The sequence below is a fragment of the Lygodium microphyllum genome, chromosome 12, assembly GCF_053477565.2.
Source record: "Lygodium microphyllum isolate KBCC chromosome 12, Lygodium_microphyllum_v1.1.10, whole genome shotgun sequence".
In the NCBI taxonomy this organism is placed as follows: domain Eukaryota; kingdom Viridiplantae; phylum Streptophyta; class Polypodiopsida; order Schizaeales; family Lygodiaceae; genus Lygodium; species Lygodium microphyllum.
Window position 1 is genome coordinate 7,300,512 of NC_141146.1, and position 144,179 is coordinate 7,444,690.

Sequence of the window (144,179 nt, forward strand, 5' to 3'; positions counted from 1 at the left end):
TTGGACATACAGGTAGATGCTCCAGTGAAGTTACTATATGATAATTTGAGTAGTGTACTCCTGGCTATGAATCCAGTCTATCATGCCAGGACGAAAGACATAGAGGTACACTACCATTTCATCAGAGAGATGGTTCTTGCAGGAGGAGTGGATCTTATGCATGTAAAGACAGATGAACATGTTGCAGATATCTTTACCAAGTCTTTGGGTAAAGATAAGTTCTGTGGTTTTAGACAGCTGCTTGGAGTACAAATGCTGTCTTGAGCTTGAGGGGGAGTGTTAGAATATCAAGCTCTTTCATATGTGTTTGACCCCGACATGAGCTGGACACAGCTAGTCTAGCTATATTAGTCATGTATATTAAATAAGTTGGTACTCTAGTCTTTATGGTTGGTGTGAATGGTCCTTCTGGACTTGTAAATACTTGACTTATGTTCTTTCAGTAAATGAGGAGAATTAGAGAGGAAGCATGTTGCTTCACTCTGTGTGTTGCTCTCTATCTGCATCCATGAAAGCTAACAAGATACTCAATAATCCCATGGAGCTCAAGTCTTTTAGATGGTATATGGAAAGGGGTGGGTATTTGTTATCTACTAGGATTTTTGGTCATCATACAGAGTGCCACTAATAGTAGGGCCTTACCCCTTGGAATCTAAGGTGTGGTGGGTTTATGGGATTCATTGACTGTTCTTGCAGGTTGCTTATAATTTTCTTCCTCATCTAAAAATGGCAGGTCAGTGGTGGCTAACACATGCATCCAATTCCGCTCATCTTTGGGGCACGGAATGTACTTCATCAATCGTCCACACAAATTCCTGGCTTGGGTGTCTCCTTTCAAGATAGAGGAGATGGTATCTAAGTCGACTGGTGTGGTCGTCCATGTATCCATCTCAACTCTTACTGCCTTTGATCTGTTACCTAGGAATATAAGGCCGTTACCCTAGTCTTCAATTACTCGTGCGTTCCTCATCCATGGTCAGCCTAGCAAGATATCGTAGTTTACTCTCTTCATAAAAGGATGAAGTTCACTGAGAACCGGACGCCTGCTATCTTCAAAGACCAGTCCTTCAACACTTCGAATGGCTTAACTTTCATGCCATTAGCCAACACGACGTTAAACCTTGCAGTCTCCACTACTAGCGGGTTATGCCAAGCGCTTGTAGAATTGCATGGCTAACCATACTAGCTCCTACTCTTGTGTCTACAATCCCCTTTCTCATGACATCTCCTAGTGCTACCACTGGTAGGATGGCATGCATCTCTATGCCTTCCCAAAAAGCATTCACATGTAAGGACTTAGGCACTAAGTTGAATATGAGGCTTTTGCGTGGCTGCATCATGGTCATACAAGTCAGCTACTCGTGTCTCAACAGATCCCTCTATACCGATTGCTTCAATTCTCACCATAATGAAGGGCTTTGCCTAAGAAGATCCCCCATCGGCAATGTTATAGGGGGGCTGATAACAATGTCATAAGCAGGCCACTAGCCACTTGCTTTTTGTCTTGCCCTACATTCTTTTGTCACTGGTCATGGTGGACAGCTTGCCTATCGATGGCATCTAAGCCTTGTCTTCGTGGTTCTGCATGAGGTGCGGATGCATCTCTTAAGTTTATGCATGTTGGTCAGACATGCATGCTTATACTGGAGAACTCGTTGATCTTGTCTTCTAAGATGGGCTCGGCATCCTTTAGATACTCTTGGGCTTCTCTCACCCACTCCTTAACCTTGTAAACTATTTCCAATTGGCACTTTGGATCAAGATCTTCCCCAACCTTGTCACTCCCCTTCTCTATTGTTTTGGGTACTGAAGTCTTAGCCTCTACATCTACCACTTGCTCCCCTCTCGTTAGTGTCGTTGCACTATCCATTTTTAGTGTCACTTTGGTGAGAGCGGAATTTTGGTGCCGAGAAGTGCTTAAAAATAGCTAAAAATTACGAATATCAAGGGAAAAATATTCAACGTTGAAGGCGGCGGCTCGATCTAGGACGATTTTAAGCGGCAAAGTGCTTTAAAGGCGCCCGAGCGACACTTGTTGATTTTTCATAATTTTTTAGACTGTCGTACGGGTTGACAAGAGTTCCCGGCCAATGCGGGATGCCGAGCCGGACGCCCAAGATTTTTTAGAGCTCAATTCGGAGTCCGGACGGGGAAATGGCTACAAAGTGGGCAAGATTTGAAAAGGTGGACATGAGTTGGGCCAAATGGTAAGTGACCTTTGGGGGGAAGTTGGGCATTTTATGCAACATGAAACTTAGCAACAAATCATGGCATCTTGGAGAAGAAGAAAACGACGCCAGGGAGCGCCCGAAATTTGTGCTTCATGGGATGGAGAGGGTGATGGCTGGCTGTGAATAAACCTCCCAATCGATTATGGGGCTTGAATCCTCTCTCTCTGCTGGTCTTATCGCCGGTCTTCGCTCCTCCAATGGCAGTCTGTATGAAGAATTCAGGTTTGAGTCTTTCTCTCTTCTCCCTCTCTCTCCTCTAAAGGCAGATTCATGTGGTGAAGAAGAAGAAGAAGAATGGATGATGGATGCTTGTCCACTGAAGACCGGATTGCTCCGTGGTTTAAGAGGAAGGAAGATTGCTAATTGTGGACTGTCATGAGCATTAATGGTGGCTAGAAATCAGTCCCGAGATATGGCAAATAAAAACCCGCAACCCGCAAAGAACGGTAATCTCATTTTTACAAAGGAAATTGATGTTTTATGCAATTTGCTTCATGAATATTTGTTCCCATGGGATGATTATATATTACAATATTGTTTGCTATGAGTTTGATCAGTTTACGCTCAGAAAATCAGAAAATCATAAGTGTTGTGATTGAAATTAATAGGGTAAAACCCGTAAAACACGCGAAATATGAAAAAATTGGGTATTTTTGATATATCAATGGAAATTATAATAAGACACACCAACTAAATTTGTGTTTTTGCTGCAAATGAACCTAAGGGCCGTAACCCACAACTCATTTTGTATTTTCAGTTATTTAATATTGCAAAAAATACAAGAAAAATAGGGAAAATAAAAAAAAATAAGGAAAAAATAGATTTTGAGTATCGAAAATTAAGGAAAAATAAGAACCATGTTTGTGGATGTATGGGGGGTCTAAAGTATGAGGTTTAGCCTTAGTTCAGGCCTACCTTTATGTTTTAGTGAGTTTTTATTGCTTTTCATACAATAAAAATATGAAAATGAACCCTAAACCTATGCACCATGCACAACCTAAACGGGTGAGGGGGTAGAGTGTGTAAAAGGTGTTTAAATGCTGAATGAAATGATGAAAAGCTTGTTGGTTTCTATGCATACCATTTAGGTTGGTCGATAATTAAAGATTAAGAACCTAGTAGCACGAGTTCTTCTCGGTGCTAGGTTTATGCAACGCCGCATACGAGCAATAGTCAAATTCATTGAAAGAATGCTTTTGCACTAAATACAAATGCTGATTTTTAATTGTTTGAGCACATGGATATTCACAATTTGCATGAAGCATAAAATGATAAAAGGTATCAGACAATACCTCCTGGATGCATGGCAATTGCTTTCTAGAGACATGACCAACGTTGAGTGAGTAAGGTTGTCCAAGCTGTAGGCTAGGAGTTGGGTCTAAGGGAAAGAAAGTGAGGAAAATGGTACATTCCTAGATACGATCAATTGGTACCTTGAGTGGAAATATGTGCGAAATGTTATATATATTTAGCGACGCATCGAGGGGCCAATCCCCAAGATGTAGGAGAGTCGCAGTGAGGTAGCGGCAGTTAGCCGTGGGAGGACCTCCTATGTTTGTACTCCGTGCTATTTGGCAATGTGTTGGGACTCCCTCTGATGAGTGTTAATTGGGTTAGAGTTGGACTACAAGACGTGATACAAACGCAAGATGTTTAGGAAGATGATGTATGTGTCATTCACGCTCCTGGCCGCGAGGCCGTGGGGTTGTTGAGCTCATGATAGATGTCCGACTAGTGCATGAGCCAGTGCCGGCCCGCTTTAGGTCCCATCAGTGGTGCATCTGCTGGGAGCCGTCTATAAGTGGCGGTTTTCGAATCTAGGGTTTCAAGGGACCCTAAATTATCCATAAAGTGGGGTTTGTTCAAGGATGGAAAAACTTGGCTTTTCCCATACAAAACTTACTAATGGACTTAGTTAGTTATGTAGAGCATGAGTTCTCTACAGAAGATAATTTATGTGATGAAAAGAGTAGGCCATTAGTGGTTTACCCATCCTCTAATACGATGGCATGGGCCAAGGTTCGCCTTGGTGTGGTCTCTACCTAAGAGAAATCATGTTTAACCATCCATCAACCTAGAGGGCATGAAACAAGCATGTTGGAAACTAGGGCAGTTATGGCATCAACAGATCATCATGCTAAAGTCATGATGCCATGGGAAAGTGCTGATATTTGATGGAATATGCTTGTGGTTAAGACATCCTGTGTAATGGGCCACCATGACGACATAGTAGGCATCACAAGGATGTTAGAAGCCCTAGCTGTCAAGAGAAAACCGTTGCTTAAAAGGCACAGCTTCCAAGTTTTAAGAAGTGGTAATGATAAATCAGCTGTAGATAAGGACCAAAAGCTCTTATATAAACCCGTTATGGACTTTCCTTTTAAAGGGAAAGGTATGGAAGACCCTCTAAGAGGGAATCAAAAGGACATGTTGAAATTTATAGGACTCCCTAGACCACTTAGTGAGTTGGCAGAAAGGGATGTCAATGAGGTTATTAACCCCCCTACACCGAAAAGGGTGGGGATGGAAGAGGTTAAAGATCCTAAGAGGTTGGACCCAGATCATGATGAATATGAAGATTTTAATGACCCGGTGTTGATCCCAAAAGGGAGGACTAAATGTCCTCCTCTTTATAGGGATCTCCCAGTGTTTTATGGATTGCCAGATGAGGATCCGATGATTCATTTAAGAGAATATGACCTAACTTGCATTGCAAGTGGTTTCGACGATATACATCGGATGCTTGTATTCCCAAGTACCCTAAAGGGAGAGACAAGGAAATGGTACTGGAGCCTCCCAAGAGGGTTGATCAAATCATTTGAGGAGTCGTGATAGATTTCTAGATGAGTATGAAAAGCAGCTCCCTATGATTCAGGTCTTAGGGCACCTTATGCAGTTTAGACAGGAGTCTTATCTTTCTGTTAAAGAGTATACTAGAGCCTTTGATAGTACTCTTAGGCTTTGGCCAAGAAGAGCCATTGCATTAGCAGATGGTGTGCTATGTGAGCTCTTTCTGAATGGCTTAGAGATTAATACGTAAATCCAAGTGGGACTGCGGAATCCTAAGTTGTTAAGGGAAGAAAAAATGCATGCCATCGATTATGAGGGTCATATTCAGAAATGTTGGGAAAAATTTTGGAGTTTTTTCCGCTCAGTACAGGTGCATCCCAGCTTCCAATCATTTCTACACAAGGAGACAGCTCACTTGTTGATACCAAGGCAGCCTATGAGGGGAACCTTGGTAGCCAAAATCTCAAAGCAGAAAATGGCCATCCTATGAGTAGTAATGACATGCCTCTTAGTGAACAGGTGCCAAGCCATGTAAGTTCCATTAGGGCTTGCAACACTTCCACGAGAAGTGGTTGTGATGGCAACATGGATAGAACCAATGGGCCTGTGAGTGTTGATAAGCATTCTGTGTGTGGTTCTAATTTTGTTGCTAGTAAGGCTCTTGAGAGACCTTTGGTATTGGAATCATGCTTCCGGGTGGATGTTGTTCCCTTCAGTGAAAGCATGGTTCTTATGGGGAAAAATTTGCAGTATGGACGTAAACAAGTAAAAACATCTTTTGTAAAGAGGATGAAAAATGCGAAAAGTCCACCTGTGCTTCACAAAGGTCATAAGCATGTGAGGCCATTTGGCCATAGGGATAAGTTTGCATTGAGTTCGTTAGACCAGTGCAGCAAATTGAGGGAATGCAAGAATATTAAGGGAAATGTGAGATGGGTTTGGAGACCCAAAATCTTCAAAAGTGTGGCAGGAGTGTCGGATGCAAGGCCAAGGATTCCATCTGGATATATTCTGTTGAACCCCCAAGAGGATAAGACTGGATATACATCTGACAATATACACTGCCTTGGGATACGCCTAGGCTTGAAGCTCTACCTAGTTTGGGTCGCAACACTGATTTATGTGAAAACCCAAATAGGGGCGGTTCGAATGAGTATAAAGCTATGATTATTTCTGCCAAAGGGGCCACTCAACTGCTTGAAGGACCAGTTTATTTGGATTACAATACATGTAGGACATGCGAGCCCACTGAGGCCGTTCATTTAGCTCATAGTGCCCAAGAAGGGATCGGCCTTATTGATGAGTTATTTGTGGAAAGGCTTGGACTTGTAGCTCTATAGGAAGAAAACCCTAAGATAAAAAAAATAAAAAAAATACAAGATCAAGCTTTTAGCTAACTTGCATGAGTAGCATGGGGTTAGTCAACCTATGATATACTATCCTTGGCACCCTGGGTAGTCTAATAGGGTGTGATGTATATGCTAAGGACATCAGTATTACGTGGACTAAAATGGCCTATCTAGTTTTAAGCTAGGAAGGCTAGCTGCTTTGGAGATTACGTCCAGATCTCGTTAGGCCAAGAGGTCCCATTGTCTGTTTAGTGCAGGTGCGGTTAATGGTTTCTTGTTTGAGCACTGTGCTAAACAGATTTGAAGAAGAGCTTGGAAGGAGCCTTTTGTTGCGCGAAAGCTTCTCGTGGCCCTATCCAGGTGATATCTTTCCTTTAAAGTACTGTGGCTTTTATCCTATATGTGTATGTGTGCTTGTAAGGGGTTTTCGTTGCTTGTTGGGGACTGGCGTCCAACGCATGAAGTCCCAGGTTTAGGTTCAGTGTGTCTGAGGGAGGTCTGAGTAGTCGTTGCCTCCTGTAACAACATTGTCAAGCCTTGAAAGACCTATTTTAGACGGAAGTCCTAGTGACCCTGTTTTGCTAGCCTGCTAGGCAGCCGTTCTAGGAGTTCTTTTTAGTTGTGAGGCCGTTAGAGAAGCCTGCAGAAGAAAAATGATAATGATAAGAAAAAGGAAAACCCTGAATATCCCAAAAGACAACAAATATATATACAGAGGTGTGTAAAAAGGGGTTCTAGAAAGAAAAATTTATAAGCAGTTGATCATCGCCTTGCGAAGGCCTGGTAGGTTCCTGGGGACGAGTTAGACCCGGGGCCGATGCCTTGTCTTCCTAGGGGTGGCTTCTTGCTAGAAAAGAAGAAAGTAAGGAAGGTTGGAGCGAAAATAAAAGTGAGCGTCAGAAAAGGATTAAGTGTCGCCTTGCGAGGGCTTGGTAGGTTCTTGGGTACCAAGACAAGTCCTGAGGTCGATGCCCTGTTCTCCTTGGGTCACTACGCTTAGCTCCCTCCTTTTTACATGCCCAAGTATATTAATAAACTAAAAGCCCTAAGAGCAGAAATGTGTTAAAAGCCAATACTTCTTGATCAGGCTATAGGAGTCCTCGCCTAATAGGAGCTCCTAGTTGTGTTGCCCTTAGTTAGGTAGGTAGTTCAGACCACCACTTAGGGCAACCTCTTTGATAGTTCTTTTCAGTTTGGCCATGTTGGAGCAGTTGGTTAATGACTAGCTTCGAACCTTCTATCAGATTATGCTAGGCCTACTCCTTGTGGCTGTCATGCCTTGGTTCTGTCAGGGGGTAGGGTGAGCATTGTGCTGCGTTTAGTATATATCTACTTTGTATTAGCTTGATGCTTCCTTTGGTTGTTTTGTGCAGATCTGATGTGGGATTCGACGGGCTGAGTCGCCCTATCCCGTGGTCGCCAATGAGAGCGGAATTTTGGTGCCGAGAAGTGCTTAAAAATAGCTAAAAATTACGAATATCAAGGACAAAATATTCAATATCGAAGGCGGCGGCTCGATCTAGGATGATTTTAAGCGGCAAAGTGCTTTAAAGGCGCCCGAGCGACACTTGTTGATTTTTCATAATTTTTCAGACTGTCGTATGGGTTGACAAGAGTTCCCAGCTAATGCGGGATGCCGAGCCGGACGCCCAGGATTTTTCAGAGCTCAATTCGGAGTCCGGACAGGGAAATGGCCACAAAGTGGGCAAGATTTGAAAAGGTGGACATGAGTGGCCACAAAGTGGGCAAGATTTGAAAAGGTGGGCTAAATGGTAAGTGACCTTTGGGGGGAAGTTGGGCACTTTATGCAACATGAAACTTAGCAACAAATCGTGGCATCTTGGAGAAGAAGAAAACGACGTCAGGGAGCGTCTGAAATTTGCGCTTCATGGGATGAAGAGGGTGATGGTGGGTTGACTGTGAATCAACCCCCCAATTGATTATGGGGCTTGAATCCTCTTTCTTTGCTGGTCTTATCGTTGCTGGTCTTCGCTCCTCCAATGGCAGTCTCTATGAAGAATTCTGATTTCAGTCTTTCTCTCTCCTCCCTCTCTCTTCTCTAAAGGCAGATTCATGTGGTGAAGAAGAAGAAGAAGAATGAATGACGGATGCTTGTCCAATGAAGACCGGATTGCTCCGTGGTTCAAGAGGAAGGAAGATTGCTGATTGTGGACTGTCATGAGCATTAATGGTGGCTGGAAATTAGTCCCGAGATATGGCAAATAAAAACCCACAACCTGCAAAGAACGGTAATCTCATTTTTACAAAGGAAATTGATGTTTTATGCAATTTGCTTCATGAATATTTGTTCCCATGGAATGATTATGTATTATGATGTTGTTTGCTATGAGTTTGATCAATATACGCTCAGAAAATCAGAAAATCATAAGTGTTGTGATTGAAATTAATAGGGTAAAATCCGTAAAACACGCGAAATATGGGAAAATTGGATATTTTTTATATATCAATGGAAATTATAATAAGACATACCAACTAAATTTGTGTTTTTGCTGCAAATGAACCTAAGGGCCACATCCCACAACTCATTTTGTATTTTCAGTTATTTAATATTATAAAAAATACAAGAAAAATAGAAAAAATAGAAAAAATAAGAGAAAAATAGATTTTGAGTACTGAAAATTAAGAAAAAATAAGAACCATATTTGTGGATGTATGGGGGGATCTAAAGTATGAGGTTTAGCCTCATTTCAGCCCTACCTTTATGTTTTAGTGAGTTTTTATTGCTTTTCATACAATAAAAACATGAAAATGAACCCTAAACCTATGCACCATGCACAACCTAAACGGGTGAGGGGGTAGAGTGTGTAAAAGGTGTTTACATGCTGAATGAAATGATGAAAAGCTTACTGGTTTCTATGCATACCATTTAGATTGGTCGATAATTAAAGATTAAGAATCTAGTAGCACGAGGTCTTCTCGGTGCTAGGTTTATGCAACGCCGCATACGAGCAATAGTCAAATTCATTGAAAGAATGCTTTTGCACTAAATACAAATGCTGATTTTTAATTGTTTGAGCACATGGACATTCACAATTTGCATGAAGCATAAAATGATAAAATGTATTAGACAATACCTCCTAGATGCATGGCAATTGCTTTCTAGAGACATGACCAACGTTGAGTGAGTAAGGTTGTCCAAGCTGTAGGCTAGGCGTTGAGTCTAAGGGAAAGAAAGTGAGGAAAATGGTACATTCCTAGATATGATCAATTGGTACCTTGAGTGGAAATATGTGCAAAATGTTATATATATTTAGCGACGCATCGAGGGGCTAATCCCCAAGATGTAGGAGAGTCGCAGTGAGGTAGCGGCAGTCAGCCGTGGGAGTACCTCCTATGTTTGTACTCCGTGCTATTTGGCAATGTGCTGGGACTCCCTCTGAGGAGTGTTAATTGGGTTAGAGTTGGACTACAAGACGTGATACAAACGCAAGATGTTTAGGAAGATGATGTATGTGTCATCCACGCTCTTGGCCGCGAGGCCATGGGGTTGTTGAGCGCATGATAGAGGTCCGGCTAGTGCATGAGCCAGTGCCGGCCCATTTTAGGTCCCATCATTTGGTGTCAACACTCTTTTTCTTCCTTTGGCAAGTCTTCTTTCATATTGAGGCTACATCTAGATTGCTAAGTCCATGAAATGAAATATCGGCTTGCTTCATTTGTGCTCTAGTCATGACATTTAATGAGATGGGAGTGGCCTCATCATCAAGTGTTTCAATTGCAAACAACCCCAAAGGTACAAAAGATACGACGGATGAGCTAGTAGATGGTTTTTTCTTGGGACATTTGGCATATAAGTGAGTGATTCCACACTCGGAGCATCTCAAGTCAACCTTTTCTTGGTTAGCTTGTTCTCATTTGGGGCAACGAGATATGATATGCCCTAAAGGAGGTTGTTGTAGCATGAGATTGGGTCTTGGCTTTGCCCTCCTAGGCCTCTACCCATTCCCTAACCTAACATCATCATTGATACCATTAAGATGGGATTTTCCTCATTGACATATGATATGTAAGGGTTTACGTATGTCTCGTCCTCATTGGGCTCCTCTACATAATGTATTAGAGCATCACTTGGTGGATGGGTCACAAAGGGTCCATGTTGTCTAGGTATGCATGTGGAATTGATGTCCATTCTGGAGACAATTGTCTTGGCATCATTAGGCACTAGGAGAGCTAATGGAGCTCCCCTTTTGAATTGTGGCAGTCTATTCCCCAAGTAGTATGGCTGGTTGTAAAGCTACTACAATTGGCGCAAGGTCTAGATCCAAGATCTGTGTACTAGGCCGGGAGGTGGTTTCCTCCACAATGGATATATTGCATGTGAGGTTGTATGAGTATTCTTATCATTTCCTAGAGCTTGGCCATGCTAATTCTTGGCTCTTAGGGCAACACTCTTTCCTTTCTCTTTGGTTACTCTGACTAGGTCTCTCGTTAGCAATGGCAACTCTCTCTAAGGCTTTAAAGGCTATACCATCTTGGTTTGTGGCTCTCAAGCTTCTCTACTTGAGCAGGTCATCTACACATATGGATTTTTCAAAGACCCTAGCTAGCATGTCCCTTTGTTGGTTTGATTGCCTACTAAAGCCTTGTAGAGCTCTTCACTCCTAATTTCGCTTATGAATACGGTGGAGACTGCTCTCTCACTAGGTCACTCTCTGTGAGACTAGGATTCTCTTAAAGAGACTCCACACAGGTGACATAATCTCTAATTTCCTCTTTGTCCTTTAGAATGACATTCATCGAACAATAAGGTTATTAGAGTACTCCGCCTCAGAGAATCTCTTGATGAAGAAACTCTTGAGAGTATTGAAGTTGTTACATTCGGCGTTATCTAGATTGGTGTACCACATCTGTTCTTTATCTTTGAGACAAACACCAAAAGCTTGCGCATGTTAAGCAAGGTCTATTAGGTTGTTCACCTTGCACACCTGTTAACTGCTCTACAAAACTATATGGGTCGTTTTTGGGTTGGTAATTTTCAGGTTGCTTGGCAACTATGGGTATCTTTGTTTGGCTCTTCAAATTTGGAGTGATTCCTAGTCCCGCTAGTAATGAAGTTGCAAGGGATGCTCCACTCTACTCTACAGCCGTGTTGTATGAGTCACTTTGTGAGAAGCTCACTCAATGTGAGATTAGCTTTTAGTTCTCTTTCCCTCTCCGCATTGGGTCTTGTCCCATTTTTATTAGCAAGTGCTAAAACTCAATGGACCTCTCTCATTTCTATTTCTTACCTCAGCCTTTGAGCTCATTGTTCCTACTTGTAAGCAACTTTTCCCTACAGCGCCTTATTGGCCAATCTTTGCTCTTCCTCAAGGTTTTTTATGTCAAGATTGTGGGAGAGAAGGAAGGAGTCTCGCTTGAAGCTTTCTTGCTTGCACAATGGGGGAAGACACACAAGGGTGGAGGCTGAAAACAGTTTTTCTCTTCTTAGTTGTGTAAGCCAAAAAGAACTCAAGTACAAAGAAATAGAAGAACCCTATATATGGGTCTCAAACCAAACTCAACTAACTAAGGTGGCATACTAACTGAGCCACGAACTAGAGTAGATAAGGATAGCTATCATGTAGCTATTATTCATGGGCGGTGTACCAACCGCGTCTGCAACTGACAAGTCGGTGACATAAATACATAACGGTCACCCTGGCGTATCACGAGTGGAGCTCGATATCTCAACACTCCCCCTCGAGCTCAATCCCAATTCTTGCACACCAAGCAGGTCTCTGAACTTGCGCAGCTTCTCTGCGCCCAATGCCTTCGTGAATATGTCAGCTACCTGATCCTCTGTGCTGACATAAACTAGATCAATAAGACCTAGTAAAACCCTCTCTCGCACATAGTGATAATGCACCTCAATGTGCTTTGTTCTAGCATGATAGACTGGGTTATTTGCCAAGTGTATACTACTCATGTTGTCACAATAAATGACAACTAGTCCATCTGTAGACTGATGCATATCATAAAGTAGCTTATGCAACCAAGCTACCTCACATGCAGCCATTGCTGCACCCCTGTACTCAGCCTCTGTGCTCGACAAGGCAACTGTAGGCTGTTTCTTGCTGCTCCAAGTGACTGCAGCACTCCCAAAAGAGAACACATATCCACTGGTAGATCGTCTATCAGAAATACTACCAGCCCAATCAGCATCAGTGTATCCATGCAACTGTATCTGAACCCCAGTCTCATAAAATAGTCCATACTGCAATGTGGACTTCACATACCTGAGTATGCGTCTAGCCGCATCCAAATGTGGTTTCCTTGGAGCCTGCATAAACTGACTTACCAATCCAACAGCATAGCTCAAATCTGGGATGGTAAAAGTCATATAAATCAAACTTCCTACTATGCGTCTATACATAGTAGGGTCTTCTAGAAGCCCACCTGCATCTGTGCTCAGCTTCACATTCTGCTCCAAAGGAACTGAAATAGGCTTACAGCCTGTCATCCCATATTTGGACAGCATGTCCAATCCATACTGCCTCTGCAAGAGTTGTATCCCACTTGGTGATCTAATCACCTCAATGCCCAAGAAATAACGCAGCTCTCCCAAATCCTTCATCTCAAACTTCTGCTTCAATAGCATTTTCACATGAAGGATATATTCATCACTGTCACCTGTCATAATCAAATCATCAACATAAATGACAAGTAGCATAATACCTTTCTCTATTTTTCTCACTTAAAGTGAGAAATCTGCCTTGGAAATTTGAAAGCCAATAGTGACAAGATACTGTCCTATCTTGTCAGACCATGCTCTAGGTGCTTACTTCAAGCCATACAAGGCTTTCTTCAACCTGCAAACAAACTCAGGATGAACAGCATGCACATAACCTGGTGGCTGCTCCATATAGACCTCTTCTTGCAAATCACCATGCAAGAAGGCATTCTTTACATCCATCTGATATAAAGACCATCCCTTTGATGCAGCCAAAGCAATGACTGCTCTTACGGTTGCCATCCTTGCAACCAGACTGAATGTTTCTTCATAGTCAATGCCATATGTTTGTGCATACCCCTTGACTACTAATCTTGCCTTGTATCTATTCACAGAACTATCTGCATTGTGCTTCACCTTATAAACCCACTTACAGCCAATTGCATTTTTACCTTTAGGCAAAGGTACCAATTTCCATGTAGCATTTGCTTCCAAGGCATCCATTTCTTTATCCATGGCTTTCTCCCATTTTTCTTTTCCCATGGCTTCCTCAAAAGAAGTGGGTTCTGGTTCCTGTATCACTTTAACCATATATGCATAGTGAATGGCTGTAAATCCATCATATTTCAGCCTATCCACAGGATACCTAGCTCTCGTAGACCTGCGCAAAGTAGGTTCACTACCAGGTGCTCTCAAAACATCCCTGGTATTCCTTACTCCAGGTGTAACAATAGAAGGAATACCCAACTCATCATCAATGCTCTGTTCTGAGCCACTGGATTCACCATCCACATAAGGGTGACCTGCATTCACATCAAACATGGGCTGATCAACCTTCTCTTTTCCTTTTTGTGATACCTGCATACCACTATCTGCATTACTTTGGGAAGATTCTCCTGATCTCAATCTGCCTGTCCATAGCGAAGAATGTAAACCACTACTAGAGGACGCTCCAGGTCCACTAATATTTTGTGACTGCTGCTATGAATTTTGTGCAGCATTACCATTTTGTGCATCTACATCATCAATCACATTTACTGGTTTATACCAGCTACTCATCTTATCAAAAACAACATCTCTGCTCACTGTAAACTTACGAGTAGAAGGGTTATAGCATCTATACCCTTTTTGCTGCAGAGAGTAACCAATAAAGATGCACTTCTCAGCTTTTGGATCCAACTTGGATCTCAACTCATCTGGCACATGTACATATGCAATGCAACCAAAAATTTTCAAATGAGAAATATCTGGTTTTCTACCAGTATACCTCTCCTCTGGAGTCATTCCATGTATTGCTGCAGTGGGAGTCCTGTTCATTATGTAGACTGCTGTAGCAACTGCTTCAGCCCAATAAAAATCTGGCAAGTCTTTTTCATTGAGCATGGCACGAGATACCTCTCCAATATGCCTGTTTTTCCTTTCTGCAATTCCATTTTGTTGTGGGGTATGACTGCATGAATATTGCTGCTTTATGCCATGCTCCTGCAGGAACCTTGCAAACTCATTTGAGAGGTATTCTCCCCCTCCATCTGACCTTAGGCATTTTATCTGCAGGCCTGTTTCTTTTTCAACCATTGCTTTAAGAGTTTTGAAATGCCCAAAAACTTCACTTTTCTTTTTCATAAAATACACCCAAACTTTTCTGCTATAGTCATCAATAAAACTGACAAAATAATGACAGCCTCCAAGAGATGCAGCTTTAGTTGTCCACACATCAGAGTGGATTAATTCCAATGGCTTCTTACTCTCTTGAACATGTCTAGGAAATGGTTTCCTTGCCTGTTTTCCAAACTGACAGGCTTCACATACCTTATGCATTTCTGCAACCTTGAATTTCGGCAAACCTGCAACAATATTTTGGGCCTGCATTGATTTAAGTCGCTGTACATTAACATGACCAATACGTTTATGCCAGATATCAATATCTGCAACTACACCGGTCCCATGTGCAAACATTGCTGCACTCAATTCAGACATGTCTGCATCCAATGTAAACATTCTGCCCTTCTTCTTTCCTTTTGCTATCAAGCGACCTTTATTTTTCATATCCTCAACAAAGCATCCATGAGGATTAAATCTGACCTGCAAGCCCTGTTCAACCATTTGACCAATAGAAACCAGATTCTTGGTGATATTCGGGACATGAAATACATCGGACATGTATTTCTTTTTCCCATCCTGCATAGACAAGGGAATTTTTCCAATCTGCACAATAGGATGTGCAGTATCATCACCAGTCTCCACAAATCCTGGTTTTTCCATTTTCCTTGCATCCTCCATCCATTCTGCATGACCTGTCATGTGGTTTGATGCACCTGAGTCAACATACCATACATCATTGCTTTCTTCTACATTTGTCACAGAGTTGTTCATGTGCTGCACCATAAACAGATGCTCATTTCTGTCATCACCATGTCTACTAGAGGATGCATAATTTCCTTGTTGCAGTTTTCCATTCATGATGTCATTCTGCTTTTTATAGCAGTCTTTAGCCATATGACCCATTTTACCACAATAGTAGCATTCAACATTACTGTTTGCATTTTGGCCTCTTTGCCATCCACCACGACCTCTTTGGCTCCCCCTGCCTCTAGAGTTACCACGTCCTCCTCCATAGGACTGATTTTCTTAAGTTTGCTGCATATTCTGATTTCTACCACGGCCTCCATATCGGCCTCCTCTACCTCTGCCTCTACCTCTTCTAGCATTTGAGTAGAAGACAGCTTCTTTTGAAGTTCCTCCTGAAGAAGATGCACCACCATTTCTTTGCTCCTCAGAAATTAGAAGAGCAATCAGCTCCTCAAAATCAGAAAATCTTTCACGAACTGAAATGGATGTCCGAAACTGTGCATAATCCTTTCCTAGACCATTCAAGGTCACAGAAACTAAATCATCATCTTCCACTGGTGACCCAATGGAAGCCAGTGCATCTGCAATCTTCTTCACCTTCATGTGGTAGTCGTTGATGCTCATATTTTCTCTTTGCACATTGTGCAACTCTTGCTTGAGCTGCATTTTCTTGGCTTGCGTATTTGTGCTATACATTTTTGACAAAGTATCCCATGCCTCCTTTGGCGTACTTGCATCCTGAATATGCACAATCATAGAGTCTGAAATGCTGATAGACAGCCAATACATAACTTTCCTGGCTCTCTCATGCCATGCTTTAAATGCCTGCATTTGCTGTTGATTGGGAACATAAGGAAGAACTGGTTCTTCTTCATTTCCTGCAACAAATTCCCAATATCCTTTTCCCATAAGGAAATTCGTCATTCTAAACTTCCATGCTTGGAAGTTGTTCTTGTCAAGCTTTTCAGTGACAATCTGTGAAAGAGAATCAGATGCCATTACAGAAGACTGCAAAAAATTCTGTCACTGCAAAAACCACAGCTTCACCCTCACAAGGGAAAATCTGCAAAACTGGCGAAAGTGGTATTTGACCACACAGTCACTTCCTAGTGACGATTTTGCATCAACAGGCAACATGGATGATTCTGTAACTCCCAATGTCTCTGCGCACAAGCATACAATGCAATTTTTACAGTAACTATTCACCGACCTGTAGAACAGTGGCTGCACAACATAAAATTGAGCCTTTTTCTGAGTGCGTGCAGAAAACTTCCGCCTCCAAAACAGGCCCCGAAATGGCCTCAAATAAAAAAAACAAGGTCGCCAAGGGCTGAAGCCCTGTCCCGCAGCATATACTACCCTCTTGCTTCACCGCGAAGGGCGTCTCAACCTGAGACAATGCACTCCTGCACTTTCCGGCTGTGCTACCTGCAGAGATCTGCTCCCAAAACAAAAGATGAAAGCAACACTGCTCCTCTTACTAGAACACCGCGAGCTTGGCTTGCTTTCTTGAGCTCCTTACCACGAACAAGGCTCTGATACCATGTCAAGATTGTGGGAGAGAAGGAAGGAGTCTCGCTTGAAGCTTTCTTGCTTGCACAATGGGGGAAGACACACAAGGGTGGAGGCTGAAAAAAGTTTTTCTCTTCTTAGTTGTGTAAGCCAAAAAGAACTCAAGTACAAAGAAATAGAAGAACCCTATATATGGGTCTCAAAACAAACTCAACTAACTAAGGTGGCATACTAACTGAGCCACGAACTAGAGTAGATAAGGATAGCTATCATGTAGCTATTATTCATGGGCGGTGTACCAACCGCGTCTGCAACTGACAAGTCGGTGACATAAATACATAACGGTCACCCTGGCGTATCACGAGTGGAGCTCGATATCTCAACATTTTATGATATATTTAGGTGGCCTACCATGATGCACCATCTTGGTTTGTCAATTGTATCTATTGATCATCTACTAGATATCAATTGGAAAATCTCCCAAGTTGAGCGGGTCATTTTTACGATTAGAGCTTGGTCCCGACATCTTGTCGGCCTCTTGGTCTACTAGGTTGTTGATCAAACTTATCAACTCTATAAAGGTTGAGTCTCTTATTGTGTCGATATTCTAGCTCTCCAAGAGGCTTGCTTTTGATACTTGGTATCCTTAGCCACATGTTTGAAATTCAAGTCACTTATCTTGCATGCAAGTTCCTTGTTAGTTCAGTTAGTCCTCAAATTTAAGTGTGCTCAAGTGCTCGTGGGGTGCTTTGTTTCGTGTGTAGTAGTGCAAAATTAGGCTTTATGCTTTCTCAGTGCACATCAAGTGATTATTTATGTAGTGTGTGACTATGATGATGAAGACAATGTGATGCAACACACTTTCCTAGTCCACTCCCTCAAGTGGTGGTTACTTTAATAGGTTCATTTGGGTCTTTTGAGACGTTTTGAATGGGTGGTCTAAGAGGCTTTGTTCTAGGTCACTTCCTAGGCGACTGAGTTGTGATCTTTGAAGTCTCGAGGCTCTATGAGCTATCCGATGTGTTTGGATTTTTTTTTTTTTGTAAATAAAATGTGGGTGATTATATTACTCAAAGAAGTTGATTACAATAGAGTGCTCATGCTCAACAGACTAGCTGGAGCTGATGCAAAAACACAAATACATAATGTATAAAAGCCCCCTCAAGGAGGTCTGGGGGGATGGGGGCAAGAAGCCATGGAGGGGGGGTGTATCACCATCTGGGGCTACCTACATGCATCATGAAAAATAGGTCCTGGCCGCCCTAGGTATGCATGAAATGACCACGGAGCTCCTAATGAGCGTTGGACTCGCATTGCACCTAATCCCAACGACTGAAGAGGGAGTGGATGATGGAGGTCTAGATCTCAGCTAGGGTCACTTGTGCTGAAAGTTTCCCTCTGTCAAAAGTCTCCTGACATCGTGCCTTTCAGATATGCCATTGAGTAAGACTCCCTATGATCTCCCATATCTCAGAGCGGTTTGCTGTGGGCTCCAATACCTAGCGGATGGGTAGAGCCTCCAAATCGACCACTGCACAGGACCATGCCTCAATGATGAATATCGTGTCTTGCATCCTGGCCTCATACAGAAGGTGACGGCCCTGGCTGACTGCTTGCTAGTAGAAAGCTCCCCATGAGATACATCCAAGGTTGGGTGCTGTACGGCGAAGGATACAACATGCTCCTCTTCACACAAGCTGCGCCTCCTCACATGACCAAAGGCAGTGCTTTGGGGTTTCTAGAGGTTGCTGTGTGCAATGCTAATAACCTTCCTCCTTCTGCATCTAGGCAAGCCATCTTCCCACCGCCAAGCCTCCATGTGCCACCAGCCATAATAAATATGATACCCTCCTTGGCCTCTAGCTATCCCCCATAGGTGACACTAGAAGGTCCGTTGAAACGGCTCTGTGATGATGTGCTTCGCCAAGTGCCTGCTACGTGATGGCGCCCAATCCATATCCTCCTGCATTAGTACCTGTTTGCCAATCCTAGCAATGTACTCCAGGAACCTCGGTGGCTTCATGGTGACTACAATGGTTGGCCATAGCCACTCTCCTGGATCCCACTCCAGCTCATCAAGTGGTTTGCCCTCTCAGATCCAAAGGCGCCACTCCCTGAGTTCCTTCCAGAAAACATAGGGGTCCAATCGCCATGTCTTTCCTTGAAGGCCCACCACCCGATCCTCCTCCACGAAAGGGCAGCTATCCCCTCATCTTGTTGCCCTCTGTTAAGGGCTAGATATCCCCCCTCCTGAATGGTGAAGAAAGTCCCTTGCAGGGCGCCACCCACTTGTTAACCCCAAGTCGAGATGGTAGAAAAATGGAGGAAAAAGCAAAAGGAAGATGGAAAAAGAGCAAAGACACACATGCGGCCTCTAAAGATGAACCGGGGAAAAAAGTGCAACCTTAAATGAAAAGGCGCCTCAAAAAACTCAGAAAACTCTTATAAAAGAGCTCCAGGCTCCCTCTTGTGCCAATTGTTTAATATTAGATGGGTGTAGGCTAGAGGCACAAGGCTAGAAGAGGGAAATAGAAAAAGGACCTTGCCACAATGGCCGGTCATGTAAAAAAGGGATGGGTGCTATGGAGGATGGAGCTTGGAGGTGGAGGAGGCTTGAGGATGCTTGAGCTAGCATCTAGGATCGTGGAACTACCAGTGTGTATGAGAGAGGAGGAAACTGATATTGGCACTAAGGTAAGCTCACTACACTTGTAGGATTGACGGTGCGTTGGCTAGGTGAGAGATAGCCATTAGAGCTTGCTTGAAACGCTTGAAACAATAAGCGGTCCGTGGGTCTTGGCGATTGAGAAAAAGCTCCCACATTTTGGTTCCGTTGTCGGGACCAACGGATTCAAGCTTGAGCACTTGCGTGCCTCATATCGAGCATCAAAGTAAGGGATTCATCCCTGAAACGGAGCTTGAGATAGGTAGGAAGTTTGGATGTTTTTGATATTCAAAACAAGTAAGTATTTTGGATTATTTTGTTTGTTTGATGATTAGGAAATATGGAGAAATCATTTCAGTGTTTTGCTTTTGATTCTTGTTGCATTTAGAGTAGGATAGGATTAGGAAATCGCACCGGAGAAGGGTAGGGTTTATTGTTGCAAAACAAGGCAAAACATGGCAAAAAAATCGTGCAAAGATGACAAAAAGCTCGCTCTTGATGCCTAAGATCGGCAAGTGAGTGATTGGGGGCATCAACACCATACCTGGGAAGGGGTATAAGAGCCAAGAGGCCAAGGGAGGACTCATTTGCAACCATTTTAGTGAGAGAGAGAGAGAGAGAGAGAGAGAGAGAGAGAGAGAGAGAGAGAGAGAGAGAGAGAGAGAGAGAGAGAGAGAGAGAGAGAGAGAGAGAGCACCCGATTCGATTCGATTGCACCAACGACGAGCCCACCACTCTATCCAGGTATATGAATCCCTTCTCTTGTCCCCTTAGGTAGGATCTGGAGGTTTGTGCCTGGTATAATTGAGTGAATCATAAGAAACGATCGAAATCAAACTCGCGTTGTTTACATGCGCCGCGCTCGGCCCGTCCGAATGGTCATTTCTAGGCCGAGTTCCAGAATCGGTCCTCGGCCCCTTACCATTCGGCCCATCTGGCCAAAACCCTAATCAGCCCACTCGGCCCAAACCTACTCGGCCCATCCGAGTCTACCATTCGGACCGTGGACAAATTCGGCCCACTGCCACATATCAAACTCGACCCTCGGCCCACTTGCCTCGGCCCAATTGCCTTGACCCGTCCGAGCGACTTCGTCCGAGTTCGCTCCTCAGCCTGTCTGAGTCCACTCTGTCCAAATTCCAAATTCGGCCCTCGGCCCATTCGCCTCGGCCCGTTCGAGTAACCCACTCAGACCCTGGAATTCGGACCAGTTGGGCCGAGTGTAGATTTTTACCAAATTTTCAGAAATTTGACCTGACCCGCCTAGAGCTCAGCAACGCAAACTATCGAAAGCCCTTAGGACGCTCAGAACTCGATTCTGGCACACAGAATAGGCAAAATCGTAGGGCGCTGCTACTTAGTAGCTAGAAGTGGGCAGTCACGAGACCCGGAGGCTTAGACGCAAACCGCTGAGTTGTAAAGCCTGATTGGACCAAAAACGACAAAAAACGAACGAGACAACATATTGGAGAAACCCTAAACCCTGCCAAGACGGCCAGAAAATTGACCAACAAGCCGATTCGGCCCAAAACAACGCAAGAGTGCATAAGACGTCTAAAAAGTGGTTGCTGCACTCACCCTGAATTTCCGCACTTAAAGTACACTTAAGGAAACTGAAAGCCTGATTGAGCACAAGTGCACAGGAAAAGACACATTGAGTGGCCATAAATTGAGAACTGTATTAAATAACTGAAGGAACTCACCCAGATAAACCACTCAAGGAACCCACCAGTAGGAGAGAACCCAATACATAGACAAACCATGAACGCGCAAAAGTAGGACCAAGCGAGGGACGCCGACGAAGTGGATTTGACAAGTCTACTAAACCTAATTGATAGCTTGGTGGAGCGCGATAATTCGACAATGGCAAAAGAAAGTTCAAACTGCAGATCTAACGAGGAATTCGACTTAGAAGCCTTTCCAAATGCTATTTAGCAAGCTGGTCAACAGTTATGGCGCTCATGCTCTGTATGAGCACCACGGTAGGATATCAGACACTATCATCGCAGATTTAGAAGAGGAGAGAAAGATGGCCCACAAAGCATTGCAAAGCATGGCTGAATACAATAGGGATCAGCAGGCTAGGAGCCAAAGGCAAAGCATGGAGTTGCGAGAGGTGCAGCAGGTACTGAACTTGGCTGGCAGAAATCGAATGGACCATGAGAGAGTACTAGAAGGAGACTTAACACTGAGTGAGCTTCTCATGAAGCGGCTGCTCGATAACACGGCTATGGAGCAAAGTGCCACGGCTCTAGTGACATCGTTGCTCGTAGGACTAGGAGAAAACCAGGGCTCAAAGAGCCAGTCTAAAATCCCTATTGTTGCCAAGCAACTCGATAAATACCAACCCCATGATGATCCATACAACTTTGTTGAGCAGTTCGAGCAAGTCTGCGAAGCCAATGGCCTCAACGACCTGACTCAATGCTCTCAAGTGTTCGGGCTTTGCTTAGGCGACAAGGGTAGGACGTGATATACGAGCTTAGATAACGCAGAATGAGCCAACTTTGATGGCCTCAAGGATCTCTTCATTAAGAGATTTGCCGAGCCCGGATACTCCGATAATCTACTAGTACGCTTGATGAACGTCAAGCAGAAAGAGAAGGAGGACATTCGGGATTACGTGACCCATGTGCGGAGTCTCTTTAAGAGAATCCCTACTGGAGAGCGACCGACTGAAAGAGCAGTGTCAACTGTATTCATCAGCGGGATTCAGAACGAGGAACTATACAAGGATTTGGCAGGCAACTCGAGCTTGCAGCGAGACACGCTAGCCAGGGTCTTTGAGGAAGCCATTCGAGTTGACGATCAACTGAAGGAGTGGAGTTCCAAAAGCATGAACCTAGAAGAGACCAACTCGCGAAGCTTTGAGAGAGCGTCAGCCTCGAGTGAGCGATCGGCCCCATCATCCCAGGATAAAGGGAAAACCACCGAAACGAACCACAACTTGGCTTAAGTTAAGATGGAACTAGCCAAGTTGCAAGACATGTTGAGACGACCAACCCCACCACATGTCCAATGCGTGTATTGTGGCAGAAACCACTTGCCAGCCGAATGTGAAGACCCTAGGTCAAGACCTTGCGCTAACTGCGGTAGGTTCGGTCACGACGTCGCACATTGTAGATTGCCAAGGAGACTTCCATACTCACAACCATAGGGCCAGCCTTACCTAGCGAACAGGCCGCAGCCATTTTTCGAAAGGGGAGCCCCATCGGCCCTCCCTGTGCCTAACGACATTAAGTCCGCTATTCCTAGGATGGAAATAAATCCTATAGGCATTCCTAGACTGCCTGGTCCTTACGTAACCCATCCACCGAGTGACGCTCATGTTCACTATGTGGAAGAACCAAACGAGAAAGAAGCTTACATATGCCCTTACGTCTTGCATGACGATGAGGGCAATGCTGTCCTCATGGATTTACGCCCCGTACCAGTGATGGTGTTAGGAAGAGAATGAGGTAAAGGCCTAGGAGGGCAGACACAGGATCCAATCACCTGTTGGACTTGTGGTCACCCAGGTCATGTCTCATCACACTGGGCTGAAAGGAAGCAGCAAAACAGAGACACGACTGATCAAAGGTATGCTGAGTGTGGAATCACCCATCTCTTCGTCGATTGCCCAAGGCAAAAGCCGTCGTCTAGCTCAGCCAACGAGCCATCTGTCCCATTGGGACTGTTTGGTGTCGAGAACCACGATGGGGAGGCTACGCCTATCCCATTGCGGGTCATGACCCGTGCCCAAACGAAGCAGGCTGGCATCTCTCTGCCAAGACCTAGCAATCTCGATGCAGCCTCAATATGAAAGAAGAGCTGTAGATGGAGGAGGAAGAGGTCAGAAGCTAAAATCGCACTAAAAATGGAGAGTGCTACAACTCTACCTGCTGTTGAAAAGAAGGTTTCTGACACAAAGGCAGAAACTTCAGCCCCTAAGACAGTCGAAAAGGGAAGCTCTAAGGCAGGGGAATACCCGCATCCGAAGCGACAATTAGAGGCCATAGAAAAGGTAAAGGAATGGGTGAAGGAAACCCAAGAACATCTAAAAGATGCTGAGTCCATCATAGAGGACGGGATCGATGATCTCTCCAGCATAAGTACGCCAACCTCACCTTCACAACCAAAGTTAAGAGAAGCAACTCCACCACAAGCGGTGTCGCTAAGGCCAAGCCTCGGCACTGCTACAGGGCTGCGGTTCAGTCATGGCCATTGGTCAGGACGATCCAGGTTGGGGGAGAGACGAACACCCAATGATCTCTTGACCACGTTGGTGACTACCCCTATAACACTTAGCATGGGGGATCTACTTAGGCATCACCCCACCCTATGGCAAGGTCTTAAGTAGTGGGTTGAAGGGTCACAAGTGGCAGACCTTGATGACCATGATGCAGAGACACAAATACCGAGTTTGACGGTGAACTCTATGCCTAAGTCCTTGCATGTCAATGCCTTCTGGGAAGGTTTCGGATGCATGCGGTCTTACCGGTTTTAGCCCTAGGCGATACAATGAGGAAGGGAATCATGGACACCGGGGCTGGGGTTAGTGTGCTTAGCCATGTAGTGCTTCAGACTTGGGGAAACCCACCCATTGAGACTGCTAGGTTTAATGTCACACTAGCAAACGGTATGAGAGTCAAGCCATTTGGGGTGCTTAAGAATTGGCCAGTGAAAATCGCAAGTGTCCAGTTCTCTGTTGACTTTCTAGTCATGAAGGGAGTAGACTACGATATCTTCTTGGGCCACCCCTGGATGCGCAATGCTAGAGTCATCGAAGATTGGGGTAACGGCTTGATCTTCCTTGGTAATAGGACAGACACCGTGAGAGTAGAGATGGACACCTAGAAGACCTCACCAGTCGACTTAGATGCCATCTCTGCTATGCTCAAGGGTAATGCTCAGGTCACGAAGTCCTATCGGCCCTTGACCAAGTATATCCCATGCCCAAAGGACGAGCGAGATTGGATGCATGTCCTTGCTACAATCGACCTGCGGTTCTCTGATCACGAGGCGTATGAGCAAGCCATCAAAACAATCGGCAAGACTAACGAAACACCCTCCGTACCAGTCTGCATGATGACAGGAAGCCTTCGTGGAAAATCGAAGCCCGCCAACTCTCAAGTCCCAACCAACAAAAGGGAACTCCAGGAGATACTGGAATACCTAACAGACAAGCTAGCTGGCAATCCAGCTGCAAATTTCAATCCACTCCAGGATCTCTTAGATGAATCCAAGGGGCAATGGACCAGAGTGCATGACTTAAACCTCATGTATAACTGGGCCCTAGTTCGTAACCAACGACCAGAGATATACCAAGCCCTAGGAGATGACAAGCAGTTTGATGAAGAGAATTCTAGCGATGAATACGAAGACTGCCAATCCTTCAGTGATGAAAGTGAGGGTGAGGTAGATATCGTGGAATACGACACTGAAAGACAAGAAATAGAGCAAATACGAGCAGACTCCAAGCCGCAGAAAAAGAGTATCTTGAAGATGGAGTGAGGAGTCATGCGCATGGAATGTGATCGTGCCTGGTTGGAACATGTAGGAGCCATAGACCTTGAGCAAGCATGACTCGCCCAGCCAGGAATGACATCAGTGTTTAGGACTGAATCACCATCTGAATTGCGTACACCAGGGGAGACCACCTCTTCTAGTGAAGACAGAGGGTTCGACTCTGAATCAGAGGTTAGTTCAGATAGTGATCAAGAAATCCCTAGGCCACCCACAACCAGACGCACCAAGGGGGACCTACCTGTCCACTTGAGGCATAGACGATTAAGGCATGAAAAGGCAAAACAACCCAGGGATACTCGAACGGAAGAACAACGAAAACCGCAGGACCTCCCTAAATGATTTATGAAATTCAAAAAAGGGGATAGGGTGGTAGTTCTGTTAGATGCCAAACGTCAAGCACACACAAGCGAACCAATCGAGGGACCAGCCAAGGTCAAGGAGGTGGACCTAGCCCAGGAAGGGGAAACACCCCAACCAGTCTTCATTGTCGATGACTTGACTAATGAAGAAGAAACGAGTCTTGTCGCCCTCTTACGAGAATACATAGATGTGTTCGCCTGGTCCTTAGAAGAGCTTAAGGGGGTAGATCCGAGTGTTGTGACTCACAACATACCCATGATGCCAGATGCAACGCTGGTCAAGCAGCGACCGTACCCTATGAATCCAAAACATGCTCGTGCTGTCAAGGAAGAGATTGATAAGCTGATGAGAGTAGGATTCATTTACGAAATTGAGCACACAGACTAGGTATCGCCCATAGTCATCGTGATGAAGAAGAATGGAAAAATCTGAGTGTGCGTCAATTACAAGAAGGTAAACGCTGCTACCAAGAGGGACAACTATCCGTTGCCGTACACCAAGCACATGCTTGAAAGAGTGGTAGGCAAGGAAGCCTACAGTTTTTTGGACGGCTTCTCAGGGTACAACCAGGTGCAAGTGCATCCTGTGGACAGGCATAAGACTGCCTTCGCCACCGAGTGGGGCGTCTTTGCTTACATAGTCATGCCCTTTGGGTTGACTAATGCCCTTGCCACTTTCCAATGCCTCATGTGCACCATCTTTAAGGACATGCTTCGCAAGGAGTTAGAAGTCTTTGTTGATGACCTCTGTGTCCACTCGACCCGGATCAAACACTTAGATAAACTCCGAGCAGTCTTCGAGCGGTGTCGCTTATATTGTCTCTCCTCCTTGAACCCCTTAAAGTGCCAATTTTGGGTGAAGCATGGATGCATCCTAGGGCATGTGGTGTCGAAGAACGGCATTTCCATTGACTTCTCGAAGGTTAGGGTCATTGTTGACCTTCCACCCCCAAACAACTACAAGCGAGTTCAATGCTTCTTAGGCCATACGGGATACTATTGACGGTCTGTACTCAATTATGCGTTGATTGCCACACCCTTGTACAAGCTGCTTATTGTCTTTGAATGGACTGAAGCATGCCAACGGCATACGAAGAATTGAAGAAGGCTCTAACCACATTACCTATCCTATGAGCCCCAGATTGGACCATTACCTTCCACGTGCATATCGATGCTTCTAAGTTTGTTGTGGGGGTAGTGTTGTGCCAACCTGGCGAACAAAATTTAGACTATCCAATGAGCTTTGCTAGCAAGCAACTCACTGAGACGGAAATGAATTACTCGATGACGGAAAGAGAGGGATTAGCCATGATATTCGCAGTGAAGAAATTCCAGCATTATCTTTTGGCCACGTTCTTTGCCTTCTTTATGGACCATCAAGCCTTATTCTATCTAGTAAACAAACCTTGCACTACAGGATGCATAGCTCGATGGCTCCTTTTGCTTTTAGAGTTCGACTTCTCTGTTGTGGTACGAAAGGAAAAATAGCATTACATGGCTGATCACATGTCACGCATTCCAACGGGAGAAGCCGCTGGACATGGTGTTGTTGATGAACTTCCTGACGCCCATCTATTTAACCTTTCCAGTGAGAAAGATCTATTTAAGGTTGATCTAATGCCGTATTGGGCAAATGACATAGTCCAAGTGCTTGAGCATGGACTGCCTGACTGACCGATAGAAAAAGCCCGACTTAGGCGATTAATCCTTAAGATCCAGCTCTATCAGCTGATTGCAGGCTAACTCTATAGGCTAGGACAAGATGGATTGTTGCACAGATGCGTGTGCAAATATGAGATGCACGATGTGCTCTCAGAAGCGCACGGCGGTATTGCCGGAGGGCACGTTAGCAGAGACACGACAGCACGAAAAGTGTTGCAGTCTCAATTGTAGTGGCCCATGCTTTTTTGCAACGCAGCACAATTCGTCAAGCGCTGTGACAAGTGCCAGCGGGGATGAAGGTCCCAATTTGCAAGGATCAAATGGAATTAACCCCAGTTATTGCTCGACAATCCTTCGAAAAATGAGAATTTGATTTCATTGGACCCATTAGTCCTGCGGCATGTTAAAGATACAGGATCTAGGACATGGCAATGAGTTATGGTGGATGGAAGGAGAAGTGTGGACTCATGATGGAGAAGACAAAGTCACTGTTTGTTACACAAGTGAATTAGGTTCCAAGATTGAGACTTGGACTCATAAACACAATCTTGTGTATGTGGACAATGACATTGACACTTCACTGAAAAGAAAAGAGTACTATCATTGCATTAAGAAAAGGAAGCAAGTACAATGCTTTATAGGAAAGTAGGAAACTGCAGTAGGCACCACTGTGCATATGGGATAGGTAAGCCTGCATGTCCTTGGCCCTGAAGCTCCATACAAAGAGGTTGTTTAGTGAGTCTGATTGCTGAATCTCAACACCCCTCCTCAATCACAACTAGAAAGGCACAAAGTGTGTACAGGCTGTAATGAGAACCACCTGCAAAGTGTGGGCACACCACAAACATGGTAGACACCAGAGGCTATCACAGAAAAGGCTAAGTGTGGGCACCAAAACATGATGGACATCCAGAGGCTGTAACAGGGGCCTCACAAAGTGTACAGGGACTGTAATGCCAAGTTACATGAGGAGTTTACAAAGCTTATGACAGGAACCATTACGGCAAGGAAATACAAGGCTTTTAAAATAGTCTATCAGAGTAATGAGAGTAGAAGGACTGATGAGTCTTGTCCTTCCGATCCTGGTGGTCTTCATCTTCATCTTCTTCTTCATCTTTTGGTCCATGGTCTTCTTCTTCTTTCACAGCTGCAAGATAGGCCTTTTGGGACCTCTTTCTAGCATGACAGAACTTCTTAGTACGTCCGGTCCTTTTGCAGAAGTCACAGAAGAGCAGTTCCTTTTTACCTTTGTATCTGTTGTTTACATATAACATTTGTTCATCCTTTGAAGTGCTAGGCTCTTCTTTGCTTTTAAGTTTCTTTTCTTCCTCTAGCAGAGAGGCTTTAATATCAACAAGTTGAGGATCAGGCATATTGGTTAGAGTGGTTGATACGTTATCATAGGCAGGAGGCAAACTTTTTAACAAGACACCAATACAAACATCTTCATCCATTTTTAGCTTTATCCTTGCAAGTTGAGTAGATGGGATGCCAGGGATGTATGAGGCTTTATATCAAGTCGGAAAAATTCAATTAATAGACCATACTTAGACGACTTTGACTGTGCACCAAATAGGGTATCCAATTTATTCCAAGTGTCATGAGACGTGTCACAGGCATCCACATGATGGATGTAGCAATTCCAGTTTGATGATGGCTTGTGCCTTGTCATCATTCTTCTGCCAAGTAACTGCAAGGTCCGCATCTCGAGGTTTCTTCTCTTTGCCATTTGTGATGGCCCAAAGACCCTTCTTCATCAGAATGAGCTTGATGCGGGTTTGCCAAGTGTGAAACCCGACTCCTTTGAATCGAGCATTTGGAGAGTCTTTTCCCATGTTGAGGTTGCAAGATCAGCATCAAATCAACACTAGAATTCTGAGATTTTATCAGTAGAAGAGCAGATTACAATGTGTCAAGAGACACAGGTAATGACAGTGCGAAAACACACTATGTCAGTGTTGATGTTGAGCTTGATTCTTCTTGTTCGGTCGTTCTTCAATCTTCTCAAGTCCTTCCCCTCCTTGATTTGATGCTGGATCAATGGATTAGAGTGGGCTTTAGCTTGGTTAAGTGTTAGGAGTGAGAAAAATGAGAAAAAAAGAAGCTTGAGAGATTTTGGCTATGGTGGAATTAGGAATTCTGGGACAGGGGCCTGGTTTTTTTCAAATTGCAGGACTTGTAGTTGATCATTTTCAAAAAATTTTACATGTCTAGGAAGCTTATGTCAAGGGCTATCAAAGCCCCATGGAAATCGTCCAAATCGCGGACAGCACGGCGCAACAGAGGGCTCGAACAGACACGGCGCAGATCTGGGCAGCGACGTCGAATTTTTGCAATGCCAGGGCTGTAGATTACCAATGTTGGTGTTTAAAGTGACAGGAGGCAGCGCCCTGAGCCAAGGAACATTTCTCCAGAAGAAATCGTGTTGAAATTATGCCTGTGGAAGGAGATCAAGAAGCTCCAAGTGAGCTGGGTCCTGTTGGCTATGGAGGACACCCAAAGCAGAAGCAGAGAAGATTGACAATGCTGAACTCCAAGGTGTATAATGCTTAGGTGTGTTGGGGAAGAATCCCCCAGAAGGAATCGTGAAGAGATATGGTCTCTATGAGGAGATATAAGTGTTCAAAGCAGGGTATGTGCTATGTAGCTATGGTTGCCAAGCAGGGCAGTGAGAAGAAAGAGTAGGAGATGAGGTCCTAGACTTGGGACTGAGCTCAAACTGAGCTAGATGAGAGTAAACTAGAGTTGGAGGAGTAGTGCCATGCCCGTTTGTGCTCTGATACCATGTTAAAGATATGGGATCTAGGACATGGCAGTGAGTTATGGTGGATGGAAGGAGAAGTGTGGACTCATGATGGAGAAGACAAAGACACTGTTTGTTACACAAGTGAATTAGGTTCCAAGATTGAGACTTGGACTCATAAACACAATCTTGTGTATGTGGACAATGACATTGACACTTCACTGAAAAGAAAAGAGTACTATCATTGCATTAAGAAAAGGAAGCAAGTACAATGATTTATAGGAAAGTAGGAAATTGCAGTAGACACCACTGTGCATATGGGATAGGTAAGCCTGCATGTCCTTGGCCCTGAAGCTCCATACAAAGAGGCTGTTTAGTGAGTGTGATTGCTAAATCTCAACACGGCATAGTACTCGCAGGCCAAGTACATCATTGTGGCCACGGATTACCTCACTAAATGGACAAAAGCGTGAGCAACACGAAAAAATGACGCTAGAATGACAGCTAAGTTCTTATGGGAGTATGTGATTTCACAATTCAGCTGCCCCATCGAACTGGTCAGTGACCAAGGAACGCACTTCATCAATGAAGTGATCGCACATCTCCTATCCACCTTCCTCATCATCCATCGCAAATCCTTGCCATACTACCCTCAGGCAAACGGCCAGGCCGAATCAACGAATAAGATTCTTATCAATGTCCTAACCAAGGTTGTCTCTGCTTCACGCAGCGACTGGGACAACAAGTTGATGGCAGCTCTGTAAGCTTACCAAACAACTTATAAAACGGCTGTCGGTCAAACCCCCTTTAGGCTGACATATGGAACAGAAGCGATTCTACCATTAGAATTCTTTGTTCCTAGCCTGAGAATAGTGCTTCAAGAACAATGGGAAGGGAAGGAGGCATGGGCGCAACTCCTAGTTGAGCTCGAACGCCTCTCGGAGACTCATCTTCTAGCCACCCATGCACTGATTTGTGAGAAAGCCCGACGCAAGAGTTGGTTTGACCAGCACGTCAAGTAGTGCGAGTTCGAACATGGTGACTTAGTGCTCCTCTACTTAGTTAAGGGGCATAAGCAAAAAATGAAATTTAGGGGTCTTGGACCCTTCAAAGTTCGTGCGATCAGCTAAATAGGAAATGTCGAACTTGAGACCCTAAACGGTGAAGGAATAGGCTTCTTCAATGGCAGTCGTGTCAAGAAGTACTACCCTCCTATGCATCCTTTGCATGAGCCACCGATGTTAGAACCGCTTGTCAAAATACAAGTAGCCACAATCACTGAAATTGACGACGAGGATGAGGAAGCCGTAGAACCTGCATACCTCCGTATCATGGTCATGGCAACACAAACATGTGCTTTCAATGCGTTGATCAACGAGGAAGCAGACTTCAATGTCTTAACCCACGATCATTGGACTCAACTTAGCAAACCACAGCTTCAACCCACCATTGCCAAATTAAGCCCATATGGGACCCATTCCTACGCACTACTCGGCAAGTGCAAAGCAGCCGTTTCTATCGAGTGTAAGACTATTCCAATGATTTTTTACGTGTTGCCAAATGCTAAAAATGCAGGCACAGAGTCACTGCTGGGGCGAACCTTCAAAAAGCAGACCCATTGCAATGTTGACTACGCGTTGCAGCGCATCCACCTCGCAATAGGCAACGTTTGCATTGTTACAGCTTTCAGCAACAAGGGCTGCGCAACCTCATACCGGGCTACAAAGCCATTGATAGAAACATATGTAGTCAAGTCTAAGGAGGGGGTAGTGAGCGGCTTCCACTCCCTGAGTTTCATAGACCACAACCCATAGCAGCCAATTTTAAGGCCCCAGAGCCTCGCCTTCAATTGATACCTAAACAATTGCAATAGCCGCCTAGGAGTCGACACTCCTACCCTCATAAGACTAGAAACTCTAAACCGAGGAGGCCCAAACACAGTTACAGGAATAGACATGTAATCAGTCAAAGATGGGTCCCCAAGGCTCTCTTGCATGCACAAGGCTATTATGAGGGTAATGCTTGGCTATGGATACCTAAGGCCCACATGGCTAGAGGCACCACTCATACACCAGCCTCAAGCTTGATCATCCCGAAAACCGTAGAACCTCAAAACCACAAGCTGCAGAGTTTCCCAGACCCGCAACCATCAAGTTTATCCACGCGCAGACCCAAGAGAGTCCACCAAGCCTATCGACCCAAGCGACAATCGCCGCCACAAGAGTCATCACCCGCCAAAGTCGATCCGACTTTCCAAATCCATCGTGAAAGCAGCAGGCCTTCACTCGAGGCTGCTGCTAACCCAGCCTTCGTCCCAGCGACCCAATCGCAAGCTCAAGAACACTCATCACCACAACTTTTCGTCGCTAAAGGTGCAAGTCCTACCAAACCCCAACCACCTACCACAGGCCTTAGGCCCTCATACGAGAGGAAATCCTTTCTCTCCCTAGCAGCTGATTTAGCTGAAGAAACAGGGGATGACGTGGTGGATTGCATTAAGTGACTGGATGCCACTTTTGTGTCACTCGCTCTGAGCTACGATTGCCTTGACTTAGACCTATTGGACGAATCCTTCACAATCGAATTTCAAACGATGCCTTGTTCTTGGAAAACGTTTGAATTCGCATTTGCAAAAGCCACTACCTCCGCTGCTAAATTGCTCAGCAGTGAGATTTCCAAAGAGCAAGCAATCAAACAATACCTTATCACGTCATATGATCAGTGAACCACTTCTGCCATCACTGACCAAGAAGTGGCAGAGCTATCAAGACTTGGTGAGATGAAATCCTAGTTCTTAAGGCATTGGTACGCTCTTAGGTTGCAATGGGAAGTCGAAGGATGCCGAATAATGACCAACGCTGAGCAGCGTCGCGCTATCAAAACAGCAGAGTACGACCCCACATACATCGCGCCAACCTCATATTGAGTGTTAACCACTCTGCGAGGTCGTTCTATAGAAGAACACATCAAAGGACACCCCTACCTCGACCGCTTTTACTGACAGAGAAGGAGTTACACATTGCTAGCCGAGTCAACTCGAGTGACTTCCTAACTGATGTTCTCACCTACATCACCCAAGTGGGGATTAAACCCTCTGACCTGGACCGTGAAGCCCATTTGGAATACAATCCCAATTTCTACACTTGTCTCCTTCACAAGTAACCCCTACACCTCCATGCCGAAAGCCCTTTACCTTCTAACCCTAAATCCTAGGAAGGATTCTTCTCATGCTGGAAGGGGAGGGGGTAAGGTGAATCAAATCAGAATCAGTAAATCAAATGAAAGTCAGTGAAGAACGTAGACATACATTGTGGAAAACGGATGGGGTAGGAAAAGGGCATGAAAACTTTAAAGTAAAGGGCAAAAAGTCAAAGTTTGAAAAGGGGAATTTGCATTAGATCTTAATGAATTCATTCAAAAGCATATAGTTTCTCTTTTTCAGCAAATTATTATGTTGCAAGCACTAATGAAAATTACGGTTTATGACAGGAACAAAAAATGTAGTAGCAAGACCGAGCCCACCAACTCCCATTCAGGGAAGAGGGGAGAACACGGTACAGCATCAACTTGGAGAGCCGCGCCTACAATCAATTGAAATTCCAAACTATTCACAATTTAGAAGAATTAGTGGCCAAGGAAGAGGCGGCCAGGAGAGTTGTGGAAAGCTGCAACTTCAAGAAGTACCTGGAAAGTTTCACACAAGAACTTGACCACATGAGCTGTGTGGAATTTCTGAAGTCCTATAACCCCGACAGCGAATGCGGCACTGTCACAGTGGGAAGAGGACAGAATGCTAAGCAAGTATGGGTTCATCTCACCCTGGCCTTGGTGAAGAAGGCACTGGGACTGGAACCAAAGGTGGAAAAGAAGCAGAAGAGGGATGTATACGCAATGCTGGGGATGAGAAAGGAGGATGTGCTGACAAACGATAGCATTAGTACCAGGACATCCCCAATGTAGAGACCAGGTTACAGGAAAAACTCATACATGCGCTCTTTTCCAGCCAGCGCTACAACGCGTTGATGCACCGGATCAGTGTACCGATACTGGAGAACGTGGCGGCCCATACCCTACATGAAGTCGACTGGAATGGCTACGTGTGCAAGACCATCGACTAGGCAGGTCGAGCGCTAGCCTTAGGAAGCATGCCAGCAAGAGGAGAATCCCCAGTGTCTTAGGCCACAGAAAGAAAGAGGGCCTCCTCCAAAGCCTCGTTCATCGCCTATGGGGGCATCTTAACGGTACTTATCCAGAAGGCCATGAAGGAAGCAGAAGAGGGGGAGGGGGAAACACCCGATAGATCACCTCCTCATCAACACCAGGAGAGGTCCAATGATAGGACGGAGACCAAGGAAGAAGGGGAAGAATAGAAAAGCAAAAAGCAGGTCAAGGAGACTAAGAAAAAAGCACCGCAAAAGAAAAAAAAATAGGATGAAGGCCGCAGGAAGGAGAAGGAAGACTTGGAGAAAGCGAAAAGACAATCCCTCAAGGAGGCTGAGGAGAGAGAAAGGAAGAGGAAGCAGGAAGAAGAAGAAACAACAGAGCAAGTCAGGCAGGCTAAGAAGGCGTCAAAGCAAGAGGCTAAAAGGAGAAGAAGAGAAGAGTAGGAGGAAAAAGAGAAACTAGAGGAAGAATACAAAAAGGCCGATAAGGAAAGGAAAAGAAGAGTCGCGGAGGAGGAAGAGGATCTAAGAAGAAAGGAGGAGGAGGACTTGGCCGAGGCTACATGCCGGTCCATCGAGCAACAATGTAGGGCAGACGACCCAGAAGCCTGGAACCAGCCGAGGGAAGAAGGGCCTAGCTCCAGCATGCAGGCACCAGAACCCGCGCCCCCGCAGTTCCGGAAGGAAAAGGCAATGCACCCCTCCATCCTATCCCCACCCTCATGGCACCCCCTGCTGAACCCACAACGCTCACTCCTAGCATCCCCACTAGCTTGGAAGTACCAACCTAGTTGCCTGGATGCACTACTTCATTAGTAAGGAAATGGCCCGAGAGAAGAGCACGGAAACCATGACCACGAGACCAAAAAGGCCAGCTGCAGATGCAGAATCAAGGCAGGACCAGAAGCGTCCGCATATGGAGGCCTCAACCACCCCCACCCATGCAACAATGACACCACCAGCTAGTTACGATGAATACGTCGCTGAGCTGCTCTCCCAACTGGAGAGAGTGAAGGAGGAAAAAAGAATGGCGGTGGTTGAGTTGATGACAGAGAAAGAGTCAATGGCGGCTTTCCAACTGCAGAAAACCCGCATCATCACCATGCAACAACGTCAAATATTTGAACTCAAGCAAGAATTGAAAGCAAAAGAGGACAGGGAAGAAAGCTACAGATAGTAGCCTAAGGATGAGAATCAAGAACTTGTGCAGATGCAGCGGGAGTACAAGCTTCTCCTGATGCAATCTAAGGAAGTGGAGTCAAAAACCGCCACCATTGGGCAGTTGATGGAGGAACTGAATGCCAAAGAAGAGGAGAGAAGACAAGAGAGGGAGCAACAACGAAAAGAGATCGAGTCCATGACCGATCAACTACACCTTGGGAAGAAAGAGCAAGACAATATGAGCAAAGAGCTCAGAGCCCAGGAGCAGAAGCTCGTAACCCTAGCACAAAAGCAGGGGGAGAGCATGGAAGGAACGAGCAAAAAGGGCCGAGCAATGGGCCACACAAAATGAGAAACGATTGAAAGCATTGGCGCGACGCCTTGCCTTGGTGGAGAAAGAAAAAATCTTGGTAGAAAGCAAAGTGGACGCCGCCCAGATAGCTTTCACTGCCTAGCAATAGGCCTTCCTCAACACACTACTGGACACAACCCAACCGGAGGAAAAGGAGCCGTTGGAGGTGGTGCAGATGAAGCTAAGCATTGCACGCAGAGCCCTGCATGTGGGGCTATAGATGCCACCCCAACCTGCAGAGGTTAGGCTGGGCTTAGAAGAACAGTGAAAGTACCTACTACTAGCCGATCTAACCCCCCAAGAGGCAGATGCACTTGGCTTTGAGAAAGGGGCGCAACTAGCTGGATGACAGGTCAAGGAACCCCACTCTGTGTGGCATGGAGGAAGCCAAATTTTGGCAAGGCAAAGTGTACGAAGTGCCACACACAATAAGGGGCTACGATTGCCAGCCCCTCTAGAGAATGTGAATATGAAATACTGTGGGAGCTTTCACAAAATGTGGGAGCTTTCACTCAACCGCCAAGACCCACGGACCGCTTATTGATTCAAGCGTTCCAAGCCGAGCACTAATGGCTACCTCTCACATAGCCGACGCACAATGCATACCTTACGGGTGTAGTGAGCTTACCTTGATGCCGTTCGAGTTACCTCCTCTCCCACGCACTCCGGTAGCTCCACGATCCAAGTGCAAGCTTCAAGCAAGCTCCATCCTCAAGCTCCACACTCCAAGCTCCATTGCCACGAGCAAGAGAAGAGAAGAGAAGAGAAGAGAAGAAGAGAGGAGACGATGGAGAGCTTCTCCTCCTCGGTCCCTCACCCTCACACACTCACTCCCTCACACTCTCACACTCCCTCTCTCAAGCACAAGCTCAAGCAAGCAAGAAGAAGAAGAAGAAGAAGAAGAGGAGAGCTACTTTTGGCCACACACAAGAATGAGCTTCTCATTCACTTTTCAACTTTATATACAAAACCCTAAATCCCTTTTGGGCGGTCATCCCCTTTTTTACATGGCCGGCCATAGCCTAGGCCCTTTTTCCCATTGTCATTCTATCTTCCTAGCTTCCTGTCCACCGCCCGTCTACATTTACAAATTGCACGGGTGAGAGCCCGGCACTCTTTTATAAGATTTCAGGGTGTGCTTTTTTATTTTAAAGTGTGCCTTTCCCCTTTTGCCTTTGCCTTGGACTTTTAAGGTTGCCCTTGAGCTTTTGGCCTTTTTTCCTTTTCTTTCTTCAGTCGGGCTGCCTTTTTTCCGCCTTTGCCCTACGTATTTTCCACTTCCTTTTTCTTTCTTCGTGTTAGGGTTAACATTACCCCCCTCCTAGACGAGTGCCAGTCCCATGGCACTCACCGTCATAGGTAGCAGGCTGTAGCATGCACCGAAGACGTGGGTGACAAGGACGCCTGTGGTTTCCGTGGAGGAGTGTTGGTGGTGGTGTGCCAGAAGGTCCTGGGGCCTGTTGGTGGCCAAGGTGGCTGGTGGAAGGTTGTTGGAGTTGGTGGTAGGGCTATGCTATGTTGGGGATTGCATTGATGGCCAGCGCAAGTGTTGGTTTGTCGGGGATTCTGCACATGACGATTCTTTGCGGGCTTGTTGGATGGTAAGGGACAGGCCTTCAAAGTTGAGTGTTGATGAAGAGCAAACAACACCTTATACCTGCAATTGGAAAACCTCACCTGTGATCTCTCCTTAAGGGGTAGTGCTAGGCTTCTCATCGTGCACAAGACATATTTTGATTAGTTTGGGAGACAGGTCGAACGCTAAGCAAGCCTAGAATATTGTCCTGCTCTTAAGGACCCAAACTGTGGATATATTTTGGTGCAAATATTATGTGAGTGCTCGTGCATACTTAGATATTACATAGTTAGAAGACCGTGGGCTAGTTTCTCATAACAATTCGTGGATGAAGCAAAGTTGTCCATGTTGAGAAGAAGTACACGTGAAGGTATATGAGACATCCTTTGCATTGTGACTGCACCACGGAGCATAATTGAATATAGGGACACCGCACTTTCAGTAGATGGAAACTATTGGACTTGCTTGGTGAGTACGGTGTACTTTTCATGGCCAATCGTGCGATGCTTATCACCATTGATTGCAATGGTACTAAGGCGGAGTGCAAAAGAAAATTGTGCAAGTGGGTCAGGGTGACAGGTCTACCCCTAGGCGAGACAAGCTCCCCAGGTATGTCCTGCCCTTGATGTGCCCTGAACAATTGTGGGTGAGTGTAAGGGGCTAGGGGGCTAGGGATGAAGCCGGTCGACCAAGGTCACCAGACGTACCTAATTTGAGGACCCCTAGGTGCTGTGTTGTGATCGTGGGTGTTTCTTATTTTTCCATTCATTTCTTTTTCTTTTCTTTCTTCTTCTTTCTCTCTCTCTTTTTTTTTTTTTTTTGCCTGAGTACAACCATACAATATGTTGAGGCTATCAGCCTTTCAATGGGTTGGAAAATGTCAAGCTTCGAAGGCTCCGAAAATGAATAGTACAATGATGATGGTGCCCTAGCCTCGTTGTTAGAGAAGCAGTTGGTAAAAGGGGGAGATACACTTGAGATATTGCAACCCTCCTTGCGGCACATGTGATGTGGGTACAATTGAGGTAACGACTGCCGTGAGCCAACTATAGAGCTTGACCCAGAAAGGGGGCGTGGCCCAGGAATGTTTTGTGGGCCATGCAATGTGGGCGGTTGGCAAGGGTGCTTTCGGCAGCATGGCTTTGCCGTTGCTCGTTGTAGGGTTGTGGGTGTTGCGGTGATTGGGCATTGAACATTTTCGCACAAGGACCTGTATTATCCTGCATCCACTTGTCGCTTCATGAGAGCATATGCATTGTGTATGCCGCAACTATAATAAACCAATGCAATACAAGGAGACATCACTTATTTGAATTCTATGGTGTTGACTAGACATTTATCACTTGCGCTTGATTAGCTTTTTTCTTTTGCTAAAGGCGTAGCATATATTAAACGCAGATATAATAAGTTCATACAAGTCAGGAACATGTCAACACTTAACAAGTCGGGGACACTTAACCATTTAAAAACCAAAATTCCTGGCCAGTTATCATTTGATAAGCCCTTTATGCATTATGGGCTACTCGATTTGTACGAGGCGGGGCGAGTCTGGATGGCCGGGTGATTGGGGCTCTACTGGTGTGGGGCTCCCGTGGGGGTGAGCAGGGAATATGTAGGCCCGGACATGAATGGTGTAATCCCGGTCCGCTACCGTCTCCAGAATATCTTTAAATAGTTCATTAAATTCTTCTCTTTCCTGAGCTGCCCTTTCTGCCTTTGAGCGTCTGGGGCCCGAGCGGGAGCTGGGAGTGCGCACCACTAGTGCTGCCACCTATTGCGCATTTCGAGTCTCGACTTTCTTGACTCGAGGATTCTTCGGCCTTCGCCCTGGGCAATGTCGCTTAGGGCCTCGCTTCTTGGCATACCTCTTGATGGTGGGCACATAGCGCTCCGGTGGAGGGGCGCATGCCACATGCTCCCGTCTTTTGCGAAGAGCGTCTTTGCATGCTAGCTCTCCATGATTCTCCATGCGTTCCGCCACAAAGGGAAGCCTACAAGATGCAATCCAAGGGTCAGACCTGGATATAGGATACAACTGTTTGCATGGAAGGGATTTTAGTGTGGTTTATCAAGCGTATGTGACAAGAAGGGGAGGGGTGAGGCATGCAGTGTTTTGTCGTAACGGGATGGCCCCCATGATGATGTTCATTTTTCCTCCAGCCATTAGCCAATATTGGCGTATGCTAAGTTGTGTGGATTGGTTGTCATGGAGTGGGATAGGACATATCCTTGGAAGGATAGACCAAAAAGGGAAGAAGGTGTATAGAGAGGGGCTGCACCCTGTCTACACCATCAGTGTTGTTGGTCAAGGCTTCTTATGGCGGTAACATGGGTTGCATGCCCTTCACTTGGAGGTGGGAGTGGTCACACGGCTTTTAAATGTGTGATGAAAAGAGGACTCGAGGAGGTTAGCCTGTTAGAACCAACTCTTCTCCCTACGCTTGACTATCATTACTTGTGTGTGTTGATATTTTTTATACAAGGTGACACAAAAATCAATGTTTATTTATATACATATCTATGAATCCATGTCACATCACGAGGATAAGAACCAAGTGTAGAACTCGGGGTTGTACCGGAGCGTAGCACACGCATTTAGTATTCGTGGCAGCTGACTGAATATTGATAGATATTTTGCCACATCGAGTAGCATGGAACCTTGACCGAGTCTACTGGCAATATGTAACTCCTCCTTAGTGATAACCTTATCAATCAAAGGGCCCGAAGGCCTAGTCCCAGCTAAGTCCATACCCCGAATGTTAGTGAGTACTCGAAGGGATGTTGGTGCCACATAGGTTGGGTCCCTTTGGGATCGCCATTTGGCCAATCGCTCCTCAGAGACTGTCATAATCTGAGCCCCTAGTTCGGCCATTACAACGCGGCTTTCGCACCAACACTGCTCAAATTGACTCTAGCATGCTGACAGTTGCTTTAGTAGTTCTATGTCTACGAGATTTGATCGGCAGAGCACTTCATTGAACGTGACAGTTAAGCGTAGTTCATCAGCCTCCTCATCAGGGATGAGTCGCATCTGTTCATGTAGGAGCCTGTCATAGTGCCCGTTAAGATGTTCTTGTTCTTCCCATGATAGAGGAAAGGTCAAGTAATCTCCAAGTTGCTCCTTGGGGATCGTGCCCATGTTCGCAAGGACGTAGACTTGTGCGACCACTTTGAGCTTAGCCTCCAACTCAGTTAAGCATTCTGTGACAGTTCTATGTTCAACGAGGGCTTGCTCGGTTGCTATCTCATGCAAAGTTCTAAGAGTTTCCTTAGGCTTTAGCATGGCTGGGGGCTCAGGCCTGGATGAGCAAGATTGGTCAACACTAGGATTTCTCATGCTCGTGGGGTTCTCACGTTGCTCCTGAGGTTTTGCTGCTATTTCATCATGGTTCTTCTCGGGTGTGACTGGTAGGACCTTGTCACCCTGTTGTGACAGCATTGTAACCACTCTTGATTGATCAATGTGAGTCCTATTGTCAGTGGATAGAGTGTTGCAAGCAACCGTTGATGGCAACTGTTGCTCGGGTTTTTCAGAGCACACGGATGTGTCTGAGGATTCACCGCTATTAGGAGAGTCATTAATGGGTTCATTGGTGGATGGACTCGATGCGTTATTCATCGGCTCTCTAGCGCTCTTTGTCTCATTGTTCTTGGGGTCCACCACCTGTGATTGTTGTTGTCTTCGTTGCTTTCTCCTCTTTTTCTTGGTCAACGCAGGTGCATCTAATGGCTCAAGACCTTGGGCTAGGTCGACTGCTGATGTGCTTGGTTGGGCCTCAGCATTTCCCTTCTCTAGTGTGTCCTCATGGGACATGGCCGTGACTTGCTGAATAGCCTTGCTAGGTTGAGTGGTTCGATGCGCCACCTCCCTGACCACAGCTTTGAGAGGTTTCTCCTCAAGCCTAGGCTTTAGACACTTTGAAAGTGCTGGAGTTGTCGAGGGATTTGGTTGCGACACCTCCTCCACATGTAAACCACTAAGGACACATTCCACAAGGGGCATTGTCACAGCCAAGGGTTGTGACTACTGTGGTCCCTGATTGGAAGTAGTAGCAGCTAGTTTAGTGGACTGGCTACCATTGGTACATTGTGGTGTCAAGTCCTTGGGCAGATCAGAAGTGGTCATGCCTTTTGTTGCCCTTTGCACATTTACTCGTGTAGGTTGAGTAGCGGCACGAGGCTGCTGCTGCCATGCTTCCCGTGTCCATTTAGGTGAAGAGGATGTAGGAGATTTGGGACTCCTACGTGGACTTGGCACTAACTGGAGCATTTGCTCGAGGCTATTAGGCGATTGTGCCATTTTCTTTGTTGAGAGATCAGCCTTGCCTTGAGCAATGTTGTGCCTATGGTGCTTGTTCTCCCCTTGGGAAATCAAAGGCTCCTTGGGCACTAATGATTTTTGTGCATGCTCAATGGCCACATATGACATCTGTCTATTTAGCATGCTAGGCTGAGGCTCTTTCTTTCAAACCATCATGTCTGGTTTCTTGCCTCGAGACCTAGAGTTTCTCTTAGATTTCCTCCTATTCTTCATTGCTTTTGATGCACTCTGGCCTTCAATTGATAGAGGCGATTTAGCAGGGGATTTTGGTACCCAAATCCATTGGTTACCTGCGTAGTACCCTTGAGCACGTAGCAACGCTTTGGATATCCATCGTGGCGTTGTGCTGACTCTCCATCAATCCCTTCGCCTATAAGGCTTGGGCTTCTTTCGTGGTCTTCTACGATGTTTGTGAGTCCAAACCCTGTCCTTGGCCTTGTCTCTTGACCTTCTTGTTTCCGGAACGCCCTCACTCACTGGTTCTCGTTGTTTGACCTGTGCTTATATCAACTCCTCCAACAAGTCATTGCCCTCGTTTGTAGGCGTGAATGTTATGTCATCACCTTCCTTGCCTTTCCCTTGAGGTTTGATGAGATCACCCTTGTTAAAGGTGGTAACTATCCTCACACCCGGTAGTGTCAGGTGTATCCTCTGTGCTACATAGTCAGCCTCACATTTGGTCGCCCTTTTGAAGGGTCTTCCTAGGAGGGTTTCTTTCCTGCAGCTAGCACTTTTTGGAGGAACATGAAATAGGATAGGCAAGCTTTCTGTTTCAATTGTCGCAAGGATTTTGCACTTCCCTATGAGTGCTTGTGGGTGTCCCCCATAAGGGCTAAGAGTTGCACTAGTCGGTGTGAGCTCTGGTTGGCCTAGTTGGGTCCATGATTCATAGGTCAAGATATTAAAATCTGCTCCTTCATCAATCAGAGCATTGATAGTATGCTCTCTTTTCATGGTGAGTTTGACCCTAAGATAAGCAGGTGGTACTATGTCTTCATCTTCCGGGTCTTGGCTTGTAAATTTAAGCCTTCTGACACATGCCCTTGAGTTCTCGACTGCACGACCAGATGTGGATTCTCCACTACTATCTTGGATTGTCAGTGCAGTGCTATTCAAGGTACATCTCTCATCCAGAGTGTCATGTCTAGTCATCTTGGCATTTGTAGCTTGATGATGTTGCATTTTGCTCTGACTTGACATGGTAACACAATGTCTTTGTGTTCTCGTGGTGTGGCCTTTTTGCCCTTGATGGGTAGATTGGCCCATTGATGTTCTAGGGTCTCCGTTTCTCTCTGTTCGGGTATGGGCTTTTGGTTGCTCTATTGCAAGTGAGACTCCATGCTGGTGTAGAGCCATTACTTCACTAGGGTCCAATTTGAAAGGCCTATTGCGGCGAGCGTTTTCTCTCCAACCTACTTGGGGGAGGTGCGGAGGGGGCAGAGGGGACAGAGCCCCCTCTGCGGGGGTCGGGGGGGGGGGGGGGGGCAGTCCCCCCGGCCTGCAGGGCTGTTACGGTAAAATCCATGCACAATTTGGAGGACCGTTTATAGCCAAATTTTGAACTACGTGCTCTAAATTTTAGCCCGATGATGGATCTGTGATATGCCTTTAGCTCTACGTAGCCTTCGGGGTCAATCTCGAGGTTTAAATGTGTCAAAATTTGTGTTCTAGATACCTGTCCGATTTTGACAATTTTCTGTCCGATTCTCAGATGTCCGATTTTCAAGAGTCCGACTATCAGAATCGGACATCCGATTTTGGGTTGGTCCGATTGGCCCAGTGGTCCAATTTTGGTCACATCGAATTCTGGGAATCGGATCAAAAAGTGGTCCGATTCTGGGAATCGGATCGCACAAGGTGGTCCGATTCTGGCTGGTCCGATTCGCTGGTCCGATTCTGGGCTCGTCTGAGTGTCCAAGTCGGACGGATTGGTCCAAGCGTCTGATTCTCAAAATCGGACGGGTTGGTCTGAGTGCCACGTGGCACGTCCGATCGGGCTGGTCCGATTCTGGGAATCGGATAGTCTGACTCCCGAACTCGAGAGGTCCGATTCTGGGAATTGGACCACTGCGAGTTGGTCCGAGTGCGTCGGCAGCGGGCGCGATTTCCGCGCGTTTGACCCCTCCTCACTGTCTGGTGCACGCGATCACCACGGACTTTCTAGATCTGATCAGGGCACTTGTTGGAAAACACCAAACTCACCTAGAGCAGCACAATTCACCGATGCCTAGAAATCGGGGTAGTGCTTCCTCGTCCTGTGAGCCAGAAGTTCTCTCTCTCTCTCTCTCTCTCTCTCTCACAAGGCAAACCAAGGAACTGAGGTCTGTCCTAGCCTCCCATGCCTCTTAAGGTCCTTTCCTAGCACTGCAAAACCTCACAGCTAGTTCCCTGTCCCTGCCTCACCCAGAACTTGAATTTGGTCCCCTGTTTCCATGTTTTAGCCTGTTATACAGCAACAGAAAACCCTGCTGTTTGCCTATTTTTTTTCTTCTGTTTCTTTGTTTTTTCCTACCCTAAATGCATCCAAATCACAAAATAAATACCTATGCTACTGCATTCCACAACATAAATCTCAGAAATCAACAAACCTACTTGCCAAGGAGATCAAATACCATCTTCAACCCCCTCGCTTCCTACCTATCTACCTCAAGCACTGGTTCGGGGGAAACCCCTTACTTTGATGCTCGATTCGAAGCGCGCAAGCGCTCAAGGCTTGAATCCGTTGGTCTCGGCAACGAAACCAAAATGTGGGAGCTTTCACTCAACCGCCAAGATCCATGGACCGCTTATTGATTCAAGCGTTCCAAGCCGAGCACTAATGGCTACCTCTCACATAGCCGACACGCAATGCATACATTACGGGTGTAGTGAGCTTACCTTGATGCCGTTCGAGTTACCTCCTCTCCCGCGCACTTCGGTAGCTCCACGATCCAAGTGCAAGCTTCAAGCAAGCTCCATCCTCAAGCTCCACGCTCCAAGCTCCATTGCCGCGAGCAAGACAAGAGAAGAGAAGAGAAGAGAAGAAGAGAGGAGACGATGGAGAGCTTCTCCTCCTCGGTCCCTCACCCTCACACACTGACTCCCTCACACTCTCACACTCCCTCTCTCAAGCACAAGCTCAAGCAAGTAAGAACAAGAAGAAGAAGAAGAAGAGGAGAGCTACTTTTGGCCACACACAAGAATGAGCTTCTCATTCACTTTTCAACTTTATATACAAAACCCTAAATCCCTTTTGGGCGGTCATTCCCTTTTCCCCTTTTTACATGGCCGGTCGTAGCCCATGCCTCTTTTTCCCATTGTCCTTCTATCTTCCTAGCTTCCTTTCCACCGCCCATCTACATTTACAAATTGCACGGGTGAGAGCCCGGCGCTCTTTTACAAGATTTCAGGATGCGCCTTTTTATTTTAAAACGCGCCTTTCCCCTTTTGCCTTTGCCTTGGACTTTTAATGTTACCCTTGCGCTTTTGGCCTTTTTTCCTTTTCTTTCTTCAGTCGGGCTACCTTTTTCCGCCTTTGCCCTGCGTCTTTTCCACTTCTTTTTGCTTTCTTCGTGTTGGGGTTAACAAATACCAACATGCTCGCTTGTATGGCATTTTGCAACACCCTACCCTACGAGAGGAATGACCCCACATTCATGGTGTATCCTCATAGGGTAGGCGTGGATTTTGTCGCCACCCTTCACGAGAGGTATGACTTCCTCGTCATCTACAATTCTAACGCCACCTCCTTTGAGGACACCCTACTTTTTTATTTAGGAAGCTTACCCACCTCCATGACACGCTTCCTTGCTGAATTCTCCTCATGTCCCAATCCCGCTTTCATAACCACGTGTAATTACCTTAAGCTCCTACTTAAGCAAGACCTGGCACCGCAAGAAAATGGCTTTGCCCCCTCTTTTTTGATCCTAATGCTATTGATAGCTGCGGTATGGCCCACTTAATGATGAGAGCTAGCCTACTACCTTCCTTTTGCCTAGATCTCCTAGAGGATATGAGCAACAGCCAATTCACTAGGTGTAATCACCCCTTCCTATCCACCACCTCTCTCCACGTCCACATGAACCTGAACGGGTACGTGCAAAGCCACCAATTTTTATGCAAATCCATCTGCCCTCCCTTCCCCCTCATTCCGATTATGAGAATTAAACTTGGCTGGCATAGTCCTAATGTAATACTACCCCTAAATGTATCAAAAAAAAAAATCACTACACCTAGGGGTCCTTAAGTTAGGCGTGTCCAATGGCTTCGGTCGACTGACTCCGCTCCTAACCCCCTAGCCATTTTTGCTCCCCCACGTCACGCTTAGGCACATCAAGGGGAGGACACACCTAGGGAGGTAACACTCACCTATGGTTAGACCTGTCACCCTAAGCCACTGGCACCGCACCCCCTTGGCACACATGGGGTCCTCAAGTGTGGGACATCACCCGGGCTCGATTGCGGTTAGACCCACCTCCCCATTCCACTCGCACGAGTACGATGCACCAACATGCTAAGGAAAGAACTCCCCTTAGGTAAAGCACCGCACCTTCTTCTTCAAGCACAGCAACAGTGCTAAACCACCAACTTCGGAGGCCCTCATCCACCCATGACATCCAGTGAGCTGCTCCGACGAACATCATTCTTGAGCTTCCACAAGCATCTGAGTGGCCCTCACCCTTACACCAACGCCAAAGTGCCATGGGACTAGCACCCGTCTAGGATGGGGTAATGTTAACTCCAAGTCGAGATGGTGGAAAAATAGAGGAAAAAGCAAAAGGAAGATGAAAAAAGAGCAAAGACACATAGGCGGCCTCTAAAGATGAACCGGGAAAAAAAGCGCAACCTTAAATGAAAAGGCACCTCAAAAAACTCGAAAAACTCTTGTAAAAGAGCTCCAGGCTCCCTCCTGCACCAATTGTAAAATATTAGATGGGTGTAGGCTAGAGGCACAAGGCTAGAAGAGGGAAATGGAAAAATGACCTTGCCACAATGGCCGATCATGTAAAAAAGGGATGGGTGCCCGTGGGATTTTAGGGTTTGTATATATAAAGTTCAAAAAGTGAATAAGAGATCATTCTTTGGTGTGTGGCAACAAGAGTCTTCTTCTTTTTCTCTCCTTCTCATCTTCTTGCTTGTGTGTGCTCTTGAGAGAGGGAGTGTGAGAGTGTGAGGGAGTGAGTGTGTGAGAGTGAGGGATCAAGAGGGTGAAGCTCTTCACCATCTCCCCTTCTCTTCTTCTTTTCTCTTCTCTCTTCTTGCGCGCACGGCTATGGAGGATGGAGCTTGGAGGTGGAGGAGGCTTGAGGATGCTTGAGCTAGCATCTAGGATAGTGGAGCTACCGGTGTGTGTGAGAGAGGAGGCAACTCATATCGGCACTAAGGTAAGCTCACTATACTCGTAGGATTGACGGCGCGTCGACTAGGTGAGAGATAGCCATTAGAGCTCACTTGGAACGCTTGAAACAATAAGCGGTCCATGGGTCTTGGTAGTTGAGTGAAAGCTCCCACACCACTCTACCTGCTACCTATAGGGGGATGCCTGCTGGCGAAAACCTAGTAGCCCATACCTCCTCGGGCTCTATTGGCACTCGTATCAGGGGAGCAAGCCACTTCAAAGATATTTCTATGTCTATCTCCCTTCGCGTCAACTCCACTCCTCTCTGGTAGCCTGATACTCACTGCAACACCTCCTCGTCCTCCATCCTATACACCTCCGCCATGTCCTGATGGTATGAGCTGGGCTAGCCTCCCAACCAACCTAGTGGATGTGGGGGCACTCGCCAATCTATGCCCCTTCCCGATCTTTGACCTGGGGGTTCTAGATCACCGAGTGACGGTTTATCTCCTCCTGGCAGCCTGGGGGGCTCTGGATTAGGGCCTTATGGAGGCCCTGCCACACACAAAGTAAGTTGCGTAGCAAAGGTGATCTGGGATGATCCATCTCACGGATAGCCTCCACTCACTGCCAAGCCTCGGTCGACCCTCCTACAATAGAACCTTCCAGGTTTGCCCTCTCGGTGTGAGACCGTAGAGAACTACCTTGCCCAAGAGGGCCATACTCTGAAACTCTGGGTCTATGATCCGACGCCCTCCCTCTGATCCATGCCGTATGGTGGTCACCCACGCTACCTTGGCCCGAGAATGGAGCCATTTGATCTGGACCAAAGGAAGTTTTGCACTAGGTGGCGAAGCCGCACTACGTAGGATGAGGAGAAGAATCAACATGAGGTGATGTACCAGGTCGATGCTAGGAGGACCTGGTTAACCACCAGGGCTTGGCTAGCTAGTTAGAGGCGAGCCATGCTCTAGTAGGTCAACTTTCTCCAAATAGAATCGAGGACTAGAAGAAATTGCTGGGTGGGAGTGATATCGAGTCCCACCTGAAACCCAAGGTATTGGACGGTGTGCCCTCTGCTCACCCATCTAAATCCTAGGTGGATGCCCCACTCCATGCTAGAGTCCGGGTCTGTGAGGAAACCAACCGACTTTTGCCATTTTATTTTCGCTCCCGCTACGGAACATAACACCTCAAGAGCTAGCCCTGCTCTCTCCAACATCAACTCATCGTCCTCTATGTAGAGTGATGTATCATCTGCATACTCTGAGTCTAGCAACTCAGTCTCCTCTCTCATGGAAAGATGCATGCCACGTAATCCTCTCACACGGGACTTGAGGAAGTGATACATCACCTCTGCAAAGAGTAGGAATAGGTATGGGGCCAAGGGGCATCCCTACCGGACCGATCTCTCCAGCCAAAACTCCTCCCCTCGCCTACTTCCTATGAGAACCCTGCTCCAAGCCTGGGGGGGAAACCCAACCTCACCATGGTGCCCTCTAGGAAATCCCAATCCACCTTGTCATAATATTTCTCAAAATCCAAGAGTAGTATGACCAGTCTGTGCTCATTGTGGTGAGCCCACTTTTTCACCTCAAAGAAAGTGAATACATTGTCTAGGATACTCCTATCCTGGACAAAGCCTGTCTGTGTGTCATGGATGATGTCTTGTAGCACAGGGCGTAGTCGCCTACCAATCAACTTTGCAAGTGCCTTATGGGCCAATGATAATAAGGTGATCGGTCTTCACTGGGAAATCTCCAATTAGTCTCCCCCTTTGGGAAGAAGACTGATAAGGCCTGTCGAAAGACTCCTTGGCATCTGTCCTGAAGTGAAAATCTCTTGGAAGGCCATCAGTAGGGGGTCCTTCACCACTTTCCAATAGGTAGTAAAGAAGGCCTTAGAGAGGTTATCCTCTCCTGTGCATTTCTGCTTGTCCTATGTATGGAAAGCCTCCTCTAGTTCCTTCTCTGTGAAGGGGGCTAGGAGGGAGCATCCCATCTCCTCTATGACAAGTGACGCGATGTTAACCCCAACACGAAAAAAGCAAAAGGAAGTGGAAAAGATGTAGGGCAAAGGCGGAAAAAAGGTAGCCCGACTAAAGAAAGAAAAGGAGAAAAGGCCAAAAGCGCAAGGGCAACCTTAAAAGTCCAAGGCAAAGGCAAAAGGGGAAAGGCACATTTTAAAATAAAAAGGTGCACCCTGAAATCTTGTAAAAGAGCGCCGGGCTCTCACCCGTGCAATTTGTAAATGTAGATGGGCGGTGGAAAGGAAGCTAGGAAGATAGAAGGACAATGGGAAAAAGAGACATGGGCTACGACCGGCCATGTAAAAAGGGGAAAAGGGAATGACCGCCCAAAAGGGATTTAGGGTTTTGTATATAAAGTTGAAAAGTGAATGAGAAGCTCATTCTTGTGTGTGGCCAAAAGTAGCTCTCCTCTTCTTCTTCTTCTTCTTCTTCTTCTTCTTGCTTGCTTGAGCTTGTGCTTGAGAGAGGAAGTGTGAGAGTGTGAGGGAGTGAGTGTGTGGGGGTGAGGGACCGAGGAGGAGAAGCTCTCCATCGTCTCCTCTCTTCTTCTCTTCTCTTCTCTTCTCTTGTCTTGCTCGCGGCAATGGAGCTTGGAGCGTGGAGCGAGGAGCTTGAGGATGGAGCTTGCTTGAAGCTTGCACTTGGATCGTGGAGCTATTGGAGTGCGCGGGAGAGGAGGGAACTTGAACGACATCAAGGTAAGCTCACTACACCCGTAAGGTATGCATTGCGCGTCGACTATGTGAGAGGTAGCCATTAGTGCTCGGCTTGGAACGCTTGAATCAATAATCGGTCCGTGGGTCTTGGCGGTTGAGTGAAAGCTCCTACATTTTGGTTCCGTTTCTGGGACCAATGGATTCAAGCCTTGAGCGCTTGCGCACTTCGAATCGAGCATCAAAGTAAGGGGTTTCCCTCGAACGCGTGCTTGAGGTAGATAGGTAGGAAGCGAGGGGGTTGAAGATGGTATTCGATCTCCTTGGCAAGTAGGTTTGTTGCTTTCTGAGATTTATGTTGTGGAATGCAGTAGCATAGGTATTTATTTTGTGATTTGGATGCATTTAGGATAGGAAAAAACAAAGAAAAAGAAGAAAAAAAACAGGCAAACAGCAGGGTTTTCTGTTGCTGTATAACAGGCTAAAACATGGAAACAGGGGACCAGATTCAAGTTCTGGGTGAGGCAGGGACAGGGAACTAGCTATGAGGTTCTGCAGTGCTAGGAAAGGACCTTAAGAGGCCTGGGAGGCTAGGACAGACCTCAGTTTCTTGGTTTGCCTTGTGTGAGAGAGAGAGAGAGAGAGAGAACTTCTGGTTCACAGGACGAGGAAGCGCTGCTTTGATTTCCAGGCATCGGTGAATTGTGCTGCTCCAGGTGAGTTTGGTGTTTTCCAACAAGTGCCCTGACCAGATCTAGAAAGTCCGTGGTGATCGTGTGCACCAGACAATAAGGAGGGGTCAAACGCGCAGGAATCGCTCCCGCCGCCGACGCACTCGGACCAACTCGCAGTGGTCCGATTCCCACAATCGGACCTCCCGAGTTCTGGAGTCGGACTGTCTGATTCCCAGAATCGGACCAGCCCAATCGGACGTGCCACGTGACACTCAGACCAACCCGTCCGATTTTGAGAATCGGACGCTTGGACCAATCCGTCCGACTCGGACACTCGGATGAGCCCAGAATCGGACCAGCTTAGAACCGGACCACCCAGAATCGGACCAACTCAGAATCGGACCACCCTGTCCGATCCGATTCCCAAAATCAGACCACTTGAAAATCGGATCACTTTTTGATCCGACTCCTAGAATTGGTCGTGACCAAAATCAGACCATTGGTATGATCGGACCAACCCAAAATCGGACGTCCGATTCTGATAATCGGACATCTGAGAATCGGACAAAAAACTGTCAAAATCGGACACGTGGCTAGAACACAAATTCTGATACATCTAAACCCTGAGATTGACTCCAAAGGCTATGTAGAGCTGAAGGCACATCACAGATCCATAACCAGGCTAAAATTTAGAGCACGTAGTTCAAAATTTGGCTATAAACGGTCCTCCAAATTGCATATGGCGTCTACCGTAACGTGCGCCTCCCTCGAGTAGGTTGGAGAGAAAACACGCGCCGTGACAGGTCTTCCAAATTGGACCCTAGTGAAGTAATGGATCTACACAAGCTATTCTCACTTACAAAAGAGCATCCAAAAGCCCATACCCGAACAGAGAGAAACAGAGACCCTAGAACATCAATGGGCCAATTTAGCCATCAAGGGCAAAAAGGCCACATCACTAGAACACAAAGACATTGTGTTCAAACCATGTCTAGTCAGAGCAAAATGCAACTTCAGTAAGCTACAAATGCGAAGATGACTAGACATGGCACTCTTGACGAGAGATGTACCTTGAATAGCACTGCACTAACGATCCAAGACAGCAGTGGAGAATCCACATCTGGTCGTGCAGTCGAGAACTCAAGGGCATCTGTCAGAAGCCTTAAATTTACAAGCCAGGACCCGAAAGATGAAGACATAGTACCACCTGCTTATCTTAGGGTCAAACTCACCGCGAAAAGAGAGCATACTATCGATGAAGGAGCAGGTTTTAACATCTTGACCTATAAATCATGGACCCTACTAGGCCAACCAGAGCTCACATCGACTAGTACAACTCTTAGCCCTTATGGGGGACACCCACAAGCATTCATGGGGAAGTGCAAAATCCTTGCGACAATTGAAACAGAAAGCTTGCCTATCCTATTTCATGTTCCTCCAAAAAGTGCTAGCTGTAGGAAAGAAACCCTCCTAGGAAGACCCTTCAAAAGGGCAACCAAATGTGAGGCTGACTATGTGGCACAGAGGATACACTTGACACTACCGGGTGTGAGGATAGTCACCACCTTTAGCAAGGGTGACCTCATCGAACCTCAAGGGAAAGGCAAGGAAGGTGATGACATAACAGTCAAGCCTACAAATGAGGGCAAGGACTTGTTGGAAGAGTTGATACAAGCACAGGTCGAACAACGAGAACCAGTGAGTGAGGCCAGGCCTGAAACAAGAAGGTCAAGAGACAATGCAAGGGACGGGCTTTGGACTTACAAAAATCACAGAAGACCCCAAAAGAAGCCCAAGCCTTATAGAGGGAGGCGTCGATGGAGAGCCAGCACAACGCCACGATGGATATCCAAGGCGTTGCTTCAGGCTCAAGGGTATTATGCAGGCAACCGATGGATTTGGGTGACAAAATCCCCTGCTAAACCGCCTCCATCAGCTGAAGGCCAGAGTGCCTCAAAAGCATGGCACAGGAGGAAATCTAAGAGTAACTCTAGGTCTCAAGCCAAGAAACCAGACATGACTGTTTGAAGGAAAGAGCCCCAGCCTAGCATGCTAAATAGACAGATGTCATACGTAGCCATTGAGCAAGCACAAAAATTGTTAGCGCCCAAGGAGCCTTTGATTCCCCAAGGGGACAACAAGCATCATAGGCACAACATTGCTCAAGGCAAGGCTGATCGCTCAACAAAGCAAATGACACAATCATCTAGTAACCTCAAGCAGTCATTCAGCGAGTGCCAAGTCCACCCAAGAGTCCTAGATCTCCTACGCCCTCTTCTCCCAAACAGACACAGGAAGCACCACAGCAGTTGTCAAGGGCGACTGCTCAATTCCAATCTCTATCTCCATCTAAGATTCCAATCGTCAAAGAGGTGGGACATGGTGCCATCTGTAGCTCTCGACCCAATGATATGCCTGAGCCACCTAATGCGACTAGATCAGCTCATGTTCAATCTACACAAATGAGTGCTCAAAGGCCAATGAAAGACATAGTCACTTCTGATCGCCCTAGGGACTTGACACCGCAATCCACCAAGGGTAGCCAGCCCACTGAACTAGTTGCTACTACTTCCAATCAGGGATCACAGCAGTCACAGCCCTTGGCCGTGACAATGCCCCTTGTGGAACGTGTCCTTAGCAGTTTACCTATGGAGGAGGTATAGCAACCAAATCCCTCAACAACTCCAGCACTTTCAAAGTGCCTAAAGCCTAGGACGGAGGAGTTAAACGCAAGGGATTTGGTTGAAAAGCTAGACTCCCTGAAAAGGGCGGCAGTTGTGCCCTCACAACCGGGCAAGGCTATTCAGCAAACCATGGCTATGTCCCATAAGGAGGCACTAGAGAAGGAAAATGCTGAGGCCCGACCAAGCACATCAACGGTCGATATAGCTCAAGGTCCTGAGTTGTTGAGAGAGGCACCTTCATTGACCAAGAAAAAGAGGAGAAAGCAGAGAAAACAGCAACAGATGTAGGTGGTTGTGGACCCAAAGAACATTGAGACGAAGGGTGCTGGAGAGCTGATGAATAAAGCATCGAGTCCATCCACCAATGAACCCACTAATGCCTCTCCTAATAGCGGTGAAACCCCAGACACATCCGTGTGTTCAGAGAAACCAAAGCAACGGTTGCCATCAACAGTTGCTTGCAACACTCTATCCACTGGCAATAGAACTCACATTGATCAATCAAGAGTGGATACAACGCTGTCACAACAGGGCGACAAATCTATACCAATCACATCCGAGAAGACCCATGACGAAATAACAGCAAAACCTCAGGAGAAACGTGAGAACCCCAAGAGCATAAGAAAACCTAGCGTGGACCAATCTTGCTCATCTAGGCCTGAGCCCCCAGCCATGCTAAAGCCTAAGGAAACTCTTAGAACTTTGCATGAGATAGCAACCGAGCAAGCCCTCGTTGAACATAGAAGTGTCGCAGAATGCTTAACTGAGTTGGAGGCTAAGCTCAAAGTGGTCGCATGTGTCTACATCCTTGCGGACATGGGCACAATCCCCAAGGAGCAGCTTGGAGATTACTTGACCTTTCCTCTATCATGGGAAGAACAAGAACATCTTAACGGGCACTACGATAGGCTCCTGCATGAGCAGATGTGACTCATCCCTAACGAGGAGGCTGGCGAACTACGCTTAACTATCACGTTCAATGAAGTGCTCTGCCGACCGAATCTTGTAGACATAGAGCTACTAAAGCGACTGTCAGTAGGCCAGAGTCAATTTGAGCAGCGTTGGTGCGAAAGCCGCGTTGTAATGGCCAAACTAGGGGCTCAGATCATGACAGTCTCTGAGGAGCGATTGGCCAAATGGCGATCCCAAAGGGACCCAACCTATGTGGCACCAACTTTCCTTCGAGTACTCACTGACATTTGGGGTACGGACTTAGCTGGGACTAGGCTACAGGGCCCTTTGATTGATAAGGTTCTCACCGAGGAGGAGTTACATATTGCCAGTAGACTCGGTCAAGGTTCCATGCTACTCGACGTGGCAAAATATCTATGATGCGTGTGCCACGCTCCGGTACAACCCCGAGTTCTACACTTGGTTCTTATCCTCATGATGTGACATGGATTCATAGATATGTATATAAATAAACACTGATTTTTGTGTCACCATGTATAAACAATATCAACACACACAAGTAATGATAGTTAAGCGCAGGGAGAAGAGTCAGGTTTGACAGGCTAAGCTCCTCAGGTCCTCCTCACATCACACTTTTAAAAGTCGGGTGACCAGTCCCACCTCCAAGTGAAGGGCATGCAACCCATATTGCCACCATAGGAGGCCTTGACCAACAACTCTGATGGTGTAGACAGGGTGTAGTCCCTTCCTATACACCTTCTTCCCTTTTTGGTCTATCCTCCCGAGGATGTACCCTGTCCCACTCCACGACAACCAGTCCACGCGACTTAGCATAAACTAATATCCGCTAATGACTGGGGGTAACGCGAACATCAGCATGGGGACCATTCCCCTACAACAAACACCGCATGCCTCACCCCTCCCCTTCTTGTCATATGCGCTTTATAAACCACACTGAAATCCCTTCCGTGCAAACAACTGTATCCTGTATCAAGACCTAAACCCTTGGATTGCGTCTTGCAGGTTTCCTTTTGCAGCGGAACACATGGAAAATCATGGGGATCTGGCATGCAAAGACGCTCTTCGCAAGAGATGGGAGCATGTGGCACGTGCCCCTCCACCAGAGCGCTACGTGCCCACCATCAAGAGGTATGCCAAGAAGCGGGGCCCTAAGCGACATTGCCCAGGGCAAAGGCCGAAGAACCCTCGAATCAAGAAAGTCGAGACTCGAAACCCGCAACAGGCCATAGCACTAGTGGTATGCACTCCCAGCTCCTGCTCGGGCCCCAGACGCTCAAAGGCAGAAAGGGCAGCTCGGGAAAGAAAAGAATTTAATGAATATATGCTATGTCTTTAGCAAAAGAAAAAAAGCTAATCAAGCGCAGGTGATAAATGTCTAGTCAACACCATAAAATTCAAATAAGTGATATCTCCTTGCATTGCACTGGTTTATTATAGTTGCGGCATACACAATGCATATGCTCTCATGAAGCGACAAGTGAATGCAGGATAATACAGGTCCTTGTGTGAAAATGTTCAATGCCCAATCACCGCAACACCCACAACCCCACAACGAGCCGCAGCAAAGCCACGTTGCTGAAAGCACCCTTGCCAACCGCCCACATTGCATGGCCCACAAAACATTCCTGGGCCATGCCCCCTTTCTGGGTCAAGCTCTATAGTTGGCTCACGGCAGCCGTTACCTCAATTGTACCCACATCGCATGCGCCGTAAGGAGGGTTGCAATAGCTCAAGTGTATCTCCCCCTTTCGCCAACTGCTTCTCTAACAACGAGGCTAGGGCACCATCATCATTGTACTATTCATTTTTGGAGCCTTCGAAGCTTGACATTTTCCAACCCATTGAAAGGCTGATAGCCTCAACATATTGTAATGGTTGTACTCATGCAAAAAAAAAAAAAAAGAGAGAGAAAGAAGAAGAAAGAAAAAGACAAAGAAAAAGAAAAAGAAAAGGAAAAGAAATGAATGGAAAAATAAGAAGCACCCACGATCACAGCACAGCACCTAGGGGTCCTCAAATTAGGTACGTCTGGTGACCTTGGTCGATCGGCTTTGTCCCTAGTCCCCTAGCCCCCTACAATCACCCACAATTGTTCAGGGCACATCAAGGGCAGGACATACCTGGGGAGCTTGTCTCGCCTAGGGTTAGACCTGTCACCCTGACCCACTTGCACAATTTTCTTTTGCACTCTGCCTTAGTACCATTGCAATCAGTGGTGATAAACACCGTACGATTGGCCATGAAAAGTACACCGTACTCATCAAGCAAGTCTAATAGTTTCCAGCTACTGAAAGTGCGGTGTCCCTGTATTCAATTATGCTCTGTCGTGCAGTCACAATGCAAAGGATGTCTCATATACCTTCACGTGTACTTCTTCTCAACATGGACAACCTTGCTTCATCCACACATTGTTATGAGAAACTAGCCCACGGTCTTCTAACTACGTAATATCTAAGTATGCACGAGCACTTATATAATATCTGCACCAAAGTATATGCACAGTTTGGGTCCTCAAGTGCAGGACAATACTCTCAGCTTGCTTAGAGTTTGACCTGTCTCCCAAACTAATCAAAGATGTCTTGTGCACGATAAGAAGACTAGCACTACCCCTTAAGGAGAGACCACATGTGAGGTTTTCCAATTGCAGGTATAAGGTGTTGTTCGCCCTTCATCAACACTCAACTTTGAATGTTTGTCCCTTACCATCCGACAAGCCCGCAAAGAATCATCATGTGCAGAATCCCTAACACACCAACACTTATGCTGGCCATCAATGCAATCCCCAACACAGCATAGCCCTACCACCAACTCCAACAACCTTCCACCAGCCACCTGGGCCACCAACAGGCCCCAGGACCTTCTGCCACACCACCACCAACACTCCTCCATGGAAACCACAGGCGTCCTTGTCACCCACGTCTTCAGTGCATGCTATAGCCTGCTACCTACGACAGTGAGTGCCATGGGACTGGCACTCGTCTAGGAGGGGGTAATGTTAACCCCAACGCGAAGAAAGCAAAAAGAAGTGGAAAAGACGCAGGGCAAAGGCAGAAAAAGGTAGCCCGACTGAAGAAAGAAAATGAGAAAAGGCCAAAAGCGCAAGGGCAACCTTAAAATTCCAAGGCAAAGGCAAAAGGGGAAAGGCGCGTTTTAAAATAAAAAGGCGCACGCTGAAATCTTGTAAAAGAGCACCGGGCTCTCACCCGTGCAATTTGTAAATGTAGATGGGAAGTGGAAAGGAAGCTAGGAAGATAGAAGGGCAATGGGAAAAAGGGGCATGGGCTACGGCCGGCCATGTAAAAAGGGAAAAAGGGAATGACCGCCCAAAAGGGATTTAGGGTTTTGTATATAAAGTTGAAAAGTGAATGAGAAGCTCATTCTTGTGTGTGGCCAAAAGTAGCTCTCCTCTTCTTCTTCTTCTTCTTCTTCTTCTTCTTGCTTGCTTGAGCTTGTGCTTGAGAGAGGGAGTGTGAGAGTGTGAGGGAGTGAGTGTGTGAGGGTGAGGGACCGAGGAGGAGAAGCTCTCCATCATCTCCTCTCTTCTTCTCTTCTCTTCTCTTCTCTTCTCTTGCTCATGGCAATGGAGCTTGGAGCGTGGAGCTTGAGGATTTGAAGCTTGCACTTGGATCGTGGAGCTACCGGAGTGCGCGGGAGAGGAGGGAACTCGAACGGCATCAAGGTAAGCTCACTACACCCGTAAGGTATGCATTGCGCATCGGCTATGTGAGAGGTAGCCATTAGTGCTTGGCTTGGAATGCTTGAATCAATAATCGGTCTGTGGGTCTTGGCGGTTGAGTGAAAGCTCCCACATTTTGTGAAAGCTCCCACACGGGATGTGATCCCAGACCTACTGCCTACATCATTGTCCTCTAGTTGAGGCTGTCTTCTTGTGTTGGAAAGGGCATCTGTAGTAATCAGTGGCAATCTCCATCACCTCATATGGGATAGAATGAGTCCTCCGATACTGATCTCAAAGGCTGTGTATCTGCTCTCCTGAGGTGCGAGGCTGGTGCACCTGGAAAAAATCCCTGCACATCCTGTCCCCCTTTCGCGCCCAAAAAGCTACTGAGGTGTAGAAAGAGAACTCAGAGTGTATGTCCTCTAGGCCAGCAATGGCTTCTCATGCTCGCACCTCTTGTATGTGGAGGGTGGGATCCCTTGGTGCCTCCTGTAGTAATCTTTGTGTGGTTGCAAGGTCTCGCCGGAGCGCTCTCTCCTCCTCCCAGTTCTACTGCTTGGCCTGTATGGCTGCCTCTTGGTAGATTCTGCTCGACCCGGCTAGGACCTCTGCAACCTCCTCTATGATCCGATCCCTCCTACCCCACTCCCTAGTCCAGAGCTACTCTATCTGCCTCATCACCTCCTTCCTCCTATAGATCGAGTCAGGGATCCTACAAGATCGAGTGTCTAGGGCAGATGTTGGGGGATCTAGTGTTAGGAGAATCAAGCAATGATCAGACAATGTGGTGCCAATCTAGCCTCCACGAGAGCCTCCCCACTCTCCCACATAAAACATGTCCAACCACTCCAAGAGGACTCCATCTAGCCACCTATATCCCCAAGAGAAGTCCAGCGACCTCTCCCTCCTGTGGAAGGTAGGGTCTCTACAGGCATCACGTGTACCTACTACCAATAAAAATACATCCCATGCCTCCTGCTCCTCCCCGGTCATGCCCTAATAGTTTTTGCCTCTGCCCTGCTGGTCCTCCAAAGCCTCCAGGTTGTTGAAGTCTCCTCCAACGATCTAGGAATCCACGTCTGGGAGTCCATCCGCGATCTCCACCTAGAACCTACTGTGTCCCCTAACCTCCGTAGGGGCATAGATGTTGAGGAATCCAAGGCACAGGTCCCCAATATCTAGTTACATCCATAGAACCCTCCCTGCCACTATCATCCCATGGTCTCGTACACAGGCGGTGAGACTCGGGACAAAATAGAGGTGCATACACCTCCACTCCTGCCATGGGCACCTATGGCGTGCTCCCAATAAGTGTGCGAGTTGCCCGAGAGTGCCTTCCCTACCCGCTAGGCTTGGGAGGGAGTGAGCTTGTGCTCCCATAGAAGTAAAATGTCGATCCGTCTGGCAAGGGCAGGCTGCAACTCTTGCCAAACAATCAACTTCCTAGAACCACGTGCCCCACTGTAGTGGAGACTATTCACATTCCAGGATGCAAGGTGTAAGCTCATGGGGAAACCTGCGACTAATCGAACTAACATATGTTTGGTGTAGAGGCAGCTGATGAGGATGAGGAACTATGGGGCATGCAGGTACTTTGCCGCAGGTCTGGACGGCAAACTCTAGTCCCCCATGGTTGCCCTTGACCAGACCATAGGGGTGATAGATGCTCAAGGTGGTACAATCAATGCATCTATTATCCATGCTGAGAGTCGTGACTCCGTACATTGGTAGAAATGGGCCGCCTATGCTACGGGCCACTCGATCACATCCCTTAGAGCCCTCCACTATGGAGGGGCTTGAAAGATAATGCTCAAGTGTGGGACCTCAGCACCAGCCCACTAGTTAATGTCCATCATGAAACCAGGCCACTACCATGCAAACAGTGCTAGTTCTTCTTGGGAGATGTGGTTCGCCACCTGACTCTTCAACTCCTCCTCTATCTGTGTTGTCATCCAATCCCTTGAGTGAGAGGATTGAAAGAAGAAAGAGTAGTTTGGTCCATCCGATGGTGCTAGTAGATGGACCTTGCCCCTCCTTGACTTGTGAACCACGAAGATCCCCAACTCTAGAGGTAGTGGGAATTCTCCACGCTCTACAATTCTCAGGTAGAACCATGAGCCATTGCGAAAAAACTCTTGTGGCAACAGCTATGCCTGTCTTGGGAAGGTGTGACGAGCGACAGGGGCAGATGAGCTGGTGGCTGTGTGGGAGGGGAAAGACTATTGGAGTGAAGAGGATGTAGGCATGTGTGGCTCATTACCTCCTGTGGGAGGAGGGGAGTGGGTTTGGGGGGAATCACCTGAAACAGGTGCGGATCAAGGGGGTGCTCGACAGGGGAGATGGCAGGGGGGAAGAGGGCTGAGGGATGGTGGGATGGTTGGAAAGTGTGTGGTGGGTGTGGGGGGGCTAGTGGCCCTGGAAGGGGGGGTTGTGGACCAGGGTCAGTGGGGGGATCCTAGGAGGTGGGGGAGGGTGGGTGTGGGGGCTATGGGATCTCAGGTGCGGTAGTCTATGGCACGTGTGGTGGCTGTGGGGGACTGCAGTCCTGCCGCATGGGACGAGCAAGGGGGGGCTGCGCAGTGCTCTATTGAGGGGGCATCACTTGCCCTCCTATGCCCTACTGTCGAGGCTACGACTGAGGCATTAGTTGTGCCCCCCCTGCCGTCTCCCTCTATGTCATCTCTAGACCCATGTGAAGCCATCGGTGTCCACCTGTGGGCCCGTCACTAGAGCTGCCTTGGCCCCGAAATGCATAGAATCTACTGCCTAATGTCCAAAGTCATGGCAATGCAGGTACTACCTTGGTTTCCCAGTCACAATGACATGCTGCCTAAAGGAGTGATCTCCAGCCTCAATCTCCAAGAACTTTGATATGTTTTTTGTGTCTTTCACTGCCACATACCTTTGGGACTCCTGCAGTTGTCAATGCATCTGTGAAGGAAGCAAGGAGAATTGTGCCAAAAAGCCTCCAAAGTCCTCCACTAAGTGGCAGTATTCTACCGCCAGTCCGGGAAAAAGTAGGGTGACTAGGTATCTAAGAAAACTGTTGTGGAGCCCAAATGACTCCACTGTGAAGCCGCTATACCATGGAACCATGTAAATGACCCCCTTCGTGGAGGCATAGGGTGAGCTCTCCACCAACTCACGGGCTACATCTGCAGAGTTGAGTCGAACCATGAAGATCCCTTGGCCCATGAGCACTGCCTCCAAGATCTGCAATATGCCAATGCACAGCGTGGAGTGGAGCCAATCCCACAACTGCTCTCTCGATGGGGAATGTCCAATGACTTTCTTTAAGCTCCAACTCTGTGGCTCGTACAACCAAGAGCTGTTCCTCAGAGAGGATGATGTGCAAGGTGTGACTGGGGGCACTCGTAGAATGTGCAGGTGCTGACCAGAGGTTTCCATTACACGTCCCAATTAAGGACCTAGCACTCACGCTGCTGCGCTATCAGAGGAGGGGGGGTATGTTGCTACAGAGGAAGGGAGCAACTGGAGGGGAGGAGGGCCGATGGCGAGGAGGAGCGGGGGTGGGAAATACTTGTTTACATGGTGGGGGAGGTGTTGGACACTGTTGTAGTCTAGCTTGCAGTGAGGCGAGAGATTATATTAGGCCTATATGGGCAATGCCATGGGCCACAATACGGGAAAAGGCAGGGGGAAGGCGATGGAGGTGGGGGGGAGTGCGAAGGGGTTGGGAACTAGGTTCTTAGGCAGGAGGACACATTGTGGGTTTAGGAGGTGGGTGGGGGGGAGGTTTTCAAGTGGGGGCAGTGGTGGCATGTTTGCAGCAAGGGAGGTGATGCGTGCAGGGGGGAAAGGAGTAGAAAGCATGGTGTCAGGCAGGGACTAATGGGGGAGCGCATTGGGGAGCGCATTGGGGGGAGGAGTCACACTGGGGGGAGATGGAGGGGGGTCACGCTGCACACTAGGGGGAGATGGGGGGGGGGGGAGTCACGCTGGGGGGAGATGGGAGGGACACGCATCACAGAAGGCAGGGGTATGGCGGGGAACTGGCGGTGCATGCCACCGGTCAGTGGGAGGCACACTGGAGTTGTTAGGGACGATGGAACAATGGCATGTTGGTAGGATCTCCGATGTGTTTGGATGCCTACTATTGTGGTGTTGCCTTACTTCGAGTTGTTGGCCTAGGATGTGCTAGATTGATCAATTTCCAAGTTTCGACTAGTGTGTTCGATTATTAGATGTTTAATTCTTAGAATCGGGTTCCTGTCCCGAGTTCCTGTCTGATTCTGGGTCTATTCAAGTAAGCAAATTAGACTGTCCAAGTTTGAGTCTCGTGTTCGAGTTGATTGTCCAAATCGGATGGTCTGAATCTAATTGTTTAAGTCTGGTTTTCCGATTCTGAGTCTATCTGACTCGAATTGGCTAGTGATATCCGATCATACAAGGAATTGTAGGTGTTCGAGCAGCCCAAATCGGATTGTTTGAGTCCGAGTGGTCCGATTCTAGGAATCGAATTCCGCGACATGCATCTGACTCCAGTGGTGAAAATAACTTGCAAGGCAAATTTTCAATTTTTTGTTCCCTATAGCTGATGTTAAGCCTTGAGGACTTCCAAAATCAATGATTAAGTGCTAAATAAGGTTTTTGTGTACCTGAGTAGTCAAAAACCTTCGAATCAGTGTGCTCAATCTTGTCTTTGCCCTGGAGCTCCAACTCTTTCTTGCTCTCTCTCAAAACCCTGAAATTGAAAATGAGCTCTCTTCCCCCTTCCTCAAGGTTTTACATCCCCTCTCCAACACTCCTTGGATGCCTTTTCCTCTTCTTCCCTAGATTTCAACCCCATTTTCCTTGGATCTAGGCCTATTGTTACACAAAAACCTACTATGGTTTTCTTTCTCTTCCCCTATTTTTCCTACCTAAATGCCTACAAATGCCTACAAATCACAAGCAAATGCTCATGCTAATCAAACCAACTTATCCAAACTTCAAAAATCCAAAACACGTACTTGCAACAAATATCAAAGGCCATTTCTTCCTACCTATCTACCTCAAGCACCGGTTTGGGGAAAACCCTCCAATGCTCGACATTCGGAGTGCACAAGCATTCAAGGCTTGAATCCATTGGTCAAGAAGAGGGGAGAAGATGGAAAGATTATCCACCACCTCACCCTCACACACTCACTCCCTCACACTCTCATACTCCCTCTCTCGACAAGCACAATCACAAGCAAGCAAGAAGAAGAAGAGAAGAGAAGAAGAAGAAGAAGAGAAGAGCCACTTTTGCCACACACCAAGAATGAGCTTCTCTATTCACTTTTTGGCTTTTATACATGTCCTTATCCCTTGGGGTACCTATCCCCTTTTTTGCATGACCCACCATCTTGCCAAGGTCCTCTTTGCCTATTCCCTTCTATTTACATTGTGCCCTCACCTATGTCTGTCTACTGTTTACAACATGTACAACAAGGATCCTCACACTCTTTTACAAAAAATTGGGGGCGCCTTTACATTTTAAAATGGCATTTACCTTTGCCTCAACTTTTAAGGTTGCCCTTGCACTTTTGGCATTTTCTCCTCTTATCCTTCTGGCAGGCTGTCTTTTTTTGCTTTGCTTTGTATTTTAAATTTTCTTGAATTTTCTTTTGCTTCCTTTTTCTCTATCTTGAACTGGGGTGTTAACAGCATGTTGGCATTCTTTGCACCACTTGAAAATGGTTAATAGCTTGTATATATCTTGAGCAATTAGTATGAAGTTTAGTATGGACTATCAATAATATCCCCTGTCACCAAGGAAGCATTAAACTCAGTGGTGGAAATTTGAGAATGAATTTGGCTTTCAGAAAGTTAGTTACAATGCTATTCTTTGATACTCCATGCCCTAGGATGAATCCATGTTTTACCTAGAATTGGCACTTTAAGGGGTTTAAAGAGAGACCATACTACCTACATTATTCAAAGACTACTCAAAGATTTTTTAGATATTCAACCTAGTTGGTATACACATAGAGGTTGTCCATGAGTACTTTTAACCATTTGCAAAGCATGTCCTTACAAAGATCATGCATATTAGTCATTGAAAAGTGACAAGAGTGTTGCTTAGGTCAAAGGGAATTACTATGTATGTAAATATGCCCATCGAATTGCAAAGGTTATTTTTTGCCTATTGTTTGGATGAATTCGCACTTAGTTATAACTTGAAAATCGATCAAGGAAGCTGTAGGCTTCCTTTCTTGTGACTCTTTCCAACATCTTCTCAATGTAGAGCAATACATAATTATCTCTTTTTGTTGCTATATTGATTTTCACACGCTCTCTAATCTTTCTATTTTTCTTTTGCATAATGACAATGGAAAAAACTCAATCTATGTGCTTAATTTATAGATGAATCTGATATTTAGGAGTTTGTTGATCTCTTCGATGACTGCATTAGTATGTTTAGGATTCATTGCATAAGGGTGTTGTTTTACTAGTACCACATCTAGTACCATGGATGTCAAAAGATGCGGGATCTAGAATATGGCAGATGAGGAAGCTATGGAGGTTGGAAGAGAAAAAGTGAGTTCATGAAGACACTGACATGATTGACTGTTACACACATGAATTAGGTTCCAAGATGGAAGCTTGGACTCATAAACACAATCTTGCGTATTGACTAACAATGACACAGAGATTTTACTAAAGGACAAAAATACTATGACATTTCATCAGAAAAGAGATCAAGTACAATGCTTTATAGGAAATTAGATGGTAGCTCTTCTCCTACTGTGCATATGGGATTCTAGTACTGAGCCCACACTACTCCATACAAAGAGGCCAAGTAGGTGTAATTGTAGAAATCTCAACACCCCTCCTCAATCACAACCAGAAGTACAAAGTGTGTAGAGGCTTTAGTGAGAGCAACTCTTGCAAAGTGTGGGCACACCATAAACATGGAAAAACACTAGAGGTTATCACAAAAAAGGCTAAGTGTGGGTACCACAAACATGGTGGACATCCAGAAGTTGTAACAGGGGCCTCATAAAGTGTACAGAGGCTGTATTACAAGGATGCATGAGGAGTTTATAAGTTTATGTCTGAAGCATTAGGGCTAGGAAATACAAGTCTAAAAAAGTCTATCAGAATAGAAGGACTGATGAGGTTTGTCCTTCTCTTGGTGGTCTTCTTCTTCTTTTGCTCCATATTCTTCTTCTTCTTTAACATCAACTAGATAGGCCTTTTGGGACCTCTTTTTGGCATGGAAAAGCTTCTCGATGTGTCCGATCCTTTTGCAAAAGTTATAGAAAAGGTGATCATTCTTGCCTTTGTACCTATTGCCAACATATAATGCTTGTTCATCTCTAGAGGTGCTTGGTACTTCCTTAATTTTTAGCTTCTTTTACTCCTCTAACAGTGATGCCTGGATATCAAGAAGCTCAGGGTTCAGCATATTGATTAGAGTTGTTGATACATTATTATATTCAGGAGGCAAACTTTTAAGTAGAACACCAATGCAGACATCTTCTTCCATTTTAATGTTGATTCTTGCAAGCTACGTTAGAAGTCCTTCCATGTAATTTAGATGTGTGGCAAGTGATGTGCTGGACTTAATTTCAAGCCTAAAAATTTCAATCAAGAGACCATGCTTTGATGACTTAGACTATGCACCAAACAAAGTGTTAAGTCTCTTCCATGTATCCTGTGAAGTATCACAATTATCCACATGGTGGATATGGCTGTCGTCTAGCTCCAGTTTGATAATGGCATGAGCCTTATCATCATTCTTTTGCCAAGTGACTGCAAGGTCTGCATCATGAGGCTTCTTCTCTTTTCCAGTGGTAATGGCCCATAGGCCTGTCTTCATCAAGATGACTTTAATGTGGGTTTGCCAAGTGTGAAACCCATCTCCTTTGAAACAAGCTGTTGGAGATTCTTTTCCCATGTTGTTTGTAGGAACAATAGAAAATAAAATCCAAAATTCTCAGATTTTATCAGTGGAAGATCAGATTATAGTGTGTCAAGAGACACAGGTAATGATAGTGTGAAAACACACTATGTAAAGACTATGTCTGAGTTGATGTCGAACTTGAATCTTCTTGGTTCGGGGTCATCAATCCTTCTTCGATCTTTCCAAGTCCTTCCCCTCCTTGATTTGATGCTAGGATAGTAGATTAGAGTGGAAATGGGTTGCTCTAGGCAACATGAGAGAGAAAATGATAAGATTTTTGAGCTTAGGTGAAAATGGCTATGGAGTCACAGTTAGGGTTTCTATGGGCGGCATGGTTTTTCTGATATTACAGGAGCTATACTTGATCATTTTTAAAAAAATTTATATGAAATGAAGCTAAATTGATGGGCTATCAATGCCCTATGGTGGTTGTCAACATCGTGGACTGTAGGCGTAGCATCAGTGGTACGAATGACAAAAGGTGCATTCTGGGTAGTGAATCATTGTAGACACAATGCCAGGCTCTGCGACGAGCAATGTTGAGCTTTGATGGCCCAGGGAGGAGAAACTTGAACTAGGGAATGGTCCTCTAGAATAAAGAAAGAGGAGATATGTTGAGATGGCAAGCTCAACACATGTGGACATGGATGATGGACCGCCTGGTTAGATGGGTCCACACGTCTACACTTAGCACGTCAATGGTCATTATGACTCTCACATGGCCATTGACTCATTACTTATTATATTCAGGTTGTTACACCTATTTACAGCTGGCATAGTTATAGCGCCAGTCGACTAGTGTAGTCGGTTATGCATTGTTTGACTTAGTAGGCCACTTTCCTTTTATGTTGTATCTTATCTATACTTTGTGTACATTGTAAAGAGTGTGGAAGAAGAAGAAGAAATCAGCAAGAAAACGTTTTGGCCTCCATCTCTCTTCTTGTCTCTTGAGTGAGCTTCTCCTTGTGCATTCTGTGTGTGTTCGGCGCAGCATCTTGAGCAATCCCCTCCACCACGCGATTCTTGACATGGTATCAGAGCCGCGCCATTGAGAGAGGCTGATTTCGAAGGTTGAAGTGAAGGAGAAGAAGCAAGGTTCGAGCAAGCAAGCTACGGGTAAGAATCTCTCCCATTCTTCCACTCCTTCTCTTGGATAGTGCCTGTGGAGGCACCGGAAGCAGGGCATAGCAAAAATCTCAGATTGCAGTGAGATTTGGTGTGCGCGAAGATTTTGGGCATTTGAGGCCGTTTCAGGGCCCGTATTAGAGCCACAAGGTTGCGGACAGCAGTTTCGGGGTACACTGTGACTTCGACTGTATTGACCGAACGTGGGTGCGCAGGTCACAGATTTCAGATCTGTAAGTTCAAAGGTGTTTATCAGTGAGTAAACACAACATTTATCTGCAAACTGGTTGCAGATTGCATGTATTGTTGAGCAGACAGTAAAAAAGGCTGTCTGGTGTATTGCTGTGCACTACAGGTCAAGGGTTGCAGAAGATTTGCTTGCTGTTTGGTATTAGTTTTGTGATAATGGCAGAGAACAGTGGAAGCCCCATCATTGAGAAGCTCGACAAGAACAACTACCCATCATGGAAGTTTCGTGTCACGAACTTCCTTATTGGAAAAGGCCTCTACGAGTTCGTTTCAGGTGAAGAAAAGGAGCCGGAGGTGAGTGATCCTCCAACTGTAGAAGAGACAAAGGCACGAAAGGAATGGAATGCAAAAGACAAGAAGGTCATGTATTGGTTGTCTGCAGTAATTGACAATAACATGCTGGGACACATTAGAAATGCAGAGAATGCATATGCAGCTTGGACCATACTTGAAAGTATGTTTTCTGTAAATACAAAGGCACGAAAGATTCAACTCAAGCAAGAGTTAAATACATTGAAGAAAGGGAAGATGTCTATCAATGAGTATGCACTGAAGGTAAGAAGCATTGCAGATGCATTGGCAGCGATTGATGCAATGCCCGATGATGATGATTTGGTGTCGTCTACCTTGGGTGGACTTAACAATGAAAAGGCTTGGAAGTCTTTTGTAACTTCTGTATATGTCAGAAAGCCATTTCCAGATTTCGATGAGTTGGTCTCCCTTATGATCACTGAAGAGATCAACATGCAGAGTGAGACATCTGAAAGAAGTGGTGAACAGGTCCAAGCTTTCTACTCCAGTTCTGGAAGGGGACGTGGCAGGTTCTCTTCAAGAGGCCATGGTACAGGACGTGGTAGTGACAACCAGCAAAACAGATTGAAGCAGCAATTTGGCGATATGCAGGTTTTAGGAGGTCGTGGTAACTTTAGAGGCAGGGGGAGCTTTAGAGGAAGAGGTGGATGGCAGAACAGAGGTTCTAACAACTCTGGTATTGTGTGCCACTACTGTGGCAAAACAGGTCATATTGCAGCCCAATGTTATGCTAAGAGAGATGATATCCGTAGTCGTAAGTTGCAGCAAGGAAACTATGCATCGTCTTCACGACAGAATGAAGACAAAAATGAACGTTTGTTCGTTATGCAGCATATGCTGAATGCTGTTACAGGAAAGGGAACACATGAAGATGTTTGGTATGTTGATTCAGGTGCATCCAATCATATGACCAGCCATGCAGAATGGTTTGGAGAGATGCAGGATTTGCAGAATGCAGGTTATGTGCAGACGGGTGATGACTCATGCCACCCAATTTCACACATTGGAAAAGTTCCCTTGTCCTTGCATGATGGTAAGACAAAGAGTCTTTCAGATGTATTACATGTACCATCTATTACAAAGAACTTGGTGTCAGTCGGTCAAATGGTAGAGCAAGGGCTGCAAGTCAGATTTAATGCAAAGGGCTGCTTTGTAGAAGACTTCAATGACAAGTGCAGGTTGGTAGCAAAGGGAAGTAGAGTTGGACGTATGTTCACTCTAGATGCTGGAATTCCTACTATGAATGCGGCTATGTATGCCAAAGGAAAAGGTGTTGTTGCAGACATTGAAATTTGGCACAAACGCATTGGACATGCAAATGTACAAAGGGTGAAATTAATGCAGTCCAAAGGGTTGGTTACAGGTTTGCCTACATTTAAAGTTGCAGAATTTCAGAAGGTATGTGAAGCATGTCAGTTTGGTAAGCAGGCAAGACAACCCTTTTCACATGACAGAGATGTAAGCAGAAATATCCTTGATGTTGTGCATACAGACATTTGGGGGCCTACACAAAATGTATCTCTTGGAGGCAGTTCATACTTTGTCACATTCATTGATGATTGTTCTAGAAAGCTGTGGGTATATTTTATGAAGGAAAAGAGTGAAGCTTTTGAGCACTTTAGAACTTTCAAGGCTGCAGTTGAAAGAGAAACAGGCTTGAAAGTAAAGTGCCTGAGGTCAGATGGAGGGGGAGAGTACCTCTCAAATGAGTTCAGTGATTTTCTGAGGTCTCATGGGATAAAGAGACAGTTCACATGCAGGTATACCCCACAGCAAAATGGGGTTGCAGAAAGGAAAAACAGGCATATTGCAGAAGTTGCACGTGCCTTGATGGCTGAAAAGAATATGCCTAAGCATTTTTGGTCTGAGGCTGTTCATACTGCTCTTTATATTATGAACAGAACTCCCACAGCTGCAGTTCATGGTATGACCCCCGAAGAATGTTTTACAGGTAAGAAGCCTGATGTTTCACACTTGAAAGTATTTGGCTGCATTGCGTATGTTCATGTGCCAGATGAGTTGCGGAAGAAACTGGATCCAAAGGCTGAAAAGTGTATCTTTATTGGATACTCTTTAGAGCAAAAAGGGTATCGCTGTTACAACCCTGTCACATGTAAGTTCAGAGTGAGCAGGGATGTCATCTTTGATGAAATGAGCAGTTGGTATGCATCTAGTGGTGATGCATTGGATGTTGATGATGATCATGACACTCATGTGCAGGCTGAAAGGCAAGAATCACGGACTCTTAGTGGACCAGAGACATCATCTGGTAGTCCTTGGTCTAGGAGACTAAGGAGTACCTCTACATCTTCGAGTGCATCTAGTAGCACTACAGGTAAAGACAAAGGAAAGAATAAAGTGTCAGAAGGCATTGATGCAGTTCTTGATGGAGACTCCAGTGGCTCAGAGAGCTTGGATGATGAGCTTGGCATTCCTTCAGTGAGGACTCCAGGTGTGCAGAGAGCACGTGTTAATGCAAAGACTCCATTGAGTGATCCAGTGGTACGCAGGTCTAGCAGGGTGAGATACCCTGTTAAAAGATTTGGTTTTGAGGGTTATGTAGCTCACCATTATGCTTATATGGTGAAACTAGTTGAGGATGTTGAGCCCACATGTTTTGAGGAGGCTGTTGGTCATGCTCATTGGGATGCAGCAATGGATGAGGAGATGGCTGCATTAGAGGCCAATAAGACTTGGGATTTAGTATCATTGCCAAAGGCAAAGAAAGCTATTGGATGTAAGTGGGTTTATAAGATTAAGCACAATGCAGATGGTTCTATTAGCAGGTACAAAGCTAGGCTGGTTGCAAAAGGCTATGCCCAAACATATGGCATAGATTATGATGAAACCTTCAGTCCAGTTGCTAGGATGGCAACTGTCAGATGTGTGATTGCTTTGGCAGCAGCCAAAGGTTGGAGGTTGCAGCAAATGGATGTAAAGAATGCCTTCTTGCATGGTGATTTGCAGGAAGAAGTGTATATGGATCAGCCAGCAGGTTATGAAGATTTAGAGCATCCCACGTATGTGTGCAGGTTGAAGAAGGCACTCTATGGGCTCAAGCAAGCACCAAGAGCATGGTCTGACAAGATCAGAGAGTATCTTGTCAATATTGGCTTTTATGTTTCTGATGCTGATCACTCACTTTATGTGAGAAAGGGAGATGCAGGTTTGGTCATCATAGTCATCTATGTGGATGACTTGATTATTACAGGTGATAGTGATAGTGGGATTGCTGAAGTCAAGGGCTATTTGAAGATGAAGTTTGAGATGAAGGATTTAGGTGAGCTAAGGTACTTCCTTGGCATTGAGGTGATCAGATGTGATGATGGCATATGGCTGTTCCAAAGACAGTATGGCTTGGATATGTTGTCCAAGTATGGTATGACTGCATGCAAACCACTTTCAGTCCCGTTGGAGCAGAATGTAAAGCTGAGTGCTGATGTTGGGGATGAGATAGAAGACCCTACTATGTTCAGGAGGATAGTGGGGAGTTTGATCTACATGACCATTACAAGGCCAGACTTGAGCTATGCTGTTGGTCTTGTGAGTCAGTTTATGCAAGTACCTAGAAAGCCACATTTGGATGCAGTGAGACGCATATTGAGATATGTGAAGTCCACATTACATTATGGGCTTTTCTATGAGGCAGGTACAAACGTACAGGTGTTTGGATACACAGATGCAGATTGGGCTGGTAGTATATCTGATAGACGATCTACCAGCGGATACATGTTCTCTCTTGGTAGTGCAGCAGTTGCTTGGAGCAGCAAAAAGCAATCTACAGTTGCTTTGTCGAGTACAGAGGCTGAGTATAGAGGTACTGCTGTTGCAGCATGTGAGGTAGTATGGCTGCAAAAGTTACTGGCTGATTTGGATGTGCAGGTGGAAGGTCCAGTTGTCATTTATTGTGACAACATGAGCAGTATACAGTTGGCTAGGAACCCTGTGTTCCATGCCAGGACAAAACATATTGAGGTACACTACCACTTTCTGAGAGAGAAGGTACTAGCAGGTGAGATTGACTTGGTGTATGTCAGCACACAGGATCAGATAGCTGATATCTTCACGAAGGCATTGGGTACAGAGAAGCTTCAAAAGTTTCGAAGCTTACTTGGAGTTGCAGAGATACAGTTGAGCTTGAGGGGGAGTGTTGAGATGGCAAGCTCAACACATGTGGACATGGATGATGGACCGCCTGGTTAGATGGGTCCACACGTCTACACTTAGCACGTCAATGGTCATTATGACTCTCACATGGCCATTGACTCATTACTTATTATATTCAGGTTGTTACACCTATTTACAGCTGGCATAGTTATAGCGCCAGTCGACTAGTGTAGTCGGTTATGCATTGTTTGACTTAGTAGGCCACTTTCCTTTTATGTTGTATCTTATCTATACTTTGTGTACATTGTAAAGAGTGTGGAAGAAGAAGAAGAAATCAGCAAGAAAACGTTTTGGCCTCCATCTCTCTTCTTGTCTCTTGAGTGAGCTTCTCCTTGTGCATTCTGTGTGTGTTCGGCGCAGCATCTTGAGCAATCCCCTCCACCACGCGATTCTTGACAAGATAGTGCTTGGATGGAGAGATCCAACTTCTCCAAGTGAGCAGGGTCCTGTCTAGCTATGGCAACCATTGAAGCTTCAATGAAGGTAGAGTGAAAATTGGAACCATGAGTTGACCTGAGGTTAGGAGAACCTGGAAGAGCAGAGAGAAGAGTTGGGTTGAGCTAATGCCATGATCAATTAAGCTCTGATACCATGTCAAAAGACGCAAGATCTAGAGCATGGCAGATGCAGAAGCTATGGAGGTTGGAAGAGAAAGAGTGAGTTCATGAATACACTGACATGACTGACTGTTACACAAGTGAATTAGGTTCCAAGATGGAAGCTTGGACTCATAAACAAAATCTTGTGTATTGACTGACAATGACAAAGACTTTACTGAAGGACAAAAGTACTATGACCATTGCATTAGAAAAGAGAGCAAGTACAATGATTTATAGGAAATTGGATGGTAGCACTTCTCCTAATGTGCATTGGACCGAGATTTCTGAGAATCCCGTCCATGGCCACTACCACTGCCACTGCCATGCTTTCCATATCCATCATTCTTGCCTCTAACTATCATAGCATGCGACATACGAGAGGCATCCAAATTCTTACGGTTAACCTCTTTCTGCAAAAGAGCACTCTCAACATCAGATAATTTCAAGGTAGTAGTAGATGCACATAATGTAGTGCGGAATACATCCCATGACTCATTAAGAGTACCAAGCAAGAAAAGAGGAGTGACATCCTCTGCAAAAATGATGTCCTGCAAAGTCAAGTTCCTGAGTATAGCATGGAACTGGCTCAAGTGAGTAGACATAGTCACATTGTCCTTCATGCGCAGATCCATAAGCTGCTTCAGCCAATACATCTGACTCGCTGGACTTTTCTTGTCATAGAGATTCTTGATTTTATCCCACAACTGCCATGCACTCTGTTCTTTCTCAAAGACATTGTAATGAACCTGTTCTATGAGAGATAATACAATAGTGGACTTCCATAACTCATCAAGCTCAAGCTATTCCTCATCTGGCATAGTTGTAGGCGGATGCCCACTCAACCTCAAAGGTTTGATTTGCGATTTTTGCACCAACACCTACCAAATCTGGCTCTTCTAATAAGAGTAATTCATACCATCAAGCTTAGTGATGTAGAAAATAGCATGTTTAGTGGACAAACTCGCCATAATGTAGGCTAGAAGACTCTAGACAGTTCAAAACTGCTTGCTGTTTACTGTAGAAAATGACTAAAAAATCACCAAAATCGAGAGAAAATGGTGAGAAAAGTGTAACCAAAGCTGGTGCCCACTAAGTACTAGTGAAAATACATCATTTCAGAATATTTCAGCATGAAAAAATCCATGTCAATCCATACATATATGCTTGCTATATTAAATTACAGATTTCTAAAAAATGAGAGCTAGCAGTGTCAAAATTGGATCCCAGGTCAATCAGATACTGCCAAGACCAAAGCCGGCATCATGCGGGCATAACATAGGCATATGACAGTCGATAAGCATGAATCTAATACCCAAACATGTCATACAAACATCTACCAATGATGAGTAGGCAAATCCCCCAGTCAACGGGGCAAAGTGTTCCTGCCACTACCAAGACTTGACACAAGTAGGTGTCAGCTCACAAAGAGAGGGACCCAAAGCAAAGAGTCAGCTCATAAGCATCAGAGAAACCAAGACATATGAACCATGCATCATCCTGAAGGGCAAAAGATCCCAAATAGTCTCAAAAGCTCAAAGAGCATAGACCGCCTGCTCAATGGCTGTCAAGCATCCAAAGACGCTCCCACTGGCACAAAATCCGTAAATATCAAGCAACAAAGCTCGAACAAAGCATGTACAAGCACCAGCGACAAGTGTCCAAGATCAAGCATCAATGGTACATCCCAGACATGTAGGCGGTAGAGCATCCGTATGTAGCATCCATAAGCATGTAAGACATCAAGTACATCCCAAGATACAACTCTGGAAAGCCAATAAATAGCTCAAGTAAGCTCCGAGAATCCAAGGTCAAGCCAAGACCGAGCTCCAGTAGCAATAGGCTCCAAACAATGTAACTAGCATGTAGTAATGGCATAGGCTAAGCATGTCAAGACCGGTCAGGCATAAACAACATACATGCCATAAGTACATCCAAGACGGAGCATCCAAATGCTTTGCAAAGTGAGCTCAAGCTCAACCAATGATCCCGAATCAAAACCAAGCTCTATTCGAGCCCCAAGTGTCAATACATCACCATATATGCCCGAGACATAGCCCGAAAAGCATAGGCATAAGCATACATGAGTAAAATGACTTCAGCCCAACTGTGTACATCAGTGATTACTGTTCAAAACTGAGAATTTCAGCACCAAAATCAGCTCCAAATGGTTGCCAAAAAATAGGCATACATTCCCCTAACATCCGGGCATCAAACGGGACCAACCGGGCATCAAATGACAATGCCAAACAAGCTGTAGCATCAAATGTCAGTGTAACACTGTCATAAACTACCTGTGGACTGTTATGAAAATCCCAAAATAGTGTTAAATCAGTCCAAATGCTATGTCAACACATCAACCATCAAAACCGAGCATCAAAGCATGTTCATATGCCCAAAATGGAGCCTTTCCAAGTGCCAATGGCTACCCAAGAAGTGGTAGATTGTTGGAGTGTGTGTGCAATCCAAAACAAGTCAAATATCGCACAAATTTGTTGATGTTAAAAGGGCTTCGTGTTGATCAAAGTTTTGTAGATTGAGGCCAAAGAGAGCTCAAGGAGGGCCTGTGGAAGGCACACAAGAAGGCTCAAGTAGTCACAAGAGGTCTATGCCAAGATATGAAGCAAAGAAGCTTCAAGGGTTTTGGGCTATGGCTACCCCTGTTTCAAGAGACATGAAAACTGAGGTAAACCCTGTAAAGAGTGAAGCAATACCTCTGTGTGAATTCCTTGAGGATGCCCAAAGTGACCGGGAAGGTGCTCGGGAAGTCGGGGAGTGACAGGAGCTCGAAGGAGTCGGATACGGCTGCCGGGAAGGAGACCCAATGCGTATGGGGAGTCGATGAGAAGCTGAGAATGCCACGAGCCAAGCTCAAGAGTCGAGAAGCCAAGCTCTGATACCACTTGAAAGATGAGAAGGATCGAATCTTGCACTCGAGAGCTATGGCAGGAGAGCAAGAGCAAGAAAGAGAGAGACAAGAAATGGGAACTCCAACAGTCACAATGTGTGATCGGGCCTTCCTTTATTCAAACTGTCACTAAAAGAATAAAGAATAAAGTGATGGTGATGGGCGCCTGCCACCTGCAGTGTGCAGTGGTGGTGATTGTCAGTGTAGTAATACACGGGCGGCTAAGCGGAGGCGCCTTTACCTCCAACAACTACTCCTTAAAAAGAGATTGAAGTAGGTGTGATTGCAAACATCTCAACACAACAAACAATTAATGTTGGTATCTTCCCAAAACTTATGATAGACAATAGTTTGTGAGCAACCAACAATAAAGTCTCTGCATAAACTAAATTATTTTCAGTTCAAGTCAGCCTAAAAACATCCTAGACATACACCATAACCTCTAGGGTTCATTACAGGTACATAGCAACATAAACAATGATTCATATGAGAAATAGTAATGTCAAACAAACTCTTCATAGGTTGTAAATAGCCAGCTCATTGCAAAATCAACAATGTAAAACTATCCAAATTTGAGCATTCAATGCTCACTTCAATTCATAAACCTTTTGACATGTATGCAGCAACATCCAAGCAACTATAGGTCCCAACCAATGCTCCAAGAGACTTCAACAATCGCTAAATATGTGCTATCAAATTTTATGATAGATTTTAGCCAGTTTTCTATTATGATAAGTAGTGAATTCTTTGCTGTAAACATGAGTGTTCAAACCTCAAAACAGTCACAAAACATCTCAGACATTTATCACTCCATGTGCCCAGGTTGCAAATACATCAAGATGAGATGACACATACCCTTTCCATTGACTGTAAACTAGCCAAAACCCTACTGTAGCCAATAATAAATCTATCCAGACCTTGAGCATTTGCAGTTCATAACCTTCATAAACCATCCCACAATCATGTGGCATCATCAAAGCATTAATGGCCAACAACTCAAGCTTTAGTGAGTTTAACTTATCAAGCACAAGCTATCACAAAGTTTATGATAGCACCCAGCATGTCATATACATTCAACAAATGCACCTTTTTTCACTTTCAAGATGCTCACATATATCATATTGCTACTATGCTCTTGTCAAACATCCATTAATGTTTAAATATGCCAATGACAATCATTTCATGGCTAGAAAATCCTAACAATTGTAGGCAAAAAAACATGCACAAATATGAGAGTGTCATGCTTTTAAACTGATGTCAATGTTGGTCACTATAGGCTCATTCAAAGGATCCAATACATGTCAATATGTCCACCTAGAATGCCTCAATAGACCTTAAGCAAGCCACACTACAAATACATATCTTTTCAACTGTTAGCTATGGATTCCTTTTCTTGCAGATCCACTTCAGCCTTCTCCTCTTCAAGCTCTGACTTCTATGACTCCAATGCCGAGCTTGCAAGCTCAGGGTTTCATTGCTTCATGGCTCTAATACCAGGTCAAAGTTTTAGGGGGAGAGAGAAAGACACAGACATTGTGAGAAACCCACACATAGAGAGTAGAATACTTTCATGTTCTTCACCTTTTATTATTCAAAACCCCATAGACTAAAGTCTAGTCACACACTACATAATAGTCTAGGTCACTAACTATGGTTGAGTCTCCAACTCATTTATTACAACACACATGGCACATGATGACAGCTAAGACTACAATTGTCTCAAGATAGAGTTGGTGATGGTGATCATGAGCTTGAATCTCAAAAGCACATACACAGGGAGAACTCCTTGGCTGAGTGCTGTAGCCCCACTACAGCTCTCCTAAACCTCAAGAATTGGCCCTAATATGGGCTGTCTAAACATAAAGCACATGCGACACATAGTCCTCTCTTTATAAAAATTGTTCCAAGAGATTAAGTATAATCCTCACTAAATCGATCCCCAAAGAGACGAATGTATTAAACCTATAGCCTGGGACTTCTCACACTCTCAACGTGGGTCAACATTTATAAAACCAAGTGTTATGCAATCTAGGAGCTGATACTCATTTGATACCATGTATATGGAATGCAATGCAAAGGTGAATGCCCACAAGTGCATAAATAATTTATTAAAAAAATCAGCATCGTGGATGCACACAACCAATTCTTTTCATTATTTTCATACTCCTAGCGTATTTTCTTTGTTGTGTAGGGGACATCACCGAGCATACTCATGCTATTGAACCCTTTAACTCTTAAACCAAAGGAGCCCTATGTGCAAAATGCAACAAATAAATCAGATTTAAAACCATGATCAATACTCATAAATCCCTCTCTCCCTACTGTTTAATGTTATTCTTGTGGTGGTAGGTGTAGAGAATGTTTCATGTTATTTTCTTGTCCAAAAAGCAATAAATCATGTACTATAACATGGAAATGGGGCTAAGCTAACGTTAGACCTCATGCCTTAGTCCCACCATACATCCACAAACATATTTGTAGTGGGAGCTCACACTCAACCGCCAAGACCCACGAACCGCTTATTGCTTCAAGTGTTTCAAGCGAGCTCTAATAGCTATCTCTCAGCTAGCCGACGTGCTGTCGATCCTATGAGTGTAGTGAGCTTACATTGATGTCGATACGAGTTGCCTCCTCTCTCGCACACCCCGGTAGCTCCACGATCCTAGATGCGAGAAAAGAGAAGAGAAGAGAAGAAGAGAAGAGGAGATGGTGAAGAGCTTCACCCTCTTGATCCCTCACTCTCACACACTCACTCCCTCACACTCTCACACTCCCTCTCTCAAGAGCACACACAAGCAAGAAGATGAGGAGAAGAGAAGAATAAGAGAGCTCTTGTTAGCCACACACCAAAGAATGAGCTTCCCATTCACTTTTTAACTTTATATACAAAACCCTAAACTCCCATGGGCACCCATCCCTTTTTTACATGACCGGCCCTTGTGGCAAGGTCCTTTTTCCATTTCCCTCTTCTAGCCTTATGCCTCTAGCCTACACCCGTCTAATATTTTACAATTGGCACAGGAGGGAGCCTGGCGCTCTTTTACAAGAGTTTTACAAGTTTTTTTAGGCGCATTTCATTTAAAATTGCGCTTTTTGCCCCGGCTTAGCTTTAGAGGTCGCCTGCGTGTCTTTGCTCTTTTTCCATGTTTTTTTCTGCTTTTTCCTTCATTTTTCCTCCCTCTCGACTTGGGGACTTGGGGTTAACAATATTTGTATTTTTTTATAATTTTGTGATGCATAAAATCTATTTTTCCTATTTTTTCTAATTATTTATTAATAATTACTATTTGTAAAATAAACTTGATTAGGATTACTAAGATTCACCACTATCTTTTACTTCATCCCATAAGAACATGATTTTCCCACCTGAAAAGAAAAAAAACCCCTATTTTTCCACTTAAATGCCGCATTTTAGGCTTTAAATGATTAATAACGGCAACATTTAACTAACAAATTCTATGTATTATCACTTGCAGCCCTCAAAGACATGTCAAACAAGGTTTATACAAATTTTCACCCCATATGTACTTCATTTGGACCATAAAATGTCAAAAACAAGTTAAAAATTTTCATAAAATGGACATACAGCTAAATTGCATATTGGAGGTCACAAAAATTGAATGCCTAGACGGTCGATCTCCACACAATGCTGGACATCGCATCTCAGCATTGTCTCAATCTTGCATCATCCAGTGCATGCGGACAAGTATTCCTCATCCCATGCTTCTCTTTATATTTCCCGCATGAATGGTCTCTTGGAGGAGAGAGACTAGATTTGGAACTCCACAACCATGCAGCCATTTATCGTGCGAAGACAAGAAATTAAGAGTGAAAAACTGGAGAAGTCGACTTGTGTTTTCAAATCGATGGGTTGCTTTCAGCCCCTAACTCTCCTTTCTATCAAATCATGACGTCGCCTAGTTTTTGCTGCATCACACTATTTTAGAAAATGCCCCCTCCCCCCAACATAATCATCAATTTTTTGGGCTGAGGCTCCTCAAAGGCCCAAAGGCCATGCCTATTCAAATCTCACGTTAATTTGACCCCCAAAGTGTCCAGTCTCCAGTTTCTCCTATGTCTGGTACCCAATTCTGAGTCTAGAACTTTCTACATGTCTGTCTTGATGACTTGAACTGCCAGGAACTTGTAAATTATGAAAAATCCACAACCACTATAAGGTCCGCCTTTTGAAGTAATCTGAATTCCTTTCTATGGAAACTTAAATTTTGTTGGATTTACATCTTTCACTTTCATTGATCTTTAAATTCCACCTTAAATTTGCATCATTTGGCACTTGTTTGACATTTTTTCGATGTTTAAATTCCACTCTCAAAGAGAAAAATCATGAACTTAAAGAAAGAAAATAATCAAGAGAATCACTTTCTGGAATTACTCTCCTGCCTAATAATCTGAATCATAGTACCCCACAAGAGAAGTACCAAAAACTATATGTGATACCATAGTCAAGAGTTCCCTTCAAAGTATCCAAGCACTCGCATCCTAGCCTTCCAATGACTCTCATGGGGTGGGTTTGAGAATTTTCTCAAAACTTCAACAACAAAACTAATATCTGGCCTAGTGTTGCACAATGTCTCCCAATGTCTGCTAGTGCTTATATATCCTCCTATATCTCCCAATGTCTGCTAGTGCTTATATGTCCTCAACGGATAACTTTGCATTGACCTCCATAGGTGTAGCTATCTCCTTGCACTTAGTCATACCAAATGTTGTCAAGATCTCCTATATCTAAGAGATGAATTTCTTTCATAGCTCTTGCCAGACTCCAATCCCCAAACAATAGGGCAACAAGCCCAAGTCTCTCATTTCAAACTTGGAGCTCAAAGCCTTTCGAGTTTGGTTTATCATAACTTCATAGTTACCTATAATAAGAAGGCCATCTACATATAGCACAATAACTACACACTTTTCACTATCCACGTAGATATACAAGTTAACATCTAAGGCACACATCTTTTGAAGTTTAAGCTTAAAAAGAACTTATCTCTCTACTGCTAGTACCATGCTTTAGGGGCTTGTTTTAGCCCGTACAACTTACACACTTTGTTTTCAAAATGGGGGGCCTCAAACCCTAGTGGCCGAACCACATACATCTTCTCCTTGAGGTCACCATTGAAGAACACTGATTTAACATCCATTTGGTAAACTTGCCACTTATTGTGTGCAGCCACTGCAAGTACTGTGTGTGAATAGTGGTCATTTTGGCAGTTGGAGAAAATGAGTCTTGAAAATCAAACCCTTCAACCTATGACAATCGTCGGTGTGCAACGAGTTTAGATTTGTACTTTTCTAAGGTTTTATCACTCTTGTACTTGACCTTCCAGACCCACTTGGTGCCAATAATCTTTCTCTTTGGTGGTCGATCCACTAGCTCCCAATTGTCATTCTTCATTATGTTGTCATACTCAGCTTGCATAGCTACCTTCCATGCTGGATTTGCAATTGCTTTTTCTAAGTCAGCTAGCTCCTTTACTTCTCTCATAATCTCAGCCATCAAGGCCATATTGACTATGTGAGCAAAAGCCCTTCTTTGCTCTATTCTCTAAGACCTCCTTGGTCCATTTGCCTTCTCATCAATAGATGTGGATATAGGATTATTTTGGTCATAAAGCTACTTTACCCATCGTAGCAATGGCTTTTTTTGTGGTGTGATGTCAGGTTGGTGAACTTTCTCTTCATCATCCGAAGATGATTCTTCCTCCTCCTTAAGTATAGTGGTAGCTCTTGGGATAGGTTCATAGTGGAGTACTTTGCTTAATGTTAAAGTGGAAGAACTTTCCTTCTCCTCCTCCACTGTATGCGGCTGCTCTTTGAACACCACATCATGGCTCGCTATGATCTTCTTTGCCTCTTGATCATACAATTTGTAAGCCTTTTTCTCATTACTATAACCCAAGAAGATACATTTTTTGCTTTTTGGTTTTAACTTTTTTATTTTCTTATTAGAAATATGTGCATAGCATTTACATTCAAAATTTTTGAGATGTGAGATAGATGGTTTCTTACCACTAGTGTAAGCCTTATAAGATGCTTTTCCCATGAGAGCCTTTGTCTAGCTCCAATTGATAATGTAGGCTGCAGTATTTATAGCTTCAGCCAAAAAATGGTTTGGTAATCCCTTGTCTTTTAGCATGCACCTTGCCATCTCCATAATGGTGCGATTCCTACATTCCACAACACCATTCTGTTGAGGTATATAAGGCGTTGTCAATTGATACTTGATCCCTTTGCTCTTGCAAAAGTCTTAAAACTCCTTTGAGTTGAACTCACCACCACCATCTATTCTAAATTTCTTCACACTTTTTCATGTTTCATTCTCAACAAGTTTTAGCCATTCTTTAAACTTACCAAAATCTTGAGCCTTATCATGAAGGAAGTACACCTATATCTTCCAACTGTAGTCAACATGTACCAACTCTAAAGGAGCATTTACTCTATTCTTGCTTTCTTATGGAAATGCCTTTCTATGTTGCTTGCCCATCATACAAGCTTGACATGGATCCTCCAATTTGGTAATTGCAGGTACATGAGCAACCATACCTTGCTTATGCATCTCCTTCAAAACTGCAAATCCAATGCATCCAAACCTCTCATGCCAAAGCTTACTTGTGCCCACACTAGCGGTAGCTATAAGAGCACTTTGCTCATATAGGTTGTTCCTTGTTTCTCCTTTGCCAACAACCTTGCCAACATTATTAGGAATTTCTACACTTGTCTTATTGAATCTCACTTCGTGACCAAGATTAGTTATCGTAGAAATAATTGATAACAAATTTCTCCTAATTTTTGAAATATACACATTTGAAGCTTTTTGACTTCGCCATTTGTAGCAACAAAGGAAATAGTACCTATGCCCATAGCAAGGCATTTTGTATCATTTCCAACCGTCACAATGATGGATTCTTGTAGAGGTTGCATAGAATTATATAGACCTTTCTTGTTGCTCATGTGATGATAAAATGCACCATTAGTGGTAGATTCTTCTTGTGCCAAGGAATACACTTTCCTAGGTGGTTGTCATGAATAACTCCAACTTTCCTTTAGTCCTGTTGGCTGTCTCCTTCCTCTTACTTTAAGGATACCATTCTTTTCATTTGCCTTCTTAACACGACAATTCTGCAATTGCATGTCCTTTCTTTTTATAGTACAAACACTCTCCTTGAAATTTCTTCTTACCATCCTTCTTCTTTTTGTCACCATCATTTTTGCTGGAGGAGTCACCTTTGCCTTTTGTATTGGCGTTGCCTTTTGCATTGGTAGAGAATGCATCATCTCCACTGCTACTTCCTTCTTGGGCTTTCAGCCTTAACTCCTCCTCCATTAATAATGCACAAAACTCCTCAAAAGTCAAAGCTTGAGATCTCACCCAAGTATTAAGGGTAGCTACCAATCCATCAAACTTTGGTAAATAGATCCAAAGATACCTCTGAGCTAGCTCCTTGCTAGTCTTTTATATCCTAGAGCTAGCCATCTGGTCATGTAGATTCTTAATCCGAGTGATGAATGGTTTAGCCATCTCTCCTTCAAAAAACTTCTTCATTGCTAGTTGATTCTCCGGTGTCGAATCCTTATTTGATTTCGTATTTTCTACTAACTTCTCAGTACAATCCACGCTTCTGATGCCTTGGTTGTATGTTGAATCAAAGTCAAAACACTATTAGAACAGCTTGTAACTAAGGCACACAATGCATATACATTCCTTTGTTTCCAAGCTCATAGAAGATCTACATTTAGAATAATCATCATACTCAAATTTGATGGGTTGAGGGGTTAGTTGTAGTTCTAGGTCCTAGTTTGAGAGTGGATTTTAGAGACCATTTTTTGAAGCGGAAATGAGCCTGGGAGGCCTTAAAAGACCAAATTTTCATGCAAAATGAAACGATTGCAGATCAATGAGCTGAAGTTTTCCTAGATGGAGTTTGATGCCAGGAACCCAACTCAAGTCTCGGTTTGTCGATCAAAATTTGTTTGACCCCCTATTTAATCCCTGCAAGGTTTCGCATTATGAAGTACATATGTGATCTGGGAGTTGGAAAGTGCATAATGAAGGCCACCTTTATAGATCTTGATTTTGTGAAGTTGGCTATCCCTAGATAGATCTCGAATCCGACCTCATTTGCCCCACCAAAATGAAAAAATCCACTTTGCCAAAGCGTGAATATGCAAAGGAAATGCAATGAAAACACTTAAAAAATGCAATCCTCCTATGGATGAGTCAAAAAATTAAATTCTAGCCATACCATAGTACACTAGGATTGACTCTCATGCTTAGAGGGTTTGAATTTTCAACCCACTAGAGCACATTGGCATATAGGATAACCAAGATCCACACACACATGTACACTTTGTTCACATGGATCCATAAGCATGCAATTTTGCACATAATGAAGGGAAACACTAGTGTACACATAGAGCATGATGTGAACCCTTAGTACTTCGACACATACACATACCTTAGAATCAGACACCAAGCTCACATCATCATCCATGCACAAATTCCTTAGAATGCCTTCATATTAGGATCCCAAGCACAAAGTTGATATTGCATTTCCTACATCACAACAGTCACATACTACACTTGTTTAATTGCAAGAAGCAACACACAAGGCAAAGGTTGCAAGACATCTAGCATGGAGTTGCATGAAACCAAATCATATAATGGCCTAGGCATCTCTTAGGGACCATGAAACCATGAGCTACTGGTTGAGATATCGAGCTCCACTCATGATACGCCAGGGTGACCGTTGTGTATTTATGTCACCGACTTGTCAGTTGCAGACGCAGTTGGTACACCACCTATGAATAATAGCTACATGAAAGCTATCCTTATCTAGTCTAGTTCGTGGCTCAGTTAATATGCCACCTTAGTTAGTTGAGTTTGGTTTGAGACCCATACATAGGGTTCTTCTATTTCTTTGTACTTGAGTTCTTTTGGCTTCCATAACTAAGAAGAGGAAAACTGTTTTCAGCCTCCACCCTTGTGTGTATTCCCCCATTGTGCAAGCAAGAAAGCTACAAGTGAGACTCATTCCTTCTCTCCCACAATCTTGACATGGTATCAGAGCCTTGTTCGTGGTAAGGAGCTCAAGAAAGCAAGCCAAGCTCGCGGTGTTCTGGTAAGAGGAGCAGTGTTGCTTTCATTTTTTATTTTGGGAGCAGATCTCTGCAGGTAGCACAGTCGGAAAGTGCAGGAGTGCATTGTCTCAGGTTGAGACGCCCTTCGTGGTGAAGCAAGAGGGCAGTATATGCTGCAGGAGAGGCCTTTAGCCCTTGGCGACCTTGTTTTTTAGATTTGAGGCCATTTCAGGGCCTGTTTTGGAGGCGGAAGTTTTTTGCACGCACTCAGGAAAAGGCCCAATTTTATGCTGTGCAGCCACTGTTCTATAGGTCGGTGAAAAGTCACTGTAGAAATTGCATTGTATGCTTGTGCGCAGAGACATTGGGAGTTACAGAATCATCCCTGTTGCCTGTTGATGCAAAATCGTCACTAGGAAGTGACTATGTGGTCAAATACCACTTTCGTCAGTTTTGCAGATTTGCCTTTGTGAGGCTGAAGCTGTGTTCTTTGCAGTGATAGAATTTTTTGCAGTGTTCTATAATGGCGTCTGATTCTCTCTCACAGATTGTCACTAAAAAGCTTGACAAGAACAACTTCCAAGCATGGAAGTTTAGAATGACGAATTTCCTTATGGAAAAAGGATATTGGGAATTTGTTGCAGGAAATGAAGAAGAACTAGTTCTTCCTGATGTTCCCAATCAACAGCAAATGCAAGCATTTAAAGCATGGCATGAGAGAGCCAAGAAAGTTATGTACTGACTGTCTATCAGCATTTCAGACTCTATGATTGTGCATATTCAAGATGCAAGTACGCCAAAGGAGGCATGGGATACTTTGTCAAAAATGTATAGCACAAATACGCAAGCCAGGAAAATGCAGGTCAAGCAAGAGTTGCATAATGTGCAAAGAGAAAATATGAGCATCAATGACTACCACATGAAGGTAAAGAAGATTGCAAATGCACTTGCTTCCATTGGGTCACCAGTGGAAGATGATGATTTAGTTTCTGTGACCTTGAATGGTCTAGGAATGGATTATGCACAGTTCCGAACATCCATTTCCGTCCGTGAAAGATTTCCTGATTTTGAGGAGTTGATTGATTTTCTAATTTTTGAGGAGCAGACAAATGGTGGTGCATCTTCTTCAGGAGGAACTTCAAAAGAAGATGTCTTCTACTCAAATGCTGGAAGAGGTAGAGGCAGAGGTAGAGGAGGCCGATATGGAGGCCGTGGTAGAAATCAAAATATGCAGCAAACTCAAGAAAACCAGTCCTACGGAGGAGGACGTGGTAACTCTAGAGGTAGGGGGAGCCAAAGAGGTCGTGGTGGATGGCAAAGAGGCCAAAATGCAAACAGTAATGTTGAATGCTACTATTGTGGTAAAATGGGTCATATGGCTAAAGACTGCTATGAAAAGTAGAATGACATCATGAATGGAAAACTGCAACAAGGAAATTATGCATCCTCTAGTAGATAGGGTGATGACAGAAATGAGCATCTGTTTATGGTGCAGCACATGAACAATTCTGTGACAAGTGCAGAAGAAAGCAACGATGTATGGTATGTTGACTCAGGTGCATCAAACCACATGACAGGTCATGCAGAATGGATGGAGGATGCAAGGAAAATGGAAAAACCAGGATTTGTGGAGACTGGTGATGATACTGCACATCCTATTGTGCAGATTGAAAAAATTCCTTTGTCTATGCAGGATGGGAAAAAGAAATACATGTCCAATGTATTTCATGTCCCGAATATCACCAAGAATCTGGTTTCTGTTGGTCAAATGGTTGAGCAGGGCTTGCAGGTCAGATTTAATCCTTATGGATGCTTTGTTGAGGATATGAAAAATAAAGGTCGCTTGATAGCAAAAGGAAAGAAGAAGGGCAGAATGTTTACATTGGATGCAGACATGTCTGAATTGAGTGCAGCAATGTTTGCACATGGGACCGGTGTAGTTGCAGATATTGATATCTGGCATAAACGCATTGGTCATGTTAATGTACAGCGACTTAAATCAATGCAGGCCCAAAATATTGTTGCAGGTTTGCCTAAATTCAAGGTTGTAGAAATACATAAGGTATGTGAAGCCTGTCAGTTTGGAAAAATGGCAAGGAAACCATTTCCTAGACATGTTCAAGAGAGTGAGAAGCCATTGGAATTAATCCACTCTGATGTGTGGACTACTAAAGCTGCATCTCTTGGAGGCTGTCATTATTTTGTCACTTTTATTGATGGCTATAGCAGAACAGTTTGGGTGTATTTTATGAAAAAGAAAAGTGAAGTTTTTGGGCATTTCAAAACTCTTAAAGCTATGGTTGAAAAAGAAACAGGCCTGCAGATAAAATGCCTAAGGTCAGATGGAGGGGGAGAGTACCTCTCAAATGAGTTTGCAAGGTTCATGCAAGAGCATGGCATAAAGCAGCAATATTCATGTAGTCATACCCCACAACAAAATGGAATTGCAGAAAGAAAAAACAGGCATATTGGAGAGGTATCTCGTGCCATGCTCAATGAAAAAGACTTGCCAGATTTTTATTGGGCTGAAGCAGTTGCTACAGCAATCTACATAGTGAACAGGACTCCCACTGCAGCAATACATGGAATGACTCCAGAGGAGAGGTATACTGGTAGAAAACTAGATATTTTTCATTTGAAAATTTTTGGTTGCATTGCCTATGTACATGTGCCAGATGAATTGAGATCCAAGTTGGATCCAAAAGCTGAAAAGTGCATCTTTATTGGTTACTCTCTGCAGCAAAAAGGGTATAGATGCTATAACCCTTCTACTCGTAAGTTTACAATGAGCGGGGATATTGTTTTTTATGAGATGAGTAGCTGGTATAAACCAGTAAATGTGATTGATGATGTAGATGCACAAAATGGTAATGCTGCACAGAATTCACAGCAGCAGTCACATAATATTAGTGGACCTAGAGCGTCCTCTAGCAGTGGTTCACATTCTTCGCCATGGACAGGTAGATTGAGATCAGGAGAATCTTCTCAAAGTAATGCAGATAGTGGTATGCAGGTATCATGAAAAGGAAAAGAGAAGGTTGATCAGCCCATGTTTGATGTGAATGCAGGTCACTCTTATGTGGATGGTGAATCCAGTGGCTCAGAACAGAGCATTGATGATGAGTTGGGTATTCCTTCTATTGTTACACCTGGAGTAAGGAATACCAGGGATGTTTTGAGAGCATCTGGGAGTGAACCTACTTTGCGCAGGTCTACGAGAGCTAGGTATCCTGTGGATAGGCTAAAATATGATGGATTTACAGTCATTCACTATGCCTATATGGTCAAAGTGATACAGGAACCAGAACCCACTTCTTTTGAGCAAGCCATGGGAAAAGAAAAATGGGAGAAAGCCATGGATGAAGAAATGGATGCCTTGGAAGCAAATGCTACATGGGAATTGGTACCTTTGCCTAAAGGTAAAAATGCAATTGGTTGTAAGTGGGTTTATAAGGTGAAGCACAATGCAGATGGTTCTGTGAACAGATACAAGGCAAGATTAGTAGTCAAGGGGTATGCACAAACATATGGCATTGACTATGAAGAAACATTCAGTCCGGTTGCAAGGATGGCAACCGTAAGAGCAGTCATTGCTATGGCTGCATCAAAGGGATGGTCTTTACATCAGATGGATGTAAAGAATGCCTTCTTGCATGGTGATTTGCAAGAAGAGGTCTATATGGAGCAGCCACCAGGTTATGTGCATGCTGTTCATCCTGAGTTTGTTTGCAGGTTGAAGAAAGCCTTGTATGGCTTGAAGCAAGCACCTAGAGCATGGTCTGACAAGATAGGACAGTATCTTGTCACTATTGGCTTTCAGATTTCCAAGGCAGATTTCTCACTTTATGTGAGAAAAACAGAGAAATGTATTATGCTACTTGTCATTTATATTGATGATTTGATTATGACAGGTGACAGTGATGAAGATATCCTTCATGTGAAAATGCTATTGAAGCAGAAGTTTGAGATGAAGGATTTGGGAGAGCTGCGTTATTTCTTGGGCATTGAGGTGATTAGATCACCAAGTGGGATACAGCTCTTGCAGAGGCAGTATGGATTGGACATGCTGTCCAAATATAGGATGATAGGTTGTAAGCCTATTTTAGTTCCTTTGGAGCAGAATGTGAAGCTGAGTACAGATGCAGGTGGGCTTCTAGAAGACCCTACTATGTACAGACGCATAGTAGGAAGTTTGATTTATATGACTATTACCAGGCCAGATTTGAGCTATGTTGTTGGATTGGTAAGTCAGTTTATGCAGGCTCCAAGGAAACCACATTTGGATGCGGCTAGATGCATACTCAGGTATGTGAAGTCCACATTGCAATATGGACTATTTTATGAGACTGGGGTTCAGATACAGCTGCACGGATACACTGATGCTGATTGGGCTGGTAGTATTTCTGATAGACGATCTACCAGTGGATATGTGTTCTCTTTTGGGAGTGCTGCAGTCACTTAGAGCAGCAAGAAACAGCCTACAGTTGCCTTGTCGAGCACAGAGGCTGAGTACAGGGGTGCAGCAATGGCTGCATGTGAGGTAGCTTGGTTGCATAAGCTACTTTATGATATGAATCAATCTACAGATGGGCCAGTTGTCATTTATTGTGACAACATGAGTAGTATATACTTGGCAAATAACCTAGTCTATCATGCTAGAACAAAGCACATTGAGGTGCATTATCACTATGTGTGAGAGAGGGTTTTACTAGGTCTTATTGATCTAGTTTATGTCAGCACAGAGGATCAGGTAGCTGACATATTCACGAAGGCATTGGGCGCAGAGAAGCTGCGCAAGTTCAGCGACCTGCTTGGTGTGTAGGAATTGGGATTGAGCTCGAGGGGGAGTGTTGAGATATCGAGCTCCACTCGTGATACGCCAGGGTGACCGTTGTGTATTTATGTCACCGACTTGTCAGTTGCAAACGCGGTTGGTACACCGCCCATAAATAATAGCTACATGATAGCTATCCTTATCTACTCTAGTTCATGGCTCAGTTAGTATGCCACCTAGTTAGTTGAGTTTGGTTTGAGACCCATACATAGGGTTCTTCTATTTCTTTGTACTTGAGTTCTTTTGGCTTCCACAACTAAGAAGAGAAAAATTGTTTTCAGCCTCCACCCTTGTGTGTATTCCCCCATTGTGCAAGCAAGAAAGCTACAAGTGAGACTCCTTCCTTCTCTCCCACAATCTTGACACTACTCACATAGCTTTGACTCTATACTTAACCAATCACATCATATTTCCATAGCATTAGCTAGGTTGTTATCCAGTGATACACTTAATTGCACACCTACTTAGTGAGATGACGAAATCACCTTGTTGAGAAGAGAAATTATAGCATAAGTGAAGTGGAGAGGTGTGCCATAAGGTAAAGTTCATTAGGAAGGGTATCACCTACACAACTTTTAGAGGACCCTAGGATTCTATTTCAAACTTACTAATGTATAAGAAAAGGAAAAGGCCAAAGATTGGTTTGATAAATTCTAGAATAGGAGCAACACTTTACCCATCCAAACCTTGTGAATGTCATCAACCATCTATGAGAAATTTGAGCCAACAATAGGGATGAACAACCCTCGTGACAATCACCTTGTGAGTGCCATCTACCATCTATGAAGAAGTTGAGCCAACAATAGGGATGAACAACCCTCGTGATAATCACCTAATGTATGAAATTGACACTTGATTTTAAAGGGGTTGAGACTTCTTACCAACTTTTTTTTTAGCTTTGTTGAAAAAATGTGATTGCATTCCACTATTGCAAAAGTGCAGTGTATCCATTCACATTAGTAGATAAATGATCAGAAGCCTATTTGCACATCATGCACTATCAATTGCATAAGGCATAAAAATTTGTATGTCACTAAAAGGAACACATACTCTACTAAATTAATTCAAAAGAGAGTAATCAAACCAAACATAAGGGATTAAAAACTAAAACAAAAACTCAAAATTGTGTTATTGAGCCCAACCATCCTATCATAGGGAGAAAAGGACACACCAACTATTGAAATTAACTATGAAAATGAACCAAGCAAAGACAATGTCCAGACAAAAAATGAACCCAACGCTAGCTCTAGGGCTCTAGTTGGGCCTCCTATACTCACCCAAACAATCCCACGGCCTCACGACTAGGAGGTATAGATACTATAAATTGATTTATCAAAAGAATGGGTTTGTAGATACAATCGCTAGATTGTTATCCAACGTGGTGCCCTTCCCAACTCCAAGCAGTGGGAGTACCCAAGCATATAGGTGACTAGTACCTTGTAACACAAAAAAAGGGAGCACCCACCCAGCTTATCGTTGTGGCCCAACTATGGCTCTCCTATACCCCAAAAGTTGGTGGCCCTAGGATGCACCATCTCAACATATAACACATATGCACAAAGTCCACTCTTCACAATACTCGTTCTAGGAGATAGTACAATCCTCACCAAATCAATCCCCAAGGAAATGATTATACTAAACATATAGCATAGGGAGCCTCACACTCATTATGGGTCAATAGTTTGAGACCAAGTGCTATGTGTCCAAGAGATAGTTATCTGTATATCATGACGATGCAATGCAATGCAAAGTGGATGACTTTGAGTGCACAAACATTTTACTTAAATGAAATCAACATTGTGAATATGCCCAAACATTCTTTCCATGATTTTCTTTCATAATGACTTTGCTGTGATGATAAGGCAGTATCAAACTACTATGTGCCATTGTATCTCTTCATACTTAAAATAAGACTGAAAACTAAATGAAAAGTGTAGCAAACAAACTAGATTTTGAACCATTCAACCATAAAACCCCTTCTCTCCCTACCCATTAGGCTTTTTCTTGCGATGAGTAGGTTAAGAGGTGTCTCATATATATTTCTTCATAATGTAAGCAATAAATACACACTAAAACATATAGTCCTAATTTTTCTTAACTTTCCATGTGCGATATTTAATTTTTATTAGATTAAAACTAATTTTCTCTCTATTTTCTATAGTTATTTGTAATGAAAATTCTAGTACACTTAAGAATACTAAGATTCATTATTAATCCTCATTTCCCTCCATGAGAACACAATATGCTATGATGAAACTCACAAATTTGATGATTTAGCATAAAATCACACTTTTACGTGCTTTGCGTGTTTTGAATAAAGTATATAAATGGTTTTAAGACTTGCTATTCATGTTGATATTTTTGATAGAATGAGCCATTCTCAAACGCTAGAAACCAATTTCAACTACCATAAGAAACCAACATGCATCATAAAACCAAGAGGAAGTCCACTTACATATAAATTTGCATATGCATGCCTCGTAATTCAAAAATGGGAAGCCGATGGTGCTCCTTTATAAGCCATTGACATTTCTTTTGCAATTTTTTGATCTATCCCTTGCATTTCTTTGCGAACTGGCACCCATTCCCTCTCATTCTCTCAACCCATATGAATGACATTTATGGTGAGAGAGAAACAATGAAATTTGATCTTGTTGAATACTACATCATTTCTCACAATAATTTTAAACTCTTGCAATCAAAAGTTTTAAAACTATGCATACATCTATCCACATAAAATCGTTAGGTGAAGACCTAGGACGCACCTATGGGACTACATGTGTTACAATTTTCAAACACTTGTTATCGATGTCACTCGATAACGTGAGGTAGCTAACTAAAAAACCCATAGTAGATGCGAATCTAGTTTTCGTAGACTCCATATTCCAATTTAAGATTTTAAAAGTTATCTGGAGCATGGAAGCATTGAAATTGATTGCTACAAGCAACAATTAATGTAAATTTAGACTTCCAAATACATGAGCTTGCCTCCATTATTATAAAGTATCAATAACCACATCAATGAAAATTTAGAAAAAATACACAAGAGAACCTCTAGTAAGCAGCTATTAACTGGATAGTAAACTGAGAATACAATACAAGCCAAGCAAAGATGCTCTGAGAACTATTTTAAGAGAATATATACAGTCTAGAATTCTCCTTATATATGGATCACATCATCACATTCTATAAGAGATGGAAAGTGTTATCTAGTCGTAATCAACCATTCTAAGTATAAAGGATAATTCTCTTTAATCAGAATCTGTAGGGGGTGTATGGTTAGCATCATGATGTTTCATTAGCATTTATTTGAGGTCATGTACAATCAGATAATTAGGAGTATGCATGCATTGAGACTAATTGCTGCTAGCAATAAGTAATTTAAATTTATACTTTTCCAAAAACAAGAAGCGTTTGCCTCCATTATTACAAATAATTAGCAACCATATCTATGTAAATTATGAAGATGCTAATTTACATAGGATGGGTACGTAGCAAATCCCGTGGCAGGAATGCAGATGTTACTTGTCACCATTGTGGGAAAAAGGGCCATATTAGGCCACAATGCCATGAACTGCGAAATGAAAGATGCAAAGATAAGGGGAAAGACAAAGTGCAGGATAAGTCTTCTGATTGCAGCATAGTGCCTGCAAAGTCCAGTGTTAAAATTGAAGAGATCAATGTTATGCAGCCTGAGGATGTTGATGATGATGGTTATATCCTTGCAGCTTCTTCTAGTGCTTCGTAGATGACAGAGATACACTCTATGTATGCACAGTGTTGGCTCTTGGACTCAGGTGCGTCCTTTCATGTGACACCTTGCCGAGAGTGATTTCATTCATACCGTACTATTTCGGGCTCTGTGCGCTTGGGTGATGATAGCTCTCTTGATATTGTGGGCATTGGTGATGTTAGGCTGCAATTTCCTTCTAGCAGCAGTTTTGTTATGCAGGATGTACGTCATGTACCTGCTTTGACACGCAGTCTCATGTCAGCTGGATAGCTTGATGATGCAGGTTATCATGTATCTTTTGGAGACTCTGCATGGAAGATCACTCGTGGCAGACTTGTGATTGCGAGAGGTGCCAAGGCTGGCAGCCTCTATCCCTTGATTGTATCTGCTTCTTCCCTTGATCATGTTTTGTCTGTGGGTTCTATCCCACAGGTATCTCTTTGGCATGCCCATTTGGGCCACATATCTTTGAAGGGAATGAAAATGCTTTCTGGTTTGCAGTACTTACCGCCCCTTGATTATGCATGTTTTGATTCATGTGAGTATTGTCTTTATGGCAGGCAGACTAGGTCTATGCATAAGAAGTCCGGTAGGCCACGCATGAGTGAGCCCTTGGCATTGGTACATTCGAATGTCTGTGGGCCCATGCCTTTTTAGTCTATGGGTGGTGCCAAGTATTTTGTTACTTTCATAGATGATTTTTCACGGAAAGTTTGGGCTTATCCCATTAAGTTGAAATCCGATGTCTTAGCTGTGTTTCAAAGATAGCTTGCATTGGTTGAGAACCAATCTGGGTATAGGCTAAAATGTATAAGGATAGATAATGGGGGTGAGTATGTCTCACGTGCTTTTGAGCAGTTATGTGATGAGAGGGGTATTGACCGCCCCTTACATCCCCCCCCCCCAGAATGGTTTGGCTGAGCGGATGAATAGAACCATCCAGGAGCGTGTACGTAGTATGCTTAGCCATGCAGGCCTACCACAGAGCTTTTGGGCTGAGGCAGTTAGTACAACTGTGCATATCATAAATAGATTACCTTCTAGTGGTTTGGATTTTCAGGTTTTCGAGGAGGTATGGACTGGAAAACCTCCCTCTTATGCGCATCTCCGAGTCTTTGGATGTGAGGCATTTTGCCATGTGCCCGAAATAAGCTGGATCCTAAGAGTGTCAGATGCATTTTCCTTGGTTATGGGGATGCAAGAGAGATGGGTTACCCTCTCTGGGATCTGCAGGCGCGGAAAGTCATCCGCAGTCATGATGTAGTCTTCCATGAAGACAAGATGCATAGGCAGCCTGGGAGAGTTGTTGAGATCCGCAAGGTCATATTTCAGGAGGAGCCGAGAGCTCTCGCACAGCCAGTTGGACAGCCTACAGCTGCAGCAGAAGCTCATGGTCAAGGTGTTGGGCAGGCAGTTGGGCAGGCAACAAAGCCTGCAATGAGACGGTCTACTAGAGACAGACGTCCACTTGATAGATTTCAGCCCTTGATGCATTATGTATTGGTTACATATGCAGGAGAGTCTTTCACTTATGATGAGGCTATGCGCATGGGTGACAGTCACTCCTGGGAGAGGGCTATGCAGTCTAAGATAGACTCCTTGCATAAGAATGACACTTGGGATTCGGTTTCCTTGCCTACGGATAAGAAGGCTTTGCCATGCAAGTGGGTGTACAAGCTGAAAAGTACCCCTAGACACCCAAGCCGACATGCAAGGCTAGATTGGTAGCAAAGGGTTTTAAGCAGGAGCATGGTGTAGACTTTGATGAGGTCTTTTCTCCTGTGGTTAAGATGACCACCTTGAGCTTAGTCTTGGCTTTGGTTGCTCAGCTTGACTTGGGTTTATACTAGATGGATGTCAAGACGGCTTTCTTACATGGGGACTTGCGTGATGAGATTTATATGGAGCAGCCTAAGGGCTTTGCAGAACCTGGCAGGGAGCACCTAGTGTGCATTGAAGAAAAGTCTTTATGACTTGAAACAGGCACCTAGGGAGTGGTATCATAAGTTTGATGTCTTTATGCAGTCACAAGGCTACAGCAGGAGTGCTATGGATCCGTGTCTTTACAGGAAGAAAGCCCGTGATGGTTCTTTATTGATTTTGGTCCTCTATGTGGATGATATGCTAATAGCAAGGAAAGCTCATGATGAGCTAGATGCTCTTAAGAGCTTTGAGATGAAAGATCTGTGACATGCCACTTACATACTTGGTATGCGCATTAGACACAACAAGCATCAAGGACTCCTCTACTTGTCACAAAGGGAGTACATTCATAAAGTCCTTGAGCGCTTTCGCATGCAGGACGTAAAGCCTATTGGCTGTCCATTGCCTTCTTATGTGAAGGTATCACAGGCTGATTGTCCGAAAATAGATGAGCAGAGGGCCGAGATGGCCAAGATTCCCTATGCATCCGCAATGGGCAATCTTATGTATGCCATGATAGCCATCGTCCAAATATTGCCTTTGCAGTTGGTGTTGTGGCATGCTATATGGCTACACCTGGCAAGAAGCATTGGGATGCCATGAAGGGTATCATGAGGTACCTGAAGGGCACTGCAGATATGTGCATATGCTATGGCAGCCAAGATACAGGAGTCATAGGGTACACTAACTCTGATTATGCAAGACATGTAGATAGTAGGAAGTCCACTTCCGGCTATGTATTCACATATATTGGAGGTGCTGTTTCTTGGATGTCTAGGGTGCAGAAATGCATGGCCCTTTCTACTACAGAGGTCGAGTATGTTGCGACCACTGAGACTTGCAAGGAGGCCATTTGGTTGGGCCATTTGGTTGTTGACCTTGGTATTGATGCTATCCCTACACTGCATTCGAATTCCACGAGTGCTATTCCATTAGCCAAGAATCCAGTCTTCCATGCGAAGACGAAACACATTGAGGTGAGGTATCACTTCATACGTGGGGTCATTGAGGACAAGTCTGTTGATCTTGTCAAGATCTCGACTGACCAGAATCTTGCAGATCTGCTCACAAAAAGCCTCTCTACAGAGCGCTTTGCCTTCCTCAGGAGGTTGATGGGCGTGGGATGAGATGACGTCTTTCCTCATCGTGTTGTACATGTGTACATATTGTACTGTCTTTTTCTTTTTCTTTTCACTCCTCACTAGGGCAGATTCACCTTTAAGTGGGAGGTTGTTGGGGGTAAAGGCGCCTCTGCCTAGCCGCCTATGTATTACTACACTGACAGTCACCACCACTAGATACTGTAGGTGGGGGTACCCATCACCGTCACTTTATTCTTTATTCTTTTACTGACAGTTTGAATAAAGGAAAGCCCGGTCACACATTGTGACTGTTGGAGTTTCCATTTCTTGTCTCTCTCTTTCTTGCTCTTGCTCTCCCGCCATAGCTCTCGAGTGCAAGCTTCGATCCTTCTCACCTTTCAGCAATGAGGGCTCAGGACTAGAATCCCATATGCACAGTAGGAGAAGTGCTACCATCCAGTTTCTTATAAAGAATTGTACTTGCTCTCTTTTCTAATGCAATGTCATAGTACTTTTGTCCTTCAATAAAGTCTCTGTGTCATTATCGGTCAATACGCAAGATTGTGTTTATGAGTCCAAGCTTCCATCTTGGAACCTAATTCACTTGTGTAACAGTCAGTCATGTCAGTGTCTTCATGAACTCACTCTTTATCTTCCAACCTCCATAGCTTTTGTATCTGCCATGCTTTAGATCCCGCATCTTTGACATGGTATCAGAGCTCAGTTAAGCATAGCCCTAGCTCAATCTAGCTCTTCTCGCTACTCTTCTAGCTTCTCCTAACCTCAGTTCAACTCATGGTTCCAATTTTCACTCTACCTTCAGTGAAGCTTTAATGGCTGCCATAGCCAGACAGGATCCTACTCACTTGGAGGAGTTGGATCTCTCTACCCAGGCAATATCTCCTCTTGATTTCTTCTAGAAGATTATTCCTTAACTCAAGATGCTCCTCCCTAGCCTATCAAACCTCAACATTACTCGTCACTGAGCCCAACATTGTCGTTCTTGCATATCGTTGCCTAGAATGCTCCTGCTACCATTCATACTACTGACACTGTGCCTATAGTCCGCGATGTTGATGACCACCATAGGGCATTGATAGCCCATCACTCAAGCTTCATCTCCATAAAAAAAGTTTATAAAATGATCAAGTATAGCTCCTGCAATGTCAAAAAAACCAGGCTACCCCAAAACTCCTAACTGTGACTCCATAGCCATTTTCACCTAAGCTCAAAAATCTCATCATTTTCTCTCTCCTGCCACCTGGAGCAACCCACTACCACTCTGATCTATTGTCCCAACATCAAATGAAGAAGGGGAAGGACTTGGTAAGATTGTAGAAGGATCAACAATCCCGAACTAAGAAGATTCAAGTTGCGGCATCAACTCAGACCAATAGCTCGCTTCAAAAGAGTCGGGTTTCACACCTGGACAACTTGCATTAAACTCATCCTAATGAAGAAGTGAGAGCGGAGTTTTGAGCCCGAAATCTACCTAAAATTTGCCAAAAATTTTGAAATTCAAGGGGAAAATAATCACTATCGAAGGCAGCTGCTGCAGGCAGGTCAATTTTAAGCGGCAAGTCGAAGACGGGTTCGGAAAGCGCTCGTGAGATACCCCCTGTCGGTCGCAGATTTTTCATAATTTTTTTGTCAGTCGGAATGGACCCGGTCAGATCCAGGATGTGCGGACTTCGAGCTGGACATGCAAAAATTTTCGGCACTAAATTTGGACGCCGGACACGGGAGTTATGCCAAAAAAAGGGCCAAAGAGGGAGGAATGAAGAGGTGTGTCCCTCTTGGGGGCCCCTTGGCCCCAAATTTTCATGTGACAGGCGGGGGGGGGGGGACCATTTTTTGGTGAGGAAAAAAAAAAGGACGAGGCGCAAATTTGACGATAAGGGAGAGAGAGAGAGAGAGGGCCATGGACACCTCAATATACTTGCCTATTTTGATCTCAGCCATGGATTCCCGAATTTTTCCGCTCTCCATCGTCATCTCCGCCTTCGCGAATGGCTGCCTGAATGGAGAGATGCAGAAATAGTCTTTCTCTCTCCTCCTTCTCTCCCCTGCAAGGGGCAGTTCATGCGTGGGAGAAGAAATGAAGCACGGTTGACGAATGCTTGTCCGACGTGGTATCAGATTGCTTCCAAACCGACATGGGGCTAAAGACGACTATCCGAAGATGTGTTGGTCATTAATTGAGGGCTGAATTGTAGACCCGCAACAAATTCCAAAACCCGCAACCCAAAAAAAAAATACACGGTAATTCATTTTTATGAAGAAAATTTGCTTCTTTGTGTTATTTGTTTGCCCAAATGTTATTCCCATTGGATGAAAATTCATAAGAGCATTGTCTAGGTGTGCTTTAGCAGTCCATGGTATAAAAAACAGAAAACTGGAAACTGAAATGCTGAAATTAATTTTCTAAAATCCGCAAAACACTCTTTTCATGAGAAAAATGGGGTTTTTGGCAATATAAACGAGTAAACATGGAATAAAATACCAACAAAACCTACAATTGTGCTGTTCAAAAACCTAAGAGCCACAGCTTACAAATAACACTAATTTTGTGTAATTTTTATTGATAAAAAATAGGGAAAAATAGTAGAAAATAAGGAAAAATGGGGTTTAAATAGAGAAAAACTGGAGGACAATCAAGGAAATTTTTTTGAAAATTATGTACATGTTCGTGAACATATAATGTAGATAAAGCACGAGGATTTGCCTTGGTTTATCTTCATTTGTGTATTTTAGTGTGTATTTACCACTTTTCCCACGAGAAACACACATAAAACAACCCTTTCACCTATCAACGCATGCAAAATATTAAATGGTAGGGAGAGAGGGGGGTTTGAGCATTGAAGCATAAACTGATATTTGATTTATGTGTTGCATCATGCATATAGGACATCATTTAAAATAAAGAGAAAGGCAGCACGAGTGTAAGGCTCGATGTCTTCTCTCATCGTAGCACATAAACGTTAGCATGGAAATCATGGAAAGAATGGATTGGCACAATGCACAAGGCTGTTTTTCTCTTGTTTGAGCACTTAACCATACACACCTTTGCAATGAGCATCGTCAAATGGTATCAGTGACAGACACTTGGATGCACAGCAATTGATTTTCCGTAGGACTTGACCAACATAGAGCAAGAAAGGACAACCCAAGCTGTAGGTTTAATCAGTGGGTCATAGGGGATAGTCAGTGAGGATTGGTATATTCCTGGATCGTTAAATATATTGGTACCAAGAGTGGACTGTGTTACGCATGTGCTTCATGTGTTAGCGATGCATCGAGGGGCCAATCCCTGAGGTGTAGGAGAGTTGCAGTGGGGCCATTGCAATCAGCCGATAGGGTGCCTCCTTATGTTGTTCTATGTAGTGATTTACACCTAAATGTGCAGGGTCTCCCTTTGAGGAGTTTGAGAGGGTTAAAAATTGGACTAGAGATAAAATACAAATGCAAGATATCCATTAGATAGCAGGGCAATGTGTCCCATAGACGCTCCTGGCCACGAGGCCGTGGGGGTTGTCAAGTGCATGAGGTCCGGCTAGTGCCATAGCCAATGCCGGCCCATTTTAGGTTCCATCAATGGTGCACCTGCCAGGAGCCACCTCAAAGTGGTGGTTCTCAAATCTAGGGTCTTTAGGGACCAAGTAGTCGGTGTATGTTCCCCGAGAGGGGCTGACAAGCTGAGTTACAAAAGCAAGAACGTGCTGAGAGAGCTAGATAGAGGGCTGAAATTTAAGACGTTATTCTCCTCGAAGAAACAGCCCGATACGCATAAAAGGAAGTAGTCTTAGTAACCCAACTGTTGCACATAGTCCTTTAGGTGCAGGAGGAAGCGCAAGTCCTTTCTCTCTTCCACCAAGTCAACCCACTTCAAGTGGGGGTGTGATCCCATCAGTCCAAACTCCTATTGTCAATCTGGTTGTCGTCATGGCACAGCCCATTGCAATTCTTGCCGGGACGCCGGATCTGCCAGCTTTAGGAGTTTCTTTGCCCATTTTTAATGGGTTAGCCGAAGAAGATGCGGAGTTTCACATTTGTGAATTACAAAGATTAATGTTTAATTACCGTATCCAAGATGAGGGACATCTTATGATGTTCTTTAACATGATATTAAAAGGAAGGGCTGCAGTATGGTATCATAACATAGAGGCTAGAACCATAACTACAATCGACCAATTTTATGCATTTTTCCGAGGAGAATATGCCCCTGAACGAGGTGGCCAATACTGGTTGCGTGTTTTGAATGTAACACGCCAATAACCCCATGAGAATGTGAAAGCCTATGCCAAGAAGCTTAAGGAAGTGTTTCGTAAGTTACAAACTTACATTCCTATTCCACCGGCTGCCCAATTGCAATACTTCTTACATGGATTGGATTTCAATATTCAAGTACAATTGAGCAGTGTGGCTTTGGCTGATATAGACACCACCATCACACGAGCAGAAGGAGTAGAGTCACGACTACAAATGGCTTACTCCTCTCGAATGAATCTTAATACGGGTCTAGTACCTGGAGGCAATTTACCATTAACAAATGGAGGTCAAGGGATAGCCCTGGCTAACCCGAATGTGAGAGGAAGTATGGTTCAAAATGTACCTTTGTTGCCAGCTCCTCCCAGTGTGATTATGCCTATGGCTAGTCAGTTGGCTCCAACAACTGTTGGAGGCCAAGCTTCGAACCCTAATGTTGTTCCTGTGAGTCAACAACCAATGCCCAATCAAATTTTTAGGCCAATGGAACGACGGGCAGACGATCAAGGCTATGAGTCGAGTGCCTCTAATGTCCTTGGTAAAGTTAAGGATATGATGAAGCACTACACTGACATGATTTCTAAACAATATCGGCAAATAGCTGTTGACGTCAATTTCTTGAAGAAGCAGCAGAATCTAATAGGGAGTCAACGCCCTAAAGAGGGTGGCCCCTCAAGATTCAGCTGTAAGTGGTGTGGCGAACAACATTTCCCTAGAAACTGTGCAAATGTTAAATGTGATATTTGTGGGAAGTCGGGCCATTTAGCCACTACCTGGAGTAAGATTAGTTCCCTCCAACAAGGGAGTAAACATCCACGTTCAGTTAATCATAGAGCGCAAGGTAATAACCTCCAACAAAATGATGGACCAAGACAAATACTACAAAGGGGAAAGGCCACTATAGAGGAGTTGCCCTAGGGCAATGGAGTCAGCCTTATTGAGGCTGTATCATCAAATGGCACTGAAACCTCTAACCTACGAGCCGTGACAAGAGGCCAAAAGGCTAAAGAGAGTGACAAAGATAATGCAAAACCAGTCGAGGAAAACCCTAAGCAAGGGGATAAGGGGACACAAGTCCTAAATCCTGGCATGGAAGGTGGACCTCTAAATGACAGAAAAGTTGATCCTAAGAAGGATAAGGAAGTGCCAAGAAAGAAGGTAAGAGCTAAAAAAGAAGCACCAAAGCCGGTCTCAAGACCAAAAGAGAGAATGGTTTGGCGAGAAAAGAGAGCTTTGGCCACCTATCATGATATTTATTTAGCAAGTTCTCTTTGTGAAGTCAAACCAAATGTAAACCTCTTACAATTGATTAAATTATCTCCAGGAGTACGTAAGGAATTCAAGAAGATCCTGCATATTGGGTATATTGTAGAACCTTTGGGCATAGCATGGGTAGGGGAAGATTGGTTTGAACATGCTGAAAAGAATTGCCCTAGGGTTCTAGCATACGTGGATGGAATATTAGTGGAGCATGCTATCGTAGACACTGGGTCCTCCATCAATATCATGAGTTCAGAGTCGATGGAGAGGCTGGGTCTAGGCATCCAAAAAGATGGCTCCACCCTTCTTAGAATGGCTGATGATAGTCTAAGGCAACTAGAAGGTTGCGTTACTAAAGTCCATGTTATAGTTGCAAGTGTAGAATGCTTCTTGGACTTTAGGGTGATAAGATTTGCAGGACGTCCTAGCTATCGAGTCTTGCCAGGCAGGACTTGGATCTTACGAACAGACTGTCAAGTCAATATACCTACCGGTCGAGTGATTCTAGGTAGAGGTGCTAATCGGATAATAGTCAATGCTTACCCTGAGTCTCCTCAGAGTGAGAGAGCTCCTTTATCCTCTACTGAATTAGAAACAGCAGATGATCCATCTGGTAGTGAGGCATCATCTAGTGATGAATCTAGAGGGGTCCACTACAGAGGATATTTATCATATAAATTTAAATGAGCCGATAGAGCCTCAAGATAGAATAAGAGACACGGATGTGATTGAGTTGGACCTTGGCACGCTGAATGATTTGCGGCCAATTAAATTAGGTCACATGCTCAGTTTAGCAAAAAGGGAGGATTATGTATCCTTGATTCAAGAATTCCGCGACATCTTTGCTTGGAGTTATGATGAGCTGAGAGGCATTCCTCCCAGCCTAGCTGTTCATACTATTCCTATAAAAGAAGGCAGTCATCATGTGCGTCAGAAAGTAAGATGTATGCCTTTTGAACTGAGGGACGGGCTGTTTGAGGAGTTACAGAAGTTACGAAAAGCTGGTTTAATCTTCCCTATACAGCACACATAATGGTGTTCACCAGTTGTCATCAGGAAGAAGAAAAACAACCAGATCCAACTATGTGTAGATTTTAGAGAGCTGAATAAGTAGACTGTTAAGGATTACTACCCATTGCCATTTATTGACCAGATTTTGGATCAATTAGCAAGTAGGGAAATATATTCGTTTATGGATTGCTTTGCAGGATACAACCAGATGGCGATTATAGAGCAAGACAAGCTGAAAATGACATTCATTACTGTCTTTGGTACCTTTGCGTACCATGTAATGGCCTTTGGTCTGTGCAATGCGCCTGGATCATGGCAACGAACAGCAGACAAAACCTTTGGTGACATCTCCCTAGATGAGTTGAAAGTATTTATCGATGACATAGGGGTAGCCACTGTAAGGGAAAGGATGTTGATTATCTTAAGAAAGTGTTTTGAGCGTTGTAGACAATTTTGTATCACTCTTAATGCACGAAAGTGCGTCTTCGGAGTGCCTTATGGGCTATTGCTAGGTCATGTGGTCAGTTTAGTAGGGATTGCGACTGACCCTAAAAAGATCAAGGTTACAGTCGCTATGAGTCCACCACACACTCCGAAAGAGGTAGATAGCTTTCTGTCATCGATAGGGTACTATCGGAGGTTTATAAATTCCTTGGCAGAAAGGACGTTGCCACTAACGAACTTATTATACTTTAGTTGTATATCTGTATGGAGCGACCCTTACAAGGTAGCTTTCGAGTATGTGAAACAGGAGCTAGTAAAAGCACCAGTTTTAAAAGCACCTAAAAGGGGCGAGGTATTCTACATATTTTCAGCAGCCACCATGCATAGTATCAGCTGCTGTTTAGCCCAAATCTGGGAGGAAAAGTGGTATCATCCGATAGCTTTTGCTAGTCGAAAGTTGGGCATATGAGAAATTAACTACACCTACATGGAGAAGTTGTGCCTTGTGATGATCTTTGCGACTAAAAAATTCAGGCACTACATCCTCTATGAGAATGTAGTTTTCTATACGAAGGCGGAAGGGCTTAGATTGCTTATGAACAAGCTACAACCGCCTGATTGTTTGGCAAAGTGGTTAATCACTTTGCAGGAGTTCAATTATGAGATTAAGAGTAAGCCACCGAAGTTGCAGGGTATTGTGGAATGCCTTGTGGATTTCGGGGAGCCGAAAGAGACTTTGCTGAAGGAAGTGATATCGAAGAAATGTTTAAAATTGATACAGCTTCTATCCCATCTTGGTATGTTGCTATCACGCATTATCTATCAACGGGAGAGATTGGAGCTGGTTTATCAAAATCAGAAAAGAGGAAATTCAGACAACAGGCTTTAAAGTTTTTCTTGATTGCAGGAACACTATATCGGCAGGATGTTGATGATATCTATCATTGATGTGTGATACCTGATGAGGTTCCTTTCATCTTGGAAGAATGCCATGACTCTGCATATGGAGGGCACTTCGTTGGGTGGTTGACGGCACAGAAAGCTTTAAGAGCTAGATATTGGTGGCCATCCATCTTCCAAGATTCTTTTGAGTACGTTAAGAGATATGATACCTATCAAAGGCATGATAGCTGAGAGAATAGGAAACGCCCACTTACACCTATCATGGCTATCCTTCCATTTGAGAAATGGGGCATTGACTTTGTGGGTCCTATCACCCTGTCGTCTACTACTCAGAAGAGGTACATTATAGTAGCAACTGATTATTTTACAAAATGGTCAGAAGCGCGGGCGACGAGACAGGACAATGCAAAAGAGACTGCAAGTTTCCTCTTAGAGCAGATTATCTGCTGTTTCGGTCCACTGAAGGAACTAGTGTCGGACCATGAAATCCACTTTTTGAATAAAGTGATCAAAAGCCTGTCTGAAGCTTGGCAAATCAAGCACAACAAAACGACCCCCTATAATCCGCAAACAAACGGACAAGTCGAAAGCATTAATAAGCAGCTTGTGGGTATCTTGTCTAAAATAGTCTCTGAGAATAAACGAGATTGGGACAAGAAGTTGTATGTGGCAGTATGGGTGTACAATACAACGTTCAAGCGAGCTACTGGCCATACTCCATTTAAATTGGTTTATAGGGAAGAGTGTGTGTTACCCCTCAAAATTGAGTTGCCAACCATACGGTTTGCAATTAACCACTCTTTGGGAGATGAGGATGCACTCTTTGAATGTTTCACAACCATAGCCCACCTGGATGAGCTGAAATTGCAGAGCTTATTACACCAGGAGGTAGCTAAACGTCAAATGAAGCAGTTGCACAACCTTAAAGCAAAGAAGTATACCTTTAAAAAAGGGCAATTAGTTCTGTACTACGCTGCGCATAGGGAGCTATTTTCAGGAAAGCTGGAACCTAGCTGGGATGGCCCCTACAAGATTGTCAGGATAGGGAAAAATAAGTCTACATCTCTACTAGCTGATCTACAGGGAGTAGAATTTACAAATAAGGTTAATCTTAACAAGATTAAACCTTATTATTTCTAAGTATACTAACACGGAAAAATGCATTGCAGCTCCATGCTGGGGCTGATTTGAGACCTGTAAAAGAGCTTAAGCTGGTTGATGGGGTGGTTAATCCCTTATTTGGAGCACCCATATCTAGAGCAAAGGATACAAAGTGATTGAGCAAGAAGATAGAACCTTTGTGTGGGAGATCAATGTCTTATGCCATCACTGCTTACGAATGTTGGCAAGTATCCCTGTTGAGTTTAATGAAGAAGGGAAGGTTGGGAAAAAAATAAAAGCGAGCGCTTAAAAAGGATTAAGTCTTGCCTTGCAAGGGCTTGGTAGGTTCTTGGGTACCGAGAAAGGACCCAAAGGCCGATGCCCTGTTCTCCTTGGGTCACTACGCTCCAACTCCCTTCTTTTTACACGCCGGAGTATGGAAAAATAAAAGCCAAAAAGAAGAAATGTGCTAAAAGAAAATATTTCTTGATCAGGCTATAGGAGTCCTCACCTACTAGGAGCTCTTGGTTGTGTTGTCCTTAGTTAGGTAGGTAGTTCAGACCACCATTTAGGATGACCTCTCTGATAGCTCTTTGTGGCTTGGCGGTATTGGAGTAGTCTGTTGGCAACTAGCTTCAAACTTCTGGATAGATCATGCTAGGCCTACTCCTCACGGATTTCATGCCTTGGTTTCTTCAGGGGTAGGGTGAGCATCGTGCTGTGTTTATTGTGTATCTATTTTGTATCAGCTTGATGCTTCCTTTGGTTGTTTATGTGCATATCTATTCGTGGGATTCGACGGACTGAGTCACCCTATCCCATAGTCGCCAATGAGAGCGGAGTTTTGAGCCCGAAATGTGCCTAAAATTTGCCAAAAATTTTAAAAGTCAAGGGGAAAATAATCACCATCGAAGGCGGCAGCTGCAAGCAGGTCAATTTTAAGCGGCAAGTCGAAGATGGGTTCGAAAAGTGCTCGTGAGATACCCCCTTCGGTCGCAGATTTTTCATAATTTTTTTGTCAGTCAGAATGGACTCTGGTCAGATCCAGGCTGTGCAGGACTTCGAGCTGGACATATTAAAATTTTCGGCACTCAGTTTGGACGCCGGACACGGGAGTTATGCCAAAAAAGGGCCTAAGAGGGAGGAATGAAGAGGTGTGTCCCTCTTGGGGACCCCTTGGCCCCAAATTTTCACAAGATGGGGAGGGGGGTCGGGGGGCGTTTTTTGGTGAGGAAAAAAAAAAGAAGGGAGGAGACACAGATTCAACGATGAGGGAGAGAGAGAGAGAGAGAGAGAGGGCCATGGACACCTCAATATACTACCTATTTTGATCTCAGCCATGGATTCCCAAATTTTTCAACTCTCCATCTCCATCTCCGCCTTCGCGAATGGCTGCTCGAATGGAGAGATGCAGAAATAGTATTTCTCTCTCCTCCTCTCCCCTGCAAGGGGCAGTTCATGCGTGGGAGAAGAAATGAAGCACGGTTGACGAATGCTTATCCGACGTGGTATCAGATTACTTTCAAACGGACATGGGGCTAAAGATGACTGTCCGAAGATGTGCTGGTCATTAATTGAGGGCTGAATCATAGACCCGCAACAAATTCCAAAACCCGCAACCCGAAAAAAATACATGGTAATTCATTTTTATGAAGAAAAATTGCTTCTTTGTGTTATTTGTTTGCCCTAATGTTGTTCCCATTGGATGAAAATTCATAAGAACATTGTTTGGGTGTGCTTTAGCAATCCATGGTATAAAAAACTGAAAACTGAAAACTGAAATGCTGATATTAATTTTCTAAAACCCGCAAAACACGATTTTCATGAGAAAAATGGGGTTTTTAGCAATATAAACGAGTAAACATGGAATAAAATACCAACAAAACCTACAATTGTGATGTTCAAAAACGTAAGAGCCACAGCTCACAAATATCACTAATTTTTTGTAATTTTTATTGATGAAAAATAGGGAAAAATAGTAGAAAATAAGGAAAAATGGGATTTAAATAGAGAAAAACTGGAGGATGATCAAGATTTTTTTTTTGAAAATTATGTACATGTTTGTGAATGTATAATGTGGGTAAAGCACGAGGATTTGCCTTGGTTTATCTTCAATTCATGTGTTTTAGTGTGTATTTACCACTTTTCCTATGAGAAACACACATAAAACAACCCTTTCACCTATCAACGCATGCAAAATATTAAATGGTAGGGAGAGAGGGGGGTTTGAGTGTTGAAACATAAACTGAAATATAATTTATGTGTTGCATCATGCATATAGGACGTCGTTTAAAATAAAGAGAAAGGCAGCACGAGTGTAAGGCTCGATGTCTTCTCTCATCGCAGCACATAAACGTTAGCGTGGAAATCATGGAAAGAATGGATTGGCACAATGCACAAGGCTATTTTTCTCTTGTTTGAGCACTTAACCATACACACCTTTGCATTGAGCATCGTCAAATGGTATCAGTGACAGACTCCTAGATGTAGAGCAATTGATTTGCCGTAGGACTTGACCAACACAGAGTGAGAAAGGACAACCCAAGCCGTAGGTTTAATCAGTAGGTCCTGGGGGATAGTCAGTGAGGATTGGTACATTCCTGGATCGTTAAATATATTGGTACCAAGAGCAGACTGTGTTACACATGTGCTTCATGTGTTAGCGATGCATCGAGGGGGCAATCCCCGAGGTGTAGGAGAGTCGCAGTGGGGCCACGGCAATCAGCCAATGGGGTACCTCTTTATGTTATTCTAGGTGGTGATTTACACCTAAATGTGCAAGGTCTCCCTTTGAGGAGTTTGAGAGGGTTAAAAGTTGGACTAGAGATAAAATACAAATGCAAGATATCCGTTAGATAGCAAAGCAATGTGTCCCATAGACGCTCCTGGCCACTAGGCCGTGGGGGTTGTCGAGTGCATGAGGTCCGGCTAGTGCCATAGCCAGTGCCGGCCCATTTTAGGTCCCATCAAGAAGGGCCTCTAGGCCATTACCACTAGAAAAGAAAAAAAGCCTCGTGATGTAGACATTGCAATCACTTGGCAAACGAATGATGATAATGCTCAAGCCATTATCAAACTGGAGCTAGACGATAGTTATATCTACCATGTGGATAACTGTGATACTTCACAGGATACATAGAAGAGACTGGACACTTTGTTTGGTGCACAATCTAAGTCATCAAAGTATGGTCTCTTGATTGAATTTTTCACGCTTGAAATGAAATCCAACACATCACTTGCCACACATCTAAATTACATGAAAGGACTTCTAACCTAGCTTCCAGGAATCAACATTAAAATGGAAGAATATGTTTACATTGGTGTTCTACTTAAAAGTTTGCCTCCTGAATATAATAATGTATCAACAACTCTAATCAATATGCCAAACCCTGAGCTTGTTGATATCCAAGCATCACTATTAGAGGAGGAAAAGAAGCTAAAAACTAAGGAAGAACCAAGCACCTCTAGAGATGAACAAGCATTATATGTTGGCAACATGTACAAAGGCAAGAAGGATCAGCTCTTCTGTGACTTCTACAAAAGGACCGGACACACCGAGAAGTTCTGCCATGCCAGAAAGAAGTCCCAAAAGGCCTATCTAGTTGATGTTAAAGAATAATAATAATATGGAGTAAAAGAAGAAGAAGAAGAAGAAGACCACCAAGAGAACAACAGACCTCATTAGTCCTTCTATGCAGATAGACTCTTTTAGCCTTATATTTCCTATCCCTAATGCTTCAGGCATACTCTTGTTAACTCCTCATGTAGCCTTGTACTACATCCTCTATACACTTTATTAGACCCCTATTACAGCCTTTGGATTTCCATCATGTTTATGGTACCCACACTTAGCCTTTTCTGCGATAGCCTCTGGTGTTTTGCCATGTTTATGGTGTGCCCACACTTTGCAGGTGTTGCTTTCACTAAAGCCTCTATATGCTTTGTACTTCTAGTTGTGATTGAGAAGGGGTTTTGAGATGTTTGAAATCACACCTACTTAAGTCTCTTTGTAAGGAGCAGTGAGGGCTCAAGACTAGAATCCCGTATGCACAGTAGGAGAAGTGCTACCATCCAGTTTCCTATAAAGCATTGTACTTGCTCTCTTTTCTAATGCAATGTCATAGTACTTTTTTCCTTCAGTAAAATCTATGTGTCATTGTCAGTCAATAAACAAGATTGCGTTTATGAGTCCAAGCTTCCATCTTGGAGCTAATTCACTTGTGTAACAATCAGTCATGTCAGTGTCTTCATGAACTCACTCTTTCTCTTCCAACCTCCATAGCTTCTGCATCTATCATGCTCTAGATCCCACATCTTTGAATGTTGCAAATGCTATCTACTTGGAATGCTATTACATCTAGATGTTCTACTACAAGATTAGGGATGTATTTGACATGCATATAAGCTGAAACACATTGGTTACTACATATATTTACTGTTACAGGTTCTTGGACTAAAATTGTCATACACAACTAAGTGGTTTGCAAAGAGTTAGGCATTTACAAGTTGTATATAAATGGCATTGAATACTACTAGAGGTATGGAAAATGCTAAAGGCATTGGCAATATCACTAAAATTGTGGGAGAGAAGCTTGATAATAAAAACTTTGCTTTGTGGAAGTTCAAGATGCAAAATTTCTTGATTGCCAAAAGCTATTGGGATTTGTGTACGGAAGCTGAAGCTGAACTTAAACTGCCTAAATGGAATCCAACTCCTAATCAGTAGAGAGCTCATTGATAGTAGTTGGAAAGAGCAAGCAAAGTGTTACACTGGTTCTCTTTATGCATTTGTGATGCGAGGCTATGCAAATTACAAACTATCAGTGATGCTTGGGATATTCTCATGAAGAATTATGGCAATTTTACTCATGCAAGTCAGATGGTTCATTGGAAAGGTATAAAGCCTAGCTAGTTGCAAGTCAGATGGTTCATTGGAAAGGTATGAAGAATTATGGCAATGGGTTTATAAAGTGAAATGCAAGTCAGATGGTTCATTGGAAAGGTATAAAGCCTAGCTAGTTGCAAAGGGATATGCACAGCAGTATGGCTTAAACTATGAGAATACTTTTAACATGGTTGCAAAGATGGCAACCATAAGAATAGTCATCACATTAGCAGCTTCTAAGGAATGGAAGTCATGGCAGATGGATGTCAAAAATTCATTCTTGAATGGTGACTTGCTTGAGGACGTGTATATGGAACAGCCTGAGGGCTATGTACACCCTAACTATCTAACACATGTATGCAAGCTGAAAAAGGCCTCATATGGGTTGAAATAGGCACTGGGAGCATGGAATGCTTGTATCAGTACTTATTTACAATAGCTTGATTTTTAGATGGATCATGAAGACCATAGCTTGTTTACAAAGAAGGCAGAGAATGCTTATTTTTTCTTGGTGATTTGTGTGGATGGTTTGATCATCACTAGAGATCATGATCATGGTATTACTGAAATTAAGTCATGGCTACAGGCTGAATTCAAGGTGAAGGATCTTGGAGAGCTGAAATACTTCCTTGGGATTGAGGTTATGTCTACACCTAAGGTATATGATTGTTGCAAAAATAGTATGCTCATGGACATGGGATAATTTGTCAACATTATGTGTTCAGAATTGATGGAAAGATTAGGATTGGAAATCCAAAAGGATGCCTCCACAACTAAACAGAAAAGTAAGAAAGTTGCAGCTCAAGTCAAAGCTGACCAAGTGAAAAGAGAGAACATATCTATTAATGGTTATGCCTTGGAGATCAAGCATATTGTGGAAGCTCTTAGAGCTTTCAATGTGGTAGTTGATGATGATGATGTTGTGCATGCATACTTAGATGGACTTGGAGATGAATATAAGAGCTTTAGGTGATCTATGAATACAAGGAATGATATCCCTAATTTTGCAATCTTGATTTCTACATTGATCCTTGAGAAAAATCTTAGCTTGGATTCCTCTTCTTTTCAAAGCAAGAACAAGTCTAAACAAGTGTTTTAATCTACTCATAGAGGTAGACGTCATGGCAGAGACCAAGGTGGTGGTTGTGGTCAAAGTTATGATGCACAAGATAAAGAAGGACAATCTTTAGGAAGAGGAAGTTAAAGAGGCCAAGTTTTAGATTCTAATAGGAAACTTGGTGATAATAGGGAGTGTTGGCATTGTGGTTAGATAGGCCACATTTCTAAAAATTGCTTCAAAAAGAAGGGTGAATTAGAAATGGAAAAAAACAATAAAGTAATTATGCATCTAGCAGTAGAAACAATGATGACAGAAGTGGATAATTGTTTGTTATGTAGCACTTTATGAATACTATGACAACTGATGGTTCATCAAAGAATGATATATGGTATATTGACTTCGGCACCTGTAACCATATGACTTTTCATGGAGAGTGGTTTAGAGAGATGCACACTCTAGAGTCTCTGGACTATGTGGAGATAGGGGATGATACAGCTCATCACCCCATTGCTCATGGTGAAAATGTTCCTTTGAGTATAAAGCATAGTAAAACTAAGTACTTAGTTGATGTACTGCATGTACCAAATATTACAAAAAAAATTATTTTTGTTAGTCAGATGGTAAAATACGGATTGTAGGTTTGGTTCATATCTAGTGGTTGTTGTTTAGAAGATCTCAAAAATGATTGTAGGTTGATTGGCAGAAGGGAAAACTAATGGTATATTGTTTGCTCTTGATGCAAGTCTACCTGAAATGGATGCTACCATGTTTGCATAAGGTTTAGATGTTGTGGCTGATATTGATATGTAAAGGGTCTCCTCAAGATTGAATTTGAGATAAAGGATTTGGGATAGCTACTCTATTTTCTCAGCATAGAGATAATCAGGAGGCTAGAGGGTATATGGTTGTCACAAAGATAGTATGCATTGGATATGTTGAAGGCGTATGGTATGGCAGAATGCAAGCCTATTTCTCTACCCTTGGATATTAAAGCTAAGCTTAGTGCACATGAGGGTGACTTGATTGAGGATGTCACTATGTATTAGAAGATTGTGGACAACCTTATGTTTTTTATAATCACTAGACCAAACCTAAACTACATAGTTGGTTTAGAGAGTCAATTTATGTAGCTTCCATGGAAACCACATATGGATGTAGTGCAGTGCACGTTACACTATATCAGTCCACATTGGACGATACCTTATTCTATGGTGTAGGTGTACCATTGGACTTGCATGGTTGCACAAATGCAGATTTTATTGGTAGTATTTAAGACAGGAGGTCTACTAGTGGTTTTATGTTTTCCTTTGGTAGTGTTGTTGTTACTTGGAGTAGTAAGAAATAGATGACATTTGCCTTGTCCAGAACAAAGGCAGAGTACAAAGGTGCTACAATTGCAGCATGCGAGGTAGCTTGGTTATGCAAGCTACTTGATGATTTGGGGATGCAGGTGGACGAGAAAGTTATAATTTACTATGATAACATTAGTAGCATTCCATTGGCTAGGAACTCAATGTAACATGCATGGATCAAACACATTGAGGTCCATTACCATTTCATTTGGAAGTGGGTTCTAATAAGTGATATCAATGGTTCACGTCACAAAGGATCAAGTTCTTGACATTTTCACAAAGGCTATAGTGATGAGAAGCTTCAATGCTTCAAGACTATACTTAGAGTTCATGAGCTCATGCTGAGCTCGAGGGGGAGTATTGAGATATTGAGCTCTACATGAGCTAGTATCCACTATGCACCTTAGTGATATGATAGGATATTATTCATCGGGCATGTTATGTGATCAACATGAGGATGTGCCAATGATTCTATAGTTGGCCTATACACAAACAGTCCATCCTTGGTTATGGCATATTCATAGTGCCACCTCTTCTTTTCTTAGTGACTTTACACTTAGTGATCACATGTACGTACATTGTGGTACTTTCATATTAGTCTTTTATCATGTTGTAGACTTGTTTTGTGTGGGAGAAGAAGAAGATTTCAACCCTATCTATCTGTGTTCTCAAGTCTCCATTACTTTTGTGTATGTGATCTTGGATTCTTAACCTTTCTCCCCTCTTGTTTGTGTTCAAATGGCAAGCCAACACTGGAAGAAGAGAGTAGGAGCTCATCCCATCCATATTAACAATGGCCCAAACTTACACATCATTAGTGGTTACCCTCTATATGACCTACCAACACCGACCATGCAGTGACACCCACGAGATTACAAAGTGCCATGAGACTTGCATAAGTATAGGAGGGGGATACTGTTAATCCCCTTCTGGGAAGGCATAACAGAGGCACAAAGAGAAATGAAAAAATTGGAATGAAAAGAGAAGCGAAAATCAAATCGTCTCTCCTAATAATTGTATTTTTTTAATGACAAAAAATTATTTTATAAAGAGAGACAGAGAAATTTGCTATAACATCCCGAGTAAGGTATGAGCATAAAGATCTTAACCTAATAAGTTGAAAAAGAGTTGTAAAAAATCAAAGAGTATGTGCATAATTAGTGGAAAAGGCAGGTGTCACATAAAATGTGAAGTTACAGAAAGCAGAGGTTATATAAAGTGAGTGAGTGGTTGGCTTGGTGTTGGTGGTTTTGGGGTGTGGAATTTTGTGGAGCTCTCTTCTTACTTCTTTGCTTGTGTGAGAGAGGGAGAGACTGAGAGAGAAAGAGAGGTAAAGCGTGAGGTAGAGTGAGGGGCTAGAATGGGAGAAGCTCTTTCTTCCTCTACCTCTTCTTCTTCTTTTTCTCTCATATGATGATGCTCATTACTAAGCTTGTGCCTTTGTCTTACTGTTCCTGATTCAGTCTCATGTAGAATTTCCTCCATTTTTTCCTTTGGCATGATCATACCTAGACCACAACTCTTCAAGAGCTCTAGGTAATGGCACTCCATGAGAGTCAATACTATATTTCCTTCCATGAGAGACAATACCAGATGCATTGGGATTATGTTGATATGCATTTTCTCGGAGAGGCGAGTCATAAAAGTAATTCCCTGCATACATGTTGTCCCAATGATCCATACTCATTTTTTCAACCATATCTTGAGAAATATAGGCCCAAACTAAGTTATCTTTGGCTGCACACATAAGTGTATGATGTTCACTACACGCTAGGCATGTCCAATTTCCATTAGAATACAAGTAGAGATGTTTGTAGCAAGTCTCCTAAATCTGTCCAAAATGAAACAACACCCTATAAATGGCCTATTCTTCTCACCGGTTGATCTATAAGCACTCTTTCAAAACTTTAAGAACCTTGGGAAACTCAATAGACAACCAATAGAAATGTTTATCTAGTCACATGGTCTCAATTCTTGAATCAATTCTTCAATTCTTGATGAAGATTGAAGATACCCTACTTAAATCTTATCATGTCATATTGCTTGAGAACAAATGCTACTGAGAACAAGCTATTATTGTTTGAATCTCCCTAGACAAATAGGCAATGGTTATGCCCGTGTGTTGGAGGTTATTGAGATTCTAATAGAAATACCTTGGGAAAATAAGCATTGAGTCTGCCCTTGTGCTAAAATAATACACCTCATAAAATCGTGTGCTCAAGTTGAAATCATAGCCATGTGACACAATCCAAGCCCTACTCTATAGTATACTTTTGATGTAGCAAACCAAGGCATTCAAAAATACATTTCCACAATGGCCTATTCAGAAATCAGCAACACAAGGACATGCAAACACATTTTGTACTTTCAAATCCACATTCCCCCTCCTTGAAGTATATTTGAGTTTGTGTCACTTGTTGTAGATAAGATTGCAACAATGTGCAGCAAAGCATCTATTGCGATGATGTTTCTTAAGGAAGGGAAGGTAGTACTGACCTTTGTGATGAGAGGCCAAGCACTCCTCGGGTAAAACTGGAGCCATGGATTAGCCTTCAGTTGGTCTGATGAAGTTGTTGATTGTGAAGGAGAAGGAGAAGCAAGAAAAGTTACAACAAAAGCCTCAGAAACTGAAGCAGGAAGTGGATGATTTATTATAAAGTCCCGATCACCTCTTTTTTATGCAAACTTTTGAGATTTTGTAGTAATCTCTAGAATTAAGATAGTTTATGTTACTATTTTGGGATATTTAGGCAGACTGAGAGCTCAACATAGATTGAGAGCTTATGGTAAAACAAGCATTTCACCTTAATTTGTGAGTGATCTGGCATGCTTACAAATTCGTAATGCATAGAATATGCTACTAGTAAAGACATTTTGCATGTTTGACTATCCTTGTCCTCATTCTTTTCCTCTTTTAGGTCTCCCTATCAAGCCTTTCATTTGTGTTGCAGTCCCATACCTCTCTATGGATACCTACCTTGGATCTACTAGAACACACATGTACACAGACTGCAATGATGAAAAAGCACTTGAATCCAATGGGCAACAGAAGAAAAGACCTCATCTTGATCAGAGCCCTCAGTTTGATGATGTCGAGTATGGCATCGTGTGCTCTTCTTCGAAGGTCAAAAGCCTAATTGGAAAGGGAGGGCCTCAATCAAGGCATCTAGTGATTTGACCTTGCTTCAAGGCCTACGAGATGCTCAAGGTTGTTCGCGACGCTCGTGTTTCAAGTCCTGTTGATAATGCCATGGGAAAGAAAGAGAGAGAAAGATCTGCCACGGGAGCTCGTAGAAAACTTGAGAAAGAAAAGGGAAACCCTATTCTTGAAAAGTAACCATTGCACAAGTGAGATAGAGCACCCCCTTGGGAAGAGCATGAATTGGCTTACGTGTTTGTGAAAGATCCTGTAAAGACCCCTCAGTATCAATGGCCCTACATTGTCATCACCATTCGATGACCTATGTCTTATTCCTCCTTGGTGCCACAAGTTAACTCTAAGAACCATCAGCTCTCCACCCTTGAGATGTAGGCCCTTCCTCATCACCCAACCACTAGAGTACCAAGGAGCTTCAACGCCAACAAGTTCCACCCCATCTTCAACTTTAGCCATTCATCAACATGAACAGCAACAGTTCCTCCTCTACCAAGGCTCTTCATGGGGATAAATCCTGAAATTCCTCATCTTCAATGCAAGCTAGAGTATGCTACCTTCGACACAAGTGCCATGGGACTGGCACTCGTGTAGGAGGGGGACATAATATTAACAAACATGGATAGGATGCAAGATCGGGTAAATAGCGCGCCGTAATTTTTATTAGATGATTTTGGAAGCATAAAACTGATGTCAACAAGGTGCAACAATGAATTGCACTATTATTTTTGTGATTCGATATATTGCACAATTAATTGATGTGCAAAAATGAGAGTCAAGCTCTCTCCCACGCAAAGCTGTAAGTTCTTTTGATAGCACCACAAGGTTAGAGCATACACAAGTTAATTTACACCTTGGGGGACAAGGTTAAAGCTAAGTAGGCTACATGCACTTTGAGAAGAGTGGTTTAGGACCATGGAAATGGGCTATGAGGCTAAGAAACCCTAAAAGATTGTATGAAAATGATAAAGCTAATACTACTTGCAAAATTTGGGACTGCTTGTTCTTGCTTCTCTTTTCACATGCTTGTGTGACGGTGTAAAGGAGAGGGAGTGACGTGGTAGAGAGAATCTCTTACCATTCTACTTTCTTCATATGCATTTCTTCATGGTGAGAGCCTAGAGGTGAGATGGAGGGTGTTGATGAGATTGAGTGAAGGCCCCATCGCGAAGCCCATATTGCTCTTCTTCTCGCCTTATTGTCCATCTTCTTTCTCGTTGGAACTTGGAAGGTGGGGGATGGGCCGTCTCTCTAGCCGCTGCAAACCTCTGCGGTTCATGCTGCCTTCCTCATCTATCCAGGTCCTTGACATTGACATGCGGCCTTCCTCTGCACGTTGATGAGGAAACGGCGCACTTGCAAGACAATGGCCATAGTCTCCTTGAGGGACGTTGAGCAAGAGAAGAGAGCACAGGCCTGCTTCCTCGCGTAGTGCAAGCGTTTGAAGTCGACGCAGAATTTTGACCTAACTTATGGTGAAACAATGGGGCATCCCCCTCCAGGTTGCGTTGATTTGTAAGAGCCCCCTCAGAGCTAGCGAAGGGGCTACCCCAAAAATTAGGATATGCTGTTTGTCTGTGCCGGGCACACGGTATTCTTTAGTAAAAGGCGAAAGAATAGTTCGCTCTGTGCCCAACACGCAGCTTCCTGAGTCTACTGCCTGGCCAGGGGAGGCCATTTATACTCCCCTTCTCGTGCCTGCGCTGACCGTCCGACCCCCCGCATGTGGGAGGCGACACACTCTCTCTCTCTCTCTGCGCGATGCCTAGCCAGCGCTCCACAAAACACCTACACTTCGTCCGCTATAAACACCGCCGCCCAATATGGCCGCCTTCCTCATCGCTTTTTGATACCACTATGTTTGCTTTTGGCCAGAGTGACAACAAGCAACCTCGCTTTTTGATGCACGCACGCATGATCTCCAGGCTATCCCACTTAACTCCAAAAGGCAAGAGTAGGGTTGCGCACCAATCATTGCTTCTCAAACATTCCACACGTTATCTCATCTCAAAGGTTGTGTGCTGGCACGTATTTTGATTAATGGAGCGGCGACCCTCTCTCTTCTTTCTAGCATCCAAATTTGTTCTCTTTTTCTCGTTGTTTTCAGAGCCCCCTCGACGCCCTCAACCTCTTGGGTCTTTGGCCCAAACACTTTGCCAAAGTAGTTGGCTGTCTCTGCCTTGTAATTATTTTGCTTTTGACACGAATCGCATGCAATATCCCCCCATGTGTGCTGGGAGCGCTCTTCCCAATACACGTGCGTGGTAGTTGTTTTCCATGATGTTGCTCCGTGCATTGTTGCCTCCTTCTTTATCCACACCACCAGCACACCGATTCGAGGGACACATTGTATATCTCGTGTAGCAGCTCAAGCGCGCACACGTGCAGATACCCTTTGCTTCTTGTGACTCGTGTGGCCATCGTCCGTTATCGTGCCTTCATAATCGATGCCCAACTTATCCGCGATTTCTTGCAGCAGCAGGATTGCACTTTCATTGACTTGTATTTCTGCCTGCCTATTTTCGAATAATCATTTCAATGTTTTGGGGAGGAATCGTATCGTTCGCAATTCTATGTTATTCCCCGGGCTCTATCAACTGTTTGAAAGTATATCCTTGCACATATCTGTCAAATTCTTGTGCTCCTTTCACATATACGGTGATCGCTCCGCAGCATTCTTTGCCATCCTCATTTCCTGCAAAAACCGTGGTGCCCGATGTCGACTAGCTCTTTCTCAATCCGACCTCGACTAGCCTTGTCATTGCAATCGGAAGAGCTACACACAGAGTTTGATGTGGCTAAATGTATTTATGTTGTACGGTTACGCAGATGTCACCTATCATATCCCTCTTTGTGTACCTTCTATGCAAGCACCCGCCTTCTCCTTTCTAGGCCTTGTTTACATACAGATCGTGCTACTGTGGAGATATGGAATATGACAGCAGTAACGACTTCGGAAAAGGAATAAGTGCACTTACTTTTTTAGCATTGAAGGAGGACAAAGCTTTCTTTCCTCTATTGCCCTACTATGTGTCTCATTTGTGTACGTGAACCATCGCCTCATGCATGGCATTGGAATGAAGGCGGACGGATCAAGTAGGCCAACTATTGTTAGAGCTTATTCTTTCAATCACTGCAGAGGGCGTTACACATGCAAGTCCTAGGAAAAATGTGTTTCCTATGTACAAAATATCTTTTCCGGCGCTTGTATCCTCGTGTGTTTTATGGCGAGTGTTTGCACATGCAAGTGTTTATGAAAATGTTGACTTGTGGAACCACTTGCTAGTCCATACCTTGCATTCGGGTTTGCTTCGGTGTACTTGTTATAGCGTTAATGCATGTTGTATTGTCAATGTTTGCCTTGTGCATGCAATGAGCCACCATGTTGAATCCCATACCCCATGACGTGGTGCTAGACATGACGATGGCAAGAGGCTTTTGCTAGAATATATTGATTGAAAAGGTGGAATTTGGTATGAAAGAGGATAGCACACTCAATGGGGCGATATTTTCACGATATCTAGATTGAACTCCTTTGCTATGACTTTCAATGTATGGATCGTGGCCCATTTTTTTATTGGTGACCTCATCTCTAGTGAATGCGAGAAAGAAGCAAGGCATACGCTATAGATCGGCCAATGTCATTAGGCCCTTCAAGTATCATTAGTGCCATGATGGAGAGCCTAGTATTGAAACAACTATGTTGTGGAGAAGTATATGCTGGACTACCTCCCCATTCAAGTTTTCCTTGTTTGCACGGTTGGAATTATCAATGCCTCTTTACAAGCATGCTATTGTCGTGTTGTTTGCAATCATAACCGCTTGTTTTAGTTGGTATAGAATCACGATATATGTCTTATGCATTGTGCACATAGTGAATAGGATTCAAATTCGCATCTTAACGTATTCATCAAGGCATATGCTTCCATCATATATGTCATAACCAACAGAAAGAGGAATGAGAACACTACATTCTCCAAGGTGATGTTTAGCTAAGATGACTCTGATACAAGCAAACCATCTATTTTGAACGTAATTGTTCTTTCTAGAATTGTAAAATGATAGATGCTCAACTCATATAGACTAGCTCTTTGAAATGCCTTTGATACAAGCAAACCATCTATTTTGAACATAACTATTCTTTCTAAAACTCTAAAGTAATACATACTCAACTCATATAGATTAGCTCTTTGAAATGCCTATCATCAGCAACAATTGAGCTTTAGTATGTTGTCTAGCAAACTGAATTCTATTGGAGTTTCCGCTTTTACCATTGTGTCAAATGGACCATTTTCATGGTGTGCTTGTAAAATCCTTTTTATAGATTCCTAATTGAGGATGTAGAGCCTCGTCTTTGGATGTGTCTGTTTTGCTATTGTCATGGATTTTTGTATCACTAGATTGTGCAACATACTGAATGCAACCACATCATCAATGTCAGCTTCCATCAAAATAGGTATGGTCTGTGTGTTACCTACTAATGCATCAATCCAATACACCAAAGGATTATCAAGAAACTTCGGTCCAAGGTTCCATTTTACAATTACCCTTCTTATTATTCCTAAGATCAAAATTAACTCATTAACGGTACTCAAAAGCTATGGTGTGTTACCTACTAATGCATCAATCCAATACACCAAAGGATTATCAAGAAACTTCGGTCCAAGGTTCCATTTTACAATTACCCTTCTTATTATTCGTAAGATCAAAATTAACTCATTAACGGTACTCAAAAGCTATGATGTGTTACCTACTAATGCATCAATCCAATACACCAAAGGATTATCAAGAAACTTCGGTCCAAGGTTCCATTTTACAATTACCCTTCTTATTATTCGTAATTATTCGTAAGATCAAAATTAACTCATTAACGATACTCAAAAGCTATGGTTGTGATAGCTTAGCATGGAGAATCCTTCCATATAGTTTGGCAACATTTCAATGACATGCACATTGCAATCTTTGTTGTTACAACATGTTCCACATTTTCTTCTAATGATATCTCTGCCTCATGTTGCTTACAAATAAGAATTAGGATAGTGCTCAGAAAATTGGCTAGATTAGAATATTTAGAAATTGGCTAGTAAGATGCAAAACTACATGATGTAGAGGATCGACATGCATCATAGATTGAGCTAGAAACAAGTAATCTTAGGTGACAAAGGTGATATGAATGATGAGCCCTGGAAAAACTAGGTTACACTGAGAGGTATGCTTTGTGAATCAATTTGTTTGACTAAGAATAATTTGCTATTTTGTAGAATTATTTCCTTTAGTCACAAGCTAGGCTTAGTTTTTATTAATGTTTTAAAGGAAGCTATGGCTATTTTGAACATACTTGGGAAAATGTGAAGCTCATTTAGGGCTATCAAAAGAATAGTACACCTCTCATAAGGTTGATTGCACACCTCTCATATCGTGTGTGCTGGTGTCTTGATGAATAGTACCTTGCAAAAAGCAAAACGAACAAGAAGTTACTTTGTTAAAGTGTGTAATCGAATGGCTTTGCTATTTATTTGCATAAGAATCACATTGTGACTTTGTAGAAGGATACTAGTAACAAACTAAGCACTAAACCATGCTATGCAAGTAGTATGTCAAAGAGTTGGCACAAGTCTCTTTGTTGTCTTGTAATAATGGGAAAAAGCAATATTCCCCTATATACATTCGAGAAGAATATGCACTTTTTTGTGCTTTTGTATTCTATTCAATATTGCAAAGATAGGTTTTCAAAGAAGTAAATGTTTGTAAATAGACTCTAACCTTTAGTAGAGATTGAAGTTATGAAGATCTAACTTGCATTTGGTAGAGTCAAAGCCTATAATTAAGCCACATGTGTCAGCCTTTTGCAAAACCATTAGAACATTATAGTTGTTCAATGCCTTAGTGAACGAATAGAAGGATGTGTGAATAACTACCTAAAGTAAGCACTTGTATTATACAATAGTAAATCTATTACATAACAATATATATAGTATACTAACACTACATAAATATACCAAACAAAGGATTTTGAAGTGATGTTTACAAGTATACACATAATCATATCATTAAGTAAATATAAATATCATACTTAAGCTATTCAACTTCCATTTGTCATAATTTAGCCGAAGAGAAAAAAGAAGATTAGGTCACCTCAACAATGCCACTTGTAGTTTGAATAATGTCAACAACACCAATTATAGTTTCAATAACCTCAAAAGTACCACTCCTCCTCTTAGCCAAAGAGCACCTTCTCTTCCAAGATCCCATTACCTTATAGTCTAAGAGGACTTGGTCTTGTGATTGATACAGTCGACCAATAGAAAAAAAAGCAAGTATACAAGTAACCTTTTTTAAATAACTAATTTGCTTTGATTTTCTTTTTTTCTTTAGCTTATCACTTTATTGCAAGCTAAATTTGTCACTTTTATAAGTTGACTTTCATGTGCTATTCAATACCTCAAAAAAGGATTTCCAAAAAAAAGAGAATGCTTTTACTAACAAAGTGGTGTTATGATGCACATGTAACAAGTTGCATCCTTCAATCATGTAATGCAAGTAGAGGATACTAATGAGATGCGAACTTATCAAATGGGATCAATTTCTCACACGAATCGAATACTCTTGTAGACTTATTGCTCATTGAATGAAGTACTATAGAGTAGAATCACGATCTCAACCTCTCATCTATCATTGATCATGTAAAGTGTAAGTAAAAAAGTGCATATTGTCACTTTCACAAGCCATGCATGTTGGGCTTAATGGCATGCTTATTGTTTCAAGGGCTTCAAGCAATATGGCTATGGTTACCTCTCACATAACCAAGGCACGCTCTCAAAATAAACATAGTGAACTTGCCAAATTTCCTTGTCATTATGGTCTATTCGCAAAAGGATCGTTATCGATGACTCCATTATTCAAGTGATGCACCTCAAGTAAGCTCCATCTTCATAGCTTCAATCATCGTACAAGCCTCATATGAGAGAAGAAGAAGAAGAGGTAGAGGAAGAAAGAGCTTCTCCCATTCTAGCCCCTCACTCTACCTCACACTTTACCTCTCTTTCTCTCTCAATCTCTCCCTCGCTCACACAAGCAAGAAGTAAGAAGAGAGCTGCACAAGATTGCGTACCACAAGGATGAGCTTATCTTTCATTCTTTGCTTTTATACATGCCCTTGCTTTTCTTGGGCACCCTCCCATTTTAGTGACTTAGACTTATCTTCTCTTACCTTGCACATACTCTTTGATTTTTTACAACTCTTTTTCAACATGATTAGTTAAGATCTTTATGCTCATACCTTACTCAGGATGTTATAACAAATTGCTCCATCTCTCTTTATAAAATATTTTTTTGTCATTAAAAAAGTACAATTACTAGGAGAGATGATTCGATTTTCGCTTCTCTTTTCATTCCAAAATTTTTAATTTCTCTTTGTGCCTCCTTTGTTATGCCTTCCTAGAAGGGGATTAACATTATCCCCCTCCTATACTTATGCAAGTCTCATGGAACTTTGTAATCTCGTGGGTGTCATTGTGTAGTCGGTGTTGGTAGGTCATATGGAGGGTAACCACTAATGATGTGTAAGTTTGGGCCATTGTTAATATGGATGGGATTAGCTCCTCTTCAAGTGTTGGCTTGCCATTTGAACACAAAAAAGAGGGGAGAAAGGTTAAGGATCCAAGATAACATACACAAAAGTAATGAAGACTTGAGAACACAGACATATAGGGTTGAAATCTTCTTCTTCTTCTTCCACACGAAACAAGTCTACAACATGATAAAAGACTAATATGAAAGTACCACAATGTATGTACATGTGATCACTATGTGTGAACTCACTAAGAAACGATGAGGTGGCACTATGAATATGCCATAACCAAGGATGGACTATGTGTGTATAGGCCAACTATAGAATCACTGGCACATCCTCATGTCGATCACTTAACATGCCAATGAATAATATCATATCATATCACTAAGGTGCATAGTGGATACTAGCTCATGTAGAGCTCGACATCTCAATACTCCCCTCGAGCTTAGCATGAGCTCATGAACTCTAAGTATAGTCCTGAAGCATTGAAGCTTCTCATCATTATAGCCTTTATGAAAATGTCAACAACTTGATCCTTTGTGCTGACGTGAAGCTTGATATCACTTATTAGAACCCACTTCCAAATGAAATGGTAATGGACTTCTATGTGTTTGATCCATGCATGTTACATTGGATTCCTAGCCAATTGAATGCTACTAATGTTATCATAGTAAATGATAACTTTCTTGTCCACCTACATCCCCAAATCACCAAGTAGCTTGCATAATCAAGCTACCTCACATGCTGCAATTGTAGCACCTCTGTACTTCGCCTTTGTTCTGGACAAGGCAAATGTGATTTATTTTTTACTACTCCAAGTAACAACAGCATGACCAAAGGAAAACATAAAACCACTAGTAGACATGTTATCTCAAATACTACTAACAGAATTTGCATTTGTGCAACCATGCAAGTCCAATGGTACACCTACACCATAGAATAAGATATCATCCAATGTGGACTAATATAGTGTAACGTGCACTGCACTACATCCATATGTGGTTTCCATGGAAGCTACATAAATTGACTCTCTAAACCAACTGTGTAGTTTAGGTTTGGCCTAGTGATTATAAAAAACATAAGGCTGTCCACAATCTTCTAATACATAGTGGCATCCTTAATCAAGTCACCCTCATGTGCACTAAGCTTACCTTTAATATCAAAGGGTAGAGAAATAGGCTTGCATTTTGCCATAGCATACATCTGTTGAGATATCGAGCTCCACTCGTGATATGCCAGGGTGACCGTTGTGCATTTATGTCAGTGACGTGTTAGTTGCAGATGCGGTTGGTACACCGCCCATGAATAATAGCTACATGATAGCTATCCTTATCTACTCTAGTTCGTGGCTCAATTAGTATGCCCCCTTAGTTAGTTGAGTTTGGTTTGAGACCCATATATAGGGTTCTTCTATTTCTTTGTACTTGAGTTCTTTTGGCTTACACAACTAAGAAGAGAAAAACTGTTTTCAGCCTCTACCCTTGTGTGTATTCTCCCATTGTGCAAGCAAGAAAGCTACAAGTGAGACTCCTTCCTTCTCTCCCACAATCTTGGCATGGTATCAGAGCCTTGTTCGTGGTAAGGAGCTCAAGAAAGCAAGCCAAGCTCGCGGTGTTCTGGTAAGAGGACCAGTGTTGCTTTCATTTTCTGTTTTGGGAGCAAGTCTCTGCAGGCAGCACAGCCGAAAAGTGCAGGAGTGTATTGTCTCAGATTGAGACGCCCTTCGTGGTGAAGCAAGAGGGCAGTATATGCTTTGAGGCCATTTCGGGGCCTGTTTTGGAGGCGGAAGTTTTCTGCACGCACTCAGGAAAAGACCCTGTTTTATGTTGTGCGACCATTGTTCTACAGGTCAGTGAAAAGTTACCACAGATATTGCATCGTATGCTCGTGTGCAGAGACATTGGGAGTTACAGAATCATCCTTGGTTCCTGTATATGCAAAATTGTCACTAGGAAGTGACTGTGTGGTCAAATACCACTTTCGCCAGTTTTGTAGATTTGTCCTTGTGAGGCTGAAGGTGTGTTCTTTGCAGTGACAGAATTTTTTGCAGTATTCTGTAATGGCATCTGATTCTCTTTCACAGATTGTCACTGAAAAGCTTGACAAGAACAACTTCCAGGCATGGAAGTTTAGAATGACGAATTTCCTTATGGGAAAAGGATATTGGGAATTTGTTGCAGGAAATGAAGAAGAACCAGTTCTTTCTGATGTTCCCAATCAATAGCAAATGCAGGCATTTAAAGCATGGCATGAGAGAGCCAGGAAAGTTATGTATTGGCTGTCTATCAGCATTTCAGACTCTATGATTGTGCATATTCAGGATGCAAGTACGCCAAAGGAGGCGTGGGATACTTTGTCAAAAATGTATAGCACAAATACGCAAGCCAGGAGAATGCAGCTCAAGCAAGAGTTGCATAATGTGCAAAGAGAAAATATGAGCATCAATGACTACCACATGAAGGTGAAGAAGATTGTAGATGCACTTGCTTCCATTGGGTCGCCAGTGGAAGATGATGATTTAGTTTCTCTGACCTTGAATGGTCTAGGAAAGGATTTTGCACAGTTCCGAACATCCATTTCCGTCCGTGAAAGATTTCCTGATTTTGAGGAGTTGATTGCTCTTCTAATTTCTGAGGAGCAGAGAAATGGTGGTGCATCTTCTTCAGGAGGAACTTCAAAAGAAGCTATCTTCTACTCAAATGCTGGAAGAGGTAGAGGCAGAGGTAGAGGAGGCCGATTTGGAGGCCGTGGTAGAAATCAGAATATGCAGCAAACTCAAGAAAACCAGTCCTATGGAGGAGGACGTGGTAACTCTAGAGGCAGGGGGAGCCAAAGAGGTCGTCGTGGATGGCAAAGAGGCCAAAATGCAAACAGTAATGTTGAATGCTACTACTATGGTAAAATGGGTCATATGGCTAAAGACTGCTATAAAAAGCAGAATGACATCATGAATGGAAAACTGCAACAGGGGAATTATGCATATTCTAGTAGATAGGGTGATGACAAACATGAGCATTTGTTTATGGTACAACACATGAACAATTCTGTGACAAGTGCAGAAGAAAGCAATGATGTATGGTATGTTGACTTAGGTGCATCAAACCACATCACAGGTCATGCACAATGGATGGAGAATGCAAGGAAAATGGAAAAACCAGTATTTGTGGAGACTGGTGATGATACTGCACATCCTATTGTGCATATTGGAAAAATTCCTTTGTCTATGCAGGATGGGAAAAAGAAATACATGTCCGATGTATTTCATGTCCCGAATATCACCAAGAATCTGTTTTCTGTTGGTCAAATGGTTGAGCAGGGCTTGCAGGTCAGATTTAATCCTCATGGATGCTTTGTTGAGGATATGAAAAATAAAGCTCAGTTGATAGCAAAAGGAAAGAAGAAGGGCAGAATGTTTACATTGGATGCAGACATGTCTGAATTGAGTGCATCAATGTTTGCACATGGGACCGGTGTAGTTGCAGATATTGATATCTGGCATAAACGCATTGGTCATGTTAATGTACAACGACTTAAATCAATGCATGCCCAAAATATTGTTGCAGGATTGCCCAAATTCAAGGTAGCAGAAATGCATAAGGTATGTGAAGTTGTCAGTTTGGAAAACAGGCAAGGAAACCATTTCCTAGACATGTTCAAGAGAGTGAGAAGCCATTGGAATTAATCCACTCTGATATGTGGACTACTAAAGCTGCATCTCTTGGAGGCTGTCATTATTTTGTCACTTTTATTGATGACTATAGCAGAAAAGTTTGGGTGTATTTTATGAAAAAGAAAAGTGAAGTTTTTGGGCATTTCAAAACTCTTAAAGCTATGGTTGAAAAAGAAACAGGCCTGCAAATAAAATGTCTAAGGTCAGATGGAGGGGGAGAGTACCTCTCAAATGAGTTTGCAAGGATCCTGCATGAGCATGGCATAAAGCAGCAATATTCATGCAGTTATACCCCACAACAAAATGGAATTGCAGAAAGGAAGAACAGGCATATTGGAGAGGTATCTCGTGCCATGCTCAATGAAAAAGACTTGCCAGATTTTTATTGGGCTGAAGCAGTTGCTACAGCAGTCTACATAATGAACAGGACTTCCACTGCAGCAATACATGGAATGACTCCAGAGGAGAGGTATACTGGTAGGAAACCAGATATTTCTCATTTGAAAAATTTTGGTTGCATTGCCTATGTACATGTGCCAAATGAGTTGAGATCCAAGTTGGATCCAAAAGCTGAGAAGTGCATCTTTATTGGTTACTCTCTGCAACAAAAAGGGTATAGATGCTATAACCCTTCTACTCGTAAGTTTACAGTGAGCAGAGATGTTGTTTTTGATGAGATGAGTAGCTGGTATAAACCAGTAAATGTGATTGATGATGTAGATGCACAAAATGGTAATGCTGCACAGAATTCACAGCAGCAGTCACACAATATTAGTGGACCTGGAGCGTCCTCTAGCAGTGGTTCACATTCTTCGCCATGGACAGGCAGATTGAGATCACGAGAATCTTCTCAAAGCAATGCAGATAGTGGTATGCAGGTATCACGAAAAGGAAAAGAGAAGGTTGATCAGCCCATGTTTGATGTGAATGTAGGTCACTCTTATGTGGATGGTGAATCCAGTGGCTCAGAACAGAGCATTGATGATGAGTTGGGTATTCCTTCTATTGTTACACCTAGAGTAAGGAAGACCATGGATGTTTTGAGAGCACGTGGGAGTGAACCTACTTTGCGCAGGTCTACGAGAGCTAGGTATCCTGTGGATAGGCTGAAATATGATGGATTTACAGCCATTCACTATGCATATATGGTCAAAGTGATACATGGACCAGAACCCACTTCTTTTGAGCAAGCCATGGGAAAAGAAAAATGGGAGAAAGTCATGGATGAAGAAATGGATGCCTTGGAAGCAAATGCTACATGGGAATTGGTACCTTTGCCTAAAGGTAAAAATGCAATTGGCTGTAAGTGGGTTTATAAGGTGAAGCACAATGCAGATGGTTCTGTGAATAGATACAAGGCAAGATTAGTAGTCAAGGGGTATGCACAAACATATGGCATTGACTATGAAGAAACATTCAGTCCGGTTGCAAGAATGGCAACCGTAAGAGCAGTCATTGCTATGGCTGCATCAAAGGGATGGTCTTTACATCAGATGGATGTAAAGAATGCCTTCTTGCATGGTGATTTACAAGAAGAGGTCTATATGAAGCAGCCACCAGGTTATGTGCATGCTGTTCATCCTGAGTTTGTTTGCAGGTTGAAGAAAGCCTTGTATGGCTTGAAGCAAGCACCTAGAGCATGGTCTGACAAGATAGGACAGTATCTTGTCACTATTGGCTTTCAGATTTCCAAGGCAGATTTCTCACTTTATGTGAGAAAAACAGAGAAAGGTATTATGCTACTTGTCATTTATGTTGATGATTTGATTATGATAGGTGACAGTGATGAAGATATCCTTCATGTGAAAATGCTATTGAAGCAGAAGTTTGAGATGAAGGATTTGGGAGAGCTGCGTTATTTCTTGGGCATTGAGGTGATTAGATCACCAAGTGGGATACAACTCTTGCAGAGGCAGTATGGATTGGACATGCTGTCCAAATATGGGATGACAGGCTGTAAGCCTATTTCAGTTCCTTTGGAGCAAAATGTGAAGCTGAGCACAGATGCAGGTGAGCTTCTAGAAAACCCTACTATGTACAGACGCATAGTAGGAAGTTTGATTTATATGACTATTACCAGGCCAGATTTGAGCTATGTTATTGGATTGGTAAGTCAGTTTATGCAGGCTCCAAGGAAACCACATTTGGATGCGGCTAGACGCATACTCAGATATGTGAAGTCCACATTGCAGTATGGACTATTTTATGAGACTGGGGTTCAGATATAGTTGCATGGATACACTGATGCTGATTGGGCTGGTAGTATTTCTGATAGATGATCTACCAGTGGATATGTGTTCTCTTTTGGGAGTGCTGCAGTCACTTGGAGCAGCAAGAAACAGCCTACAGTTGCCTTGTCGAGCACAGAGGCTGAGTACAGGGGTGCAGCAATGGCTGCATGTGAGGTAGCTTGGTTGCATAAGCTACTTTATGATATGCATCAGTCTACAGATGGGCCAGTTGTCATTTATTGTGACAACATGAGTAGTATACACTTGGCAAATAACCCAGTCTATCATGCTAGAACAAAGCACATTGAGGTGCATTATCACTATGTGCGGGAGAGGGTTTTACTAGGTCTTATTGATCTAGTTTATGTCAGCACAGAGGATTAGGTAGCTGACATATTCACGAAGGCATTGGGCGCAGAGAAGCTGCGCAAGTTCAGAGACCTGCTTGGTGTGCAGGAATTGGGATTGAGCTCGAGGGGGAGTGTTGAGATATCGAGCTCCACTCGTGATATGCCAGGGTGACCGTTGTGCATTTATGTCACCGACTTGTCAGTTGTTGCAGATGCGGTTGGTACACCGCCCATGAATAATAGCTAGATGATAGCTATCCTTATCTACTCTAGTACAACATCTTCAACATATCCAATGCATGCCGAGAAAATAGAGTTGCTCTCCCAAATCCTTTATCTCAAATTCAATCTTTAGGAGACCCTTTACATGGTCAATCTCTGTCTCACTACCACTCACAATGATCAAATCATCCACATATATAGTAATAACCACAATATGTGCATCAATGCCATAGACATAGAGTGAGTGAACAGCCTATGCTTCACAACATCCAATGTTGATAAGGTATTCTACAATCCTATGATACTATGTATTGGGGGCTTGCTTTAGTCCATATAAGGCCCTACGAAGCATGCACACATAATTTGGATGATTCTTATCCACATAACCAAGTGGTTGCTCCATATGAACTTCCTCTTGTGACTTCCCCTACAAGAAGGCATTCTTAACATCCGTTTGATGCATGATCCAACCTCTTAATGCAACCATTGCTATAACTCCCCTTATAGTAGCTATTTTAGCCACTGGAGCAAAAGTCTCCTCATAGTCAACACCATGAGTTTGCACATATCGTGTTGAGATATCGAGCTCCACTCGTGATATGCCAGGGTGACCGTTGTGCATTTATGTCACCGACTTGTCACTTGTAGATGTGGTTGGTACACCGCCCATGAATAATAGCTAGATGACAGCTATCCTTATCTACTCTAGTTCGTGGCTCAATTAGTATGCCACCTTAGTTAGTTGAGTTTGGTTTGAGACCCATATATAGGGTTCTTCTATTTCTATGTACTAGAGTTCTTTTTGGCTTATACAACTAAGAAGAGGAAAATTGTTTTCAGCCTCCACCCTTGTGTGTATTCCCCCATTGTGCAAGCAAGAAAGCTACAAGTGAGACTCCTTCCTTCTCTCCCACAATCTTGACATGGTATCAGAAGCTTGTTCGTGGTAAGGAGCTCAAGAAAGCAAGCCAAGTTCGCGGTGTTCTGGTAAGAGGACCAGTGTTGCTTTCATTCTTCTGTTTTGGGGAGAAAGTCTCTGCATGTAGCACAGCCGGAAAGTGCAAGAGTGCATTGTCTCAGGTTGAGATGCCCTTCATAGTGAAGCAAGAGGGCAGCATAGCCTGTTTTTTTTATCTGAGGCCATTTCGGGGCCTGTTTTGGAGGCGGAAGTTTTCTGCACGCAATCAGGAAAAGGCCCTGTTTTATGCTATGCGACCCCTGATCTACAGGTTGGTGAAAAGTTACTGTAGAAGTTGCATCGTATGCTTGTGCGCAGAGACATTGGGAGTTACAGATTCATCCTTGTTGCCTGTTGATGCAAAATCGTCACTAGGAAGTGACTATGTGGTCAAGTACCACTTTCGTCAGTTTTGCAGATTTGCCCTTGTGAGGCTAAAGCTGTGTTTTTTGCAGTGACAGAATTTTTTGTAGTGTTCTGTAATGGCGTCTGATTCTCTTTCACAGATTGTCACTGAAAAGCTTGACAAGAACAACTTCCAAGCATGGAAGTTCAAAATGACAAATTTCCTTATGGGAAAAGGATATTGGGAATTCGTTGCAGGAAATGAAGAAGAACCAGTTCTTCCTGATGTTCCCAATCAACAGCAAATGCAGGCATTTAAAGCATGGCATGAGAGAGCTAGGAAAGTTATGTACTGGCTGTCTATCAGCATTTCAGACTCTATGATTGTGCATATTCAAGATGCAAGTACGCTAAAGGAGGCATGGGATACTCTGTCAAAAATGTATAGCACAAATACTCAAGCCAGGAAAATGCAGCTCAAGCAAGAGTTGCACAATGTGCAAAGAGAAAATATGAGCATCAATGACTACCACATGAAGGTGAAGAAGATTGCAGATGCACTTGCTTCCATTGGGTCGCCAGTGGAAGATGATGATTTAGTTTCTGTGACCTTGAATGGTCTAGGAAAGGATTATGCGCAGTTTCGGACATCCATTTCAGTTCGTGAAAGATTTCCTAATTTTGAGGAGTTGATTGCTCTTCTAATTTCTGAGGAGCAGAGAAATGGTGGTGCATCTTCTTCAGGAGGAACTTCAAAAGAAACAGTCTTCTACTCAAATGCTGGAAGAGATAGAGGCAGAGGTAGAGGAGGCCGATCTGGAGGCCGTGGTAGAAATCAGAATATGTAGCAGACTCAAGAAAACCAGTCCTATGGAGGAGGACATGGTAACTCTAGAGGCAGGGGGAGCCAAAGAGGTCGTGGTGGATGGCAAAGAGGCCAAAATACAAACAACAATGTTGAATGCTACTACTGTGGTAAAATGGGTCATATGGCTAAAGACTGCTATAAAAAGCAGAATGACATCATGAATGGAAAATTGCAACAATGAAATTATGCATCTTCTAGTAGACAGGGTGATGACAAAAATAAGCATTTGTTTATGGTGCAGCACATGAATAATTCTGTGACAAGTGCAGAAGAAAGCAACGAAGTGTGGTATGTTGACTTAGGTGCATCAAACCACATGACAGGTCATGCAGAATGGATGCAGGATGCAAGAAAAATGGAAAAACCAGGATTTGTGGAGATTGGTGATGATACTACACATCCTATTGTGCAAATTGGAAAAATTCCTTTGTCTATGCAGGATGGGAAAAAGAAGTACCTATCAGATGTATTTCATGTCCCGAATATCACCAAGAATCTTGTTTCTGTTGGTCAAATGGTTGAGCAGGGCTTGTAGGTCAGATTTAATCCTCATGGATGCTTTGTTGAGGATATGAAAAATAAAGGTCGGTTGATAGAAAAAGGAAAGAAGAAGGGCAGAATGTTTACATTGGAAGCAGACATGCCTGAATTGAGTGCAGCAATGTTTGCACATGGGACCGGTGTAGTTGCAAATATTCATATCTGGCATAAACGCATTGGTCATGTTAATGTACAACGACTTAAATCAAAGCAGGCCCAAAATATTGTTGCAGGATTGCCTAAATTCAAGGTTGCAGAAATGCATAAGGTATGTGAAGCCTGTCAGTTTGGAAAACAGGCAAGGAAACCATTTCCTAGACATGTTTAAGAGAGTGAAAAGCCATTGGAATTAATCCACTCTGATGTGTGGACTACTAAAGCTGCATCTCTTGGAGGCTGTCATTATTTTGTCACTTTTATTAATGACTATAGCAGAAAAGTTTGGGTATATTTTATGAAAAAGAAAAGTGAAGTTTTTGGGCATTTCAAAACTCTTAAAGCTATGGTTGAAAAAGAAACATGCCTGCAAATAAAATGCCTAAGGTCAGATGGAGGGGGAGAGTACCTCTCAAATGAGTTTGCAAGAATCCTGCAGGAGCATGGCATAAAGCAGCAATATTCATGCAGTCATACCCCACAACAAAATGGAATTACAGAAAGGAAAAACAGGCATATTGGAGAGGTATCTCATGCCATGCTCAATGAAAAAGACCTGCCAAATTTTTATCGGGCTAAGGCAGTTGCTACAGCAGTCGACATAATGAACAGGACTCCCACTGCAGCAATACATGGGATGACTCCAAAGGAGAGGTATACTGGTAGGAAACCAGATATTTCTCATTTGAAAATTTTTGGTTGCATTGCCTATGTTCATGTGCCAGATGAGTTGAGATCTAAGTTGGATCCAAAAGCTGAGAAGTGCATCTTTATTGGCTACTCTTTGCAGCAAAAAGGGTATAGATGCTATAACCCTTCTATTCGTAAGTTTACAGTGAGTAGAGATGTTGTTTTTGATGAGATGAGTAGGTGGTATAAACCAGTAAATGTGATTGATAATGTAGATGCACAAAATGGTAATGCTGCATAGAATTCACAGCAGCAGTCACAAGATATTAGTGGACTTGGAGCGTCCTCTAGCAGTGACAGGCAGATTGAGATCAGGAGAATCTTCTCAAAGCAATGCAGATAGTGGTATGTAGGTATCACAAAAAGGAAAAGAGAAGGTAGATCAGCCCATGTTTGATGTGAATGCAGGTCACTCTTATGTGGATGGTGAATCTAGTGGCTCAGAACAGAGCATTGATGATGAGTTGGGTATTCCTTCTATTGTTACACCTGGAGTAAGGAAGACCAAGGATGGTTTGAGAGCACCTGGAAGTGAGCCTACTTTGCGTAGGTCTACCAGAGCTAGGTATCTTGTGGATAGGCTGAAATATGATGGATTTACAGCCATTCACTATGCATATATAGTCAAAGTGATACCGGAACCAGAACCCACTTCTTTTGAGCAAGCCATGGGAAAAGAAAAATGGGAGAAATCCATGGATGAAGAAATGGATGCCTTGGAAGCAAATGCTACATGGGAGTTGGTACCTTTGCCTAAAGATAAGAATGCAATTGGTTGTAAGTGGGTTTATAAGGTGAAGCACAATGCAGATGGTTCTGTGAATAGATACAAGGCAAGATTAGTAATCAAGGGCTATGCACAAACATATGGCATTGACTATGAAGAAACATTCAGTCTGGTTGCAAGGATGGAAACCGTAAGAGCAGTCATTGCTATAGCTGCATCAAAGGGATGATCTTTACATCAGATGGATGTAAAGAATACCTTCTTGCATGGTGATTTGCAAGAAGAGGTCTATATGGAGCAGCCACCAGGTTATGTGCATGTTCTTCATCCTGAGTTTGTTTGCAGGTTGAAGAAAGCCTTGTATGGCTTGAAGCAAGCACCTAGAGCATGGTCTGACAAGATAGGACAATATCTTGTCACTATTGGCTTTCAGATTTCCAAGGTAGATTTCTCACTTTATGTGAGAAAAACAGAGAAATGTATTATGCTACTTGTCATTTATGTTGATGATTTGATTATGACAGGTGACAGTGATGAAGATATCCTTCATGTGAAAATGCTATTGAAGCAGAAGTTTGAGATGAAGGATTTGGGAGAGCTGCGTTATTTCTTGGGCATTGAGGTGATTAGATCACCAAGTGGGATACAACTCTTGCAGAGGCAGTATGGATTGGACATGCTGTCCAAATATGGGATGACAGGCTGTAAGCCTATTTCAGTTCCTTTGGAGCAGATGTGAAGCTGAGCACAGATACAGGTGAGCTTCTAGAAGACCCTACTATGTACAGATGCATAGTAGGAAGTTTGATTTATATGACTATTACCAGGCCAGATTTGAGCTATGCTATTGGATTGGTAAGTCAGTTTATGCAGGTTCCAAGGAAACCACATTTGGATGCGGCTAGACGCATACTCAGATATGTGAAGTCCACATTGCAGTATGGACTATTTTATGAGACTGGGGTTCAGATATAGTTGCATGGATACACTGATGCTTATTGGGCTGGTAGTATTTCTGATAGACGATCTACCAGTGGATATGTGCTCTCTTTTGGGAGTGCTGCAGTCACTTGGAGCAGCAAGAAACAGCCTACAGTTGCCTTGTCGAGCACAGAGACTGAGTACAGGGGTGCAGCAATGGCTGCATGTGAGGTAGCTTGGTTGCATAAGCTACTTTATGATATGCATCAGTCTACAGATGGGCCAGTTGTCATTTATTGTGACAACATGAGTAGTATACACTTGGCAAATAACCCAGTCTATCATGCTAGAACAAAGCACATTGAGGTGCATTATCACTATGTGCGGGAGAGGGTTTTACTAGGTCTTATTGATCTAGTTTATGTCAGCACAGAGGATTAGGTAGCTGACATATTCACGAAGGCATTGGGCGCAGAGAAGCTGCGCAAGTTCAGAGACCTGCTTGGTGTGCAGGAATTGGGATTGAGCTCGAGGGGGAGTGTTGAGATATCGAGCTCCACTCGTGATATGCCAGGGTGACCGTTGTGCATTTATGTCACCGACTTGTCAGTTGTTGCAGATGCGGTTGGTACACCGCCCATGAATAATAGCTAGATGATAGCTATCCTTATCTACTCTAGTTCGTGGCTCAGCTAGTATGCCACCTTAGTTAGTTGAGTTTGGTTTGAGACCCATATATAGGGTTCTTCTATTTCTATGTACTCGAGTTCTTTTTGGCTTACACAACTAAGAAGAGGAAAACTGTTTTCAGCCTCCACCCTTGTGTGTATTCCCCCATTGTGCAAGCAAGAAAGCTACAAGTGAGACTCCTTCCTTCTCTCCCAGAATCTTGACATATCCTTTGGCAATCAATCCTTCCTTATATTGCTTAATAGATCCATCTTGACCTTGTGAACCCATTTGCAACCAATAGCTTTCTTGCCTTCAAGTAAAGGCACTAACTCCCATGTATTAGTATCCATAAGTTTGGCCATTTCTTCATTTGGAATCCCAAACTCCTCATCCAAGCTCTGCTTAGAACCATTAGAATCAGTCTCAACATGAGAAAAAACCTAATGATACATCTGCCATAATAGGTGAGTCTCCAACTTTCTCTTTCCCTTTTCCTCTTGTGGTCCACTCAATCTCTATGACTACCAAGCTGTTTTTTTGCATAGCCATACTCTCATGCTCATCAATCCCAAATGCATTTTGCACATTATTATACCAACTACTCATTTCATAAAAAACAACATTCTTATTAACTCTCATCTCACATGTAATGGGATTATAACATCTATATCCCTTTCACTTAAGAGAATCTCCAATAAATATATTTTTGCTTTGAGATCCAATTTACTATGCACTCATCACAAATATGCACATAATCAATACATCCAAATACTTTCAGATGGGACATATTTGACTTTCTATTTGTAAATTTCTCTTCAAGTGTCATGCCATGTACAACATCGATGGGTGTCCTATTTGTATACATTAGTAGCAACTACTCCATCCCAATAGTAATGAGGTAAGTTCCTTTCTGACATCATCAATGCACGAACCACCTCAGTAATATGCTTGTTTTTTTGCTCAGCAACTCCATTTTGTTGTAGAGTATATCTACATGTATATTGCCTTTGTATACCATTTTTCTACAAGAAATAAGAAAACTCATTAGAGAGATATTCTCCCCCTCAATCTGACCTTAGGCATTTAATATGCAAGCATGTCTCCTTCTCAAAACCATAGCCTTAAAGCTTTTAAAGTGAGTGAACATCTCACTTTTCTCATGCATAAAGTAAACCCATACTTTGTGGGTATGATTATCAATGAAGGAAACATAATACCTACAACCACTCAAAATTGCAATTTTTGTAGAATCCCACACATTAGAATGTATCAATTCAAGTGGCTTCTTGAATACATGCTTTTCATGTGGAAATGTATGCCTTACTTGCTTTCCAATTTGACATGATTCACATACTTTATGCATCCCATCAACTTTAAACTTGGGTAAACCATCCACAACTTGCCTTGACTATTTGTCTTTTAGTCACTGCACATGACCAATTCTCTTATGCCACATTTCAATATCAACCACAATACTTCAACCTTGTGCAAACATGGTAGCATCCATTTTAGGTAGACTTGCATCAAGACCAAACATTAAGCCATTAGTTTTCCCTTTTGCAATCAACCTACAATCATTTTTGAGATCATCTATACAACAACCACTAGATATGAACCGAACCTACAATCCATATTTTACCATCTGACTAATAAAAACAAATTTTTTTGTAATATTTCGTACATGTAGTACATCAACTAAGTACTTAGTTTTGTTACAATATAGGCATGAGAATTCACCCTAAGCAAGGGTATATGAGGGCAGATGGATGTAAATGGCCTTAGAGGAAAGGGAAACCCTAACCCTAGCTTGGTAGAGGCTATGTAAACAGCCTATGGGTCACTATCAAGTGTGAGATAGAGTGTATCCAAGTTGTACTTTGAGCAACTTAGTAAGCAAGATTTTGTTCTTGTAGTTTGAGCTCTCATCTTCCTCTTGTGCACACTTTTCTTGCTGCAACTCTGGTTTTCCTCATGGTATCAGGGCCTCCTCTAATCCTTTCAGCTTCCTATACCATAAGCTTCACTAAGTGCACATGATTTTCCATCATCTTCATCTTTTTCCTCTTACCTCCACACGCAAACCTTGACCCCCTGACCTTGGAGGACCTAGGGAAGCCAAAGGAGAGCATTCCAACTCTTGACCTCAACTAAGGACTTCTTCCCCAACACAAGGCGACTTGGCATGGCACATCAGAGGGCAACATTATGCATCGTGGAGGGCAGGATTGAAGAAATCACAAATCACACATAGTTTTGGGCAGCGTGATATTCCAAGGCATGGCGTGGTTTGCAAGAGGTGCAATCTTCCTGACCACCATAGAGCTTTCAAAGCCCCCCCAATGAGCTATCTACCTCTAAGAGGGTTTGCTAAAATTCTTCCTATTGTGGCTGAAATCAACCAAACCCTAACTGTCTGTTCCTGGCAGCCATAGCCAGGAAACTTCAAGCTTTTTTATTCTTCAAAAATTTTCAATGTTTGAGCACTAAGAGTTATTCTAATCACTGATTAATCTTCTCCAAAGCTAGTTGAAGGTCTAAAAGCTTCATTTCAAAGTTCTTCCACTTGGTGGATCTCTTTAACTTAGCATCTTACATCTCAAGTGGCATAAACCTTGAGATGAGTGCTTGTAAGCACTAATGTTGCATTGTACAATCATGTTGCTAGTTGGATGTTGACTCAATCTAGTTTTTTAATCAGAAAATCAAATTCATCAAAGTGCCTTATAACATTTATCCCTTCCTGTTTAGTTGTAAGGCTATGTGTACAACTATAAACACATAGACCATATCCCAATACTAATCTGTTGGTACATCAGAGATATAAGTGCTATTGTACTCTCCTTTGATTCATCCAAGAGCATAGGATTGATCAATAAGCCATGCTCTACCAAAAACTCCACTAATAGGCCACTTTACTAGGAAGAGCTTGAAGTCCAATCAAAGCTCACCTTGTTGAAACCTAGAAAAATAGTGAAACCTAAATCAAGGGTAGCTCGAAGAACAAGACCTCCTAAATCCTATCTTGAGATATTGCATATTTATGATTTCCAACTATTTTCAACTCTACAACTTTAAAACTTGGCTATCAATTATGTTATTCGATTGTACTTGGCCACCTGTAAAGGATTAGACATTGCCATTGCTTAAGGCAATTAGTAAGACCTTCCTATAATTGCCATGGCCTATGAAGATGTAAGGCCTCAAATTCGCAAATTTAATGGAAAAGATTTACATCATTGGCAAGTCTTGGTAAAATACAAAATGATGGAAAGAGACTACTGGACCTTCATAAAAGGGACCAAAGTAATTGACCCATCCAATAACCTTGATGTAGAAAATGATGAACGGGCTCAAGCCATCATCATGCTTCATTTAGGTGAATTTTTAATTCAACATATTGACCAACTCTCAATTGCCAAAGAAAAGTGGGATGAGCTTTGAAAGGCTCTATGGTGCTATAGGGAAGAACTCCAAGATATTTCTCAAGATTGTGTTTTTCAGCTTGGAATACAAACAGGGAGAAGATCTAAGCACAACTTGCCTCTGTTCATCCATGATGAAGATGCCATTGCCATCCTGCTAAAGTCTGTGAAGAAGTTTTTCCAACCCTTGTAACTACCCTAACTAATATCCCGAACCCAACTTTAGCAAGTATCATTGAGTCTTGCCTGGATGAAGAGAAGAGAAACCATACTGAAGGAACGTCAGTAGTCACTTCCCGTGAGCAAGTGTTAGTCCATACCACTTCTATGAAGTGCTCCTTTTGTCACAAAAAAGGGCATATTGTAAGCAATTGTTGCTGGAAGAAATACCCTGACAAAATGAAGTACAACAAATGCAAAAAGACCAGGCATATCACTAGTAAGTGTCCCAATGTTCCACCAGTATCTAAGGAATTGGACCGGAATGGTACTATGCCCTACAAGTAGAGAGGTTGAGCAGCACATCCCTCTCGTTTCCCATTCTCTTTGAACCAAGTGTGGCATGGGTCTGCTTCGGATTCGGTATCTCTGCGTAAAGTAGGATGTCCAAAACTTGATGCTAGAATGCTATCAGGAGACCTTGACAACTAGGAACCCAAATTTCAGGTCGATCCTAGTGGGTTCCGTTGTGAACATTCCATTGCAAGGCAGATTCGGTAAACCCTAGGTGACAAAACTCGAAACATTCCATGGGAGTGCCGAGCAGCGATGCTTAGATTCGTTTCTCGATAGATTGCTAAAAGCGTGCCTGGATAGCCGATGGGCGGGGGCACCTCACAAATGGGACCTTGTTTGTATACCATGTCCCAAAACCTCAATGCTAATCCAATGTCAAAAATACCATGCTGAAAACTGGATTCTTGTTCCCTTAAGTTGTACTTGCACCTAAACTTTATATGCATGGAATTCGAGACTTCAGGAGTGTGCAAATTTCCCTCTCAAGCAGGTTTGTGCTCCCCTTCAGGGTCCTTGTCAGTAGGGGAGGGTCACCTCTCTTTTGTCCTACCAACTCACCTGGCATCCACTTTTCCTCCTGGGTATATATATGGCAGTTCAATGCCAGGCTCTAAAAATCAGCATGAAATGAATGGAACGAAAATAATTTGATTGCCCTTTTTATTATATGCAAGAACTTGAATGGAATAGGCTGAAATTGAAATGGGAATATGTAAGGGATAACCTCAACAGTGACTCACTGCTTAACAATTCTTATCCACTTACCATTGGGTAAAATTTTACTCATGTCAATGAAACAAAAAGAGCAAGCAATTCAATATCAGGGTTAGGTAAATGAAATGAGAATTTGAGGCACTTGGAAGTGATTATTTCAGTGAATGAGAGTGATTATGCAATGATCAATCACTAAAATAGGTCTATGGATTTCCCATGAAATGCATTTGATAGAATGGATGGGATTCTTTATCATTTTAATCCCTCTTTCATCAATTGGACTTAGCTCAGCAAAAGGATTTAAAGAGAGATTAAAAATGATTAGAGTACCTCTTAAGCTAGTAGAAGAAGAGTGTTGTTGTTGATGAAGGAATCTCCTACAAACAGAACTTGGCTTCAGCAAATAGAGCTTGACGTCAGCTTCTATTAATCCAAGAAATCACCATTTTAGCTTTCCAATGCTAATATCCAGCTTCTTGATCAAGAATCTTCATGAAGAGTGCTCCCATGAACCATTGGACCCAAATTTTGATGAAGAAGGCTTCAATAGAGATGCCACTTGGGTTGAAGATATTGGTTACTCTTCATTGTATGAAGTAGGCTTCAAAGAAACTTCAAAATTTGAAAGAGAATCCAATATTTCCCTTCCTTCAAATGACATTTGCTGCCCCTTCCATGAATCCTTCAAGAATCCACTCCATTCTTCCACAATGGTGGGAAATCCATGCAATGTTAGTACTATCCTTTGTGTAGAGGCTTCAGGAAGTGAAAATTGACCAAAAGCCCCATGATCTTGATAAGAAATTTGTGAAAATAAGTTTGCTGTCCAAAACTGTCAATAATAGGGTTCCATGGGAGAGAGAAGAGTCCACAATAGAGAGAAATATTGCCAAAGCTTGAAGGAGATCACTTGTCAAGTGCTAAAGAGCATGAATCATAAGCAACTTGAGCTCCATAGCTCATCTTTAGCAAGAAATAGGCAAGAATATGCAGCAGGCGCAATTCACACTACTGCCTACTGCTGTGTTCCTAAACAGAAATGAAGCATATGGTGCCATTCCACCATTCCATTGAAAGCTTGAGGGATGGAGGACAAGGCTATGAAGTCCTTTTGCATGATAGAAGTCACGGGCAAAGAGATCTTGCTCAGCCTTTGGCCATGGATTCTTGAGAGAAGCTTGAAGGAAAAAAAGGAAGAAACCCCTGTTCTTGAAAAGTAACTCAAGTTTGAACCAAAATAAGTATTGTAATCTTCGTTTTGTCCAACTTACCCTAATTTTTTGTCCTAAACTTGGTCACAAGTTACCAAATTGGTTGGAGCCCGCCATTGTCCAGTGGTTCATGCCAAGAACCTCCATCTTAGTCATGGTTTGTAAGAGTTCTCCATGTCAGGCCATGGTTATGGAAGAACTAACTCTTGCGACTGAATTTTAACTGCGATTTTCACTTCCTAGTCATTGTAACTAAATCGATTGCATGAAAATGACTTCTAACAGGATCTAAACTAATGCTCTGATACCAATGCAATGAAGCATTCAACCAGGAAAATAAATCTAACTAAAACCGACATAGACATGAAATAACAAAAGATCTATTGCACCAAGACATCTTCCATGTATTAATGATGAGAGCTCCAAAAATACATGACAGCCATGGCTGATGCTTCTTCCAACAAGAAGGTAGCTAACATCAAGAAAGTAAACCACAAAACTTAGTGAATAAGCCAAAAGATGTCTTCTCTTAACCTCTTGCCTTCTTTATCCTAACACCTCATCTCCAAAGTTAAGGGTACATTTACATAGGCAAGGGCTAAAAATTACAAGGTATGGAATTAGCATGATTCCAAAGTACAAAAATATCAATGTATTTTCCTTCATGACAAGTGGAGTGTAGTACATATCCAAAGTTGGGAGTTCTTGTACCTAAACTAAGAGTGTCATTTGGGTAACCTAAGAATAAGGTTGATGTATCAAATCCTAAGTATAGGTGTTCTGTCACATGAGGATATGAAATTTTGATGCTTTTCTTAGAACTTGATTAAATTTTAATCAAATGTGCAAATGTGAGATTTAGATGTGATGTCAAGTTAGTTACTTCACCATGGTAGGCCAAGAACCTTGAGATGTCAATGGAGTGTCAAAGGAAAAAGTTGTAATAAGTTGTACTTGACAAGTACTAGGTGGTACACCTCGTTACAGGATTTGTCTTTGATCATTTTATTAGCCATTAATGTTAGTGGTGACATTAAAAACTAGACATTAATTAGCTAATTAATTAACTAATACCATCTCAAGGATTAATAAACACGCGAGAATACTTGGGTGATAAATTGGTTTAGCTAATTCAATTGTTGGTTGGTATAGTTAATTTTTTATGTAAGAATCAATAATTATATTTATTTGGAATTAATATTCTAAAAGTTAACCTAGTAGGACCAAAAATTACTTTAAATTTTTTTTAAAGATTGTCATTTGGTAAAACTTGCCCGTGCAAGTGAGAGAAAGACTATTAGAGATTGGTAGAACCTCATTCCAAGATGGTGGAGAGAGAGAGAGAGAGAGAGAGAGAGCTACTGGTGCAATTTTCTAGCCACCATTGGTGATTAGACTAGCCATTAGAGGCTATGAAAGACCTATCCCCAACTAATCAAGAGGCCATTGGAGGTTGGTGGGAGTGGGATTTTAAGCTAGAAAAGGACCAAAAGTATGCCATTTTAAGCAAAAATGTGAGCCCACTGGAAGGATAGAGGCACATCCAATCATTTCAATCTTTAAAAATCCTAATACATGTTAAATTCACTAAGTCACTCATTTAGAAAAATAATACAAATAATGAAATAAGGGGAGAGAAAATAAAAATCACTTCAACCCCACCTCATACTCCATCTTCCTCTCGTAGCTCCTATTTTCACCCTCATCCCCTCTTTTATGGTGCCCCTTATCCCTCCCCTAATCTCGCCCATTAATGTAATAGCACCCCCTCCCCTACAGTAGTAAGGATAGGAATAGATGAGGAACAACCATATCAAAATAAAAACTTAAAGAAAATAAAAAATAAAGCAAACAAATTCTCTAAGGGCATGTCCCATGCAACCCTTTCCTCTTATTTCCCTCTCCTCATCTAGACCATCTTATTATCATCACCGGGTTTCCTTATCCTCATCTCATAAACCTTTTCCCTTAGTTTTGTCCAAATAACAATTACCTCAGAATATAAGCCTTATTAACCTTTAAAAGAAAATATTAAAAACAAGTTTCTAAACTATACAACATATATATGATAATTAAAAACTCTTTTTGCAAGAGTTGTTCCCATGCTCTCCCCCCCCCCCCCCCCCCCCCCACCCCAAAAAAAAAAAAGTGAATGAAAAATTTATTTTCTACAATATGCCTATGGAGCTACATGAGGGATCATCCTTCTTTCTCCATTGGAATGGAGAAGTTATTCTCATGATGCTATGTTAAAGACAAAACCATATCCTTTGAAAACTATGCAAGTTTTTCAATGTGGGAGTGTTTGAGGACATGAGTTCCCTTACTCTTGGTGGTTATGTATTTGGAGTCCCTAAACCCTACCATGGCTAGGCCTCATTATCAAACTTGTTCTACTAACAATTTTGGAAATGTTTTGTGTTAGAAAATGGTTCTTCTTTGACAAGGTTCACCAAGATGATTCACATTTTGAATGTCGGAGGAAATGATGACACCTAAACAAGCACAAAAATAAGGCACAAAAGAATCCAAGCATTCACCATAGTTTTATTTTTTGTCAAGAGAATAGTATGCACATAGTTACAAAATTATTAAATGGCACACCCTACATTGGGGGGGGGGGGGAGGGGCATCCATAAAGCATATGGTATGCATAAAAGTTCATGTAAGTGCATTTGCTAGGAGTTAGAAATATACTAAAACATAAAGGGCAAAGCCTTACAAGTACAAATGTATCAAAAATTCAAACAAATAATAACAATATAAGTGGTTGTGCGTCTTTTGGAAAAAAGGTGGGGTAGAGTGCATGGTTGATTACGTGCCTCTCTCAAGGGAGTGAGTGTTTAGATATGCTTAATGCCCCACCCTCATAAGGTGCCACCAATGATCCATGGTGCTCAAAGTTGTAAGGCCCCCATTATGAGTAGAAGCCATATGTGAGCCCGGATATTGGTTGTCTTAACTTGTATGTCAAATGGGGTTTGTGTGACCGAATGGAAAAAAGGTGACCGTTGTGGGTCTAATCTTTGGGTTAGACGGAGTAGTTAAGTTGCTAGAAACTTGAGGCACATTGCATCAAGTTGTGAGGTAATGGAGTTATCAAGGGCCCCTATTTTGGGGTCCAGGAGCCGCAGAAGTAGCCCCTACCTGTTGCTTCCGGCCCAATGGTAAAGGGAATATTCCATGGCCAACTAATGGAGGCTCATATTATAGGTCGGTTAGACCGCCCTAACCACTTCATGGGCTATAAAAGCTGAACCCCTTCATAGCCATCTATCATCTATCTTTCACCTAGTCAGAGTTGTTCCAGCTAGCCTTAAGCTCTTTACCTATCTTCTTTCTAGATCGCCATCTACGCTTCACAATGGAAGCATATAGGTGGACAAGGCTATCTTTGTATCAATTGTTTGGAGCTAAATATTTTTTTTTGAATTCTCCTCTTATTAGTTGTGCACTCTCTATCTCTTTCTCAAATTTTGTTCATTGCGCCGTGTAATTTTTACATGTATCAGAACCCAAGGGGCTTTAGGGATCGAAGAGTGCGCAAGAAGCAAAGGTTTCAATAGCAAAGAGGAATGATGTCAGCTTTCGAAAGCGGTTCTGCTACATCAAGAAGTGGTGCAAGAGGTGGTACTATTGTATTGGCTATTCAAACACTCAGGAT

The 144,179-nt window shown here is 43.3% G+C and overlaps 1 pseudogene; it reads right to left on the bottom strand.

Moving 5' to 3' along the window:
* Positions 1-116,261: 116,261 nt before the first annotated feature.
* LOC148027427 (U5 spliceosomal RNA) lies at positions 116,262-116,375 on the bottom strand (annotated as a pseudogene).
* Positions 116,376-144,179: the final 27,804 nt, after the last annotated feature.